This window comes from Homarus americanus, unplaced genomic scaffold, assembly GCF_018991925.1.
Source record: "Homarus americanus isolate GMGI-L3 unplaced genomic scaffold, GMGI_Hamer_2.0 scaffold49310, whole genome shotgun sequence".
In the NCBI taxonomy this organism is placed as follows: Eukaryota; Metazoa; Arthropoda; class Malacostraca; order Decapoda; family Nephropidae; genus Homarus; species Homarus americanus.
In genome coordinates this window covers 33,591-172,500 of record NW_024735038.1, presented here as the reverse complement: position 1 = coordinate 172,500, position 138,910 = coordinate 33,591, and the positions used below count along the sequence as shown (strand labels likewise).

The window sequence follows — 138,910 nt, the reverse complement described above, 5'->3', positions numbered from 1 at the left end:
CTTTTATGTAACGAATACTGAATTAATCTCTCTTAAGCTCAACTTACTTTCTCTGATCATCACCGCTGGGCACATGCGACTCTAGAAAGACAATGGTAAAAGGAATTAATTAACTTATCTTAAAAAAAATGTTTGCTTCAAGTGTGACCATAAAAAAAAAACTCAAATGTCTCCAAATGCTCAACTTTATAGAATTTCATCAAATCTTAAGATGTTTGGACGACACTGAGAAATAAAGTCAAACAAATACATTGTAGTATTTTTTTTTCCTTTTTAGCCTATCATTCGATCATAAATTACTTGTTAGTGGGTAAAGCCTGAAGGAAGGGGGGAATAACGGGGCAAAACACCGCGAACACTGATCTTATGACAGTACTTTCACGTCTTTACGTACTTTGTAGGCGAAGAAATAAATTATTAACCGTAATTACGGTGCCGTGGGATCTCCCGTGGCGACCATGTTTTGTTTCACATCGTCTGCTATTTTATCACTCGATTAATTATTGTCTCAAACATAGAAAGAATAAAAGAAAATATTTACGATCTACAGTATTTAAACTACATTACTGACAGGTTAGTTACATTTAGTGCAACATATCAGCAAATTGGGACTAATAAATTTGGAATCGGTACTGTAAGCCGAGTAGTGAGTTGTATAATTTACAAGTTATGAATACTTCGACTAGTGTTAGCATTGGTTTCTTATTCCCAGTTTTTCCTTTCCATAGACATTAATATGAATAGGGTGCCGAACTAACATATACGTAACAAGTATTATCAGAGGGTGTTTTCAGTTTGATGAACTGCATTTTTTAATAAAAATATTAATCTGACGTGTGTGTGTGTGTGTATGTATGTATGTATGTATATATATATATATATATATATATATATATATATATATATATATATATATATATATATATATTTTTTTTTTTTTTTTTTTTTTTTTTTTTTTTTTTTTTTTTTTTTTTTTTTTTTTTTTTTTTTTGCTTTCCTTGGTTTACATATTTTCACCCCTTCCTCTCTCACCTCCTTTCTGTCCACTTGCCTCACCCACCCCCCGGTCCTTCCCTCCCACTCACCAACACCCCTTCCCTCTCATACACACCTCCATCCCTTTTCACCCACTTTCCTATACTCTCTGCCTCCCTTCCTTCTCACCTACTTCTACCTTACCCTTCCTCTTCCTTTCCCTCTCTCACCCACACCCCTTCTCCTTCCTCCCCCCTTCTCTCTCACCCACACCTCTCTCACCCACACCCTTCTCCCTTCCCTCTCCCTTCTCTCTCACCCACACCTTCTCTCACCCACACCCTTCTGCCCCTCTCACCCACACCTTCTCCTTCCTCCCTTCTCTCACCCACACCTCATGCCCCCTTCTCTCACCCACACCCTTCTCCTTCCTTCCCTTCTCTCTCTCTTCACCCACACCCTTCTCCTTCCTCCCTTCTCTCTCACCCACACCCTTCTCCTTCTCTCACCCACCCTTCATGCCCCTTCTCTCTCACCCACCCCTTCTCCTTCCTCCCCTTCTCTCTCACCCACACCCTTCATGCCCCCTTCTCTCTCACCCACACCCTTCATGCCCCCTTCTCTCACCCACACCCTTCCTCCCCTTCTCTCTCACCCACACCCTTCATGCTCCCCTCTCTCTCACCCACACCCCTCTCCTTCCTCCCCTTCTCTCTCACCCACACCCTTCATGCCCCTTCCCCTTCCTCCCCTTCTCTCTCACCCACACCCTTCATGCCCCCTCTCTCTCACCCACACCCTTCATGCCCCCTTCTCTCATCCACACCCTCTTCATGCCCCCTTCTCTCTCACCCACACCCCTTCATGCCCCCTTTCTCACCCACACCCTTCTCCTTCCTCCCCTCTCTCACCCTCCCTCTCCGTAGCGCTTAACTCTAAACTCTACCATAAGTCATCACGCTCAACAAGCAAGTGACCTGAATTAACGGTGTCTGGGTAATTTACAGCTAAAGGGTATTTCTGGGTGTTCACCATTTGTACCCTAAACATAAACTATGAAGGTATATCACATATTTTAGAAGAGTTATATGGAGGAGGTACAGTATGTTGTTTTGGTGGAGGTGGCATTCTCTCTGAATTTCATGACCAGTACTAATGGAACAAGTTCACGCTTTTGTATGTAAGTTAGTGAGGATAGGTTATGTATGTAAGTTAGTGAGGATAGGTTATGTATGTAAGTTAGTGAGGATAGGTTATGTATGTAAGTTAGTGAGGATAGGTTATGTATGTAAGTTAGTGAGGATAGGTTATGTATGTAAGTTAGTGAGGATAGGTTATGTATGTAAGTTAGTGAGGATAGGTTATGTATGTAAGTTAGTGAGGATAGGTTATGTATGTAAGTTAGTGAGGATAGGATATGTAAGTTAGTGAGGATAGGTTATGTATGTAAGTTAGTGAGGATAGGATATGTAGGTAGGTTAGTGAGGTTATGTACGTCGGTTAGTGGCGATAGGTTATGTACGTATTTTGATTACATGTACTTACACGTATATATGTACACTAAGCTACACGTACACTTGCACGCATTTGTAAACAGTCCAAAATATATATGTACACTAAGGTCTACCTCGATAACAGACGCATATAGGGACTGTGAAAAGTCATTGGTTAGTGAATGTATGGTTATAGCAATTAATCCCATAAGACCATAACAAATTCAGGGTGTTGGGGACCGGCCACCCTCCAAAAACTCCCATCTACTCTTGATATATCTCTGTACTGTACTGTTAAAGCAAGCATAATAAGCATTGAATGAGGACTGTAAAGCATAAATTGAGACTTATTTACCTAACCTAGCCTGACCTGACCTAATGACAAGCAACAAAGAGGCTTAATATGTTTTTTATCATACCATTATATGTGTAAGATATGAAGACATTTATGACGTACAGTATATGGAAAGGTGAGAAAGCAGATTCACTCTCATTCTTACAGTAATTTATCCTACTTTTTAACAAACACTATCGGTCAATTTTTCGATAATTTTCGCTTGGGTAAATATTAATCCCCGGCACAGTGATTAACTCCAGAATTTCACCCCACCTGGGGAAATATTCAGGTCAGAGGGAAAGACTTACTTCAACACGTGGCCGCGTCAGATATAAAGAAAACCCAAGAAAAACCTTCGCTGTTATTCAATATTAATTCCATTTCTTGGTATTTTTCGAATGTGTGAATAAATAGAATAAAGATACGTATATTATATTCTTTTATTCCTACACGATATTGAACTAAATTGGGAAAAGAAAATATTGTTCGGGTGTAAATCGAAAATAATAGATCAGTGTGAAGATTTACATTTCGACTCATTATAAATGAAAGGAACTTATATAACCAAAGACTATATTAGCTTAGTTGAAATAAAGTGCTATTGTGTGTGTGTGTGTGTGTGTGTCGCCCGGAGCTTTAAGCACCCTCTTCCACTGAAGAAGGTCGCGCTTTCAAACAGAGTAAAAAAAAAATTAGTCATGAAAGACACCTCATTACAGTACTTGACGGGGAGGAGTGGCGGTGTGTGTGTGTGTGAATGTACGAGTAAGTGTGTATGTGAATGTGAGTGTATAATAAAAATTATAATTAACGGTTTATTGAAAACGTTCTGCAGCCCGAAGGCTGAAAATATACAGTCGACAAAAATTACTTGTTACAAAGACATGGGGGTGTGTGTTTATGTAAGTGTGTGTGTGTGTGTGTGTGAATGTAAATGTGTGTGTGCATGTGTGAATGTAATGTGTGTGTGAATGTAATGTGTGTGTGTGTGTGTGTGTGTGACCACACACTTGACGATCAACAATATAAACAAAAGCTAGGAATAAGACTCACTGCGAAAATGAATTACTATTATTTTCCTAGAAGTGAAGCTCTGAAAAATTCATGAACAGAATAACAGGGCCTCACGCACACACATTACAGCCTTTTGTGGTCATATAATCTCGTGTCGTTAACATTTACGAGTTTGCAAGGTCTCAATTGTTTCTCTTAATACTGAAAACAACATTTACCGTTTCTCACTTTTGGTCTTTTTTTCATTTTTGTATACAGGTATATTTATGGTTCTCTAATATTATTACTATCATCATTATTATATATATATATATATATATACATATATATATATATACAAATATATATACATTATATATACATATATATATATATACATATATACATTAGGTCAAGGGTTCGAGTCTTGGCTGGTGAGGTCGATGATTATATGTTCAAAGTCCGCGTGTTATATGGACTAAAAATGAAATATTATATTATATTATATAATACATATATAGATCCACAATGAAAACGTGGATAAGATAAATCTTGATGAAATAACACAGGGAAAAGGGAAACAATGGAGCACGTTAGCTTTCGTCTTTATTCAAGACATCGTCGGAGGCAACTGAATTACATGGACGGAGAGAGGCTTAAGTACAGAGGGTGACTTTACTAAACATGGTCAGATCATAAACATTACATTCACTAATCCGCACACCAACACCACCAAACACGCAGAGGTGCTTAAGAGAAAGGGCGACGTGACTAGTCAGGTTAAGTCAGGTAAAAAATATGGGATTAAAACGAAGATGTTATTGAAAAGGAACCCCGATCTCAACAAACAGCTCTCTCAAATCAATCCCACTTTACCGTATATGTATGGATTGATCAAAACACACAAGCTTAACAATCTATACGCCCTGTCGTGAGTTCTGTTACGTACAAATTATCCAAGTGGTTGGTTAAGAAGCTATCCCCTCTTACAGGCCAAATATCTAATTCACGTATACACAATAGCAGTGATTGATTTGATAAACTCAAGAAACACAATGAACCATGTGAATTAATAAGTTTTGATGTAAATTCACTTTTCACTAGAGTACCAGTGAAAGACCTACTTTCATTTCTTAAAGATATATTGCAACCGTTATATTTGGCATGAGCATGGGTAATTGTCTTTCTGCTCCTTTAACCTGTATTTATATGGATTTGTTTGAGGCTAGATTACCACCCAATATAGGGAACTTTATTCCTCCGTGGTATAGATATGTAGATGATGTTCTTTGGCTTTGGCCTAGAAACGGTGTACAGAAAGCCTACACAGATAGACAGTTTCATACATTTTTTATCGAGTCATCTGGAATCTTACAAAATGTGCGGCGGAGGGCCACACATTCAGAGACTGTACAGACACGGATAAGCCAAAATGACTAAACTGCGAAGGGGAACACCGGACACTGGCAGCCCGATGCTCCACAAGAAAATAAAGTATAAAAGACCTAAAAGAGAAAGAAAAGGCCAATAAGAAAATGGTACTAGACCCAAACAAGACCAATGCAGCCATTGTACAACTTTAGGACACAACAAAAAAGGCCCTGGAAAAATCAAAAGAAGTGCAACCTACTCAAGCCACCTACCTTAAACTAAACGAAGGCCTCCCATTCACAATTATAACAGCAATAATACACGCACACATCAACACCGTTGCCAAACCAGGAACATTCGGGAAAACCATAAAAGAGATGTTCGCTGCAAACAATCTACCCCATGTGAACTTCCCAGACGATGCTCCATCGACAGAGATATTTAAAATTATAACAGAAAGCAGCCTGGGAATAGAAAAAACTCAGGTGCAGCCACACCAGAAAACAACGGACAAGTGAGGAACCAAAACGCAAGCATCAAATCCAGAACAGAAAAATGAGATGGTGGTAATGGAGACAGATACCAGGGACTTACTGAACAGGTCATACCCTCAAGCAATCAGCACAACAGACAAGCCGCAGATACAAAAAACGGACTCAACAAAACCAAAGGCACGGAAGATCACCACTGGCCACCGAGCCCCACCAACATCACCAACTAAATCTCAGAAGACTCCTGACTACGGCGAGAATATCGGCATTCGATTTTTCTCCGTCAACTCACAACCGATAATCCCTAACGAAAAACTTATACAAGAAGGCAACATAAAATACACATTTAGGAACAATAGAGTAGAGGAGTCACACATTGAAACACTGATGAGAAGCGGGAGAATCAAAACCAAATACAACATTAAAAAAGGCGTCACTACAATACAGTGTATATAGAGAAATAAGAACAGGCCTAAAAGAGGAACTGCAGATATATCCGACAGGAGAGACAAGAGCCGGCAAGCAATTTGGACTAAGTTCACGGGATCCACGATTGAACAGAACCGAAACAAAGATTTTACAACATAATGTCCTTGCCTGGACACAGATACGGAAAACAGATCTAACAAATGCACACAACACATTGTACACGGACATAATACTAATGAACTCACATGGGCGGAAAAACAGTGACAAAATCAAGATCTTTAACTACCATGTACTTCAAATGAACATACTGTACATGAAGAACCACATGACGGAATAGCAATAGCTATAAAACGCAACATACAATGCAAAATCATTGACAATTTTCAAAGTAACTTTCTTGCAGCAGAAATAAAAACAACAAGAGGCCCAATAACTATTGGAACTTCATATCTAAAATTCAGAAGGCCAATATTCCCTACAGGGGACATCTTAAAACTAATGAGGTAAAACAATCCAGCATACGTCATAGGAGACCTCAACGCTAAACACAACCTTAGGACACAATAATAGAAACCCAGGAAGAAAAATCCTCCATGCTCTCATCGAACACGGGACAACACACCTCGGGCCCGACTTCGCAACTTACGTATCAGCCGGTAACTCTGGGAAACCAGACATTGTTTTAACCAATAGGCATCACCATCTAAACGTACATCTAAAAGCTGGACCCACAACAACCAGTGATCATCTACCCATAATAGCAACTCTATCCACATCCCCGATACTAATTCCATCAATCCCAAGATTTTCACTCAAGAGAGTAAATTGGGAAAAATTTAAATCGGATCTTAGCAACAACGAACCAACACCACTACACAACAAAGACACAACAGAGATTGACAAAACACTGGACACATGGTACAATGAAGTAATAACAGCAATGAAAAACAACATCCCAAAAACAACATACCGTACATTACCACATGCACAATTAACATATGAAGAGAAAATGATCCAAACCAGATTCACCAATCTATATGAATACACAAAAACACACGGGTGGAACAATGACATCAGAATATTATACAGGAATATAAAAGAAGAGCTGAAAGTCATAAGCAAGAACAAATACAATGAAAAAATGGAACAAACTGATCTATGACACACAAGCAGACTACAGAAACCCAAAAGGCATTCTGGAAAAAAATAAAAAACGTAATGGGAACTAACTCGGAAGAAATTGGCTACACAAAGGACAAAAACGGTAGAAAGGCAACAGAACCACACGATAAAGAACCAATATTTAGAGAATACTGGAAAGACATATTCAGAATCAACGACGAAGACAGTAGAAGCTTCTGCCAAGAAACAGAACAGGCAACTAGAACATATTTGAGCCAGAACAGAGAAATGGAAACCTACTAGGAAAATCAACCTTAATTCATTAAATATTAATAACCCAATAATTGCTCCATTAACCCAAAATGATATTGAAAAAACAATAGCAAGCTTTAAGAACAAAGCACCTGGCATAAGCCAAATTAATAAAATCGTACTACAAAACGTTCCTGAGTCAATGATCGAACAGCTTAAAAATATATATAATGCCTCACTTGCAACTGGCTTCTTCCCTACCAAATTTAAAATAACCAAAATCAGACTCATCCCGAAAGTAGGAAAGAACCATACCCAAGCAGAGAACTACAGACCTATCTCACTACTGGAAACACCAAGTAAAATATTAGAAAAAAGTCAGCCACAGACTCAGAAATTATTTAGACCAAGAAAACAAACATAACCCGAGACAGCAAGGCTCTCGGAGAAATCGAGGAACCAACACAGCAATAGCACTAATATACGATTCAATTGCAAATGCTGCAAGTAACAGAGACCAATGTAATATAATTCTAAGAGATGTATCAAAAGCATTTGATAAGTCTGGCATGAAGGACTGAAGTTGAAAATAGTCAAACTGGACATGCCTACCAATATCACCACACTACTATGCAATTTTTTAGACAATAGAAAGGCCAAATTAATCATCGACAACCATCTAGGACAAACTTTCAACCTTCACAGTGGAGTTCCCCAAGGCAGTAATATATCGCCGACATTATACACTGTATACACAGCAGACATGCCGCAACCACGGCAATCAGAATAAGTAGCATATGCAGATGATGTCACACAGATAGTCAGGTACCCGGGAAAATCCAAACAATTGATGGCCATCAGAACAAGCAGAGAAATAGAGATAATAAACAACTATGAAAGAAAATGGAAATTAAAACCAATGTCCAAAAATTCAAAATAATTCACATCGCAAAAACAAATCCCTTCCCCATTATTGTCAACAACCAACAAATACCATATGCTGCCAACGGAAAAATATTAGAACTCAAGATAACCAGAAGCGGAATAATCCCCCACATCAATGAAAGAATAGCAATTGCAAAATCACAACTTACAAAGCTCAGAAGATTCCGCCAATTAAACACCAACACGCAACTTAACCTATACAAAGCACTGATCAGACCACACTTAGAATACCCTCCGATACCTCTGAACACAATCGCAAGAACAAACAAACTTAAATTTCAAGCAGTGCAAAATATAGCCCTCAGAAGAGCGGCAAAACACCAACCACCATACACACAAACAGCACAAGACATACACACAGAACACGGCATAGACCCACTCAACACCAGAAGACACACCCAAGCAAATGCAATATGGGAAAAAAATCCACCAAGAACAGGATCCCATACACATACTAAACCAACTAAATGAGGAAAACAACAACACATCACACAGATGGTGGCCTAGAATAAAAACTGATAACGAAGAACCAGAACCTTTATATACACAACAAAAAGAAGCAAAAGATGGGAACAACTCTCCAGTCACACAAGGACCTGGAGGGACCCCACAAACAAAGACCTCAAAAGATCACAAACACCCACAATAAAAACTAGAAACGAAAAAGATGGGGATCATCCCTCCAGTGCCACAACGACCTGGAGGGACACCCCCCCCCCCCCTAACATAATATGCCCCAAGAAACATAAAATAGAACAACTTAGTTTAGCTTGGCTGAGACCGGCCTTCCCCAACCGCATGAGTCCTCTAATGCAGCACTGTTGACGGAAGACAAAACCTCGTCTCCGCAAGGTGGATAGCCCACAACCTCCTCCTATATTTCCCACTTCTGAACTTTACCTTGTACGGTACCCTTCTTGCACCCTCAGAGCTAATGCTCTCTCCTCTCCGAATCACCGACCGACCTAATTCAGTTGCCTCTGAAGATGTCTTGAATAAAGACGAAAGCTAAGTTGCTCATTTGTTTCCCCTTTTCCCTGTGTGATTATATATATATATATATATATATATATATATATATATATATATATATATATATATATATATATATATATATATATATATATATATATATATATATATATATATATATATTTTTTTTTTTTTTCATTAGCCCAATAGCACGCGGACTTCTCATACAATACCTCAACCCGCCAGGATTCGAACCCACGGCCCACTAGCCCATGACTGTGACCATAGCGTTCCCGGTCACAGTCATGCTTGGGTCAACATATATATATATATATATATATATATATATATATATATATATATATATATATATATATATATATATATATATATATATATATATATATATATATATATATATATATATATATATATATATATATATATATATATATATATATATATATATATATATATATATATATATCATTCAATTGACACTTTCGACTAAATTTTTACAGCTAACAAAGTAACAAAAAATATGTAATGAAACTTTTTACAAGAAACAATATACTAAAGCAAAATAAGGTAATAAATTGGAGTAATATTTTCTCCCTTAATTTGAAGTAAGTTGTAATTTTCACGTCTCTAATATCGAGGTGTTTACGAGTGGAACAAGCTTAGCAACTTTGTAGTAAGTGCTGGAAAGTTTTAAAATGAGGCTAGATAGATTCATGGATGATAGAGAGTGGTAGTAACTCTCGACAGGAGCTGCCACGCACAGGCCAACCGGCCTATTGTAGACTCCTTATTTTCTTATGTTCTTAAGTTCTTATAACGAAGTAAAACACTGTAGGTCACCTTGGTACTTCCTGTGAACTAGACCTATGGTTAAAGATACAGTGTGTATATATATATATATATATATATATATATATATATATATATATATATATATATATATATATATATATATATATATATATATATATATATATATATATATATATATATATATGATTATAGTATGACCTAAACTTTCTAAACCTCCACAGGACCATATGGCTAAAAGCATAGTCTCCCCTCCACCTCCATCTTATTTCACATGAATATTAACTACCCTAATGCTATCTAGGGGTTAAGTTGGGTTAGGTGGTTAATCCCAAGGTGAAATAAGTGTGGTTGGGGGGGGAGGGGGGGCAATCTTCAGGTGGTCCGCATAGTCTTATAGTGTGTATGGACACCAGTTCTAAAAACTACTAGGCGAAATCTCGGACAGAACAGATGCGTTACGTAACAACACTAGACATACACCAGCTCTCCTGGACAGTATATGCTTTACAATGTTTATCATCATCTCAGAAACTCTTTCACCAGCCACTTTGTTTCCCATGAGCTACGATTATGATGTAATAATTTGTGAGTTGGGATTTCAATGTAACCAATTCTTTTTTAGGGGTTGTTTGGAGCAAATATCTTGCACTGCACTAAAATAGCCAACCAAAGTTAGTCTATTAGTTTACACAGAATAAAAAAATAAAAAATGACAATGGCGCTAGAGGTGGCACATATCACTCCCGGGGCAACACCAAAGCACAAGCTGTTGATAGCAAGGTCTGTAACCCCAGAGACCTTGGTTGAAAGAATCCTCAGGTATTGTACATTGGGTATTTCTTTCAATAAGACAATATTCATTGTTCATATGTTTACACCAGATTTACTGTTTATAATTAATAATAAAAAGCGTGAATTTTGTTTTCTAGTGTTTTTCATTTTAGATACGTTCACCAGTTATAGGAAACTCCCCCATCACACTCGATCTCTTCATACCGAACTCTTGCTTACTTGAAGATCTGGATGGAGCACATACAAAAGAAGTCACTAACGCCAGACTGGATGAGGAGGTAGCGCCCGAAGGCTGGAGAAGGGCTCACCAAAGTCACCAAGGCCTTGAGAGGAGCGGGTCCAGCATAGAAGGCGAAAATCGGATTGCTGAAGTAGTCACTTGAGTTTCCCAGTCGCACTGTTACGTCTTGGAAGAAGTGTTTCGTGTTTGCATCTTGACGTGTCAGTATCTTGATGGTGGACACCTGATAAGGAACACCCAAGTCGCCTTTCCAATAAGGTTCGACTGTGTTAATGGTCATGAAGCAGTAGTCGACAAAGAAACAGGTGTAGCCGTTGTACATCTGTTGGGAATTCCGATCGGAATTAAAGGTACTGGAGGATGAGGAGTTTGCAATGGAGAGTGCTATGTCTCTAGGATCATGAGAAGAGGCGAAGCACCTCTGAAAGGGTATTCCAGTTAACAGCGTTTTACCGTTCCACGCCTGTGTCACCATCGCATTGTAGAGTGTACACACCAGATCTGCCAAGTAAAATATAAACAATATACATTGAAAGAAGTTCTCTATTACTTTTATTACAAACTCGGATCATATGAGGATTAGACCCCAGCTTATTTCATCTGATGATTAAACACCCAAACGGTACGTAGGTTAAATTAGGTTAGATTACTTTAGAGTAGGTTAATTTGGGTTAGCATTAGGATGGTTAATCTTCAGGTGAAAGAGGCTGGGGGATTATCTTAAACCCCATCATCCAAACACCAGAGACATTTTGCACAGGATGTATGTCTGTTGATGACGAGCCCGACAGTATTGACAATGACTTGGTTCACGTCATCAGTCTATCCATTATTCAGTACTCTGCACACCTGTATGGTCTTAGGTTGCTTAAAGTGACTACCAGTGCTGGATTACTCCTCAAGGAAGGTCTTCGTGGTCTGTATCTAACTAGGGTGTAAGCCTCCCACAGTCTTACCCTCCTTCTTTGGTCGTTAAACCATACTACTGGTGTCGTTAAACATACTACTGGGGTCGTCAAACATACTACTGTGTCGTCAAACATACTACTGGTGTCGATAAACATACTACTGGGGTCGTCAAACATACTACTGGGGTCGTTAAACATACTCCTGAGGTCGTTAAAACATGCTACTGTGGTCGTTAAAATATACTACTGAGGTCGTTAAAACATACTACAAAGTACTGTGGTCGTTAAACATACTAATGAGGTCGTTAAAACATACTACTGGGGTCGTTAAACACACTAATGAGGTTGTTAAACACAATACTTGGGTTAATAAGAGGAAGATGGTGTGTGTGTGTGTGTGGATGTGGGTGTGTGTGGATGTGGATGTGGGTGTGTGTGGATGTGGGTGTGTGTGGATGTGGGTGTGTGGGGATGTGGGTGTGTGGGTGTGTGGATGTGGGTGTGTGGATGTGGGTGTGTGGATGTGGGTGTGTGGATGTGGGTGTGTGTAAACATATTAAGTGGCAACATGTGAAAGTAAACAAGAGAGAAAACATGACAAACAATAATACGAAGAGTCACCTTGAAGGCAGTAGAGGGAGCACCCAGGTGTGTTCTGACAGTGGAGGGCGCACCTTATTGGTTCTCGTGTATTCAGGGTAACTTTCTGCAGGAGACATCTGCTCGTAATGTCGTGAGGAAACGTCGAGTTCACCTGCAATCAATAACTGGAGAAAGTTGACAGAAAAAAAATAAGAAAAGTAAAAGTCGTGTGAAGGAAATGTTAAAACAAAAAGAAAAAAGAAAAATTACGAATTCAAATGGAACTTGAATATGATCGTTTAACTACAACTGCATGCATGTAATGGCCCCTGTCTCATCAACAGAAGTATTATATAAATGGGTTACTTATATCTGATTTATATTCAGATTCATCCCCTGAAACTTTCCACTGGCTATGAGGTGACATGTTCAATGCACGTGATAAGGTGTGCCCACGGGAAGCTGCGTCATACTATGCTGAGTAAAGGCATAAGTAGCCGGCTCTCTGGCCACCTGAAGCGAGCAGTAGTTTGATATCCTTGACTAGAGGAAGACGTTATTTGAGAGCCGCAGTGGATGGCTCCGTCTTCCCTCGAGGGGGAACGACGTACCTATTCCGTTCTCCCTCGATGGGTCACTACTCATAGTCACTCACACCAACTAATATCGAACGGACGTTGATTCACGTTTATATACATAAACGCAGTCCCTTTCTCATCATACTCATAAATAGTGGAACTTGCGGTTGATCTACACTCAGGAATTATATAAACATAATACTTTTCTAATAAAACAAGGAACTTCAATTGGGTTTCGTTACTAAAGCCCAATATATGTGAACCAACCTGGTTAATTGGGAATTAACCAACCGGTTCTCTCTCTCTCTAAGAAAACATTATTACCTCATAGTACAAGGCGGAGTCAAGGAGGACGGTGGCCGAGGCTGCGACCGCCACCATCACCACACGAGCCGCCGTCCATCTCAATACCTGAAAAATTAGTAAAAAAACCTTAGTATAACGTCTGAATCATCGTTAAAATATGTTAAATAACACCTACCACTAACTGGATCTGCCACACCTACCCTACTGATGAGTAACTCCCACCCCATTCATGGGTAAGGTCTACCCTATTCATGAGTAGCCCCACCCCATTCATGAGTAAGGTTCACCCTATTCGTGAGTAAGGTCCACCCCATTCGTGAGTAAGGTCCACCCCATTCATGAGAAGCTCCCCACCCCATTCATGAGTAAGGTCCACCCTATTCGTGAGTAAGGTCCACCCCATTCATGAGTAAGGTCCACCCTATTCGTGAGTAAGGTCCACCCCATTCATGAGTAAGGTCCACCCTATTCGTGAGTAAGGTCCACCCCATTCATGAGTAAGGTCCACCCCATTCATGAGAAGCTCCCCACCCCATTCATGAGTAGTCCCCCTCCCCAGAGTATTAAGTTTTATATCTAGAAGTGTAAGTAATAAGAGTGCAGAGGTCTTATTGCAACTATATCTTGCGCTAGTCAGGCCGCACCTCGAATATGCGGTTCAGTTCTGGTGCCCTTATTATAGAATGGATATCAATTCACTGGAGACGGTGCAGCGAAGAATTACGAAAATGATTCCGGGACTTAGAAACCTTCCATATCAAGATAGATTAAAGAAACTAAACTTGCATTCCCTAGAAAGACAAAGAGTGCAGGGAGATATGATAGAAGTATTTAAGTGGGGTGAAAGGAATCAATGAAGGAGATATAGATAAAGTTCTTATAATATCCGAGCAGGACAGGACTCATAGCAACGGATTTAAGTTGGATAAATTTAGGTTTAGGGGGGAGATAGGAAGGAACTGGCTCACAAATAGGGTGGTGGACGAGAGGAACAAGCTTAGCAACTTTGTAGGTTTAGGGGGGAGATAGGAAGGAACTGGCTCACAAATAGGGTGGTGGACGAGTGGAACAAGCTTAGCAACTTTGTAGTAAGTGCTGGAACGCTGGAAAGCCTTAAAAGGAGGCTAGATAGATTCATGGATGATAGAGAGTGGTAGTAACTCTCGACAGGAGCTGCCATGCACAGGCCAACCGGCCTATTGCAGATTCCTTGTTTTCTTATGAGTAGCCCCCACCCCATTCAAGTATAACTTTTCCGAGGAGATTGATTGAATTTCTCACCTTGTAAGTCATAGTTAGATTTCTCAGCTGGCGACAGTGGGAGACAGCAGGAGTGGCAGGTGTGTGTTTGGTCACCGACGGTGATCTAATGACGAATGACTAACCGACTACTGCATATCTTGCTACTGTAACACTGTGGCTCCGATTCATACCTCGCGCTTAAGCTGTACGCTCGCCGATTGGTTCCTTACGCCTCGATGTCACGGAAACCCCACCTGGGCCATACTGGGATTGGTTACTTTGCACACGACGTATACAGACACAGCTCCCAATTGCGCACGTCTGTTTTCAATATACATTACTGAAATTGTCAAGGTGCGTGTTAAGGTGCGTGTAGGTAAACTCATTGTTTGATGATTGATGGTGAAATTTTGATCTTATAAATTGCAGCAAGCAAACATTGACAGAACCATTTATTTGTGTTTAAGCATTAACATTTGTAACACTTCATCTACACTTTGAATTTTAATCCATAAACCTGTTTTAGTTATTTGTCGTTTTACTACTATGTTCCTGACATTCACAGCAGTAGTATTTAGATTTATTAACAGTTTAGAATGAACTAAGTCAATTCTTTTATTATCAATCTTCACTTTTCGAAGAATTGTTCAAAGTACAATAATATACACGGTTCAATGGACTGTGTGTTTAATTGATACTACAAGGCTGACCTGTGACATGGTCGTAGTCTCATGGTTTATAACGATGGGAAAAATCCTACTGACAATACAGACAACGACAATGTACTGGGCAGTTACGGGAACTTACTGAAATGTCATCCATCAAAATGTATTAAAGCCATCCATACCATCCTTTTGATAATAACAAATACGTAAACCGACTCCCTGGTTAAGCTGTTACATTCCCGACGGCTCTTCTGACTCCTTAAATAGAAAACCTTGTGAATTTTTGATGACTGACGTTTGTTTAATACATTTTAGAGTTTAGACCATCACCGATAATAAGAAGTCATGGAGCGACATCTAATGGATACTGACCCACAAAACGCTCCGTGAAGTAATATTGTTTCGGTTTGTTATACTGTATAACTTTATTGTCTAGGTTTTGACTAAGAATGAGTTCGGAACCAACAGTTTTAGAAAGTGGAGAGTTAATCTATTATCACGTAAAGAATAAGTACCCCAACTAATTTCACCAAACCTAAAAAACCCAATCTTCATGGGATCTCAAATTTCTATTGACTTCCCCTGAAGTTTAGACAGCCCATTGTATTTTACCTGAGGATTAGACACCCCGCCCCATGAAGAAACAGAATACTGTATGGTGCACGACCACTAACTCGTCAACCTCCTTACCAAATTTCAAGTCTTGTTTTCAAATCTGGTTAAGTGATGGTGATGGACAGCTCCGCACACCCCTTGTGAAGAGACATGAAATAGAACATTTTGAATTTTGGGTGGAAAATTTTGATTTTTTTTTTTGGAAAGATTTGGAAAATTTTGGATGTTTTTTAACATACATATATATTATATATATATATATATATATATATATATATATATATATATATATATATATATATATATATATATATATATAATATATATATATATATATCATTTATTTATTTTTTTTAAAGTGGATTAGCCCTCCCAGGCAAAGGTCACTGACCCACATGAAGCCCTGGAAGGTAATAATAATAATAATAATAATAATAATAATAATAATAATAATAATAATAATAATTCATAGTAAATTAAATATATATATATATATATATATATATATATATATATATAAATAAATGCATATATACCTAATATATATAAATGCATATACACCTAATATATATAAATGCATATACGCCTAATATATATAAATGCATATACACCTAGTATACAGTATATACATGCATACACGCCTGATATATATATATATATATATATATATATATATATATATATATATATATATATATATATATATATATATATATATATACATACTTTTACTTACTTTTATCCTCTTCACCACTGATCGGTTCGTCAGCCGCTTGGGCGATCGGTCACGTCTCTGTTACGCCCTGTTGGCAAGTACTGGGCATGCACCGGCTCCTGAATGTACCTGAACCTGCAATATAAATACATAAATTCATATACACATTATATAAATACATATACACATATATAAAAATACATATACACATAATCTATATAAATACATATACACAATCTTCTTTCACCCCTCCTTCCTCACAAAAAAAAATTCCCTGAGTAACATACTGTGCCAGGGCCGGATTCAGGAGTGGGCAAAGTGGGCAGCTGCCCAGGGGCCAAAACAATCTGGGGGCTTCCAGCCCTCCACATGTGCGGTAGTAGCTATATCAGGGCTGGTCGACTTGAAACCACATGAATGACTCCAGTCATGTCTCAATTTTGTGTGTGTGTGTGTGTGTTGGAAATTTGTACACTATCAATAAATATACAGTCAATAAAAAAATCTCAATGTTTTAATTTCCTCAATATAACTGCATATGGCTTCAAAATTCTCCAAAGAAGTGTTCAAATTTCAAAATTTTCCCGGGGGCTTGCAGCGCCTCCCGGAACTCCCAGATTTTTTATTTTTATTTTTTTTTTTAGGCTCGCTTCACTCGCCACCCCACCCTCTTGGGTAGTTATAATGAGGGGGCCTCCACAAAGAGGCTGCCCAGGGGCCTCCACAGGTCTAAATCCGGTACTGTACTGTACATTATTATAGCTTACAAAGGAATGATAGCTATACAAAATAACATAGTATACTTCAACTGATTTGGAAGACCTATGATTTAACACACTCGGGGTACTGTTGTTTCATCTTCGTCACTTGTCCGCTTATTAACTGGTTACGAAATCCAGCCCAATTATTTCAACGAAAAATAAAGGAATTATATTATAAAAGAAAACGTACCATATGTCTGTAGTTCAAGCGACCCGTTGAACAATAACACAAACAAGGTAATTGATGAAAGCCTTCGTTTAAACTGTTCATATAGTAAAATAAGAACAAGTTGCAATATAACTTGTGAGCTGTGTTCTGGCATGAATTTATTTTTAGAATGGTAAAACTGGTAAAGGTCAAGTCTCTGACCATAATCCTAATGGTAATTAAGCCTCGGTTTTCCCGAATGTTTTTGATGTTTTATTCGATTTTAATATTGATATTCGTCGGAAATCACTTTTGTTTAGACAGCCCCCCTCCCTCCCCCAAGCCAAAACAAGTGATTTCCGACGAAAATCAATATCAAAATCGAATAAAACACATCAAAAACTATCGGAAAAACCGAGGCTTCATCTCCAGAATAATTTTGAGACAACCTAACCTAACCTAACCTAATTTAACTTGAGCCGTGACGTCACAGGGATAAGATGAAAAATAACTTACAATTTTTAAGGTAAACACACACCCCATCTCAGTTATTATTAATTTGCGACAGAAATATCATTGAAGAAATGTCGTCTAATTTGAAGAGTTAGACCCAAAAAACACACCAAAATAATTGTAGCTAATTATAGTCCGAAACTTAAATACTACTGTAAAACCAAAGGTAATTATTAAGATTACTAGTGCTGTTTTATCTTAAAGAATTTCACCTTCCCACACAGAAAATTGCCATGGAGTTTAGGGTGACCACAATGTCTGGTCACTCCTGTGTACCTTAGAATTCGTCGATAAAGGTGGAGAACACGGTTAGCATATTATACGAAGTACTTGCTTTGATATCTGGTACCAATGAAGGTAAAATTTTAGTTTTAGCCATCCCTATATTTTTCCGATGGTTTTTAACGGGTTTTGAATGGTTTAGAACTTACCTAACCTAACCTAGCCACAGAACCCAGGAACTATATCTAACCTAACCTAAATTCCTAAGATTCCCTGGATGACCAAAATTGAAAGAACACCCCAATAATACAGTTTTCTTCAAGCGGCATTGTCTTATTTTACACTTCCCAGTTGTTGCACTGAATCACACATTTCTTCTTCACTGCCACATTTTGAACACTTGCACATCCCTCCAACTAGTCCATGTTGACAGATGAACTCTTGGGGATAATCTTCATCCTCCAAAGCACATAACTTGTGATATGATAAAGAACAATCCCACACAAGATGCCATAACTATTTAGTTAAATTCAAGATGGCTTTCTTGTCTCCCCTTGTGGAAGAACAATAAGTACAGTATAGGAACATACAGTCCACTCAGAAACCAATTATATTCCAAAGAATTTGGAAATGTATCTAAACCTATATAATGGTATTTAAATCCAACTAATATACACAGGAAGCTTTCATCTCAGATATCACACCTTTGTTCTGTATCATACTGTACAGTATAGTATGCACTTCATTCCAGGTGAGGGAGTTAGCTTGGATGTGTAGAATACTGTGTTCGTTTGTGAAATAGAAGCAACAAGCATAAATATAATGAAATTTGTATTCTGTATGAAAGTAATTGTAATGTTATGTCATAAAGGGTAATGTAGATTATTAGAGACTTTCAGGAACTAAATACAGTACAGTTTTAAACACATTTTTACTCATACATTACTCTCCTAACACTATTCTAATTTGTAAAATATTCTGTTGCTCTGTATTTGTTACCTAACCTAAACCATGATATTTCAGGATGAAAATTCTTCAGCATTTATGGAAGTATCACCAAAGAGGAGTGATCTTTGCAGATTTAAGGTACCTGAATACCTACAGCACTGAAAAATTCCCAAGTTCAGAAGAAAAGCTTTCACATGCTTATTTACCAAAGTCATATTTAAATACGGGATCTGTATATGTTCACTGGCCATATTGCAGACAGAGGTGTTCATATTGCAATTTTGTCAAGTTTATCCCCCACCCAAATTCACATTGGACTATTCAAGATAACATACTTGAAGATGCCATGGTAAGTAAAATATTTTTAAGTGATGTATTCATACTTAACTGTAGATCTTAAAACATTACTGTCCAAATGAACCCTATTGGACAAGCCTTCAAGTTTTATTGAAGTCTTGTAAACTATTATGTTACATTTTACATTATGGATGTTGTTGGATGTTCTTTATGCATCTTTTAACATGAAGACGAAAATGGTGTGAGGGTGAATGATTAATATATATTAATGCAGTGTTTCCATACCATATAACTTATCTTCTTTTATTTACCGGTATATTGAAAACTTGAATATTTGCCATCTAGATGACAAAATAAATTTTTACAGGTTAAGGAGTTACAGCACAACCTTCAGCACTCACACATTTCTTCTGTACAATCCGTCTTTTTTGGTGGTGGTACACCGTCCCTTGCAAGACCACATATGGTTGAGGTAAGAAAGAATCAGTTGGTAACAATACAGTACACATACTGTACTTGTTTTATGAGTCACAGGTTATTGAAAAAGTACTGTGAGATAGCCCCATCAGAACACCAACAGGGAAACCCAACACTGGTCTGGGGCTATGTGCATTGTGAAAGAAGGCCAACTCTTCTGTTGGATGAATGTAATCGACTCCATAATAGTTACTTCCTCAACCAAACCAGGAATTTTAAAGCAAGCTCTGACTTTGATATAATATTAACTACAAAAGTTTGTTAGTTAAACTAAAAGGTAGACTGTCTTGAACCTTGTAATATACTGTACTGCACTAGAATCTCTGTCTTAAACATTGGTCTCAAACGTTGGGCCTCACATTTTTACCTGCCCCTTTCTTTTGTCAAAACTGTTGACTGTAATCTGCAGAATTCCACAATACAGATATTTCATCTCTACAGTATACCAAAATTATTGGTAAGCAGCTAGTTTAGTACAGTACAGGGAGTTTTTTGGTATAAAATAAATTAAAAAAACTCATCCAATGCCAAACTTTGTTAGGTATACAGCATATGAAGAAGTTCAGTATTTTTAGTTGATAAATTGTGAGCGGAATTTTCTGCTGAGCCCAACCAACTCCAACTGCCTTTCCTACCCCCCTTCTACACACACAGAATTAACTTTCCACTAGAGGAAAGACTAATTATGGTGATTCATATTTAAAATCCTGGTTAATTTAGGACCGGATTCAATTTACATAACCGGTGACTACAGATAGGGGAAATACCCCAGAAATTTCGTCGATACCCTGGAGATCCGACGATGAGGGGAGAAGCGGCAGAGCTGTTTTGAGTTTGGAGGGTGGTGGCGTGGCGAGAATTTTTGCCACGAGAAGGCTCTGCGCAATGTCGCCTATTCCCACCTTTCTGCACTTATTTACATTTATTTTTCGTTATTTCCAACTTCATGTATCATTTAAACATACCTAAAATAACCCCCGCTTGATGTGCTGTGATAAGGCAAAATATGAGTGGTGATGGATCAGCAAATATTAGTAGACGACATTTTTTTTTCCGACTTAGTGTTACACAATCATGCCCCAGTGATAGTTCCTTTTGTGCTGTCCCATTTAGGGGCAGCTTGATGTGATGTACAGTAATAAGGCATAAGAATGGTGATGGACCAGCAAAGGTTGGTAGAGACCTGAACTTTCCACCCTAAACACAGGTAAATAAGTCAATTTATGCTTTACATTTCCTATTTAATGCTTCTTATGCTTGCTTTATATGTCTGCTTTATTTTCTTGCTCGACAGTGTCCACTACAGAGATATATCAAGGGTAGATGAGTTTTATGGAGGGTGGCTGGTTCCTAACCCCCTGAATTTGTTATACGCTGTATTCTAATGGGATTAATTACAGTACTTTGATAACCGTTGATTCACTAACCAACAATTTTTCACGGTTCCTATATGCGTTGATTATCAGGGTATCCCAGTGAAATAAAATTACCGGTACACTTTCACTTAATTAATAACTCATACTGTACAGTATTGTCCGAATATTAATTTAAAAAAAAAATCTTACATACAGACCTTTCAGGGTTAACAAGTTACTTTCATATTCTTATGTAGAGAAATGACGCTATGTTTGTACGTGTGCATACGTACATACATTGGCCTTTTTCCGTTCTCACTTTTTTCTTTACCCTCAATGGTTACTTCTATTGTTCCGTTAACATTAAATAACAGTACAGTACTGTACTGTAATAATTTTTTTTTTACATTACTGGTAATTTTACTACAGCTACAGCCAGCGTCTTATCTTTCTCGGTTTCAGATGGCGAACCATCGTCATGTGTAAAAACACTGACAACAACAATGGTGTCCCGCCTCCTCTCGTGTTTTAAGTGACTACATGTACAATTATTATTTGTGAATTGTATTCATTTTGCATACATACACATTAATTCAGTAATACAAGAGGTCCCCGGGTTATGAACGGGTTCCGTTCCTGAGGACATTCGTAAGTCGGATTTGTACTGTACTTAAGTCGGAACACATACTATATATCCCGACTGTACTTAGAAAACAATGTTTAAAATCCCATTATATCATAGCCTAAGTCATTATATACATCTAAACTCACTTAATTTAAGAGAAAAGAAGAAATAGAATGACAAAATACACTAAATGAAAGTAAAAAATAAATCATCACGTAAATAAAATACTGAAAATTTCAAGTTTAACCCCATTCGTATCGGCGGGCGTTCGTAATGTGAGAAATGACGATATGTTTTTGTGTTCATACATACTCTGGGCTTCCACCCACAACTGAGTTCTTTATCACTAATAAATAGTGAATTGTATGGTATTGCATAAGTTGCATTAATAAACATTAATTAAAGTAGTGAATCCCTTTTAGCTGGAATAATTGGTGTAGAGCTCTCTGGAATTTTTTCAGGTACTGGGAAGTTTCCTTGAATCTAAATTGTGTATTTTGCATGGACAGACACTATTGCATATCCCTAGAATGTTTCCGGGGTTCTTGAGAAAGTTTTCCAAGGTTCTAAACTATGCATCAATGCTGGAGAATGTTTTCCAAGAATCTTGCACAGACAAACACAGCTGTATTTATTTATGCAAACGCCACTGTACATGTACAGTAATGTATATTGTAAATACTGCAATCAAAAAACATTACACAATCTAGATAAACAAAATAAAATATAGAGTACTCACCAGCATGCTGTGATGCAGGCAGGCCAAATGGTGACACAGGTATGATACAGGTTGACCTGCTTTGTACTGTACAATCTGCTGTGACAGGTGGTGCTAACTGTCACTGTCTTCTCCCTCCATGAAGGACAGAGGCAAGTCAAGAATGACATGTCTTAACACTGTTTCAACACTATTCTTGGCCAATTGTGTCCTGGTATAGTAATGTACAGTACTGTACAATGGAAATATATGTACAAACACTAGTGAGCAAGAAATGAACCTTGTTGAATGGTTGCAGGCAATGAACTAAGTGTGCCCTGATTCATACTAGGCTTGGGGGGATAATCTGGGAGATACATTAGCCTATCACAGGCATCCCATGCAGTCACATGACAGCTACTCACCCAGCACTTGAGGACCTGGGAGCATGATGCAATCTTTCATCACTCCCAAAGAACCTTTGTCCCCAGGTCCGAAGCAGAAAAGTTTGCAGAGATTTTCTTGCCATTTTCTCAGATTTTTTTCCGGAAATTCCACATTATTTCATCCTTGGAATTTGTTCTGATACCCAAAACAAAAAATGAGGGAGAGTTTCCAGAATATTTCAGAATTACACATAATTTCATCCTTGGAATTTGCTCCCAGACCCAGAAAAAAAAATTAGAGAAAGTTTCTTTAAGTCTCGGATTATTCCAGAAACTGTGCATTACAGTACAGTACACTATAAATTATTTTGGTAGGAATTTGTTCCCAAACCCGGAAAACAAAATTGGGAAGAGATTTTTCCATAATTTTCTCAGAAAATGAACCAGATTTTCAACCTCGGAAACTCGTTCACAGACACAGAACGAAGAGAGTTTCCCTGGAAAAATTCCAAGCCGATTTCAATTCCAGGTATTGGAAAGTTTTGGCTACTATGGATTCTGGCTAATGGTGAAATTCAGAGCCGATTTCAATTTCGAGTATTGGAGAGTTCTGGCTAACAGGATTCCGGATAATGGGGAGTTTACGGTTTATAGTTTTTATTTTCCATTTATTTGACCGTTTTGGGGGAAAAGGGATAAAATGCCACACAAAAGATGTGAAAAGAACACACTAAGGACTGCACCCATTATTATTGCTTTATTTTAATGGTAATTAATGATTTACTATACGACGATTCAACTTAAAGCCATATTGAAGGACACATTCCTGTCGTAACTCGAGGCTTTATTGTACTGTACTAATTTTTCATATTTTATAGTTTTATATTATGTTTTCTTTATTTCTAAGTCACATTAGGGAGTTGTAGTACAATATTATACAGTACAGTATAGTCTTCACTTACGCTATCAATTGAACCCGTGGAGTTCCGCGTAAAACGAGAAACGCATAAACAAAATAACAGAACATATGGGATTAATTGAAATAGAGACTGGGCCAACCCTCAAACTACACTTTTTCCGACACTATACGTACGTTGTAGTAAAAATAACATCTTAATTTTATGATGGTATGCACACACAATTAATATTTAAGAGAAATATCAACAATATTAGGTTTTTTAACACTTACGTTAGTGGAAAAGATGGCTGGGCACACGGGGATGGGGGGTTGGTTCCGAGGCAGAGGACAGATTATTGGTGCTCACCTGTATCACTTGTATCAATTGTATCACTATCCACCACAGAGGCTTGCAGGGCCTCTTTGTCAAACCCCTCAAAGTCCATATCCTCACTATCACTGACTTGGGCCAGCTGTGGTGGGTGGCGGGTGAAGAACTCGGTAATGTTTTGTTGACTGGGCGACCTTGTGCGCACCCTGCCCGTGCCGCTTCCCGCGGAAATGATGGAATGAACCGTGTAAATAAAAATTGTCGGTCTGGTAAGCTGCCGTGTAAATGACCAAACGTGAAAACCAAATCCGTGTAAATCGAGACTATACAGGTACTGTATCTGAATACCTGTTTTTAAAATATTTAACAAGGGGTTCAGTAAAATATAGTTTGGTAACACACATCTTTAATAAACACTAAGTACCATACATAATACTGTACATAATGTTTTATTGAATAAAGAAGACAGGTAATGGATTATTGTAATTATATTGGAAAACATAATTGCCCCCTTAGGGTCTTCTGATCACAACCTTATTTCTATTAAATCAAACTGGGCACGACCACCTCCCCCACCCCCCTCTAAACGTCAACTATGGCACTATCGGAGGGCAAGCTGGCAATCCTTGCGAGAATTCTTCACCGACTTTCCTTGGGATGAATGTTGCTTTTCCACTCGGGATGCCTCAGTATGTGCTGACAGCATTGCTGGGGTTATACAGAGTGGTATGAGTGCAATTATCCCATCTTCTACCAAAACTTTCACATTACAATTTTGGTTTGATCGCTCCTGCTCTCTTGCTTGCAGGGTGAGAGATAGGGCATATCGAGCTATGAAACTATCTCCTCCTATTACCCACACTTCTTTCATTACTTCTAGGAATCGTTGTAAGGCTATTCTTCGTAGGGCCAAGCGGAATTTTATTAAAAGAAAGACCGCTGTCCTGACTAATTCTTCCTCTAGTAAATCCTTCTGGTCCTTAACTAAAAACATCTGTAACAACTTCTGCACTCCTTCTTTTCCTCCCCTTTTCCGTCCCAATAACTCTATAGCCAACTCTCCCCCTGACAAAGCCAACCTCTTTGGCACCTTATTCTCCTCTAATTCCACCTTAAACGATTCCCACTCTATCCCTCCTACCCCTGCACCTCCTACTGAACCTATGCACTTTCCTATAATCTCCACTAGCAGGGTTGCCGGTGTGTTATCCAGGTTGGATGTGAGTAAGGCGCATGGACCGGACGGAATACCCCCTCGTGTTCTGAGGGAGTGTGCTGAAGCCCTGGCCCCTGTACTTGCTCGCCTCTTTCACCTTTGCCTCAAAACCAAAACTTTTCCTTCTTCTTGGAAGCATGCCTTGGTTCAGCCCATCCCGAAGAAGGGTGACCATTCTAACCCCTCTAACTATCGCCCCATTGCCCTAACTTCATCCCTTTCCAAGATTTTCTAAACTATCTTGAACTCCCATTTTCTCCGTCACCTTGAACGCCTTTCTCTTTTGTCAGATCACCAGTATGGCTTTCGCCGTGCGAGATCTACTGGTGATCTGCTCTCCTATTGCACCCATCTTTGGTCATCCTCTCTTAGGGACTATGGAGAAACTTTTGTCGTGGCCCTCGACATCTCCAAAGCATTTGACAGGGTATGGCACAAGTCTTTGCTATCTAAACTTCCCCCTTTTGGTTTCTCTTCCCCACTTTGTTCTCTCATCTCTAGCTTCCTTGAGAACCGATCCATGGCAGCTGTTGTCAATGGATCGATTTCTCGCTCTTTCTCTACCAATAGTGGCGTCCCACAGGGTTCTGTTCTTTCACCAACTCTCTTCCTTCTTTTTATTAATGATTTACTTCACACTACAACTAATTCTATCCATTCTTACGCCGATGATTCCACTCTTCACTCTTCCTCACATTTTCCCCTTCCTCCTAACTCTCAAACTAGATCTGTTTCTAGAACTGATATCATTACTTCTATCAATGCGGATCTGTGCAGCATCTCTGAATGGAGAGATACAAACTTGGTCAAGTTCAATAGTAACAAAACACAATATTTACCATTTACACTTTGTAAATTAGACGATCTCCCACCAATTACATTTCAGGACGCTATCATCCTCCCAAATTCTGAAATAAATATATTAGGCCTCACCATTTCCTCCAATATGTCCTGGAAATCACACATCCTTAGTTTAACTAAAGCTGCCTCCCGAAAGTTGGGAATGCTGTACCGATGCCGCAACTACTTCACTCCTGAACAGTTGCTCCAAGTATATAAGGGATTCATTCGTCCTAACTTGGAGTACTGCTCTCATATCTGGGGTGGCTCTTCTTCTGTCCAACTATTAGATAGGGTGGAATCAAAGGCATTTAGTCTTATTAACTCTCCTCCTTTAGTCGACAATCTCTCTTCCCTTTCTCTTCGCCGCAATGTTGCTTCACTCTCTCTCTTTTACAGGTACTTTAATGGGCAATGTTCAGTGGATTTGGCATCCTGTGTACCGCCAGCAAGGCCGTGGGTTCATAACACACGTCTTGCCCGCGGTGCCCACCGTTTCTCCGTGGATGTCGGTCACACGAGAATAACCCGTTATAGTACCTCCTCCTTTCCTCACACAGCCAAACTGTGGAATGCTCTGCCTTCTTCTGTGTTTCCATGCTCTTACAATCTGTCTCACTTTAAAAAGCTGGTTTTCCGGCATCTTCGTGGTGTAGATTAATACAGTACAGTATTACCCCTCTTTACACGGTTTCACTTTCCGCGATTTCGCGATTTCTCATTTACGTGGTACCTTGCCAGAACCGGACTTTCACTTTCCGTGGTGCATCTACTCATATACGCGTGAAGTATAATTTTTTTTTATTTTATTTAGCTCATAAAATTCATACAAATTACCCGGCCAGAATATAATTTACATTGCTGGAATTCTTACAATATGATGATCATTTTGAATATAAACATCATGGATTTTGCATTTGACATACAAATTTTAGATCTAATTTAATAATTTGGTTTACACAAAGCAAGTATTTTATCTTTTGTGCAAAATATATGAAGTTTACATTCAAAATATTCCCTGACCTGCAAGGAATCCAGAAATGTCAATTATATTATCCTAACTTTAGTCTGAGGTATTATTTATTACTAAAAGTTAAAATCTAGTTTTTCACCCAACATTTCTCTGGTAGGGAGGGAAAGTTGGGGGTGGGGGGAGGGTTGGGACCGACCGACCATCTGGCACGGTTGGAAGAGGGGGGAGGCAAGTTGGGGTACTTTGATTGACAGATAGTGTCGTGAAGAATATTTTTTTTTTTTATAAACTGAAGATATTTGTTTTAGCTCATAAAATTCATACAAATTACTGGACCAGAATATAATTTACATTGCTGGAATTCTTACAATATGATGATCATTTTGAATATAAACATCATGGATTTTGCATTAGACATACAAATTTTAGATCTAATGTAATAATTTGGTTTACACAAAGCAAGTATTTTATCTTTTGTGCAAAATATATGAAGTTTACATTCAAAATATTCCCTGACCTGCAAGGAATCCAGAAATGTCAATTATATTATCCTAACTTTAGTCTGAGGTATTATTTATTACTAAACGTTAAAATCTAGTGTTTCACCCAATCATTTCTCAGAGAGGTAGGGGCCAGTGAGCTGGGAAGAGGGGGGAGGGGGATTTGAGTCCATTATTTGAATGGACATTATCCTGGCGACTGTATTTCTCTTAAATATTAATTGTGTGAGCATACCATCATAAAATTTAGATGTTATTTTTACTACAACATAGGTATTGTGTCGGGAAAAAGTGGAGTTTGGGGGTCGGGCCAGTCTCCATTGGAATTAATCCCATATGTTCTGTTGTTCACTTTCCGCGGTACCCTGTGGGTTCAATTGACCGTGTAAATCGGGTACTACTGTATAACCTTTTTTTCTATTTTTACAATTTCTTTCCGTTCTTCCCCAGGCTCCGTTGTGGGTCATTTGACCTGTGCCCAGGTGGGCTAATTCCCGTAAAAAAAAAAAAAACTGTATATATTTCCATATGAACAGGTGATAGGTCAGATTATTAACTTGCAGGAAGTATAAATTTAAATATTAAAGCTTTTATTTTTGCTTTACAGAAAGTCTTGGCAGCAATTGAGGAAGTATGTCATTTAGAAGAAAATGCTGAAATAACACTTGAAGGAAATCCTACTTCCTTAGAAACAAAGAAGCTGAAAGACTTCAGAGCTGTTAAGGGCATCAATAGGGTTTCCATTGGTGTACAGGTATGAATATTGCATCAAAAGTTTGGTTTTGTTCTTTATACTGTTGTCATATAAGTCTCTAGACAAATTTTTTCATCCAGTACAAATCAATGATAATATTTTTGATTGCAGGTTTCATGTTTGGCTCAGACTAAATCACTGACCTATGTTCATCCATAAGCTTCTTTATCTGTAAACAGTGGTCACATATACGAGATCTTATTTGTTGACTGAACTAGATTTTACAAAATTAAATAAAAAAAGTAGGTAATACAGTACTTCCTAAGTATAATAGATTCCTCGGGAGATAATTTGATATGGCGATTCTAAGGAAGAAAGATGGGAGTCTTCACTGTCACACATAACATACATACGGTAGCTGTATTAGGGTTTCTTGGTACCCCATCTTAAATTTCTTTTTATGGGTTAGCATTCATTCTTCACCTTATTGGAAAGGAAGCAGTTTGTAAATTTGCAGTTACAGTATAACTGTGTAAAGAGTGACGGGTGTATTAGAGTTGTTAATAGGTATTGATTGTCCTCTGGCTTTTTCTTTTTAAAGTTTGCTATATTGAGAGACAGTTCCAAAAGTGAAGGGTTCATCATCTTATAATACATTGGTTTGTAACATTTTTTGTGTGATAGTGACACTTGTAAGTTGTGCTTTAGATGACAGGACAGCAGTAATAAGAGATACTATCCCTTGCCTACTAGCACTGCTAAGCATTAATGGCAGACACCAGGATCAACCCCTCGGCTTCAAGTCACCAGAGAATGGAAGCTAAGACACTCACTTGTCACAGAGTTTGACTATATCCTTTAAACAACATCTGATCCAATACCACCAGTCTGATTTAGCTCATATTTAATGGAAAAGTTTTATTGTGTTACTCCCTTGTAAAGGTTTCTGACAGTGTAGTGCACCTTCTTAAAGATGGCTGCTGTCTAAAACTGTAGTACATTTATAATTACAGTATACAGTGGGGTATGCTATAACGAACGGATCCTACTACGAATATTCCTATAACGAACAGTTTTACCTATAAAATTGAGAATGCTATAACGAACGCAACTCCTACAACGAACGCGGATGAATACGGGACTATTTCGCCTGGCGCATGAATATTGTTGTACCGCGACCCACAACAAGAGCGTCAGGCGCCATCTTTGTCTCATTGTGTAGCCAGTGCACCACTGTTATTGTTGAAATTTCGTCTTTTGATGTGGAAATTCGCATTATTTGTATAACTATTTTGTTATACAAGTATACAATTGTAACAATGAATCGTCCAAAGCAAGTGAGAAAGCTAATAACCCTTGAAACTAAGAAAGAAATTATAAAGAAACGTTAGAATGGAAGAAGCATTGCGAAACTTAGTGATGAATATGGGATGGCTAAATCGACTATATGTACGATTTTGAAGAATAAAGGGGAGTTAAAAACTGTGCAAGTGGCTAAGGGAATCTTTAGACTTAGCAAAGCAAGGTGTAATGTGATTGAAGAGATGGAAAATTTACTCTTAGTGTGGATAAAGGAGAAAGAAATGGCAGGTAGTAACATTAGTGAAGCTATAATTTGTGAGAAGGCTAAACAATTGTTTGAGGACCTTAAAGCCAAGACTCCCAGTGGAAGTGATAGTGCTGTGCCAGTGTTTAGGGGTACCTGCATGCTGAATAACACTAAGGTAAGATAAAGTACCGTATTTTTTACATTTTCCACAGAATTTTTTCAGTGTTAAGTGGTTGTATTTGGGGGCCTGGAACAGATTAATCCTATAACGAATGAATGCTATAACGAACGAAGTTCTGGAACCAATTACGTTCGTTATAGCATACCCCACTGTAGTCTGGTTTTACGCGGTTAATTAAACCCATGGAGGTCCGCTTATAAAGCGAAAAGTGTAAAAATAAACAGAACCTATGGGATTAATTGAAATAGAGACTGGGCCGACCGCCAGACTACCCTTTTTTGGCTATCGCTGACACAATACGTACATTGTAGTAAAAATAACATCTTAATTTTATGATGGTATGCACACACAATTAATATATACTGTAAGAGAAATATCAATAATATTGATTTTTTTAACACTTACGTTAGTAGAAGAGATGGCTGGGCACACGGTGACGGGGGGTTGGTTCCGAGGCAGAGGGGCAGATTATTGGCCCTCACTTGTCATTCTATCCACCACAGAGGCTAGCAGGGCCTCCTCGTCAAAACCCTCGAAGTTCACATCCTCACTATCACTGACTTGGGCTGGCTGTGGTGGTTGGCGGGTGAAGAATTCGGTGATGTTTTGTTGACAGCTAGCATTGATGTGGTCGTGATACAGCTGAACATAGGGCTCCTGGCATTTCAACAGATGGTTATTAGACACTTCGTGGCGATGATTGACTGGGTCTTTGACAAGAATGAGCTTCATTCTCTCGGCTAACTCGATGACTTCCTTCACATCAGCATGTGTTAGTTTCTGCTCTTGTTGTTCTGTAACACCTCGCTGCTCACTGATGTCATCATCTTCCAACATCTCGTCCGCAGTCACCTTAGGTTGCCTGATTACCTCCAGGATGTCGTGGTTGGTGGTCTCGGAGAAGCCTGCAGCTCTAACACCCTGTGCAGCCTCTCTTGCATTCTCCAATGCCACAGCAACACACTGAGCCTTGGGGAAGCCATTGTGTAGAGAAAAAAAAAACACTGGTTCCTGGGCACGAGTGAATATACACGGAGACAGTGAGATTGATGAGGCGGTGGAGAGCGAGGGTGGCGGGGGTGGCAAGGATAACTAGACCAATCATAGCGCGCGGCGGAGGGGGTGTGTGGGTGGTAAGGGTACGTGGCCCAATCACAGTCCGCTATGTCACCGGCGCGAGTCTGACGTCAGCGCCCAGCACCTTGCCCCACCGCTTGCCGCATATATGATGGCATTTATCGCGTATATAATAATTATCGCTTCTGGACAGGTGCCACGTAAATGGCCGTCCGCGTAAACCCAGACCATACTGAAATCTAATATTCAATAGAACGTTCTTTAGGACTCCGTCTGTCAAATTTGTGTCATAGTTGTATGCATTCCAATATTGCATACTCAAGTAAGTGCCTCAATGGCCATTAACCCCTTTATGGGGATGCCACTTTTGATATTTTATTTGGCTAATGCCAGATGATTTTATTCATGGAGATCCTGTACAGACTGGATGGGGTGATCTGATATTAAACTGCATGCCTCTGTGATGGGCAGAGAAAGTGTATATAGTGGTAGGATTCTCACATGTCAATTACTTTCCTTGGTAAGAAAATGGGATTCCATATTTCAATACTTCATATTTCAGGCCCTTGATGAGTCTTCCTTAAGGTTGCTGAATCGTGACCACAGCATCAAAGAGGCTATGCAGTGTATTCATGTTGCCAAACAACTTTTTCCAGGCCGAATGTCCATAGATCTAATTTTTGGAAGACCTGCCCAGACAACACAAAGGTTAGTACATTATTGAAAAAAATAAAATAAAAATAAAAAAAAATAAAAAAATAAATTGTACAAGAAATATGTGTATTTTCTCATTGTACAGTACTAGACCCTCAATACATTGTGATTCAATACTTTGATTTCGTTATTTTGTAGTAACCTAAATTACTTGCACTTTTTGAATCAGTCGGACTTTAATTTGCAGTACAAGCCCAGAAAAATTAATTACTGTAAATGGACCACAACAAATATTTACAGTGTTTACGTAGTACAGTACAGGGGTGTATTGTGTAGTGACTGAATATTCCTTTAAACCTTACAGTACTATGAGCAAAGAGATAAAGGAAAGTAAACTATGTAGTTGTCTTCATCTGGTAGTATTAAGAACAGATATGCAATTAAAGTTGGAGAAAATTAAGATAATCACTTAAAATCCCCTGAGAGCTGCCCTTCTATCTCCAAGCAATAATTTATTTTCTTATCTGTAACTACTCAAGTGCTGTATGCAAGTGGATAGAGTAATTTAAGGTAAGAAGCCAAGACATTATCACAATAATAATACTGTACAGCTGGCAGGAATTATTCAAGTGACTAAATTATCATGTGTTGTTGAGAAGAAATCACATGCAAGAATTTTTAAGTGTTATTTCTTTAAATATGTTCCTAGGGGCTATTTTTAAGAAAATTTTCTCATGCCAAATGTACTGTATTATGCAGTACTGTATACAGTGAACCCTCACTTTACGCGGTCAATTGAACCCACGGCGGCCCGCGTAAAGTGAGAAACGAGTAAAGTGAACAACATAACATAGGATTAATTGAAATAGAGACCGGGCCGACCCCCAAACTCCACTTTTTCAGACACAATACCTACGTTGTAGTAAAAATAACTTTTTAATTTTATGATGGTATGCACACACAATTAATAATTAAGAGAAATATCAATAATATTAGGTTTTTTAACACTTACATTAGTAGAAAAGATGGCTGGGCACACGGGGATGGGGGGTTGGTTCCGAGGCAGAGGGCAGATTATTGGCCCTCACCTGTATCACTTGTATCAATTGTATCACTATCCACCACAGAGGCTTGCAGGGCCTCTTTGTCAAACCCCTCAAAGTCCATATGAGTCCATATCCTCACTATCATTATCACTATCACTGACTTGGGCCGGCTGTGGTGGGTGGCGGGTGAAGAACTCGGTAATGTTTTGATGACTGGGCGACCTTGTGCGCACCCTGCTCGCGCCGCTCTCCGCGTTAAAGGGTACACACACCACGGAAAGTGAGCATTCCGTGTTCGGCAGGGTACCGCGTAAAGTGGGACCGCGTAAAGTGGGACCGCGTAAAGCGAGGGTTGACTGTATACATGTACTTCAATTACAAATACATAAAACTTTGAACAAACCTTAGTTGCTATAATAAGGAATATAATTTTGAAGATAAAGCTCTGATGGTGATCGACAAAGCACCTGGTCATCCACCAGCTATGGTCGACTGGTGCAAGAACATTTAAGTTGTGTTACGGCTTTGCTGCAACCCATGGACCAGGGCGTCAATTCTACATTCAAGACGTTCTACACTCAGCGTATCATGGAGCAGCTGATTGAGGGGACCGATGGAGAAGGGAAACCTACAATCCGGGAGTTTTGGAAAAACACTACAACATCAGAAAGCCATAAAAAACATCAGTGATTCATGGGAGGCAATAACACAACAGAACATGAACGGTGTGTGGCGTAAGCTGTGACCCGAGTGTGTGCACAACTTCGTTGGTTTCCCTTCAGTGCCTGCAATAAGGAAGACTATTGTGACTCTTGCAAAGAAGGCTGGATTCGATGAAGTGGATGACGCTGAAGTAGAAGACATCCTCGACTCTCACAATGAAGAATTTACGAATGAAGACCTGATAGAACTGGAGAGGCTTCAGCAGGAAGAAATGCCACTTGCAACAGGAGAAGATGCTGATAAAACTCCAACGCAACTCCTCACTGTACAGAACCTAAGGAAGCTGATTTCTTCATTTGAGATGGCGATGGATATGGCATTAGAAATGGACCCTAATGTTGACAGAAGTTGCACTATCATCCGCAATGTCAAGAAAGACGTACATACTACGAGGTGCTTGAGGAGAAGAGGAAGAATACACAACATATGACTCTTGATGCATTTATCACGGCCAAACCTTCAACCCCCAGTTGAGCGTTCATTATATCGGATTCCGTTAAATCTAGTGTAATGTATAAATATAAACTACAATAATGTTGAATTGACCCAGAGGGTACTCCACCTCCCTCCTCCTCGAGCATTTTCTTAAATTCTAGTATTAAGTTTCCTGCAGCTACAGTATCACCACTGGCAGACTCACCAGTCACTTTGATATTAAGGAAACTGTACCATTGCTTAAAATACTGAAACAAACCTCAGCTGGCTTTACACTCTTCGTCTTTAGAACCTCCACCTTCATTGGCCTTTAAGTCATCAAATAAAGACTTGGCATGACATTGATTTTGTTCGTAAGTCCACATTGCGAGCATCTTTTCCATTTTCTCCATCACTCCACTATGAGTGCGACTTGTCGTATTAGCACTCGTAGACAAAGCACTTCCGACACTGGTGTTATTTTTCTCGGCACTAGCACGAATAGTATGCACTGTGGTAGTGGGTAAACCCAACACTACCTCTATGTCCACAGCACGTTCGCCGGCTTTAAAGTGATGCAAAACATCAATCTTCACTGCAAGACTGAAGTTTCTTCATTGCTTCTTGCAACTAGCACTACTAAGAGAATCACTTCCTGGTTGTTTTGAAGCCACTTCAGTGGGAAAAATAGAGCAAAAAACAATGTGAGCAAGGTGAACACGAGGTACACAGAGCATGCAATGGCATCCACACTCGGCAGGTGTATGCGAGACGGATTCTCTGCGGTGACGTTGTACAGCATCACTAAGGTGGGCAAGGGAAAGTGTGTGGAGCAAATTATTACCGTCTGACCAGCAATGTAATAACGATTTTACACAATGTTGTGTGGAGCCTTGGTATAGAAATAGTTTTGATGTAATAAAATAACGTTAACTGGGACAACAATAAGCTCAAGTAATTGAATATTAATATAAAGGTTAAAACTGGTAAAACTAATTTAACCATGATATGGAACACACTTGATAACATATCAACATGTATATGCAGTACCTTAAATGTATATTGTGGTACAGGGTACAGAACATGTGATTAAGTATATTTAAGTACAGTAGAACGTTGATTTAAAGTGATTCAATTTAAAATTATTGATTGAAAGCGACACCCACCCTGATGTTTACCGCCAGACACGTCTCTGGACACGCTACACAGCAGCCCGCCACCCTCCCACATACTCAGTTCTCGCACTGACGCTCTAGTGAACGGACATATTGTGTGACACTATCTCCTCCTACCATGTGCATCAACCATCGCCACTACGTCCAAGAGGCCAGCCACTACATCATTAACTACCCCAAAGACCATGAAATCATGGCAAGCAATTACACTGGAGCAGAAAAAGAAGGTGATGGAAGCACTGCAGCGAGGAAATGGTGCTTCATGTGTGGGGCGCCAATTTGGACAGTGATGTGGATAATGAGCTGGTCGAGTTGGGCTCTGCATCTTGAGAGGATGAATTGCCTAAGTAAAATGGAGTGAAAATCTATTTTTGATAGCATAAAGCAATTAAAAACTAAGTTGAGAGGAAAGTGAAAGTGCTTGGCGAGTCAGACGAGAGGCAGGTGGTGCGCGGCACTAGAGCGACCACCCTCTCACATCAGCCGATCGTTAGTAAATAGACAATTTCACATCCTTTAATTTTAGCTGTGTTGATTTAATGTGTGTTTGTTTTAGCAAAATACTACAAAAAACAATATTTCGTTTATTGTAATGGGCTGAGGTGCATCTGGGTAGAATTTCAGTCTTTTTAGTATTTTGTGTTTCTCTTAAGTACCCAACTAAATTATTCCATTGAAACAGCACTTCGATTTAATGCGAATTCGGTTTAAAGCGAGACCCCTCTCGGAACGTAGCTTATGTTATATCAACGTTCTACTGTACATCTAACAGTAATATGCATCTGGAAGTATCTGGCATCTGTAAACTTTGCTGACACTTCAATAGATAGTACCACTGTTTGACTGCACAATTTCCTATCTTTTTGTTTTATGTACTGTATTACCACTGTGTAGCTTTGACAGTTCACCCACAAGTCACGACATCCCAAGTTCTTTTACTCCATCACTTACCTAGCCACCTTGAATCTAAATAACTGCTTCATGGGCTGTAGTGGTTCAGAGTCAAGACGTGTTATAATTTGTTAATAAATAAGTGTTTTGAAATGATGGAATAAATATTAAAGTGAGAAAAAGTGGTGTCTTAAATGAGTTTTTGGCATATTTTGTATGCTCCAGTACCATACTGTACTCTTTATTTCCTTTTAAAATACTGTACTGAACATAAAATGATATATCGTGATTCACTATTTAAAGATCATTCTTGATCCCATTCTTGCAGTGTATCGAGGGTCTACTGTGTAGTACAGTACTGTATTAAAATTTAGTAGCAGTTCAAATTTAAGTGATTTTTTTTCTTTATCCTGTGGGACAGTAAGTGACCTAAGTGGCACCAACTAAAACATCTCTTGGCAGAAGCCACCAATCTCAGGAACTTGACAGTCTAGCAGCACTTGCCTTGTGAATAAGAGTATAGTACAGCAATTGCTGCCAATTATTTTTTGGCAGTAATAAATACAGTTGCTACAAAGTCAATGATTTAACAACTTAAATACAGAACATGGTTATTTTTAGAAGTCTATCGAAATGAAGAATAAAAACATACTAAATCATAAGTTACGTACAGAAGATCTCATATTTCGCACGATTTCATTTCGCGTTTTTTAATTTCGCGAGCACTACCTAATGTAACCAAGTCTTATATTTGCCGTAAAATATTGTGAGATTCAGCCAGCTGAATGTGAGATCCAACCAGCTGAATGCTGGCCACTGTCTTGTATGACATCACAGCCCTCATACCAGTTACAGTCATTTCTGCTACAACATGTGTTTTGTCAACGCGAATTGGTTGCAACGCGATTCATGAATAAGGGAACGCTGTTTGTAAAATGCGAACTTTTGCATACAAATGTTGGCTATTGCGTGATTCCATCCTCGATGTTCTTTTTTTATTTTCAATTTTTTTATTTTTACGGGATATGCCCACCCGGGCACAGGTCACTGACCCACATCGGGGCTGGGGGGCAAAGCTGTAATAATAATAATATTAATAATAATTCATAGTAAATAATAATAATAATAATAATAATAATAATAATAATAATAATAATAATAATAATAATAATAATAATAATAATAATAATAAAGAATAAAAAAAAAATGATCAAAAGTGAGAAATATACTTAAGTATGTTGTGTTGTCAATAGTGAGAGAAACAATTGAGACCCTGCAATTCTGTGTGAATGAGGCAGAAAGTCAGATCAGCAACCTGGGACTTGGTCAAAATTTTTGTGATGCCATATGGCAGCAGGGTCTACTATAGACAATACATTATGCTTCCAATATCTTCCCAGGTGGTAGTACCTCCCTGTTTGGTAGTGGGGTTATGCAATGTTTACAATTCACGTTCGACATCACATGTTCAATTGATTCGTGTCTTGTTTGTGAAGTGTTTTTTGAGAGGTAGTACTCTGTAAATTTTGTTGTTGTTTTTTTTTTGCAAATTTTGCTGTTACCCATAAATACTGTATGAAAAGAATAAGTTAAAAGAATGTTTTTCGCAGTGAGGACTAATAACGGTTTACATCAGCGCTCTCTGTTTACATCACGTGATCAGTTGAATCACGCGGTTTCTGTCAATTACTCCGTAATTCTCACTATTTTCTCCAATTTTGTTGTGTTAGCGATAAATACGGAAAGACAAGGTAAGAAGAATGTTTCCAAGAAGCGTTCTGGTGATCGAATTGCCGGTGGTGAACGTAAAAGGGGTTTACAAGAATGCAACTATCGCGTTGTAGCCCAGGCCATCCTAACGACCGCCCGGGCTGTTATTGTGTGCATTTTTTGGGTGGTGCTACCACTTGGGGGTCCTATTGGTGCGACAGACTCACCTAAGCAGCCAAATAAGGAAAAGGAGAAGCGGGACTATCATATGGGAGTTAAGTTTGCCGGGTATTCGATGCAGGATAAGCAGCGTCTGATTAAATTACTTGAGGAAGGCCTAAAAACAAGTCTCCGGAAAGCACAATCAAGTCAATAAAGGCAGAATTTTTATCATTTGGAGGTTATAAATGGGAAAATCAAAGGTTGATGTAGAGTGGCCAGTCTATATTGTTATTTTTCTCATTAGTTTATGTATTTGCATTTGGCAAATTTTAATTTGGTGCAATTTTTCCAGTCTATATTACTCGCGAAATACAAGATCTTACTGTACAGTACATTTCTTAGAACATATCACGATATGAAAATGCTGTCGATATATCAGACTGGGTATAACCAATATTATTTATTTTCAGTTTTGGCTAATTAGTATTGACGGCATTATTTCAACAATTGATATTACTATATTCAAATAGTTTTTATTTGTCTGAAAATTTGTGAAATCACATTCTCATGGAATATAATTCTGTAAAGTTAACAAGTTGGGAATTGTCACAAACTTGCCAAAAATAGAAATATCAAATTTCCATATTTAACAGTGTCAAGATACATTTTGGTGGGGGGAAATAATACTGTACGGTATACTCTTTTGTATGATTCATATGATCCTAAGTTTTCACTATCAATTAAAAAAATTTCATTACAGTTGGGCACAGGAGCTGGAGAAGGTGTTGAGTTTCTGTGATGACCATATTTCACTGTATCAGCTGACAGTGGAGCGTGGAACTAAGTTGTTTTGTCAAGTTAAATCGGGTAATGTGCGGTTTTTATTTGTATATTTTAAATCCATCAAAAATTGGATATAAAATAGTATGGCTGATAGTGTTTGAATGTCTGGTTAGTTTTCCATAAAGATTTCTTATTCAGAATGTACTTCTGGTATTGTTATAAATATTGTGATGAATTGGTATGAATATTTAACACCGCTAGAATTGCAGGCAACTAATTTTAAGACTAATGTTGGTGGTACAGCAGTAATATGAGCATCTCTCACCCTATGCCATGGGCTTGAGTAAAGGCCATAAATAATAAAAAACAGACCAACTGCCCAAATGGTTAGTAAGCTAAGTGATCGAATGATAAATTAATGGTGAAGGTCAAATATCAAAACCATCTCTAAAACAAACCATAGTTCTTTTATATTTGTACAGTAGTACAGTACAGTACTCCCTCTTTATCGACGGATTTTTTATCGACGGTTTCGATTATCGACGGATTATTTAGCCGGATTTTTATTTTGGCACCAAACAGCTTCTCCCAGTCCTCTCCTTGAACAGGGCTAGAGGGTACGTGTTTTTCGAATCGTTTTCAGTTAAAAAATTATTACATCACACGTATATTTTACCTAAACTGCGCCTGAATGAATATATTCTCGGAAATAAATAGTAGTTTTGCTGAAACGTGATGTATTTCAATGTAAAATAGGATAAAATACATGACGAAAACAAAAGACTTTACCTAAGCTTCCGATGTTCTTGAGATGTTACTCGTTTTTTTAATAGTTTTCGGTTAAAATTCTGTTATATTACAATGATATTCTATTCATACTGTGCTTGATATAATACATTCACGGAAATGTAATATTTTTGCTGAAATGACGTACGTATTACAGTGGAAAGTGGGATCAAATCGTGACGAAAACAATGACTTTCGCTTTCTTTCGTTCAAAAGATGTTACCGTAATCACTTTTCGAATGGTTTAGTTAAAAAACTGTTGTATTACAATAATATTCCCTCCTAATTGACTTGAATAAATACTTGAATGGAAATATACAATATTTTTGTTGAAACTACCCGCGTTTCAGTGTAAAGTGTTGTAATAATAAATGGTAAACAATTTGCCTTGGGCATCCGGATTTTTGGACTTTTACTGTACTGTACACTGTTTTGTTTACTGTAAGGACCGATGTTCACTTCAATAAATGAAATCGTAAGTTTGCTAGTATTTTTGTCCACTTATTATATTATTATTTATACACTATTATTTAAGGTTATGTGTAAAGGAAACGCATTAATGCTTAAAGGTACATTTATTCAACATATGCTAATAATAGTTAGAAAAATTACGTAACACGGTATCGACGGTTTCTTTATCGACGGCCGTTTACAGAACGTAACCCCCGTCGATAAAGAGGGAGTACTACTGTATAGCCAAGTACCAGACACCAACGTATCCACAACACTGTAAAACTAGATTGTAGATTCTTTGGTAATTTTACTCCAACAATATTAACACTGAAATTCTAACAGAACAAAACAACTTTAACTGTGTGATAATGCTGTACAGTAGCTAAAACAACTCTCTGTGCAGGTGGGGGTCGATATGCTCCGAAATTTTACGTGTGACTAGTGACAGCCCTCATATACCAAAATTTATCGTCCTTGGTCTCATTGTTTCCCACAAACTGTGCACAGATAGTTGTTTTAGCTATTGTACATATTCAGTGTATGGTTTTAAGGATAAATGAAATGATTATACAGTGGTCCCTCGGTTAACGAACTCAATCTGTTCCAGCAGGTTGTTCGTTAACCGAAAAGTTCGTTAACCGAAACCATTGTTTCAATGGGTTTTTGGGTAATTGGTTCCAGCTCACTGAAAATTTCCTAAATTCAACAAAAATGGTAGAAAAGTTCACTTGCTTTGAGGTGTGTATGTAGAAGACTCCTGGATGATGATGATGGGAATTAGAATGGGGGTGGAGGAGAAAGAAGAAGAAAAGGCATTGGGGTGGAAGAGAAGTCACCCCATGGCACCATTTCATCCATAAAATTTTAGTTCTCTTGGTGTATTTCAAGATTATTTTCTTTAAATCAACACTGCACTGCATTATATATTGTCAATATGTAAAATATATTTCAAAATGACCAATAATTTGCTTGGAAACACAGAAAAAAAGCGTTTAGTTGAAGAGAGTCTCAAGCAAGATGTTACCTCCACTGAAAACAGAGAGAGACTAACGCCTGTCTGGTGTGTTAACAGGCTGGATGGCACGCCAGAAACTAGTTTCTTTACCTTCAATTATGTTCAATAATTGTTAAAATGACTAAAAAAGTTAATATTAAACTTTTAAAATTATTGAATAGTATAAACTTCTTGATATTTACTAAAATGGTAAGGAATTTAAGCCCTAGAACCGATTAATGTATTGGCGGACTGATACTAAAGCTGGTTGCCCGGCCAGTGCAAGCGAAAACATGTTGAGGTCGGTTCGTAAGAAATTCGTTAACCGAATTGAAGATTCTTATGGAAGGCAGTTCGTTAATCGAAATTTCGTTAACCGAGGGATCACTGTATTACTAAATAAAGTCACTGTTCATATAATATACAGAGGGTACAGGTTTTTAGGAATGCAGCATGCAAGTTAAGTGGACAATGACTGAACTGTATAGATGTATGTAATTTAGTATCTTTTGGCCAACATTGGACAAAGGTAAGACTCAAATGTACTGTATTTTCTAAGCATATCATGCTCCCCTAAGCAGTGCTTAATTTAATGGTGAGTGAAGCAGGAGCATAATAGATTCCACCCATTAGTCCATAAAATGGACTAACTGGTGGAACCTATTATGTTCTAATCTTGTTTACAAGGTATCTTAAAAATAGATGAATGCATATTGATCAGACTTCCATACCTTTTTGAAGGACATGGACAAAGAAATTTATATTAAAGATAAACGACAGGATGAATGGATGCTTAACCAAACTGATACAATTTGTATTAAAGATTTTAAACAATTAACTTTTGGCGATCGCTGCTTCAAGTCAAGATCAAAAGTAATTGGTCTACTCAAAGGGCATACCACATTGTTGTCCCACATTTGTAACATTTTGCTGCAAATTGGTGATTAGGATTAACCACAATTATTCTACGAACAGATTTAAATTATAAATTTCTCTATCAATGCACCAGTGGGAGCACCTGTGTTAAATTACAGCACCTGTACACTGTAGTTATTTTTTAATCAAAATAAATATATATACATGTATAACCAATTCTCATTTTCTAACCCTTTGTCTCATACAAAATCTCTTTACCTCCTGATCTTTGTGTATCTGCAGTTATATATAATCTCCCTATAAATAAGTATTCTGGTCATTCTAATTTTAAAAATGAATTCAGGATACTAGACATGCAGTTTTTATAGATTTTTACAAAGATATTTTAGAACAGTTGGTTTAAATTATGTCTGAGATGCATGATTTTGGGGACTCCTTTTTCTTTTTTCTTTCTCACTTCATAAGTTTTAATGACTACTATGGGTCCGTAACATTTTGTTTCATTAAGTACAGTACTGTACTGTACATTGTCATAAAGATATCCAATTAACCAATTTGATGGTCTAATGTTTACAGATTTTTTCTTTTCAGGGGAGGTAATAATGCCAAGTACAGACCAAATGGCAGACTTATATGAAGTAGCAGTGTCCTTGCTCGACAGTTCAGGTTTCACGAGATATGAGGTCTCTAATTTTGCCCGAGGGTATTTGGCAGAGTGTGTTCACAACAAATCCTATTGGCAGGGTTTACAATATATTGGTGTAGGTCCTGGTGCTCATAGCCGTGTAGTTCCAAAAACTATAAGTGAAAATAATAGTGTTGATAATCTTTGTATTAGTAAGTTTTCCAGAAAGGAAACACATTTTAATAACTCTAGGAATAATGAATTGCATTCACTTCAAAATAACAATTGCCTTTCAAAAAATGATTATAATAACTATACAGTTCGTGAAGCAAGAGTCAATGCTGCAGATCCAGCAAACTGGTTACGAGAAGTGACACTGAATGGATCTGGGGTACGTAAAATTACACCACAAACAATGTTTGATGTAATCTGCGAGTATGTAGCGTCTGGATTAAGGACAAACACAGGAATTACTGCTGAAACCTGGAATATATTGCTACCCCACATTACCCTTTGGGAAGCATTTCATGAAAGTACTGTTTGGCTTCAAGAAAATAAGTTGCTGCAAGTGTCCAGTGAAAGGGTAAAAGCTACAAGACAGGGATTAAATGTGTTAGATTCTATCCTTCCATATTTATTAAATATATTGGAAGAAAAATTTACAAAATTTGATTAGATGTGTACAAACTTTTGTTAACAAGCAGATATATCAGTAATAAAAATAAAGATCTCATTCTGGCACAAAACATTTAGTTTTTGTTAAAGCTGAATCCTTCCCTGCCAAAATTTTTAAATGGTAAGATATTGGTGTGGTAGTTATGTACATTAGGTATGAAAACTTGCTGCAATAGTTTAAAATCTACAATCATCACTGCAAATAAAGATTTTTCCCCCCAAATGTGACAGCATGTCAGCAACGCCATGCTTGGAATTTTAGGAACATTCTGAAGCTTCCTCCAATACACTTCGAATTTAGCCCTGTATATACTTGAAAATTCTTTCAATTTATCCAATTGTTTTTAGAAATGGTGCTGTTTTGCCAGACAGCAACCTTAAAGTTCTATTCCATTCAGCAGTAAATTTTAGCTTTACTGGTGAATTTACCGCAATCATGGCTCTAAAGAAGAAAATTAGTTGCATGTCAGTTACTTTAGTATAAAAAACGGAGGTTATAGGTATACATACAGGGGGACCTGAATACAGTACAGTAAAATTTCTGTTAGTCGGAATCCCTCTTAACAGGAACTTTCCGATAACCGGAATAGAAATGTTCTCGGAAAATTGTTCCTAAAGACGTAATTTTCCGGATTAGGAGAAAATTTTCCAAGGGGCACATTTTCTGGAAATTCCAATAAAATTTTCCCAGTACCTGGAAAATTCCGGGGATGGGGGAAGTAGCCGATTGAATGGAGGTGGTTGCTAAGACGAGTTATGCCGAGGCATTAACAGGGCCACGAGAGGTGGCGGAGAGTAATGCAGGATCAGAACAGGTTCTACAGCAGCTCGGGACTGAAGAAGTGTGTCGAAGAAATGAAAATCAGTGGACCTAATGGTAATGGAGAGGAGGAACATTGGGAACGTTTCCAGCGCAGGAACAGTGAAATAGTTTTTGGAGTCCCTGAGAGCCAGGCGGAAGGAACTGAGAGTAGGATAACACACTATAAGATGCAGTTTAAGAATATTTGTACAGAGGTTCTCAAAATGCCATCAACCCCTCAGGATGCGAGAAGGTTGGGACAAGAGAAGGGGGATAAGCCTCGCCCCCTCAGGATCACACTAATAAGTGAGGAGGAGAAATAGAGATTATTTGGCAGGCAAAAAACTTAGCAGAGAGCGAGGCATTTCAGAGTGTATTCATTCACCCAGATTGCACGGTAATGCAGAGGGAAGAGCACAAGAAGCCCCTGCAGGGCTTGAAGCAGAAAAGGGAGGAGTCAAGGAGGAACGAGGACGGGTGTACATGGGTTATATTCAGGGAGGAGGGTAGTGGAAGCAAGTGTGCCGACAGAGCCAGGGGGCAACAGCACACCCTCCACCCATCAGCCAAAATGAAGCGAGCGCCGTGTAAGCAATGGCATTTCTAACCACACCCTGCAAAATACAGTGTACTTAACAAATGCTGCAGCTTCTGAGAATGGAGAGGGGTCGGAGACTACTACGAGCAGAGACGTTAACGAGAACAAATTCTGGCTTGAATGTCCTGTACCGTACACTAATATGGACATGTTCCTTGATAAGAGAGAGGAGTTTGAAACACAAATGAAGGTGCACCAACCTGATATTGTAGGAGGTGTAGAACTGTTGTACAAGAACAGAAGAATAGACCCAGAGGAATGCGAGTTCAGTACAGTATTGCTGGACATGACTCATTTACGAACCTTTGTCAAGAAACTTGCAAGAGGGGTGTGGTTATCTATGCTAGGCAAGACCTTAGAGCCAGCCAGGCGAGGGTACACAGAGAGGATGTGTTTGATGAGTCCAAGTGGTGTAAAATTAAATTAAAGGGAGAAGACTTACTTATTGTCGGTGTATCTACAGATCCCCAAACTGTGGCCCACTAAATCAAAGGAACTTAAGAGCCTTATTCGACAATGCAGTGATGTCCAACCATAGCCACCTCCTTATCATGGGGGACTTTAACTATGGCAACATCGACTGGAGAAACGAGTTCACCCCAAATGACTTGAATAATCATGATACTCTTTTTGTAGAAACCCTGAGAGATAATTTTCTGTTCTAACAGGTTAGAGACACGATACATTGTGGGGAACGGGTTGTTTGTTCACACTCAGGATGGGATGGAGAAAGGAAACTCACAATGTGCTCTCTGTATACATATTGTATTGGATGTACAGTGCAGCTTGGTGCTGGGAAGTGGCAGCGTGGTTACAAGCGTGATGTAGAGAGAGCTGGTTGGTGAGGGTGCTCAGAGGAGGACCAGCTTGTGGGTCGCCAAGGTCGCCGGCTGGAGCGAGGACCTCCAGGCAGGGGGAGGAGGTGTTGCTTGCTGGTTGGTGTAGGTAGAAAGAGGTAGGTCACCACGAAGTCAGGTCTTATATAACGGAGGTAGGCGTGGCTTAATAGTTGACCTCCGTCATGTAAGGCGGCGCTGGTTGAACTAGACCACGAGGCATCCACTGGGGAATTCGCGGGGTCGGCTACTCAGCGACAAACAGCATTTGTAGGGGAGGAATCCACTACAACATTACAGAGGGGAGCAAACACACAAGCCACTAGACCTCATCATAACAAACGAGGAGGGTATGGTGGCCACTGGAACACCTTGCCCCAGTTGGCACCAGTCACAAGTAGTGTTGTCATTTAGATTCAACTGTTACCTAGTTCAAGATAAGGCCAGGCCAAGGAGCAAATATTACAATGGGATGAGGGAAGATATGAGGGGTATCCACTGGCCTGACTCATTAAGGCACAAAAATGCAGACACTACGCTAAACATCATAACTAGTAAAGTGACCCATCTGATCGATAAATACGTACCCAAGACCAAACCCAGTGCCTCTAGGAATACGAGGGGATCCCTACACATGAACCATGCGGCGGTCGACAAAGTTAAGAAAACCCAGAAATTCACGACATGGGTTGGGTTAAACGATGAGCAGGACAGGAGGATGTATGCAAGAGCCAGAAACCAAGCAAAGAAAGAGTGTAGAAGGGCTGAAAATGAGTTCCAGAGGCTGGTTGCAAGCGAGGTCAAGTCAAACCCAAAGGTGTTTTACCACTATGCAAAGTCAAAATAAAAAATGCTAGTAGGAGTATGAGACCTGAGGCTTGAAGATAGTAGTTACGCAAATTCTGACCAGGATAAAGCTGAGGCATTAAACAGCTTCTTTTCCTCAGTGTTCACAAGAGAAGATGCGATTAACCTTCCTGCTTTTGAGGACAGACGGTTTGGCACAGCACTGACCCACATTGTGTTCACAGAAGAGGGTAATAGATATAAACTGTCAAAGCTAAAGGTCCATAAGAGTCCCGGCCCTGGCATAGTGCATCCCAGAGTGCTAAGAGAGTTGTGCAACGAGCTTGCCTAGCCCTTGAAGATCCTGTTCTGTATATGCCTGGATGAACAAAAGGACCCCAATGATTGGAAAATGGCTCGTGCGAGTCATATCTTCAAGAAAGGCGATCGTTACTCCACAAATAACTATAGACCGCCGAGCCTGACGAGCATAATATGTAAAGTACTTGAGAGTATTATCAGAGATGCTATGATGGAACATCTACTACGAAACAACCTTGAAAAGGATTGTCAACACTGTTTTATGCCAAGGCGCTCCTGCTTAACACAATTGCTCAAGGTATTGGATATTTGGATCCATATTCTGGAATGGGGTGGTAATATCGACAATACGAGTATATACCTAGATTTTGCCAAATCTTTTGACAGTGTACCACAAGAAAGGCTGAAAATCAAACTAGAAGGGTACAGAATTCGGGGAAATGGCCTAGCGTAGATAGAAGACTTTCTACATGACCGCAAGCAGTGTATGGTGATTAATGGCACGAAATCATCATCTGTACCTGTCACAAGCGGGGTACCACAGGGCAGTGTATTGGGCCAACTGTTGTTTGTTTGTTTTTTTGTTTGTTCATAAATAACATGCCTGACGTTGTACACTCCTCCATAGATAAGTTTGCTGACGATGCCAAGATATTTCTGGATATTAAGAACCAAGCGGACTGTGAAGAGCTGTAGAAGGATCTCTGAGCGCCAAGAATGGTCGAAGAAATGGGTGCTGAGATTTTATGTAACGAAGTGCAAGAAGATTCACCTGGGACGTACCAACGGTAAGGAGGCGTATCAGATGTCCCAACGGAATGAAGAAACTGCACTATTTGAGACTGAATGTGAGAAGGACCTTGGTGTGTATGTTGACAATGAGCTGAAATTCTCGGGCCATTGCGAGAAGAAGGTAAATCAGGCAATTAAATTATTGGGTCTTATAAGAAGGTTATTCAGATATCTAGATGGTCCGTCCCTCGTAACGATCTTCAAGAGTGAAGTGCTTCCCCATCTGGAGTACTGACACCACGTCTGGTCCCCAAGATACGCTAGGGACTGTCAGTTGGTTAAAAATGTTCAAAGGAAGGCCACCAGACTGGTGCCTGCACTTCGGCACCTCAACTACCCTGAGAGATTGGGGCACCTGAACTTGCCTAACTTGTACTACAAACGGGCAAGGGGCGACCTAATTGAGGTGTATAAGCATCTCAAGGAGCACTACTCAGTCGAGTGTCCTTACTTGGAGCTGGCGGATGCTCGCCTCACAAGTGGTCACAGCTGAAGATTGAAGAAGCCGCAAGTCCAGAAAACTGTGAGGGCAAACTTTTCGGAATGAGAGTTGTGAACTCTTGGAACTATCCGCCAGAAAGTGTTGTGACGGCATCGAGTGTGAGTTCTTTCAAAACCAGACTTGACCAACACTGGAGCAAGTTCAAGTACATTCAGGAGCTGGTGCATGCCCAGTACTTGCCAACAGTGCATAAGAGCCAGTACATGCCTAGTACTTGCCAACAGTGCATGACAGATGTGACTGATCGCTCAAGCAGCTAACGAGCCGATCAGCGGTGAAAAGGATAAAAGTAAAAAGTAAGGTTCCTGGAAAATTCCAAGGAAGGGGGATATTTTTACAGGTTCGAGAAATGATGAAATGTGCAATTTCTGGAACTTCCGAGAAAATTTTTCCATTGCTCGTTAAATTCCAGGAAGGAGGGATTTTTCCGGCTTTGAGATATGATGCAATGTGCAATTTCTTGAACTTCCGAGAACATTTTTCTGTTAACCAGAAAATTCCAGGGAAGAGGGATATTTTTCCGGCTTTGAGAGAGTTGTGGGGTTCAATATGTTTGGTTCACACTCAGGATGGGTTGGAGAAAGGAAACTGACAATGTGCTCTCTATATACATGTTGTATTGGATGTACAATGCAGCTTGGTGCTGGGAAGGCAGCATGGTTACAAGCGTGATGTAGAGAGAGCTGGTTGGTGAGGATGCTCAGAGAAGGACAGCTTGTGGGTCGCCATGCTCGCCGGCGGGAGCGAGGACCGCCAGGCAGGCGGAGGAGGAGGTGTTGCTGGCTACGGCTGTAGGTAGAAAGAGACAGGTCACCACGAGGTCAGGTCTTAAATAGCGGGGGGTAGGCTTGGCCTAGTAGTTGACCCCCGCTCTGTGATGTATGGCGGCGCTGGTTGACCTAGACCACGGGGCATACACTGGGGAATTGGTGGGGTCAGCTACTCAGCGACAAACAGCGTTTGTAGGGGAGAAATCCACTACAGAGTCATCTCGTTACCAAGAAATCTCTCATTCCCAGAAGTGCTCTGTACCAATTGTTATGGCTAACGGAGATTTCACTGTCGAAATCGCCAATCGAAAACCCGCTAATGGCAAGCTTCTAATGTACTTCACTTGATGGCCGTAGTTGCAAAAATCAGACTCCATGGGCTGCAAATCAGTGCTCCAGTGGCCCAAGTCTGGTTGTGTAATAGGGTTTTGAAGAAAATACTTTATAGTTCAAGTAAGCTTTTTGAAGGCTAGGTAAGCTTTTCAAAAAGTTTATTTGGTATTCTTTTTATTAAAATTCGCTGAAAAATAAAAAATGTACGGCTATAAAGGGAAGCATAGTATTCTCCCAAATGATTCTGACCTTCATTTCTATGGCAAATCAACTAACCTCGGAAGTAAAGTTGTGTTTGCAAGGGAAATGTCATAGAAAAGTGTCTTAGAATTGTTGAAAATAAATTTAAGATGAAAATCAAGATTCAGGTCATGCCCTAAACTATAATACCATGTGCCAAAGTAAATAGTTCTGTGGTTGTACTCTACCCAATATTACCTACGTTCCTTTTACTTAACCTAACCACATGGTTCATCATTTGTCAATCAAAAAGAACTTTAAAGACTAGGCATGGGTCGACAAACCCTTTATAGTATGGTTCTCAATATGGACTTCTGTCCATGACCATACCTGACCAGAAAAAAATGAGGCTTACAATTGCAATAGTGGAGGAGACTGCTAACACCAGGAGTTTATGGGCTTTATTTTTTTCTAGGTTTGGTTTAATAGTTTTGAATTAGAAATTTGCATATATTTACTATATTTTTATGGTCCTGAACATTGTCTGCAAAAATGTTTCTTATAAAAATGTGTTTCTGTGCTTGTCTTAAGTAATTTTGTTTTGCGAGGTTGCTTTTTGCTTTGCTTTTATGTCCTCAGTAAGTTATGCATGACTTTTTTGGGGGGAGGGGGTATTTAAGACTATTAGTAGCTGTGCATATGTTCATGTTATGCCTGAACCAATAAAAATATGTAACAATTAATGCAATTGTTACATTTGGCAAAGATATGTTGCGATTGAAGATGGGGAGGACTTCCGAGACTTAGAAATGTGCCTTTGAACATGTGACTTTCTGATCACAAAGAGGTCGACCCAACCAGAATATACATGAATTATTGGGGGGCGGGGGGGGGAGGTGATTACATAGGAAATCTCTCCACTATATTATAGGGGATGAATCCTCCTCCCCAGGATTTATGCCCCTGTGTGCAAGGTTTTCAAAGGTTTGTTTGGTGTTCTATAGTATTTTACCCCATTTTGCGTCTACTCCAAAGCCCTATTACACAACCGGACTGGGCTGCTGGTGCACTTTTTTTTTTTTTTTTTCGGGCATTAGCCCACCAGGCCACAGGTCATTTTTAAAGACCCACATTACGGCCTGGGGGACCAAATTATAATGAAATAATGATAATACAAATAAATAATTATATTCCAAGAAAATATTTTAAATTCTAATAAAAATTATAAATGATGATAATAATAATAGAGCCACAAATAAAAAATAAATAAAAAGTGTATCATGAGTGAGAAATGACACATGCAGTATATTGTGTTGTCAAAGTAAGAAAAACAATCGAAACACTGCAATTGTGTGAAATGAGGCAACCTGGGACTGTCAATTTTTGTGATGCCGTGTGGCAACAGGGCCTACCATTAGACAACACCTTATGCTTCCAATATCTTCCCAAGCGGTAGTACCTCCCTACCTACTCTTTTTCGCAGCTGCAGCTATCAGGTGAAATATTGTCGTAGTTTTCGCTAAATATTAACTTTCTATCATAGTATACTGTAGTGGACGTCTCCCCTATAACTGGGTAACCGCCTGCCACCTGCTACGTCTTCCCTAGCAACCGAACGAGCGGCCCAGTGGGGGGGGGGCCTCACCAGATGCCACAGTATCCTAGCAACGGAGTCAAAAGACCGGCGGCTTCTCACGGTTGACTCACGGGTGACTCACGGCTGCTGTGTATATAAGCTCTGTCTCTCCATTGAGATTCATTCTGGCCTCTCTTCTTGAACACGCAACACCTCCTCCTCCGCCTGCCTGGCGGTCCTCGCTCCCGCTGGCGAGCATGGCGACCCACCAGCTGTCCTTCTCTGAGCGTCCTCACCAACCAGTTCTCTCATTCTGCTCTCAGTTCCTGAACACGCAACACCTCCTCCAAGCAAGCTCCTCGCTGTCCCGTTCTCATTCAACCAGGAGGCCAGCAACAGGCAACATCTTCTCTAACGAAGCTCCTGCACATCTACCTCCTTCAACACGCTACTCACCGAACGTGTCTACTGAGCAGCCCCTCACCACACGGCACCTCCAGCACCAGACTGTCTACCATATAACTTATATTATATAAGAAAACCACCTTAGAGTTTCCATCCATCCTGAGTGCTAGACAACATTATATCACGAAACCCTACAATACCATTGAAAGATAGATATCGTTTTCCTTCTAGCTACGAGATACGGGTCAATCGGAGGCCTCAAAGCCAAGTAAGGGAGACACGCTTCCTCCAAAATATTTTTCTTGGTAACACCCCTAACCCCTTAGGTGTTTCTGGGATAACCAAATCCTGATACTCCTTATGTGACATCAAGTGGATTCAGATACCACAAGTACTGTACTCACGAGACTTGACAGAATGAACGTGAATCCCTCTACAGTGAGATACAAATGCTTCTTAAGTTAGGAGATGAAGCTAAAGAAGGTAAGTTGAATGAAATAAAATATAACCATCTCATAAGATAAAGTTGTAGCGAATCGGCACTTAAAATAACATTGAAAACATAGGCCTGCATGTACGACGTGTTAGTACCGGTGGTTTGTTTTCACAGGAGTAACTCACGGACTCTGTTGCTATGCTATAGATGGCGCTCTATCACCGGAAATGACGTCAATCCGGATCGGAGAACCCTTGAAGTTGCCTTGGTAAATTCCAGGATATGCTAAAACAATGAAAATCCCATAAAAATCCTCGGTTAATATTCGTCCATTGGCTGTCCCCAGGTTTCCGCCATGTTTACCCGAGGTTATACTCCTCACTTAAAGAGTCAGTAGTCTCCTCGTAGTTTGGTAGGTTGGTTGGGTATGAGAAGTTTTTTTTTTTTTTTTGTATTTTAGGTGTGTCTTACTTAAATTTGACTTCCATTTTCGTGCAAATTAGCAGTTTCTGTTAAAAATTAAAGTGTTCATTTTGGGGGGCAAAAACCGCTAATTTGCCGAAGACACGAATGTCAGACTTGAGTAAAACACACCGAAAACGGCAAAATAAATATTTTCGTACTAAAACCCGAGGACAGCCAATGGACGAATGTTTACCAAATCTTCAAACCAACACAATGCCCCATTGAAAAACTCTTACAATAATTTCCGGAAATGTGGTCTTCAGGATGCTAAATTACTGATCCAATCTACAAATAAATAACCTTAATGTAACAGTACATTTGCACAAGTAGAAATTTAACTATTTGAATAAATCATAAATAAATCATACCGTAAATATGAAGAACAGCGGGCGAAGGCGTCGATCTGCAGAGTTAGTCTACCGCCCAAGTCTTGTGTCTAAATAAGTACTTCCGGGCTTCGGCGAGAAACACCTCGTTACAAGGAATATCTAATAAGGAAGTGCAACTGACACACATTCCCATTATTCTCAGAGAGGTCCCAAATTTTTTTACTACAGCGCCACCTGTTACTGAGAAAGTGTACTGCTCAAGAGAGATCATATAGAGAAATGATTGGGTAAACTAAAGTAAAAATAAATAAAAATACTCATAGAAAACGGGTCCAAGAACAGTCATAGAAAACGTCTATTGGTTCATCATTAACTATTTTTGTCATAGCTACAGCCATATATATATATATATATATATATATATATATATATATATATATATATATATATATATATATATATATATATATATATATATATATATATTTGTATGAGTGTGAGTATAGATATAGAAATAAGTGGATATCATGTAGTATATAAATATAATATAGATAACAAGCAATAAAAGTTTGTAAGAGCAGAGGAAGTGTATTTAACAAGAGAATTGAGATAATCAGTGGAAATGGAATTATTTTGTTTTATAATTTAGTATCCTAATAATAGCCTACTTGAGTCATTTAATATTTTATGAATTCAAGGCATGTCCTGCAGTGAATACTCTGTAGTGGATTCCTCCCCTACAAACGCTGTTTGTCGCTGCGTAGCCGACCCCACGAATTCCCCAGTGTATGCCTCGTGGTCTAGGTCAACCAGCGCCGCCCACGGAGCGGGGGTCAACTACTAAGCCACGCCTACCCCCACTATTTAGGACCTGACCTCGTGGTGATCTCACTCTTTCTACCTACACCAACCATCCAGCAACACCACCTCCTCCGCCTGCCTGGGGGTCCTCGCTCCCGCCGGCGAGCATGGCGACCCACAAGCTGTCCTTCTCTGAGCACCCTCACCAACCAGCTCTCTCTACATCACGCTTGTAACCATGCTGCCTTCCCAGCACCAAGCTGCATTGTACATCCAATACAACATGTATACAGAGAGCACATTGTGAGTTTCCATTCTCCATCCCATCCTGAGTGTGAACACCAAACATCTCATGTCCCACAACTCTCCCCTACAATTGTTACATTCTCAAACTATATATTGACTGTCGGTTTATTGTTCACGGCTGTCAATTTCATAACTTATGTCAATCATTTCCGTTAGCATGAACGAACAGTTATTTTAGATCGTCATTCGATATGTGTTCTGTCATTCGGTTATGAAATTTGTCAAATAGATATATAACAATGTCTCAACGTATATGTGAAAAGGTGTATTGTATCCATATTTATAGTACGACACACCCATTAATTACATGGGCCTGTGAGCCTAGTAACAATAAGGACAGCACAATTAAATAACTATTGGTGATGATTGACACCCCTCCACTCCTTTTACTCTTCAACTCCTTTGGGTGGGGGTAGGCTTGGGTATCCGCCGCCTCCACTGTGGCTGTATTCATTTCATCATCCTCCTCCTCCTCCATCTCTGCAGTAACCTCTTCCAATTTTGTGCCAGTGTCTTCTGAGATGGGGTGGGTCATGTTGATATCATCCTCTTCGGGAACTTCAGGATGGCTGTGGTCATCTGAGTAGGTGTCACCACTGTCAACAGACTCATATACATCTTGGGGAAGGTTGTCCAGTGGGCGGTGACAGTTATCCTTGTATGGCCCAATACAGGCAGCATATGCCATGACATGAGCCACATAGGTCTGTTCGTGTGAGCGGTGGAAAAGGTGGCTCATCGGACCTGTCAACCAGAAATGCATTTTTATGCATGTATCACACATGATGGCCTACAATATGACTATCCTGTAATTAGATACATGAAATAAGGAGATTGTGGTGGGAATATTGAGTAGGGTAGACTCAATATAAAAGTTTGTGGAAACAAATGGTAGAGGTCTTTATGAGCCAGGCTGCTGATGATGTAATCACAATTGATTTACTAATATGAAGGATTCATACAAAAATCAAGCGATGCTGCATAAAGTAAACTAATTGTAAGGAGTTAAAAGACAGGGTATAATGAGGAACTGAAATGAAGTGAAAAATTTGCATTCCAAACTGCAAAGTACTTCTGTAATTGTTGTTTAGGTCTAAGTTTCTCATATGTAAAATTTGGAAACTGTAATGTAAAAGACAATAAACAGAGCACTGGTAAACTGAAATTGCTGTACAGTATTGAGGCAATACATGTATCCCCCAATTTATAATGACCCAGTTTACAATAAACCAATGAATTGGTTAGGTTTTAAAACCTTTTCGCAATTTACGTTAGGCAAATTTCTCGATAATGGTCCTGTCAAGAGGCTTATTTCGTTGATGCAGAAAGTAAACATTGGGGAAGGGCATCTCACCCTTTGTTTCAAGGAGACCATTCCTGCCCTTGCTCACGTAACCAATATTATTGTTATTTATAGTTACGTAACCTTATGATCGCTGTGATATTTGCCATTTATCGGCGAGAGGAAAATACTATCATTCAGATTTTGCTCTGTTTTAGTGACTGTGAAGTGATTAAAGGCGTTTATTGTAAGGCGTTTCAGATGCACGGAATTGTTAACTTTGAAAATGGCTAGCAAGCATCCTGCGGAGTCTCCACCTCTAGGAAAGCCAAAACTTCAAGAAAGACCGTGTCTCTGGAGATGAATTCAGACATTGTTAAGCGGCAAGTTTGTTATTATTAATGTGGTAAATGTTGTTTATAATTGTATTTATTTATTTAATTGGTGTTGTAGAATAGCTTTTTCTGTGATAAATGTCTGTGTAAGACAGGCCAGGAACGTATCCCATTGAAACCCAGGTTAAAAGGCTCCCGATTTACATTAATTCAATTACAATTAGGGTTTCCAGGAATGCAACCCTACTGTAAATCATGGAATACCTGTATAAAGAAATATTCAAGAATTTCATTAGTGTGGACCGATGTGAAAGTTTCACCAGTCAGGAAGGCAATAGAGAATGGTATTCCTGGTACTGACTGACACAGTTAAGAAAACCTGAACTAATATGGTGTTTGTAAGACTTACACTCCTAATGCAAAAATTAAATGGTCTGGAAATCACATTGCGTAAACCAAGGATGCATATAAAGAAGATTTCAAAATTTCCTGGCTCTACACTTTATCCTCTAGGCAAACTTGGGTGCAATAAAACTATGGGAAGTACTGCAAACAATTTGGTGGGCAAGATGATTTCACTGACCTTAAAGGTAAAAAAATGGACACAGTCCCATTGGAACAAAACTACCAGGGTAACTGCACATCTCCTATACATATAGAGTTCACCAGTTTTAAGTGTTGGATGGAATGAATACACAAGGGGTGGTACACACACACAGTGAGAGGTAGATGGAAACAGTGGGTAGAAAATGATAGTGCCTGGCGTAATAATCCTTGACGTGACAGTGCCTGGCGTAATAATCCCCGATGTGACAGTGCCTGGCATAATAATGCTCTAAGGGACAGTGCTTGGTGTATTAATACTAAAAATAACAGCGTCTGTTATACCTGCTGCATAAACAGCTACGTCTTCACCTCCATGGGTCTCCTCCCCTTCTACCATGGGCACAGCAGCCAGTGATTCATAGTCCTTATGGCCTGTGTCCACACCTGTCAAGTTAGGCCTCACCACCTGCAATTAACACTCGTATAATAAATAGTGAGGCTCAACCATATCTATGTCTCGCCCAGTAAATTGTTTCTCTTAAATTTTTGTCCTTAACCATTAATATATCCTTAAGGATGGCGTCCGGCTGAAGCATAAAATTCGTTAGTAATTGATCAATTAATATAAATTTCTTGTCAGCATTAAGGACACTAGATACATTGTTGCTATACCCCTGAATCGGTTCTGCCTAATCCCTAATCCTGATTTTTCCCTTTTATTCAATCAATTATCAAAATCCTACTTCTCCATAACTTTTCGCTAGATTACATGGAAAATTATGTGGAATATAGGTACAGTAATTTACTCCTCTTGAATGTAACATATAGATATCTCTGGTTATCGCTTTTATTTTGGGCGCATGAATTTTTTCTTAACTTACCATTTTTCCTCCAAATATTTATAAAGATAAATCAGCAAATAATAAACCAAGTCAAATATAAAAAAAAATATATATATGTTCAGCAATGCACAATACGTTATTCTACTACTTAGTTTTTGTTTTATTAGAATCCGCTCATAAATGGCCGAGCCTTAGGGATTTGAAGGTTAGAAAAACTCGTTTTGAGATACGGGCCGAGAAGGGTGGAGAGAGAGCAACCGATGGTCGAATCTCTACTCTCACTCTCGCTTCTTTGAATCTTTTGTGGGTGACTGCTGTGTACAAGACTCTGGTGACTGGTCCTGCTGCTAGCTAGCTGAGAAAGGTACCAGATACTGATATTTACCAAGCGATTGGTATTACTTTACACCAAAATATCATAATAAATACTTTCTCCAGATTTTGCTACGTAAACTGAAAGACCCTCTAAGAGTCTAAATGAAGGGGATTTAGAACAACCATACAGAGCTACACAAATATTACTGTTATATATATGTATGTTTATATGCTGCCTTTATTGAATATATATATTATATATTTACTTCATTTTTAGTCCATATAACACGCGGACTTTGAACATATAATCAACGACCTCACCAGCAAGGAATCGAACCCTCGACCTACTGGGTGGGAATAGGGAACGCTTACCGGCTAACTCACAAGGACACAAGTGTCTTTGTGGGTTGGCCGGTAAGCGTTCCCTAGTCCCACCCAGGAGGTCGAGGGTTCGATTCCTTGCTGGTGAGGTCATTGATTATAAATTATATATTATGTTACTTCTTACCAAAGTCAGAAAGTGTTTAGGCTTGTGTAAACACGAACTGTGTTAGGCACGTTGTAACCAAGAACAGAGAATAAACGCCCAGCCAGACAGACCATGTGCTTGTCATTCTCCCATTAAATAACGCAAGATACTACAATTACGAATTATGCAATCACAATACGTCAACAGATAGCCATAGGCAACAGCTTTCCTCAGGAATTTTTCAGAATATTTTCATAATTTTCCGATTCTCATCAAATTTTCAGCCGGACGCTCCCCTTTACCATTAACGCCCTGAACCATTAATATGTCCTTAACCATTAATGTCTCTTAGTAATTACCTTGTCCATCATTAATAATCTCACATTTAGTTTCTAAACCATTAATATCTCTGTTAAGGTACGGTCACACTAGAGTTTTCGGTGCAATAAATCCACGATAGCATTTCATCTACAGGCAATAAGTCAATGGTACGATCCACACACTGGTCACACTGGCGAAAGGAACCATCGGCCAGGCGCCAAGCTCGTGCGGCTAGTTTGAGCTGAAAAGCAGGATGGCTTCGTTGTATGTTTCTATGGCAGCATGAACCACTTTAGTGAGATGTGTGGTCTTGTTAGAGAAGACCAAGACGAAAAAGAAACGATTGTGGGTAGCAGTATCTATCACGGAAATATGGTGTGCGTTTGTAGCACCCAAGCTATTGTGGGGTACGTGATGTTGGTTCACGCTCAGGATATGATGAATATACAATGCAACTTGGTGCTGGGAAGGCAGCATGGTTAAAAGCGTTGAGTGGAGAGAGCTGGTTGGTGAGGGTGCTCAGAGGAGGACCAGCTTGTGGGTCGCCATGCTTGCCGGCGGGAGCGAGGGCCGCCAGGCAGGAGGAGGAGGAGGTGTTGCTTGCTGGTTGGTGTAGGTCGAAAGAGAGGTAGGTCACCATGAGGTCAGGTCTTATATAGCGGGGGTAGGCGTGGCTTAATAGTTGACCTCCGTCATATAAGGCGGCGCTGGTTGACCTAGACCACGAGGCATACATTGGGGAATTCGCGGGGTCGGCTACTCAGCGACAAACAGCGTTTGTAGGGGAGGTATCCACTACACTATATATATGTTTACAAAAGTGACGCAAGTACTCTCGAGTGAAATAAAATTCCCGTCGTGATGTATTCTTATTATTTTTTATTTACTATGGCAATTTTGTTCGTGTTTTGTTTTTGAAATATACTTTTTATATTTTTTGTACATTTTAGCATTAATACGAAAAAATAAGAACGGTGTAAATTTTATTAATACAATAGACTCTCTACAGCAAATTTCAACCCGCCGTACCTTGGATTTTTAAACGCTCTGCATCATCCCACTTTCGACAACAAATAAGTGGTCGCCGTAGACACACCTTGAGGCGTTGGTTGAAAAATCAATGCCATGGTGTAATTATTCTGGGTAGAAACTCTAGCGTGACTGCAGATTTACACATCAATGTCTCATTTACAGTACTTATTAAAGTATCTTTCATCCACTAATGTCTCTCACCCCCATTAATGGTAAACAGTACAATGGTGATTCGCCACAACATGAATACCTTGTGTCCATCCCAGGTATAGTTGTAGCCTTGACCATTTGCAAACATCAGGGTTGTGAAGGGCAGCCCATCAGTCACCTGGTCGTTGTAAACTATACCTGTTGATACAGTCATATTTGAGTATATATTTAATTACACACCTGTCAACCCAAAGTTACAAAGTTCAACCTGCGACTGGCTTGGCCTGGGAAGGCTAGGTGACACTTACCCAGGATATCATTGCCTCTGGGAGGATACCCGGCCATGGTCAGGGTGTGGGAATGGTCTGCAGTCACTAGCACCAGTGTGTCTTCCAGGTCGACCATATCCAACGCTGCCTGCATTGTTTCGTCCAACTCCACCACCTCTTCCACTGCCCTCCTGGCATGAGTATCATGTAGGCTCCGGTCTATCATACCTCCCTCAACCTGTGGTGACAGTGATGGGTCATTTCTTATAAATATAAATATATATATATATATATATATATATATATATATATATATATATATATATATATATATATATATATATATATATATTATATATATATCACTGAGCATTACATCAGTGTACTGTATGTCATTACGAAAGAAATACCTAAATATGTATCACAATGTTACTGAACATCAGTGTGCATCATCAACAAACATCTCTGCATGTCATTGTATTTCACCATACAGTACCTGTATATCATTAATTATTTTTTCACATTGCTGTAAAAAGTTACTATACATCATTGTGCATCACTATATTTATAATGATAAACACTCTGCATCACTCACTAGTAGGAAGAAACCTTGGGAGCTTTTCTTCAGGATTCTGAGTGCTGTCTGCACCATCTCTTTCAGTCTTGGTGTCCCCGCTGGCGCAGGGTCTCGGTCCACCACGTAGGGTGTGTGACGCTCTCCAAACAGTCCTGTGATGCCAAAGAGAGAGTGAGGAAGTGTGATATCTGGGAGAGAGTGAGAACGAGACACCTGGAAAACAGAGAGAGAGAGATTTGCCAGACTAGTATTCATGTAACACACCCATGAGGTAGTCAGTGGTGTTAGGGTTCAGGTCTAGCAGCTGTTGGGTGTTGGTGACATAGGCGTGTGTGGCACCTCTTGCCTCCTTGTCAGCAGCCCATTCCTCCACAAGGTTCCTGCCATCCGTCCTGGGACATTCGAGCTTCACCTCCTGCAGTGGTGTTGCCCCCAGCTCCTGCCGTCCTCCCCCCATGATCACCTGAAGCAGAACGAGAAGTGTAATATAAGTATCTCGTTTGACACTGTGAAGGATGTGCCTTACCTGGCCTTATTGATAATGGCTTTTGAGTGTGTGGAATCCTGCTTCAAACATGGGTTAAATAATACAATCAATGAGTGAATATTGGTCATGATAATTCTTTTGACTTACGGACTGGTATCATTAGCGCGCACGCACGCACGCACACGCACACACACACACACGTGCGTGCACACACACCCACCCACCCACCTACCTTCAAGTTACGTGCAGGTTCGTCCTCCACCAGCTGACGTGCAATATCTTTGCATTGTGTCACGTTTTCCTGGATCATCTTTGTGTCGCACTGCCAGTAACGGTCGGCGGACTTGGCATAAAGCGCGGCAGGTGTGGCATGAGTTACCTGAGTCGTCGTCACCAAACCTGCAACACAACACCTGTGATAATCGTTAAAGCTAACAGCACAACTGTCATGATCATTACAGTTAACACCATACCTGCATCATCATAGATGGTTGGTTCATACAAAATTTAACTTGGAAAATATTAGCATTTGTAAAAATATGTACAGCTGAAGTAGTCGTCTCTGAAAGCCCTGTATCCTTGCCACCATCCTACCACCCAACTGTATCCTTGCCACCATCCTACCACCCAACTGTATCATTGCCACCATCCTACCATCCACCTCTATCCTTGCCACCATCCTACCACTCACCTGTATCTTTGCCACCATCCTACCACCCACCTCTATCCTTGCCATCATCCTACCACCCAACTGTATCCTTGCCACCATCCTACCACCCACCTGTATCCTTGCCACCATCCTACCACACACCTGTATCCTTGCCATCCTACCACCCAGCACTGCTTATCCTTACCATCCTACCACCCAACTGTATCCTTGCCACCATCTACCACCCACCTGTATCCTTGCCACCCATCCTACCACACACCTGTATCATACACCATCCCTACCATCCACACCTCTATCACCCACTTACCATCCTACCCACCCAACTTTCAGCCATCCTTACCACCATCCTACCACCCACCTGCTTATCCTTGCCACCATCCTACCCACCCAACTGTATCCTTGCCCATATCCCCTGCCCATCCCACCTCTATCTGCCCTTGCCATCCTACCACCCCAACTGTCCTTGCCCCACCATCCTGCCACCACCTGTATCCTTGCCACCATCCTGCCACCCAACTGCTTATCCTTGCCGCCATCCTACCATCCACCTCTATCCTTGCCTGTCCTACCACCCAACTGTATCATGCCATCCCTACACACCTGCATCCTTGCCACCATCCTACCACACACCTATCCCTTGCCACCATCCTACCCCAACTGTATCCTTGCCACCATCCTACCACCCACCTGTATCCTTGCCACCATCCTACCACCCAACTGTATCCTTGCCACCATCCTACCACCCACCTGTATCCTTGCCATCATCCTACCACCCACCTCTATCCTTACCACCATTCTACCACCCACCTGTATCCTTGCCACCATTCTACCACACACCTGTATCCTTACCACCATCCTACCACACACCTGTATCCTTACCACCATTCTACCACCCACCTGTATCCTTGCCACCATCCTACCACACACCTGTATCCATGCCGGCGTCCTGAGCCCACTTGAGGATTGAGTCCAGTCTGTTCTCAGGCAGGAGGGAGGCATCACAATCCTTGTAATGTACGTCACCACTTACGCCTACGGTCCCCTTGTTGGCCTTCACGCCAGTCAGGTAAGCTGTGCCTGTACCTGCGCTGTCTGGCACCTGTCTGTCCAAGTTGTATGTCTACCGGCCAAACGTTGCTGAGGTTAGTGCCTTAAAAATTTATAAGGTAGATGCACAAATTTATTGAGTGAAATCGTCTCGGAAGTTCATGTTGATTCATGTTAACAAAGTGCAGATATATCATGATAGACAGTGCAGGTATACGAACAATATACAGTGCACACAAAAAAACAAAAAATCTGCCCATTTTATCACTGATACAATATGACACAATGGACAAACAATTCTGATCACTATTTGTGATTCCTTGACAACCGAACCGAATCTGCTGCACATTGTGTTCATTTCAAAACACATCGGATCCAGATGGGCAGATATTTTTTATGTGTACAGTATTGTGCATAGGCAGTGTACCCCTGTAGGTATACTGACAACGATGAACAGCAAGTCGATTCAACCAAGAATAGCCCCAACAAAAGCCCCACCATGTACTAGATTACAAGTCTAAGGGTTGACATGTTGGTGTATATGACTATCCATTAATATAAAATTTAATATGTTATTGTTACAGCTGACTCACCTTGATCAGACCAACATTAGGAAACCTCTCCCACACCAGGTGACCCTCTTCACCTGACACACCTTTCTTCTGACCCTTGAAGATACGCCCAACCGTCGACACCGTGATTCCCATACCTGAAAAAACTTTAATATACACCTTCCTTCCTTCCACACACCTGTCAGATCAGATCCACCCACACACACCCACACCCACACCCACACACACACACACACACACCCCTACCTGACGCCTATGACAAATCACCACATAGGTACACCACTACTCACCATCACCCAGGAAGAACAACACATTCTTAGCCCTGCCGGTGTTCTTAGGTCGTTCCAGAGCATCGTTAATCTCTTGCCTCATTTTTTCGAACCAGAAGCTCGTCTCTGCAAGGGGGAGGCCAAATTACTGCTGGAACTGAACTGAGCTGAACTGAGCTGAACTGAACTGAACTGAAATGCGTCTATTGGTTTGCCTGAAGAGTGCGGGGAGATATGATAGAAGTATTTAAGTGGGTGAAAGGAATCAATAAAGGGGATATAGATAAAGTTCTTACAATATCCGAGCAGGATAGGACTCGGAGCAACGGATTCAAGTTGGATAAGTTTAGGTTTAGGAGGGAGATAGGAAGAAACTGGTTCACAAATAGGGTGGTGGACGAGTGGAACAAGCTTAGCAGCTTTGTAGTAAGTGCGGGAACTCTGGAAAGTTTCAAAAGGAGGCTGGATAGATTCATGGATGATAGAGAGTGGTAGTAACTCTCGACAGGACCTGCCATGCACAGGCCAACCGGCCTATTGCAGATTCCTTATTTTCTTATGTTCTTATGTTCTTATATTGTTGGACGAACCTGCTTGCTTGTTGGGACTATTAATTATATATGCTGATGTTGTTTATGGGGACTGCCTGTTTACGAGGCTTGCTAGTTTATGGGATTTGTTTGTTTACGGGACTTGCTTAATTATGGGACTTTTTGTTTACGGTGCCTACTGGAATAACTAGTTTAATAGGACAAGGTTTAAGCAATTGAGCACAATATCATCGGAGTCATTGTACTAAGGGGGTGAAATTATTGTACTCATGGAGGGAGAAGTTATTGTACTCAAGGGATGAAGTTATTGTAGTCAAAGGGATGAAGTTATTGTACTCATGGAGGGAGAAGTTATTGTACTCAAGGGATGAAGTTATTGTAGTCAAAGGGATGAAGTTATTGTACTCAAAGAGATGAAGTTATTGTACTCAAAGAGATGAAGTTATTGTAGTCAAAGGGATGAAGTTATTGTACTCAAAGGGATGAAGTTATTGTACTCAAAGGGATGAAGTTATTGTACTCAAAGGGATGAAGTAATTGTACTCAAAGAGGGAGAAGTTATTGTACTCAAGGGATGAAGTTATTGTAGTCAAAGGGATGAAGTTATTGTACTCATGGAGGGAGAAGTTATTGTACTCAAGGGATGAAGTTATTGTAGTCAAAGGGATGAAGTTATTGTGCTCAAAGGGATGAAGTTATTGTACTCAAAGGGATGAAGTTATTGTACTCAAAGGGATGAAGTTATTGTACTCAAAGGGATGAAGTAATTGTACTCAAAGAGGGAGAAGTTATTGTACTCAAGGGATGAAGTTATTGTAGTCAAAGGGATGAAGTTATTGTACTCATGGAGGGAGAAGTTATTGTACTCAAGGGATGAAGTTATTGTAGTCAAAGGGATGAAGTTATTGTACTCAAAGGGATGAAGTTATTGTACTCAAAGGGATGAAGTTATTGTACTCAAAGGGATGAAGTTATTGTACTCAAAGGGATGAAGTTATTGTACTCAAAGGGATGAAGTTACTGTACTCATGGAGGGAGAAGTTATTGTACTCAAAGAGATGAAGTTATTGTACTCAAAGGGATGAAGTTATTGTACTCAAAGGGATGAAGTAATTGTACTCAAAGAGGGAGAAGTCATTGTACTCAAGGGATGAAGTTATTGTAGTCAAAGGGATGAAGTTATTGTAGTCAAAGGGATGAAGTTATTGTACTCATGGAGGGAGAAGTTATTGTACTCAAAGAGGGAGAAGTTATTGTACTCAAAGGGATGAAGTTATTGTACTCAAAGGGATGAAGTTATTGTACTCAAAGAGGGAGAAGTTATTGTACTCAAAGGGATGAATTTATTGTACTCAACGGGATGAAGTTATTGTACTCATGGAGGGAGAAGTTATTGTACTCAAAGGGGGGAAGTTATTGTACTCAAGACGATGAAGTTATATGAAGTTATTGTACACAAAGGGATGAAGTTATTGTACTCAAAATAATGAAGTTATTGTACTCATGGATGAGAAGTTATTGTACTCAAGGAGGTGAAGTTATTGTACTCAAGGAGGTGATGTTATTGTACTCAAAGAGGGAAAAGTTATTGTACTCAAATAGGGAAAAGTTATTGTACTCTAGAAGTCATCATTATCCAAAGTGTTAATTAAAGTCATCGTTCTCAAGAGAGTTTTAATGGGGGGACCTCTATAAGTTTAAGGTTAGTTACTTTTCCTTACCTGTTTCCCGGGCATTAGGAGATGGGAAAATGACGGCAGATGTTGAGAGAGTGAGAACCAACACCATCACCAAGCAGCTCTTACACCTTCCACCCACCATGGTAAGAGTCGGTATGGTTTTGTTTTGTTTTTTTAGTGTCTTAAATTCTTCCACCTTCGTCGCCTCCTACGGTAATGACTCTTCCACCTTCGTCGCCTCCTACGGTAATGACTCTTCCACCTTCGTCGCCTCCTACGGTAATGACTCTTCCACCTTCGTCGCCTCCTACGGTAATGACTCTTCCACCTTCGTCGCCTCCTACTGTAATGACTCTTCCACCTTCGTCAACCTCCCACGAAGATCGTCTGAAAAGATGGAACCGTGATTTATCTCATTGTCACCTGGGGGATGGTTAGGTTAGGTTTGGTTGGCTCCTCTGTATCACCTCACATCACCCTTTCTACCCTTACAACACCTCCCTTCTTTCCCTCCTTCACCTTCACTCCTTACCCCCCATTACTACACACCTCCCCCCCTCCCCTTCCCTACCTCTCACACCCTCCACCTCTACCATCACACACCTCCTCCCCCATCACCACTACATACTGTACATCCCCACCTTCCCCCCCCCCTGTGTGTGTGTGTGTGTGTGTGTGTGTGTGTGTGTTTAAGTGAATTTATTTAACACAGCTTCTCTTACAATATAACATTAAATGCATCATTGATATGAAACCTGTCAAACATCATTCGTTCTCTTCTCTTTTTTTGGCTCAAGGAAATAAAGGCAAAAATAACTTCATAAAATCCGATCATGGTAAAAATAAAAAAATAATAATAAATAACAATTATAATAAAGAAAATATAATAATACTAATACTAATAATACTAATACTACTATTACTAATAATAATAAAGAGCACAACAAAAATCAAGAGAGAGAAGCACCCGAAACCTTGCAATTGTGTGTAAATGAGGCAGAGAGTCAAATCAGCAACCTGGGACTTGGTCACATTTTTTCGTGATGCCATATGGCAGCAGGGTCTACCATTAGACAATACATTATGCTTCCAATATCTTCCCAGGTGGTAGATATCGTCTATACTGTTTATATCGTATATACAGTAGTGTTTGTATCGCTGAAATTATCTACAAAGTTGCACGTAAATCGAGCAGTGGTCCCTCCCACCCTGCTATATGACAGTAAACATGGGTTACATGCAGGAGGTACCTCAATGCACTTGAAAACTTTCACCAACATAGTCTTCTCGCTGACACCAACTGTAGGAGCATCTAGGCTACCATTATCCATGAATAACTACACTGGACTGGCCATGTTACCCGCATGGACGACAGTAGACTGACAAAGCAGCTACTGTGTACAATCACCCAACGAATAGTAAATGTAACGCTGGTGGGCAACTGAAAAGGTATAAGGATAGTCTTAAGACATCTGAAAAGAGTGCTAAATCGACCCCCTCACCTTGGAGACGATTACTCCACACCGTAACTCTAGGAGGAGGTGTCAATACTTTCGAGTTAGCCCGACTGCATGCCGAGGCAGACAAGCGCCAACGTCGGAAGGATGCTGCCACCGCCTCTCCCGCACTAGATGTAGCCCCCCCCACATGTGCAACATCTGTGAACGACCCTGCCGGTTCCGTACTGGCCCCTTTAGTCACCCCAGAACTCACCAACCTAGATGATATCCCGAATAACTCATATCATTGTATCATAGCTGGATGATCGTCATACTCGATTTCGAGTGACAGCAAAGTAGTAATAGTAGTGTTTCCATCGTCTATAGTGTTTACAAGTGATCGCGGGCCCTTTGTCCCCGGTTAAAGTTTGAACGCTAGTGCTTGGCTACCGCACAACCGCCGTCCGGCTGACAGCGTACAGCGACAAAATGGTTAATCAATGCCTTCCTAAAGAAACCATCGACATGGGACCAGGTTTGTTCCACTCTACGAAGTTTTTGCGATTTTCCACCAAGTTTGATGAAAAATCTTTGTGCTGTTTCGGCTGCCCAGAACAGACACATGGCTATTCCTATACAGTAGTATATTAGATATCGTCTATAAAAACAAATGAAGGTGTTGAAAAATGATGACATTCTACTAGCTAGAGGGTCGTATAGGGTAGAATCCAACTTGAGGTAGAATGACTGGAGAGAGAGAGAGGTAGAATGAGGAGTGAAAGAGAGGTAAAATGACTGGAGTGTGAAAGAGGTAGAATAATTGAGTGAGAGAGATGTAGAATGGCTGGAGTGAGAGACGTAGAATGGCTGGAGTGAGAGAGAGGTAGAATGACTGGACTGAGAGAGAATTAAGAGGAAGGTTGATGGGTTAAACGAGGTTGATGAAGCGGAACACGTGAATAAAGATTAATACTCCTAATTTTCACCTGATGATTAAACACCCTAACTTTATCTGGGGGAAGGGGGGTTAGGGGAGGGGGGTTAGATCAGGTTAGGTTGGCATTACGTTGCTTAATCATCAGGTGAAATAAGCTGGGGTGCTTAATCTTCATGTTACCCATTGCAGCAGCCATATTTGTCCAGACAGATCCACTGTACACACACACATATTCATATTTCCCAAGCTCACCTATGCCTCCCCCACCTGGTCTTCCTCCCTAAATGCCACACAATGCAAACACCTAGAAAAAGTGCAAAAGAGGGCATGAAAGATTATTCTCTCCCCTTCCTACTACAAATATCAAGAATCGCTCAACACACTGACCCTCTCGGCTCTCAGTGACCATCACTACGACATCATCTGCAAATTTGGGGAGAAGCTTCTGCACCATCCTCGACACCGGCTCCTACTACCACCCGAGGTCCCTCGTCCGAGAAGTGCTGCTCGACACCACAACCGCATACAGCCCATACGAGCACGTACTGATCGCTATAAGAACAGCCCAGTCCCAACCATTGTAAAAATTATCAATAACTTGCAATCAACCAGTGTATTCACTCCCAGTAAATCTTACCTTTTTGCACTGTCACTATGTTGAAATGCCCTGTAGTTTGACCTTCTCCCCACCTCGTCATTATACATCATATTTATATCACTTATGTTACCTGTATATTATTAGTCAATGAGTGACCCATTTCCCAATTATGCAACTGTATATTTCCAGCCTTACGGCTGCCATGCTCTTTCAACAAACAGTTAATTATTATTATTACTATTATTATTATTACTATTATTATTATTACTATTATTATTATTATTATTACACACAAACAACCTTGTTTACGTCTTCCAGGATAATGTATTCGTGGTTGTGAGCGTCCATGGCGTACTGAGAAATTTATATTGTTTTTCAAAGGACGCTCGCCATGTCCTTACTAATACTATATTGTACAGCGACAGGACATACTCGCTTCAGGATATACTCGCTTCAGGATATACTCGCTTCAGGATATACTCGCTTCAGGACATACTTGCTTCAGGACACACATGCTTCAGGATATACTTGCTTCAGGACATACATGCTTCACGACCTACTGTACATGCTTCAGGACATACCTGTTTCAGGACACACTTGCTTCAGGATATACTTGCTTCAGGACATACTTGCTTCAGTACACTTATGCTTCAGGATATACTTGCTTCAGGACATACTTGCTTCAGGACATACTTGCTTCTGTACAGACTTGCTTCTGGACATGCTTGCTTCAATAACATACTTGCTTCAGCACATACATACTTCAGGACATACTTGATTCGGGATATACTTGCTTCAGGATATACTTGCTTCAGTACATACTTGTTTCAGGACATAAATTCTTCAGGACATACATGCTTCAGTACATACATACTTGAGGACATACTTGATTCGGGATATACTTGCTTCAGGACATACTTGCTTCAGTACATACATACTTGAGGACATACTTGATTCGGGATATACTTGCTTCAGGACATACTTGCTTCAGTACATACTTGTTTCAGGACATACTTGCTTCAGGACATAATTGCTTCAGGACAAGCTTTAGTACAGATTTGCTTCAAGACAAACTTGATTCAGGACATACTTGCTTCAGGACATACTTGCTTCAGGACATACCTGCTTCAGTACATACTTGCTTCAGGATATACTTGCGTCAGCACATACATACTTCAGGACATACACAATTAGAAATACCACAACTCAGAATGGACCCACAATACTCACTTTTCAGAGCAGATAAGAATTATGGTCAACTGGCTCTCCTTATCAACTTGACCACAGGGGCATGATGATAAACCCAAGCAGGTTGGAAGAGTACTTCGGTGGCGGATCACGAATGACGTACTGCACAGGAGATGATATTTGTGACGCGACCTCCACCCTGTTTCTGAAGGCGCTCAGGGGATACTGCAAGGTGGCGGCTTAATGCAATTCAACATGGTTACGTAATACGTGATACAATAAAGATGAGGGTAACAACAATATACAAGCTTTTTTGTGGGGGGGGGGAGTATGTATATTATGTATGTTGTATGTATACCATGTATGTACTCTATTTATATACATTACTTCTCTAGTTAGCAGCGTGTGGCAATGCCCCTGTTTCATGTCACCACACGCTTAGATAAATGTGCCTGGCGACATCTGGAAGCTGCTAACGTACCACTTACCATATGTCGCCTGAGAGGTCAGAGAGAGGTCAGTTGACCCCTATAGGAGTGTAAGGACTACCTGCGCTTGTGAGCGCACTCCTGTATATTTCCGTTAATAAGAACCTACAGAACTCTACAGGTGTTTATGTTCACCCCTGTAGTTAGAACCAAGTACCCCGAACATCTCCAGGGGGGCTTTACTAGAGCAATATCGCCATGCTCTTCATGTTGTTACGGTTAGCACGCCATGCTCTTCACGGTGTTACGATTAACACAGCGACAAGTTCACCAGAAAGACAAGTTCATCACAATGTCATGTTTATCACGCCTCCATGTCCACCGATAGTTACCTCACCACCACATTACATTCAACACCAAACCGCCACGTCTCCCACACCACCACATCCACCACACTCACCACATCATCACACCGTCACGTTCACTAACTCAATATATAAAAGCAAACGAATTAGTAATGAGATCGTTCAGTGACGGCGTTTACTATTGGTCGTATGCAAATGAAGGAGTAATGATAGGCCCAATAAAAACTGCTGACGTAATGAGGGAATGACCAAAGTTTAAATCATACCTGAACACTACTCTGAAATTCCGTCTGTGAATTTGGGTCACTAGAGTTCCCCCCCCCCCCAAAAAAAAAAAATCATCCACAATCTAGGCCATTTTGAATTGTGAAACAAATATCCAAGAGTGACGACCATTTTGCTTTGAACATCTGACACTATAATCTGAAAATGGCCACTATCTTGCAGAATGGTGGCCAAACTGAACACATTGTCATCATGATCGCTGTTACTGTCATCATCATAGTTATCACCCTTTAAATCAGGTCATATTTCAATTACCATCTAATTTTACGTCTGACCTGTATAGCATCGACTCAGGTCCACCGATAGGTTGACAACAAATTATAGGGGTGGATGTATTTTGGGTCACGTAGCCTTATCATGCCCCGTTGACAACACAAACCTATGGCCACACACACCTACGGTCACACCCCATCATATATTAATACTCAACACATATCCTGCCATCGTGAACATTATTATAAGACTTGTGAACGTTAGGTAGTAGGCAGCTACCAAACAGGGAGGTACTACCGTCAGGGAAGATATTGGAAGTATAATGTATTGTCGAAACTCTAATGGAAGACCCTGCTGCCATATGGCATTACGAAAATTGTGACCTAGTCCCAGGTTGCTGATCTGACTTTCTTCCTCATTTACACACAATTGCAGGGTCTCAATTGTTTCTCTTACAATTGACAACACAACATACATATATGGTGTCTCACTCTTGATCTCTTTTCATTTTATTATTATTATTATTATTATTATTATTACATTTTCGCCCCCCAGGCCCAGATGTGGGTCAGTGACCTGTGCCCAGGGGGGCTAATTTCAGAAAAAAATAAATAAATAAAATAAAATACTGAAACGATGTGAATGAAAGGTATAGCACTAGACGCCCCATTCATAGTTGTATGTATGGTTTCCATTATGTTACTGTATGGTTGTGTACCCGATGCCTCTCCACCATGGTGTTGAGAGAGGCTAAAAAAAATCCCTTAAATGTGACGGATCACGTGAAGATTAGCCCCTCCAGCTTATCTCACCTGATGATTAAACACCCTAACGTTACCTGTGGGCTAGATTAGATTTAGGGTGTTTAATCATCAGGTAAAATCAAGATCGGGTGCCTAATCTTCATGTGGCATAATATTACATACAACTATAATACTGAACTCCATGATACAACTCTTTGTCTGCGTTACAGTCGGTATGTAAAGCAGGGTTTGTGTATAACTCGTTCAGGAATTCCTTTTTCACCCGGAAGTAAATAACCGGTGGAGCACAAAACTCGACATCCGGCACACTTTACACTTCACCAGAATTTCCAGACTACACAGCAACGTACAAGCCAAACAAAACCTTAAAATAATACAGTTAAAACTTCACCTCAGGTTCAGTCAAACACAACTTTTTAAAAATCTCGAAAAAATATTACCTTTTTCGTGGGGGTAGGGGGGTGGAATAATGAGGATATGCGAGTCGATTAGAAAAGGGAAAAATCTCCATGTGGGATTGTTTAACCTTCACCACTTGCTGTTAAGCCTGGTGAGGGGTGGGGAGGAAAGGGGGAGGTCAGTGAGGGCAAGGGGGAGGTCAGTGAGGGCAAGGGAGAGGGAAATGAGGGACGTAAAGGGTAAGGGATGTGAGAGAGGGAAAGTAATTTGAGAGGGGAGATGAGTAATGTCACTGGTTGAGCACCCCAAGGCTCAGTACTTGGACAATTATTATTTATTATATATTTAAACGACATAGATATTGAATTGTAACAGTTTATTTAGCCAGAAAAATACAGATACAGAGTGGATAATAATAACAATATTAACATGGCTGAGCCAGTTGAGAATCTGAGCTCTCTTTGAGGCACCTGATATATACTATATATTTATCTCAAGGAAGTATTATGTAACATTTAGTATCATCTGGAATAGTACAATAGCATGGTAGTAATAAGAACATCTCATAGTGTTACCGCGGTTATCACTTCAATATTTATTTATTTTATTATTTATTATTTTTATTTTTTTATTTATTTTATTTTTTATTTTTGTTTTATTTATCTATACATACATATACACATACCTATACATACACACACACACACACACACACATATATATATATATATATATATATATATATATATATATATATATATATATATATATATATATATATATATATATATATATATATATATATATATATAAATATATATATATATATATATATATATATAACACATATATATATATATATATATATATATATATAATATATATACATATACATATAATATATATATATATATATATATATATAATATATATATATATATATATATATATATATATATATATATATATATATAATATATATATATATATATATATATATATATAATATATATATATACACATACACACATATACACACATATATAAATATAAACACATACATACACATATACACACACACACACATACATACACACACATATACATATAATTGGAATGGAATTTAAACATAAGTATAATGGGAGCAGTACAACCTGGGTTGTGCAGTAATAAGGTTGAACAAGAGGACAGAGCTTTCAGAATTATGTCTAGTTGGCAATTATGTGTATGCAATGGTAATTACTTACTTATTTACATGATAATTTCGATAAAACGGATTTGGTTGTACAATAAAGCAGGTACTGTAAATATATTAAGTGTTACAAGAAATATTAATACTTTTTTAGAGATGATTTAAAGGAAGGAGCGTAGTCTTTGCTCGGATGGGTGGGGTAAGTTGTTCCACACCTTCACACCATGATATTTTGGAGGTCTGGGACTGAGATGAGCGCATGGGGGTTGGTCTTAGTAGTTCTGGGTGCCTCAAGTTGTATCTCTGATTATTCCGGAACTGGAAGTAATTATTGTCAAGCAAATGATTGATAGATTTGTAAACAAAGAGGCACAGCAGTAAGTGTTAATATCTTCGAATTTTAAAAATTTCAATAAAGCAAATTTTTCGTTAGTGTCATCTGTTTTTCAAGTAGGTCATTGTCCGTACAACTCTCTTTTTGTGCAGTAACCAGAGATTGTGTTTTTGAAGAGCCAGAGGCCCCCATAGTGAGTGACAGTGTATCAGGTGTTGGTAAACAAGATCATGATAGATTTCTTTCATTGCTGTGAGAGTGAGTGACTGTCGAGTGTGATACATGATACGCACTGTTTATTGATTTTACTGTGAATGGCTTGTATGTGGTTTCTCCAGTTAAGTTTCTCATCAACAATAACTCCGAGGAATTTAGTATTTTTTTTGCATTTGAGGACTATATTACCAAGGTACAGGGGTTCAAGTCTGGAGGTAAGTTTTTCTTCTGTGAAAGATTGAGTAGTGGGTTTTCTCAAGATTTAGGGTCAGTTTATTACGTATTACAGGTCCCGACTTAAGTTAATTCAGTGTTCATAGTTCTCATCAAGGAATGGAGGTCTGAGTTGCTGGCATAGAGATTACTATCGTCTGCAAATAAGTTGTATTTATGAGTGGGCTGGCGTGGACTATGTCGTTTATGTACAACAAAAACAGTACTGGACCGAGAATTGAACCTTGGGGGACTCCATACAAGATAGGCGAGGAGTCAGATTGGTGGTTATTATAACAGACATACTGCATCCTGTTGGACAGATATGAGGTAAACCAATTGTGGGACAGGCCCTTAACGCCGTAATGTTCAAGCTTTGAAAGTAGGAGTAGACAGAAACATAAGTAAATTTGCTGATGACATTAAAATAGGACGTGTAATTAATTCTGACAAGGACTCCCCACAAAATTACAGGAAGATCTAAAAAAAAATTCGAGTGGTCTGAAAAATGGCAGATGAAATTTAATGTGGACAAATGGAAAGAACTTAGTCTACGAGATGTAATCAGAGAAACCAGTTACCAGATGAACAACGAGGTTATAGAAATCCGACTGTGAGAAAGATTGAGGAGTAATGATAAGTAGGGATCTTAAACCTAGTAAATAATGTGTATTTACTCGAAACAAGGCCAACAAAGTACTTGGGTTCATACAAAGGAATGTTAGTTACAAGACTATAGCGAGGAGAATGACAAGACTAATCCCGGGCATTAGGAACCTTGAGTACAGAGACAGGTTAAAGCATCTTAATCTGCATTCCCTCGAGAGACGTAGAGTGAGGGGGCGATATGATCGAGGTGTATAAATGGAAGTCGGCTAAACAAAGGTGAGATAACAAATGTACTCAAAGTATCCAACCAGGGGCGAACTCGTAACAATGGTTTTAAATCAGAAAAAAATAGATTTAGGCGCGAGATAGGTAACATTGGTTTCGAAATAGAGTAGTGGAAGAATGGAAAAAATTACCAAACCTCATCATTAACTCGAATACGCTGGATAGCTTCAAACATAGGTTGAATGGATATATAAGCGATAGGGTGTTGGGTGTAAATGGGATCGCCTAGTATGGGCCAATAGGCCCACTGCAGTTTCCTCCATTCTTACATTCTTATGAGCAGAGGGGGAATGATAGATGAGGTGAAGGAAGGATAGTGAAAGAAAGGGGATACAGGACAGGGAAGGGAGTGGAGGACAGGTAGGGGGAAGGGAGTGGAGGACAGGTAGGAGAGGGAGCGAAGGACAGGTAGGAGAAAAGGAAGGAAGGAGAAGTGAAGGAAGGAGAAGGGGAAGGAAGGAGAAGGGGAAGGAAGGAGAAGGGGACGGAAGGAGAAAAGGGAAAAAGAAATGGAAGGGAGGAGGAGGGGGGAGGGAAGGAGAACGGGCAGGAAAATGAGAGAGGAGGAGAAAGAGAGGGAGGAAAAGGAAAGGGAAAAGGAAGGAGAAAAATTAAAAGGTAAGGTAGGGGAGGAGAAAGAAGAATAAAACCCACATCATTTTCCTCCTCCATTTACAGTAACTAGGCCAGACTTTGATGAGAGGACCGCCACCCATAACACTCCACCAAACACTTATGACTCGACACGACATCACTCCTCATACGCACCTGAACTGGCCAACCTCCACAGCGCCTGCCACGTGGAAGAGGGATCACGTTATCACACACAGATCCAGGTGAGACAGATATATGTTCCATAATTGGAGGATATCTACCAATCAGGCGGACTATTGGGGATATAGCTAAGATCACCTCTAAGATTCCCCAAAGATATGTTTCACCTGATATTAATCAACCTAACTTTACCTGAGGGTTTAGGTTAGGTCTACGATGGCTAATACAATGTTAGTTTTTTTGTCCTTCGCGAATTGGTTTATACTGTCAGTGGGTGTCGTTTAGCAGAGAGAGAGAGAGAGAGAGAGAGAGAGAGAGAGAGAGAGAGAGAGAGAGAGAGAGAGAGAGAGAGAGAGAGAGAGAGAGAGAGAGAGAGAGAGAGAGAGAGAGAGAGAGGAGAGAGAGAGAGAGAAGGAGAGAGAGAGAGAGAGAGAGAGAGAGAGAGAGAGAGAGAGAGAGAGAGAGGGAAAAAGTAGAGTAGACAAGGAAGAAGAGATCATAAGGAGAGAGTTTTAAGAGGAAAGAAAGAATTAGTAATGGACCTTCTTTGTCTTGTGTAAGAAGGAAGAGAAGGGGAGAGGGGAGGAGGGATGGGCGGAGGGAGAAGGGGGAAAGGGGGAAGGGTGGGAGAGAAGGAAAGGAGAGGGAGGGATATGAAAATGAAGAGGGGTGTAAGGAGGGAGGAATAAGACAGAGAAAGTAGGAGAAGGAGGAGGAAGGGAGGGAAGGAATTTCTGGGAGCGGTGGAGAAGGGAGGAGTAAAAGTGGGAGGGAGGATGAGGTGAGGTTGAGGAGGGGTGGATGGATGGATGGATGGATGGATGGAAGGAAGGTAGGAAGGAAGGACATTAATAAGTATGAAACATCCTCCTGAATCAATAAAAGTCACCGTCATCAGTGTAGCCAACAAGTCCTCCTCGTACATTAGCGGTGAGGAGTTGTGGTGGTGGTGTAATGTTCGATTGCCTGGGATGCTGTTCTCGCCTCCCGTCAACAGAGGGTCACTTTTGATCCCAAGACACTCCTATTCCACCCAAATGTAAGCTACGTTGTTAGGATTTTGGGCTCTCTGTTGGTCATTCTCCATTGAATAATCTCTTAAAAGCTAAGCCTCGGGGTGGCCCACCATGCTTGGCCACTTGCTCAAGGCCAGTTCACAGCAGGACCGGCTTTGGGACGCCTCAGGGTTCCTACCTTGCTTGGCCATTCGCATCATGGCCAGCCATGAACCCCACTCCCGCCTTAAATAGCAAACTTGTCTTCCCGAGCAATGTGGCACCACTGTAAAAGGTCCCTGTCGAGAGAAGGTTATCGCTGACAGTGAACCAGCAAACCTCATGTGATTCTAACCTTTGTTCTAATCATAATAACATTAGCAAAATGAGAAAAGAATGTAATCTAACTGCGTGTAAACTATGTAGTGGGATGACGGTAGAGCGGGGATGATGGTTAGAGGGTGGGCGAAGGTTCCTCCACCACACAATATTATTTTATAGCAAATATTACACAGTGATGGTTTCAAATGGCATTAGACGATAATAATGTCACTTTCAATCATAACGAAACAATTGAAAATAAGGTTCACACTCTCAAGACGAGCACAAGTGAATCACAATGAGGTTTACTGATTCACTGTCATTGATCCCCTCCACATGACTGGGAATCTTTTATACTCCTTATCTAATCTAAATTATATATAGACAATTCAAACGCTGAACCAAAGAAAATTATTTATCCTTTTAAACATTTCAAACGTCTCTCACATAATGAACCTTTTACACACATTCACAAGTTCACTACCAACCCATTAAAGAGAGAATCCCTGTAATATTGCAATAAAATTTTTACCAATTAATGTTGCTAAAAGATTGAATCCGATTTCATTGTTTCAATAAAAGAATAACCCCTTTGTTGCTCCGGTCACTAATAATATAATGCATGAAAGATTTTATTGAAAACTTTTACAGAAATATTGATTAAGATTTAGTGGTAATGAGCGTCCGAGTGTTGAGTTGGAGGCAGGAAATAGATTTATATTTATTTTATTTTTTTGAGAGTTCTGATGTAATATGTATTTTGGTACATGATTATGACGTCATTGCTTCAAATGACGTCACAACCTCAAAGATAAGTAAATACGTAATAATAAATATATTTCAAGAGACAAAGCTGAATAAATTGTTGCAGTGGGAAACAAAAATACAACAAATACTCATAATTTTTCTGTTATAATTCCATTTTTTTTTATGTAAAGCGACTGATAAATACGCTAATGAGATTACTTCCAATACGAACAAAACGCTACTAATTCTCAATACAACAATACTGAGTAAATACAATAAATGCTGAACAGTTTTAATGAATGTTGGTACTCTGTAAAAGTTAGCAACGATGTTAATGTAAGAATTTTGGCGAATTTGTCGAAAAAATATGGATTGATGGAAATTATACTAATTTAGGATTTTTTTATATTTTTTTTTTTTTGAGAGAGAGAGGGAGGCAAACAATCGCCTTACGGGCGATTAACGGCGGCAGGGGGCGATATGAGTAGTTGCAGCAATCGCCCTCAGCGCTACGCGAAGGCGATTAACGGCAGCAGTAGGGCAAAACGAAAATGGCAACAATTGCTTTGTATGTGATTAACGCAGCAATGGCACCATCAGATTAACGGCAGCACTGAACGAAAATGGCAGCAATTGCCCAGGGTATTAACGCAGAACAATTGCCTTAAATGTGATTAACAGCAGCAGTTTGGCGAAACGAAGGCAATAATTGCACCTTACGTGATTAACGGCAGCAATGGGGGAAACAAAAAAGGCAAATATTGCCACTTCTGATTAACCGGGGAACGAAAAATGCAGCAATTGCCTTTGTATGGTGATTAACGGCAGCAGTTTGGCGAAACGAAAATGGGCCAATTGCCTTACATGTGATTAACGGCAGTAGTGTGGATAAAGAAAATGGCATCAATTGCCTTACATATGATTAACGCACCAGTGAGCGAAAATTGGCAACAATTGCCTTGATTTGTGATTAACGGCAACAGAGGGGCGAAAAAAAAAATGCAACGCCTTACGTGATTAACGACAGTAGTGTGGCGAAAAAAATGGCAACAATTGTCTTCGGTCATTAACGGCACCAGGTGGAGCGAAACGAAAATGGCAACAATTGCCTTACATGTAATAACGCAGAGGGCGAAAACAAAAATGGCAACAATTGCCTTTGTGGATTAACGGCACCAGGGGTAAACGGCAAATGCCTTAGTATTAACGGCAGCATTGGGGGGAAAACGAAAAATGACAACAAATGCCTTACGATTAACGGCAACAATGAGGTGGGGGGAACGAAAAATGGCAACAATTGCCTTACATATGATTAACGGCAGCAGGGGTGAAACGAATAATGGCAACAATTGACTTCACGTGATTAACGGCAGCAGGGAAGGCGAAAAATGGCAACAATTGCCTTTACATGTGAATAACGGCAGCAATGGGGGGAAACGAAATGGCAACAATTGCCTTATATGTGATTAACGCAGCAGTAGGGAAAACGAAAAATGGCAACAATTGCCTTACTTGTGATTAATGGCAACAATGGGGGTGAACAGCAACAATTGCCTTACATGTGATTAACGGCAGCAATGGGTGAAAACGAATAATGGCAACAATTGACTTCCACGTGATTAACGGCAGCATTGGGAGGGACATGAAAATCAACAATTGCCTTATGTGTGATTAACGGCAGCAGGGTGAAAACAAATAATGGCAACAATTGCCTTACTTGTCATTAACGGCAGCAATGGGGGGAAACGAAAAGGCAATATAGCCTTACATGTTATTAAAAGGAAATGAAAATTGCAACAATTGCCTTACATATGATTAACGGCAGCGTAAGGCGAAAAGGAAAATGGCAACAATTGCCTCATGTGTGATTAACGGCAGCAGTAGAAAGGAGAAAATGGCAACAATTGCCTTACATGTGATTAACGGCAGCAGTGTGCGAAAACGAAAATGGCAACAATTGCCTTACATGTGATTAACGGCAACAGAGGGGCGAAAAGGAAAAAACGCTCCAGCAGCGGATTAGCGTTATGGCGAAAAGGAAAATGGCAACAATTGCCTTACTATGATTAACGGCAGCAGTAGGGCAGAAAATGGCAACAACGCAGCATTAACGGCAGCAGTGTGGCGAAAACGAAAAAGGCAACAATTGCCTTATATGTGATTAACGGCAACAGAGGGGGAAAAGGAAAATGGCAACAATTGCCTACATGTGATTAACAGCAGCAGTGTGGCGAAAGGAAAAATGGCAACAATTGCCTTACATGTGATTAACAGCAGCAGTGTGGCGAAAAGGAAAAATGGCAAAATTGCCTTACATGTGATTAACGGCAACAGAGGGCGAAAAGGAAAAATGGCAACAATTGCCTTTATGTGATTAACGGCAGCAGGGCGAAAACGAAAATGGCAAACAATTGCCTTACATGTGATTAACGGCAACAGAGGGCGAAAAGGAAAATGGCAACAATTGCCTTACATGTGATTAACAGCAGCAGTGTGGGAAAACGAATAATGGCAACAAATTGCCTTAAATGTGATTAACTGGCAGCAGTGGGGCGAAACGAAAATGGCAACAAATGCCTACGGTGATTAACGGCAGCATTGGGGGGAACGAAAATGGCAACAATTGCCTTACTTGTGATTAAGGGCAGCATTGGGGTGAAAACGAAAATGGTAACAATTGCCATATCATTGGACTAACGGCAGAGGGGCGAAACAAAATGACAACAATTGCCTTACATGTGATTAACGGTAGTGTGGCGAAAATGAAAATGGCAACAATTGCCTTTACGTGATTAACGGCACTAGTGGTGCGAAACGAAAATGGCAACAATTGCCTTATATGTGATTAACAGCAGCAGAGGGGCGAAAACGAAAAATGGCAATAATTGCCTGCATGTGATTAACGGCAGCAATGGGGTGAAAACGAATAATGGCAACAATTGACTTCCACGTGATTAACGGCAGCATGGGAGGACACGAAAAATGTCAACAATTGCCTTATATGTGATTAACGGCAGCAGTGGGTGAAACAAATAAGGCAACAATTGCCTTACTTGTCATTAACGGCAGCAATGGGGGAAAACGAAAATTGGCACAATTGCCACATGTGATTAACGGCAGTAGGTATGAAAATGGCGCAAACAATTGCCTTACATATGATTAACGGCAGCAGTAGGGCGAAAACGAATAATGGCAACAATTGCCCACGTGATTAACGGCAGCAATGGGAAACGAATAATGGCAACAATTGCCTTCCACGTGATTAACGGCAGCATTGGGAGGGACACGAAAAATGGCAACAATTGCCTTACATGTGAATAACGGCAGCAATGGGGGGAACGAAAATGGCAACAATTGCCTTATATGTGATTAACGGCAGCAGTAGGGCGAAAACAAAAAGGCAACAATTGCCTATATGTGATTAACGGCAGCAGGAAAAGGAAAAGGAAAATGGGCAACAATTGCCTTACATGTGATTAACGGCAACAGAGGGCGAAAAGGAAAAATGGCAAATAACTACATGTGATTAACAGCAGCAGTGGCGAAAACGAATAATGAACAATTGCCTTAAATGTGATTAACGCAGCAGGGCGAAAACGAAAAATGGCAACAAATGCCTGATTGTGATTAACGGCAGCAAAGTGAGAAACGAATAATAGCAACAATTGCCTTACTTGTGATTAACAGCAGTAATGGGGGGGGGGAACGAAAATGGCAACAATTGCCTCATTTGTGATTAAGGGCAGCATTGGGGGTGAAAACGAAAAAATGGTAACAATTGCCATACTTGTGACTAACGGCAGCAGAGGGCGAAAACAAAAATGACAACAATTGGCCTACATGATTAACGGCAGTAGTGTGGCGAACGAAAAATGGCAACAATTGCCTTACGTACTTAACGGCACTAGTGGTGCGAAACGAAAAATGGCAACAATTGCCTTATATGTGATTAACAGCAGCAGAGGGGCGAAAACGAAAATGACAACAATTGCCTTACATGTGAATACCGGCAGCAATGGGTGAAAACGAAATGGCAACAATTGCCTATATGTGATTAACGGCAGCAGTAGGGCGAAACGAAAAATGGCAATAATTGCCTTTACTTGTGATTAACGGCAGCAGGCGAAACAAAAATGGCAACAATTGGCTTATATGTGATTAACGGCAGGGGCGAAACGAAAATTGGCAACAATTGACTTAGATGTGATTAACGGTAGCAGAGGGAGAAAACAAAAATAGCAACAATTGCCGTACATGTGATTAACGGCAGCAGAGGGCGAAACGAAAATGGCAACAATTGCCTTATGATTGACGGCAGTAGTGTGGCGAAACGAAAATGGCAACAATTGCCTTACTTATGATTAACGGCAGCAGAGGGCAACGAAAATGGCAACAACTGACAGGTGTGATTAACGGTAGCAGTGGGGAAACAAAATATCAACAATTGGCCTTACTTGTGATTAACGGCAGTAGTGGGGCGAAACGAAAAATGGCAACAATTGCCTTACTTGGATTAATGGAAGCAGGGCGAAAATGGAAAGGCAACAATGCCTTACATGTGATTAACAGCAGCAGGGGGGTGAAAACGAATAATGGCAACAATTGCCTTAAATGTGATTAACAGCAAGGAAGGGCGAAAACGAAAAAGGGCAACAATTGCCTTACGGTGATTAATGGCAGGAGAGGGGAGAAAACGAAAAATAGCAACAATTGCCTTACATGTGTTAACGGCAGCAGTGGGGCGAAAAGGAATAATGGCAACAATTGCCTTAAATGTGATTAACAGCAGCAGTGGGGGGAAAACGAAAAATGGTAACAATTGCCTTACATGTGACTGGCGGCAGCAGAGGGGCGAAACGAAAAATGGCAACAATTGACTTATATGTGATTAACGTCAGCAGTAGGGCGAAAAACAAAAATGCAAATAATTGCCTTACATGACTAACGACAACAGAGGGCGAAAAGAAAAATGGCAACAATTGTTTATATGTGATTAACGTCAGCAGGGCGAAAACAAAAATGGCAACAATTGCCTTACATGTGATTAACGACAACAGAGGGCGAAAAGGAAAATGGCAACAATTGCCTTATGTGATTAACGCAGCAGTTTGGCGAAAACGAAAATGGCAAAATTGCCTTACATGTGATTAACGGCAGCAGTTTGGCGAAAAGGAAAAATGGCAACAATTGCCTTACATGTGATTAACGACAACAGAGGGGCGAAAAGGAAAAATGGCAACAATTGCCTTATATGTGATTAACGGCAGCAGTTTGGCGAAAACGAAAAATGGCAATAATTGCCTTACATGTGATTAACGGCACCAGTGGGGCGAAAAGGAAAAATGGCAACAATTGCCTTACATGTGATCAACGGCAGCAGTTTGGCGAAAACGAAAAATGGCAATAATTGCCTTACATGTGATTAACGGCAGTAGTGTGGCGAAAATGAAAAATGGCAACAATTGCCTTACATGTGATTAACGGCAACAGAGGGGCGAAAACGAAAAATGGCAACAATTGCCTTAAATGTGATTAACGGCAGCAGTGGGGCGAAAACGAATAATGGCAACAATTGCCCTACATGTGATTAACGGCAGCAATGGGGCGAAAAGGAATAATGGCAACAATTGCCTTAAATGTCATTAACGGCACCAGTGGGTCGAAAACGAAAAATGGCAACAATTGCCTTACTTGTGATTAACGGCAGCAGTGGGGGGGAAACGAAAAATGGCAACAATTGCCTTACATGTGATTAACGGCAGCAGTGTGGCGAAACCAAAAAATGGCAACAATTGCTTTAATTATGATTAACGGAAGCAGAGGGGGCGAAAAGGAAAAATGGCAACAATTGCCTTACATATGATTAACAGCAGCAGTGGGGCAAAAAGGAATAATGGCAACAATTGCCTTAAATGTCATTAACGGCAGCAGTGGGGCGAAAACGAACAATGGCAACAATTGCCTTACATATGATTAACAGCAGCAGTGTGGCGAAAAGGAAAAATGGCAACAATTGCCTTATATGTCATTAACGGCAGCAGTAGGGCGAAAACAAAAAATGGCAACAACTGCCTTACTTGTGATTAACAGCACCAGTGATGTAAAAACGAAAAATGGCAACAATTGCCTTACATGTGATCAACGGCAGCAATGGGGGGGGAAACGAAAAATGGCAAAAATTGCCTCACTTGAGATTAACAGCAGCAGAGGGGCGAAAACAAAAAATGGCAACAATTGCCTTACTTATGATTAACGGCAGTAGTGGGGCGAAAACGAAAAATGGCAACAATTGCCTCACTTGAGATTAACAGCAGCAGAGGGGCGAAAATGAAAAATGGCAACAATTGCCTTACATGTGATTAACGGCAGCAGTGGTGTGAAAACGAATAATGGCAACAATTGACTTAAATGTGATTAACGGCAACAGTGGGGCGAAAACGAAAAATGGCAACAATTGCCTTACTTGTGATTACCGGCAGCAGAAGGAAGAAAACGAAAAATAGCAACAATTGCTTTACATGTGATTAACGGTACCAGTGGTGCGAAAACGAAAAATGGCAACAATTGCCTTACATGTGATTAACGGCAGCAATGAGGGGGAAACGAAAAATGGCAACAATTGCCTTAAATGTGATTAACGGCAGCAGAGGGGTTAAAACGAATAATGGCAACAATTGCCTTAAATGTGATTAACGGCAGCAATGGGGCGAAAAGGAATAATGGCAACAATTGCCTTAAATGTCATTAACGGCAGCAGTGGGGCGAAAACGAAAAATGGCAACAATTGCCTTACTTGTGACTAACGGCAACAGAGGAGGGAAAAGGAAAAATGGCAAAAATTGCCTTACATGTGATTAACAGCAGCAGTGATGCGAAAACGAAAAATGGCAACAGTTGCCTTACATGTGATTAACGGCAGCAGTGGGGGGGAAGCGAAAAATGGCAACAATTGCCTTATATGTGATTAACGGCAACAATGGGGGGAAACAAAAAATGGCAACAATTGCCTTATATGTGATTAACGGCAGCAGTAGGGCGAAAAAGAAAAATGGCAACAATTGCCTTGTATGTGATTAACGGCAGCAGTAGGGCGAAAACGAAAAATGGCAACAATTGCCTTACATGTGATTAACGACAGCAGTGGGGCGAAAACGGATAATGGCAACAATTGCCTTAAATGTGATTAACGGCAGCAGTGGGGCGAAAGCGAAAAATGGCAACAATTGCCTTACTTGTGATTAACAGCAGCAGAGGGGCGAAAACGAAAAATGGCAACAATGCCTTACATGTGATTAACGGCAGGAGTGTAGCGAAAACGAAAAATGGCAACAATTGCCTTAATTAAAATCAGTTATTTTACTTTTGTTGTGGGAAAAATCTTTTACTTTTATCGAGGGGAAATCTATAAAATACTGAATTAACTGCTATTTTTCCCCAGACACATTATTGAAAACGAGAAGGAAAAAAATTACTATCGATTGGTTTGTCGAATTTAGGAGCCAAAACTTCAATTAGATGAAATGGATCCTGTAAAGTTTGATTTTATTGTCCAGTGCAACACTGTGGAGCCATCATATTCTCTCACCAAGGCCCCCTCCTGCCCCCCCCCCTTTCCTGCCTCACTATTGTGCTCCTCACCAGCATATTCTCCCTCACCAATATATTCTCCCTCACCAATATATTCTAGCTTACCAACTTCCTCCCTCACCAATATATACCACCCTCACCAACACCACCCTCACCAACACCTCCCTCACCAACACCCCCCTCCCCTCATCAATACATCCCATAAAATAAGTGAATCTGGCCAGGTTCCATAGACACTGTCACATTAAAAATAAACACACTCGGGGGTCCCTTATTTACATCTTCACTACACTACCTCAGAGCCGACGTGTGGGAGGGCATGGAGAAGGACTGATGTACATGTTTATTCCCCTGAGTACTTGTATATGGTGATTTATGCCCCCCAACTCCCTCAATTGAATATCAGTGTCATTGTATTTAAGAGATTGTACAGAAAGAGTGAAGACGTTGTATTCATAAGTCATTTTACTCAAGGGGTTTAATCATAGTATCTTAAGAGTTTAAATCACGGTCCACAGTGGTTTAAATCACATTACTCTAGGAATTAAAGCACAGTACTCAAGGGGTTTGGTCACTGTACTCAAGGGGTTCGTTCATTGTAAACAAAGGAGTAGAGTTGTCATTTTAAGTGAAGTGGGATAACTGGAGTAAGGACAGCAGATACTTGAGGGAAGCGACTCACTCTGGTTGGCTACACGAGGGAAGTGACCTAACCCTGGTTGGCCAAACGAGGGAAGTGACTTAACCCTGGTTGGCTACACGAGGGAAGTGACTTAACCCTGGTTGGCCACACGAGGGAAGTGACTTAACCCTGGTTAGCTACACGGGGGAAGTGACTTAACCCTGGTTAGCTACACTAGGGAAGTGACTTAACCCTGGTTAGCTACACTAGGGAAGTGACTTAACCCTGGTTGCACTTAACCCTGGTTAGCTACATTAGGGAAGCGGACTTAACCCTGGTTGGCCAGTGGGGAAGTGGACTTAACCCTGGTTAGCTACACTAGGAAGTGACTTAACCCTGGTTAGCGGGGAAGTGACTTAAGTTGGCCGACGGGGAAGACTAACCCTGGTTAGCTACACTAGAAGTGTTAGCTACACGGGGAAGTGACTAACACGGGGAAGTGCCTGGTTGGCCACACGAGGGAAGTGACTTAACCCGGTTAGCTACAATTAGGAAGTGATCAACCTGGTTAGCTGACTAGTGATTCCCTGGTTGGCCACACGGGGAAGTGACTTAACCCCTGGTTGGTTACACGAGGGAAGATTTAACCCTGGTTAGCTACACTGACGAAGTGAAGGGGAAGTGACTTAACCCTGGCTGGCCACACGGGGAAGTGACTTAACCCTGGTTAGCTACACTAGGAAGTGACTTAACCCTGTTAGCTACACGGGGAAGTGACTTAACCCCGGTTGGCCACACGGGGAAGTGACTTAACCCTGGTTAGCCACACGGGGAAGTGACTTAACCCTGGTTGGCCACACGGGGAAGTGATTGAACCCTGGTTGGCCACACGAGGAAGTGACTTAACCCTGGTTGGCCACACGAGGGAAGTGACTTAACCCTGGTTAGCTACACGGGGGAAGTGACTTAACCCTGGTTGGCCACACGGGGGAAGGACTTAACCCTGGTTAGCTACACTAGGGAAGTGACTTAACCCTGGTTAGCTACACGGGGGAAGTGACTTAACCCTGGTTGGCCACACGGGGGAAGTGACTTAACCCTGGTTGGCCACACGGGGGAAGTGACTTAACCCTGGTTGGCCACACGGGGGAAGTGACTTAACCCTGGTTGGCCACACGGGGGAAGTGACTTAACCCTGGTTGGCCACACGAGCCAAGTGACTTAACCCTAGTTGGCCACATGAGTAAAGTGACTTAACCCTAGTTGGTCACACAAGGCAAGTGACTTAACCCTGGTGGGCCACACGAGGGAAGTGACTTAACCCTACAATAGTTGGCCACACGAGGGAAGTTGGACCATTGCCCCCTGATTACGCCGCTTCACTGCCTGCCAAAATTACTACCAGGAGACGTCGGGGGTAAACTTGTCTATTAAGAAACCTCACGAGCGGTAGTAAGTGAAGTTGAAGAGCTCCCCGACGTTCAATCCCGTTTCCTGTATTACTCCCGAGGTATTTTACGCCACGCGCTTACCTTCGCCCGCCCTCTATAGCCAGCTTGGTTTTATTGGTCCTAGGGGTTGGTTTTTATCCGACATACCGACATCCAGTATATTCTAGGCATTGGCTGGAGTCCATTCTTTCAGAGGCTCGTGCCGTTATGTGAGATGCATAAGGCTTGTTTAGTTGAGTTACGACACAAGAACGTACAGTAATTCACAACGATTCGTATACTAAATGATCCTCTTCTTCTCCACCCCACCTATAAAAAGAGATGTGTGAGAATGCATATATCTCTCGTCTTTGAGAAGGGTCGAATCATTTTTTTTTTATTGAATCTTTAACACACGTTGTCCTAGATAAGGTTTCCAAGGGTGAATATCTTAGCATCATCATCAACATCGTCTCAGGTGTTCTATAGGGTAGCATTTTGGGTCCCAGTTTTATTTTATTTTCTCCGTTAATGACACGTGAAATAATGATGACTTTACCCCTTGATGCCAGTGTTATCTCACCTCACGAGTTACGGTCTCATTCATGACTTAGATACTTGTTATAGCGGTGTTCCTCGTGGGGGTCAGAAGGCCATTACCTCTACTACACAATCAATGGTTATGAACAGGTAAGAAAGGTAAGGTACCATATTCACATCTTTCCATCGCGGTTGTACCTAAAGATTCTAGTTGAAATTTGGTTCACAGGAAACTCACTTTTAAAACTCACATTCGGTAAAGAAAAAGAGTTTTAAACTCTTCCAAGATTTACTCTTACCTTGAGTATTATTATGTTCCAGCTTGACCTTCAACTTTGTATATTGTGTTCTAGCTTGATCTTCACCCTTGAGTAGTGTGTTCCAGCTTGACCTTCACCCTTGAGTAGTGTGTTTCAGCTTGACCTTCACCCTTGAGTAGTGTGTTTCAGCTTGACCTTCACCCTTGAGTAGTGTGTCCCAGCTTGACCTTCACCCTTGAGAAGTGTGCCCAGCTTGACCTTCACCCTTAAGTACTATGTTCCAGCTTGACCTTTACCCTTGAGTATTGTGTTCCAGCTTGACCTCTAAAATAAGACATCCATTCGTAGCACTCCTGGATGCAAACCAACGAACACTTGGGACAGGAGGCAAGAGCTGTATCCACTCACCCAACTCACTCTACGATCAATAACAATACTTTAATTTCAACACAAAGGTGAATTCTCAAAAGCTCCAAAGATGTCGGCTCTAACTGGAGATGTGAGAAAGCATCTAAATTGCTCACTTAAGTTACGAGTCAAAAGTGGTGGCAGAAACAGTATTAAATTTGCACTGAGACGCAAGCGTAATTAGGAAACTAAACGTGCGAATATTTAAGACTTCTGGACCAGGTGAGAGAGAGAGAGAGAGAGAGAGAGAGAGAGAGAGAGAGACTGTGTGTATACAGTAGTGTGTCCTGTCCGTGCTGAAGACTATTGAAGTTTATCTTACACAATAACTTATAAACTGTATCAGCATTTTCCCTCACTGGCTCATCACCATAAAGATATCCAGGTAAGTACTTCACAACACAACAATAGGGAGGGTAATGGGGGGGGGATGTGAAGGATACTCCCCACTTGACCTACTTTCGTCTCGCCTCAGCAACACCAGCTTCTAAACTTTTCTCTTCCAGTTGTCTTATTAGATGGCCAACAGTGTTTCCGCCTGTCACTTGGTATGCATGGTCGACTTTCTCATCTCAATTCAGACACTTACTTGAATTTTTTTTCTATTTTTCTGTGATTTATATGAAAGAAAAAAAACATGTGTGTATATTTTAATATGTTTGTCTGTTATTTTTTTTATACCTATTAACACCTTGTCTCATCTTTCTACAGCATGTAATACTTTCTCTTACCTTCCTAACACCTGTCTACACTATTTCTCATCTTCCTACACTTGACAACACTTTCTTTCATCTACCTACACCTTTTCTCTCTTCGTACACCTGCCAACACTTTCTCTCACCTACCTACACCTGCCAACACTTTCTTTCATCTACCTACACCTTTTCTCTCTTCGTACACCTGCCAACACTTTCTCTCACCTACCTACACCTGCCAACACTTTGTGTGAAATACTCTCCATTTATTTTTTCTTTCTTTATATTTTTCTGTTTTTACAGGAGGAAATGTGCGTTCTGTCGCTTCTATAATAATGAGAAATCCACGGGGAGAGAGAGAGAGAGAGAGAGAGAGAGAGAGAGAGAGAGAATAACTTATTTCACACAACATTTATCGCCGACGGGGATATAAAATATAAATGGACCAAATGATTACATCCAATCTAGGAAATGGACGCAGGGAGACAGACAGCGACGGACTAGAGAGACAGAGGCAAACAGAGACAGACTAGAGACAAACAGAGAGACAGTCACGATATACCCAGAACAAGTATACACACACACACACACACACACACACACACACACACACACACACACACACACACACACACACACACACACACACACACACACACACACACACACACACACACACACACACACACACACACACACACACACACACACACACACACACACACACACACACACACACACACACACACACACACACACACACACACACACACACAATTCTCAACAACAAAAACATCAACACAGAGACTTATAATATCTATCAGGCTGGCATTATAGATCTATCAGGCGAGTATAATTCTCTAATAAACCAGTCATTATAGATACAGGTTACATAATAAGGCAAGACACAAAGGGGTTTACCACAGCCTTTGTAGTCTAATAATGGCAAAGGTTCTTACGGTGAATATTTATCGTAAGGGTAGAAGAGACAACACACCTGAATGGTCAATTTTAGCCCTAACACGAGAGAACACACCTGATTTGTTAACTTCAGCCAATAACAAGAGAGAGAGAACACCTGGTTGGTTAACTTCAGCCATAACACGAGCGCGTTTATGTAGATTATGAACAAGAGTGGGCCCAGTACTGACCCCTGGGGAACCCCACTGGTTACACAGCCCCACTCAGATTTAACACCATCTACGCTGACCCTCTGTGTTCTATCGGTGAGCCTTGATCTTATCCAATTTATGTAACCTATCACCCCTGTTCATTGTATATTTTCAGCCCTCGGGCTGCCATGTTACCTTAACAAACCGTTAATTATTATTATTATTATTATTATTATTATTATTTATTATTAAAATAGCCTTAATTTGCATCACCATATTAGGTGTTACGTGAATGTGCCTAATTAAGGTAGAATCTTAAATTTACCTAATCATATTATTGTATTTTTTAAGAGTTTTTATATCTTCAGTTATGAGGGATCTCTTGAAGACTAAACCCACAGTTTATTTCACTGCAAGATTAACCAACCTAATCAATCCTAATGCTAACCTAAATTAAGATTAACCACCCTAACACTAACACTAGCCTAACCTAACTCCACCTAACTGTAACCTTAAGATCAGCTATCCTAACCTGACCCAACCTAATCTGACCTGACCTGACCTGACCTGACCTGACCTGACCTGACCTCCCCGATGTAGCAATAAGGTGTTCAACCATCAGGTAAAATAAACCAATAAATTCATATGAAAACTTACGGAAAATTCGTACCGTGGTTCTATAGCATCTAGAACAAGGCCGCTCTGGTAGTTAATGCAGAACAAACAATGTAAATACAACCAGGAACCCGTTAAGGAAGGGGGAGGGGGGGGGGAGTTACGTAAGGAGTGTGTTGATATGGAAGGTGGCTGGGTGTTCGTAAAAGGGTATTAACGATACGCTGTTCGTCGCAGTGATATTGTTCAAAGTTTAATGAATTTGAGGAATAACAGTACTAAACAGGGTTATACAATGGTTAGAGAGAGAGAGAGAGAGAGAGAGAGCCAGCCTTTTGAGAATATGCCCGTGCGCCCTGCTTACGTTCTGAGTGAGTAAGTGAATTAACGAGTACGGTCAGTTAACATCGATATTCATAGTGCTTGTTGATGGAGCTAATATGATCTCAGTCAGTCAGTCAGTCAGTCAATATGATATCCTAAGAGGTGACATAAACAGCTCAATAATTCCTACAGTCAGTCAGTCAGTTAAATCAGGTTTAAAACTGACTAGCACTGGATCTAACGACTGTAAAGGGCACTGCGTTCAACACTCGTTCTAAAACAATCGCTTATACTCAGGAACCAAGTCTCTACCATTCTCATTTTCTTTAACCAATGAAGTACAGAAAACGTCAGCACACACACACACACACACACACTCACACACACACACACAAAGAAAACGGGGGACGGTGAAAACAATAGGACCGACTAACTATTACACGAAAGAAAATGAATTGGGCGAGTACTTTTGTTTTTATTTCAATACCAAAATATAAGTAAAGAAAACGTTTAAACTCAGGGGTGGGGAGGGGGAGGGGGGAGGACTGGAGAGAAAAGTCAATACACAGTAAACTACAATATGAAAGGAATTTGATTGAGACAGACAGACAAGACAGACAGACAGACAAGACAGTTTCCAGGTTTGTTCAGGAAAGAGCGAGACACAGACAGACAGACAGACAGACAGACACAGACAGACAGACAGACAGACAGTTTACAGGTATATTCAGGACAGACAGACAGTTTATAGGTATATTCAGGACAGAGAGCCAGCTAGACAGACAGTTTACAGGTATATTCAGGACAGAGACAGACAGACAGAGGGACAGACAGATAGACAGAAAACATCTACTTCCCAACATCATACACGTATATACTGTAACATTCCTCACACAACACCGAGCATGAAATATTCCAACACACAAAATGCTGAGAGAGAAATGCATAACGATATAAAATATAAAATAAACGAAGAAAAACACAACAAAAAAGAACGAGAGACTTTTATTCAGCATTTTATTGAAGTAACAGATTTGCTGAATGTCGTTTCGTCTTTCACCTGATTTTCCTGTGAATATAAATTGTCCTCTGTAAGACCGGTGGTAAATCGTGGGAGGAAAATTGTCCTTCGAGTTACGAGTTTGAGAGAAATTTTTAGGAAAGGGAAGTCGACTTTCCTCACCACCGATAATGTTGTTATATATTGTTTTGTCGATGGTTAGGTTAGGTTAGGATTTTGTATATGTTCTATCACTTATTATACAGCTGTAAGTCTTGTTATGATACACTTGTAGTAATTATTATACATTTGTGCCATACAGTTCACCACCATCACCACAAGCAATCCACACTACCACAAACATCCCACACAACCACACAGGTTCCCGTCACCCAACACTCCACACTGAGCCGTCTACTCTCAACTCAACACTGGTTCACTTTATCCTAACCAATTTGGCTCTCAGTGCATCGGAAACTCTCTCTCACCAACTCACCACCCCTGTACCTCCCCCTGTACCTCCCCTCTCCCCCTGTACCTCACCTCTCCCCCTGTACCTCCCCTCTCCCCCTGTACCTCCCCTCTCCCCCTGTACCTCACTTTGTTGACCCTCACACGTTAACGCGAGGAGATATAGAATTCACGAAGCCTTACACCACTACCTGGGATCACCTGTAGATTAGACTTCCTACTACTATTTCGCCTGATGATTTAACACCCTAACGTTACCTGGAGGAGTAAGATAGTGTTTGGATAGTGTTAGAATAGGGCAGTGATAGGTTAGGTTAGGCTGAGGAAACATTAGGTTAGCTTAGCTTGAGGAAACATTAGCAGAGGTTAGGTTAGAGTAGGTTAGGTTAGGTTTGGTTAGATTAGCGTTAGACTAGGTTAGGTTAGGTTAGGTTAGGTTAGGTTAGGTTAGGTTAGAGTAGTTAAGGTTAGGTTAGGTTAGGTTAGGTTAGATTAGCGTTAGACTAGGTTAGGTTAGAGTGGTCAATCTTAAGGTGAAATAAGCTTTGGGCTAATCTTACGGTGATCCAATTTGTAAAAAAAATCTAGATTAGTTAAGAGCGATTCAGTTTTAGGGGGATCATATCAAGGAGTTGGCATGGCAGTGTTTTGGGAACTTGTGTGTGTGGTTAGAGGAGACTTTATACCTTAACTTGTGTTTATACCGCGTCTCGGCCCTTGAAATCGGTGTGGCGCTAACTCTCAACACCTGCAATTTAACACCAAAAAAAAATTTCAGGTGCGTTGGGGTGATATTATCCTCTCAACACACCTGAAATTTAACACGAAGAAAAATTCAGGTGTGTTGGGGGTGAGTGCATCCTCTCAATACACCTGAAATTTAACACGAAAAAAATTCAGGTGTGTTGGGGTGGTATTACCCTCTCCAACACACCTGAAATTATACGAAGAAATTTCTGTGTGTTAGGGAAATGTTATACCCCTGACACAATCTATTTTATTTTTGTTGACCCATCAACACACTACAGTCTTCATCACACAAACACACGGGTTCCAAAAAAAAAGTATTGTGTTGATCCCGATCCCCCAATATAACCCGTAAACATTGAACAGTAACCAAAACAACTGCGTAATTGCAAACATTCCCGACAATATAAGGCAATTAATCAGTGTTGACTCATAAACTTGATTAACCAGCTATGTCACATTTGATCAGATATCATGATCCTGTTCACGTACGAATCACCGAGGGACGGGGGGGATTAATTCAGTGTCGTATTAAATGCCACTCGTACATGTAAATTAAGTTAGTCACGTGATATTTTGACGTCTTTAGTAGAAGTCGAATTTTAGTGTTAAAAATCCATAATTACTAAAGCATATATTAAATATTACTCGAAAAATAATACCCAGGTTTTATAATATATAATCAGTACAAATATGGGCATTATTTTTCGATGGCTTTGTGCTACCTGCCATGTTACCTGCTGTGCTACCTGTCCACGGGGTCATCCTACGGTGAAAAGAACTTAATCACAACCAACCACCACCACATAACTAATCAGTAATCAGTATAACCATCAGAGGACACACACCGTCTCTCTTCCTCACCCCCACAACACCATATTAGTCTCCCTCACACTCTTATCAACCCCAGGAAATGTCGCTGTTTCGTATTAATGTCGACTTGTTTGTCTATCTTACATTCTACAACAACATATTCAGTGTCTCTCTAGTTGATAGTACACTCAGGGTAGGTTAGGGTCTTCCTCACACCACCGAGGTCATTAACGAGTGTGTGTGTGTGTATGGGTGTTTTATTTATCCACTGGAACGCCCCCTTAGTTCAGATACCGGAGCGAGGAGAAGCTATCACTCCACTACATCTTTGGTCACTGATCTTGAGTCTATTATGTTCTACTTTGCTTTGAGCTGATGAAGGATCTGGTTATTTTGTTTTGATTTTTTTTTTTGTACGCTACAGAACGTACGTACTAACCTAAGTGAAGAACGTAGACTGGTCGATAGCTTGAACGTAAACAGTAAACAGAGGAAAGACGTTCAGGTGTACACAACGGGCTGACCTCCCCCCTCCCTCCCCCCGTTGTCTGACTATATGTTTTCGGGACTAGTGTGGTTAAAAACAACCCTCCGCTTCCGGTCGTCATCCATTCCTGTTGACTCAGCTGGCATGTCTTGCTTTGTCAGAGTTCAATTCCCACACGCAGCAAGGTTACCCACCCACCCACACACAACAGTCCTCATCTGAGATATGGTCAACATTTAGTATACTGTATTGTATTTTTAACACAAAATAAAATTGGATTATATAGTTTGTTGTGTCCAAAGTGTGTGTGTGTGTGTGTGTGTGTGTGTGTGTGAGTGTGTGTGTGAGTAGAGCTCTACACCTTATTCACGCACCCAAAGTGTGTCATGCCAGGCAACATTCGTCCTCCCCCTCTTACTTAATATGACCCTTATGCTCGTGCCATACAAGAGTGCCAGAATGGGCAAATGGCGAGCGAGCGTTCGTCTGACGGAGCCGCGTGTTGTTGAATGTTGAGAGTGGCGTTGTTTATACGACAGAACTATTAAAGTAACGCCACAATATATGATAATCTAACGGGTGTGGAACACACATGAAACATTGTCAGGGGGAAAACACTGCTCGCGCTGTTGTTGGTTTTTACAGCAGGGACATTAGAGTAACGCCTGGCGTTGGTAATATGCTCGCACTGTCACTGTTCACGGTAGGAACACGAGATACGACAGCTTAATGGGTGCTTGCTTTGACGGAACAAAGGGTTGTAGTGTCCTTTGCTGGAGGACACTGGTACAGAGGAAAGACTATTTATTTTCCTGTAGGGGAGGAAAATGGGTCAATTATCCATTGACTGAAGGAAACTGTATTTTTTAAAGCGCGTTTTAAGTGGCCAGTGTTGGTGTTGTTGACATTTTATAACTTACATCCACGTCACGACCTCCGGGGGACGGCCTGCATGATGCCGGGTTGTGTTGCACACACACACACACACACACACACAATTAATTGTTTGTGATTGATTTTATAATTTTTCAGTACTGTGTCGTGACAAATGATACGTGAGGAATATTGGTCCATGTGTACTGTTGTTTATTAGTATTTATTTATTTATATCATATTTATTAATAAGGTTTATCGGCATAAATGTCTTATTACTATTATTATTAATCTGTTACTGCTACTATCGCCACTACCACTACAAACAACCATGTTAACGACAACTGGTAACCACCACCACCACCCCAACTACTACCACCACTACTACCATCGCCACCAACACTACAATAACTACCACCACTACTATCACCACTTGCCCCCTACCATCAGAAGTCAGGCCACAAGCGAGTTAATCTTCGCCTCCTTAGACGATGTCACGCCAGCCTCTTCGACTCACACCAAAGGATTATCTTCTGACCTCCCAGGACAGTCTTCTGTTCTCACAGGACTGCCTTTTTACCTCCCAGGGCTGTCTTCTCACCTCCCAGGGCTGTCTTCTCACCTCCCAGGGCTGTCTTCTCACCTCCCAGGGCTGTCTTCTCACCTCCCAGGGCTGTCTCCCAGGGCTGTCTTCTCACCTCCCAGTCCCAGGCTGTCACCTCCCAGGGCTCTCACCTCCCAGGGCTGTCTTCTCACCTCCCAGGGCTGTCTTCTCACCTCCCAGGGCTGTCTTCTCACTCCCAGGGCTGTCTTCTCACTCCCAGGGCTGTCTTCTCACCTCCCAGGGCTGTCTTCTCACCACCAGCCCGCGATGTTATCAACTATTGGCAACCTAAACAAGGGATCACCTCCAGGTTAGGTTAGGTTAGGTTAGGTTAGGTCTGGATACTTCAATCTTTGGGTAGAAACGTCCACTGATGGGGGGATATGGTGTTGAGGGTACGGCCTCAACACCATATGCATCTAAAGCATTCTGATCTCCCGCTCAACACAGACAAGCCCTAACGCCAGATCCCGCCCCTCAGGATACAGAATCACAAGGTATCGGCCCCGACCATCAGCACTGAGTCATCCTCGCGTCAATCACACGTCTCGACCAGCAACTTGGAAGGCGGAGGAAAACCGGAAAGATCTTTTATCCACGAATCAACTTGTGTCTGTTGGTGACGTGGGGCTCCGCTCTTACCAACCCGAAAATAGCAAGTAAGGTACAGGTATTATGTAACCAGGTGAGGGAAGGGTGATACAGGTGTGAAAACTGGTACAGGAAAACAGGCGTGGAAACTGGTACAGTTTAACAGGTTTGTGGAAACAATGGTACAAGTAACAGGTGTGGAAACAATGGTACAAGTAACAGGTGTGGAATAATGGTAGAGGTAAACAAGTGTGGGAAGTGATACAGGCTACAGGTGTGCAAACAGTGGTACAGGTAAACGGTGGCTGTAATCCCAAGGCATCACTTTCAACGGAGCCAAATATTATCTTTTCACGTCGACGCACTTTTAAGCTGGAAAAACAGGGATAATTTATTCTCGGCAATGAGAGAGAGAGAGAGAGAGAGAGAGAGAGAGAGAGAGAGAGAGCTAATATGTAAGCAATATCAACAACTATACGTCTTGTATATGACTAGGTAGACCAATTACAATTTCACGTCGAACAAATAAACAAACAACAAGGCTTCTTATATTACCCCAAGGAGCTCAGTAACAACAAAACAACTACCACGTCCGTATGTATTTCATCTTTTCCCCCCTATAGGGACGCGTAAGCTGCCAGGTATCACGAATATATACCTCTGGTTAACCAAATAAGGACCCTTAACTAAGAGTCTTTCCCGCCATAAATTGGTCAAAGAGGACAACCGACACCCCAGCGACCGAACAATCTGCAGCGAACTTTCCTTTATAACTTCATCGTGCGTTCGTTAGTGTAATCTAGGTTACCGAAAATGGAATTAGGATAATGAAAATAAATAAAGGATAAGAGGAAGGTAGAGAATAATATAGGGATAGGTGTGATTAGTGTTGATTTAAGGTTAGATTGTACGGGTTGGTTGAGGGTAAATGTGTGTAATTAGTTGCTGATGTTCGCTGTTGCTGAAACGGAGGAGACTTAAAAATTATATTATACTGTAATAGGGAACAGAACGCCCAAAAGAATTTATAAGTGAATGAAGAGAGTTTAAAATGTGAAAGAGAGAGAGTGAGAAGTGGAGGTATCTACGGTACGATCAGGGAGAGGTGGTGGTGGTGGCGCTGTCTGGCAACGATGTGGGACAGATGCCACCTTGGAAGTATTCAAGCAGCGAGTTACTTTCGTGCATCTGTCACGTACGGTACAGTCCTCCGTGGTCTCGTCCAGTCCGTATCCTCGTGATTCATGGACGGGTGTCTCGCCTTTCGTCCCCTGTTGAGTCCTCGTGACTTGAGCGGTTGTATCCAAGGCGTCTTATGTGTTCTCGTCTCGGGAGGCCCTTCTAGTTGTCTCAAGGTCTCGTGGTAGTTGGAGATGGTCTCGCATATCTCTTGGTCACTCGTGTCGTGGTCTCGTGACAAGGGGTTATCACATGTCCTCACGTAACGTAGGAATGAGTACCTCAAACCTCCCAAAAGTCTCATCATAAACACTTCTCTCAAAACCTCACAGATCTTTCCCAGTGACTCTCAAACTTCCCAAAGTCACGTCATAATACTATCTCAAACCTCGAATGTCATCTCAAATCAGTGTAACAATATCTCTTTCAAACTTTCTCATAGGGCGAGACCCGTGGAGAGATGTCTGTGGAAGTGTATCGTATTTGGTGATCATTAGAGAATGTGTTGAACAATGGTGTGCGGAAGACGTCGTAACAAACACAACATGAACATTCAAACGCCATCTGTAAGCAATGAAACAATAAATAAAAATATTGTGAACATTTCGAAACTTTATATGACAGTACGAAAGTAAACAATAAAACCAAACAGTATCTTCTTGTGATAAAACAAACAATTAAGCATTATCTTCTTGTGATAAAACAAACAATCAGGTATTAACTTCGTGTGACAAAAACAATCAAGCTTCGTATGACAAAACAAACAATCAGGTATTAACTTGGTGTGACAAAAACAATCAAGCTTCGTATGACAAAACAAACAATCATGCATTAACTTCGTGTGACAAAAACAATCAAGCTTCGTATGACAAAACAAACAATCAGGCATTAACTTCGTGTGTCAAACAAAGATTGAAGATTTTGAGCATTTTATGACAAAACTACCTTCAAAGAAACAGTGTCTTCCCATAATAAAACAATACAGGTGTGTAAATTAAACAAAAATACTAAATCAACAACATGTGTGACTAAGAACAGGTCACAGGTGTGTTCCTACAGCTTGATCATACACCTGGCAGGGCCGCACAAGAAAAAAAAATTCCTAAAATATTCAGAAAAAAAAATCAACATTGACGCATAGAAAAGTTCTCTCAGTGGACGAGTCAGTAAGATAGACAATAACTCACCTGATTACAAAACAAACGCAAATATTAATAAACTTAAAAAAAAAACCACCCAGCATTAGTAGAAGAGTGAAGCAAGTTGTATTTCGGAATGATTATTATTTACAATCTAGTGTTAAAATCGTCAGAAAGTTAACATCAGTGACGTTACAACTTCACCCCTAACAACAACAACGTGAGTATTAATTAACTTCATTGTGAGAAAGTCATCAAAAAGTTTCCACACACGATGAGGAAGTTTGTGTTTATACTTTAGTTTGTTTTTCAGATGTAAAGTTTTATAAGACACGGAAGGGATGGGGAAGATTTTACCCCCTTTGTCCCGAGTCAATTGGTGGCGAGCCGCGATACAGGAGGGTGGCGGTGTATAGGGGTGATTTGGTCCTGTACAAACACCCACACACAAACACGTATCATCACTACAATATTCTCCATTACTGACTTGACTAATAGAAGTTTATAGCACCTGAGGGATGCGTTTTGAGGTGCGGCTCTACAGCGAGTCGTTTCTCGTCACCGCTGTGTTATAACGTGATACAGCAGCAGTAAGTGAGATAAGCTGTGTTGTGTTATAACAGATACAGCAGCAATAAGTGTGGCTGTGTTATAACGTGCAGCAGCAGGTGAGGCTGTTATAACGTGTCAGCAGCAGTAAGTGTGGCTGTGTTATAACGTGATACAGCAGCAGTAAGTGTGGCTGTGTTATAACGTGGTACAGCAGCAGTAAGTGAGGCGTGTTATAACGTGATACAGCAGCAGTAAGTGAGGCTGTGTTATAACGTGATACAGCAGCAGTAAGTGTGGCTGTGTTATAACGTGATACAGCAGCAGTAAGTGTGGCTGTGTTATAACGTGATACAGCAGCAGTAAGTGTGGCTGTGTTATAACGTGATACAGCAGCAGTAAGTGTGGCTGTGTTTATAACGTGATACAGCAGCAGTAGGTAGGCTGTGTTATAACGTGATACAGCAGCAGTAAGTGTGGCTGTGTTATAACGTGATACAGCAGCAGTAAGTGAGGCTGTGTTATAACGTGATACAGCAGCAGTAAGTGAGGCTGTGTTATAACGTGATACAGCAGCAGTAAGTGTGGCTGTGTTATAACGTGATACAGCAGCAGTAAGTGTGGCTGTGTTATAACGTGATACAGCAGCAGCAGTAAGTGTGGCTGTGTTATAACGTGATACAGCGTAAGTGTGGCTGTGTTATAACGTGATACAGCAGCAGTAAGTGTGGCTGTGTTATAACGTGATACAGCAGCAGTAAGTGTGGCTGTGTTATAACGTGGTAGCAGCAGTAAGTGGCTGTGTTATAACGATACAGCAGCAGTAAGTGTGGCTGTGTTATGAACGTGGTACAGCAGCAGTAAGTGTGGCTGTGTTATAACGTGATACAGCAGCAGTAAGTGTGGCTGTGTTATAACGTGATACAGCAGCAGTAAGTGTGGCTGTGTTATAACGTGATACAGCAGCAGTAAGTGTGGCTGTGTTATAACGTGATACAGCAGCAGTAAGTGTGGCTGTGTTATAACGTGATACAGCAGCAGTAAGTGAGGCTGTGTTATAACGTGATACAGCAGCAGTAAGTGTGGCTGTGTTATAACGTGATACAGCAGCGGTAAGTGTGGCTGTGTTATAACGTGATACAGCAGCAGTAAGTGTGGCTGTGTTATAACGTGATACAGCAGCAGTAAGTGTGGCTGTGTTATAACGTGGTACAGCAGCAGTAAGTGTGGCTGTGTTATAACGTGATACAGCAGCAGTAAGTGTGGCTGTGTTATAACGTGATACAGCAGCAGTAAGTGTGGGCTGTGTTATAACGTGATACAGCAGCAGTAAGTGTGGCTGTGTTATAACGTGATACAGCAGCAGTAAGTGTGGCTGTGTTATAACGTGATACAGCAGCAGTAAGTGAGGCTGTGTTATAACGTGGTACAGCAGCAGTAAGTGTGGCTGTGTTATAACGTGATACAGCAGCAGTAAGTGGGGCTGTGTTATAACGTGACAGCAGCAGTAAGTGAGGCTGTGTTATAACGTGATACAGCAGCGTAAGTGGGGCTGGTTATAACGTGATACAGCGCAGTAAGTGTGGCTGTGTTATAACGTGATACAGCAGCAGTAAGTGTGGCTGTGTTATAACGTGATACAGCAGCAGTAAGTGAGGCTGTGTTATAACGTGATACAGCAGCAGTAAGTGTGGCTGTGTATACGAGCAGCAGTAAGTGGGCTGTGTTATAACGTGATACAGCAGCAGTAAGGTGTGGCTGTGTTATAACGTGATACAGCAGCAGTAAGTGTGGCTGTGTTATAACGTGATACAGCAGCAGTAAGTGTATGGCTGTGTTATAACGTGATACAGCAGCAGTAAGTGTGGCTGTGTTATAACGTGGTACAGCAGCAGTAAGTGGGCTGTGTTATAACGTGATACAGCAGCAGTAAGTGGGGCTGTGTTATAACGTGTACAGCAGCAGTAAGTGAGGCTGTGTTATAACGTGATACAGCAGCAGTAAGTGTGGCTGTGTTATAACGTGATGCAGCAGCAGTAAGTGTGGCTGTGTTATAACGTGATACAGCAGCAGTAAGTGGGGCTGTGTTATAACGTGATACAGCAGCAGTAAGTGTGGCTGTGTTATAACGTGATACAGCAGCAGTAAGTGTGGCTGTGTTATCGTGATACAGCACTGTGGCTGTGTTATAACGTGATACAGCAGCAGTAAGTGGGGCTGTGTTATAACGTGATACAGCAGCAGTAAGTGTGGCTGTGTTATAACGTGATACAGCAGCAGGAAGTGTGGCTGTGTTATAACGTGATACAGCAGCAGTAAGTTGGCCGAGGTGGCTCTGTTATCAGGGTCTTCCAGCTGTTACCTCCAGAGGGCCGGAGTTTGCCTCAACTCTTTTAATTCTTGTATCTAAATATTTTTAATGAGACATATACAACCATGGATACTTGATTATACATATGAACACACACACACGTATATACTACGAGTGTATATGTGTATGCATGTATATGTGTATTTCAAGTATGTGTGGAGAGAGAGAGAGAGAGAGAGAGAGAGAGAGAGAGAGAGAGAGAGAGAGAGACTTAAACTAATAATTGCAATGTAATTTTTTTTAACCATTTTGTCATATTTCACAGGTTAATTCAACACAGGCAAAACAAAACCCTCATAAATCACGAGAAAATACTGCCTCATTAACTCACCAAACATAACTCTATTACTCACGAGTTTCCCTAATTTATGAGGGGAAGGATTCTCGTGAGGTCGCAAGTTAAAATACAATAAAATCCCGTAACCACAATTGAAGACTTTAATTACGGTGATTAAGAATGAATTGGCGGTAATAAACTTGTTCGTCTGGCGTTTGTTACATGAAATTATCGTTTAGGAGGGTTGAGGGGTGTGGGCCTGTCGTTGTTTGTTCGCTCGTGCTGGCAATGATTCTTTTTTCCCTTCGAATTTTCCTTTCTCAATTTTTGTATTTAATTTATTCTTCTCGTCTTTCTTCTTTTTATTCTTTGCAGTTCTATTTATTTTAACATTTTTTCTTCATTTTCTCTCTCTCTTTTTTCGTTAATTTTGGTCGATCTTAATTTATCTTTTCTTCGTTATTTTCTTATTCCTGCTTCATTATTTTCTCGTTTATCTTTTTTTCTTTTAAACAGTTTTGTTGTTTTTATTCTCTTTTTTACTTTTCATATTCTTTCCTTCTTCCTTCCCCTTAATCATCCTCATCCTCTTCTTCTCCTTGTTTTTGTTGTACTATTTTCTTCTGTTCTTCTTCTCCCTCTTCTTCTCATCCTCTTCCTACTTCATTATCTCTTCTCTTTCCTCCAACTTCATCTCTTATCTCCTTCATCATAATCCTCCTCCTTCACCTATTCACCACTTCCCCCTTTCTTTTCATTCCCTTTCTCTAACTGAAGAAAGCAGACAGGATTAAATCGTCTTTCCACTCACAGTTCTGACTCTGGTAAGGAGCAGAGTCAATAGAAGCGTGGCTGCTGCTTATGCGCCTAGTTCCGAGTGCTGGCGAGTACATCCGGTGGTAAATAGTGAGAGATATGTATAAATAGTCTTTTTTTTTATTGGGCACCCCCCTTACATCCTTGGGTAAGGTGAAGCGCAGAAGCGTTTACAGCACCCAACAGGGAAGCATGCTAAGTTCATGCTTGCCTTTATGTCTCATGAGTTAAGGGCAGTTCTCTATCTAAAAGGTCAAAGGTCAAGGCGACTAAGACCCAGAAAGGTAAGCAGACAGTCTCTGGATCACTATGGAAGGATCACCTGAAAATTGGTCACCACAGATTATTTTATCAGACTATTAAACACTCTAACCTAACCGAACCGAACAGAACCGAACCTTCATGGCAGCGCTGAGGTGGGTAATCGTCAGGTGAATTAAGTTGGGAAGGTGTCTAAAATTTAGGTGATCCTCCCTTGTTAACCAATTACACACACACACACACACACACACACACATATGGGTGAAGCTTATCACTAAAGCCAGACACAGGTACTAATAATTGCTCTTACATCCGTTCCGTTACCTGGCGAAGCAGCACCAGCGAGGGCAATCATCACCACCTGGCCTTACCTTCCCCACCATCTGGCAGCAGCGATGCGTTTAAGTAATCTCCGCCAGACGACCGTTCGCCAGGCTTCTTATATTGTTAAGGGTTGTTCTTTAACGGCACACACACATACACACACACACACACACACAATACCATCCTAATTTTATGTTAATTATACTAAGGAAGGAATCCAGTCCTCTAATCTAGGTTAAAGAATCGAACCTGTGTCCATTCCCTCACTAGTTGTTCACCGATCCCTCTCCCCCACTGATAATATAACCATCGTTTGTCCTCACTTTTAGAAGACCTCACACAACAACAAGTGAAGATAATGTAACACCATAACATTATCCTCACACATCAACAAGTGAGGATAATGTAACACCACAACATTATCCTCACACATCAACAAGTGAAGATAATGTAACACCACAACATTATCCTCACACAACAACAAGTGAGGATAATGTAACAACAACATTATCCTCACACAACAACAAGTGAAGATAATGTAATACAACAACATTATCCTCACACAACAACAAGTGAGGATAATGTAATACAACAACATTATCCTCACACAACAAGTGAAGATAATGTTACACCACAACATTATCCTCACACAACAACAAGTGAGGATAATGTAACAACAACATTATCCTCACACAACAACAAGTGAAGATAATGTAATACAACAACATTATCCTCACACATCAACAAGTGAAGATAATGTAACACCACAACATTATCCTCACACAACAACAAGTGAGGATAATGTAACAACAACATTATCCTCACACAACAACAAGTGAGGATAATGTAACAACAACATTATCCTCACACAACAACAAGTGAAGATAATGTAACACCACAACATTATCCTCACACAACAACAAGTGAAGATAATGTAATACAACAACATTATCCTCACACATCAACAAGTGAGGATAATGTAACACCACAACATTATCCTCACACAACAACAAGTGAGGATAATGTAACACCACAACATTATCCTCACACAACAACAAGTGAAGATAATGTAACACCACAACATTATCCTCACACATCAACAAGTGAAGATAATGTAACACCACAACATTATCCTCACACAACAACAAGTGAGGATAATGTAACACCACAACATTATCCTCACACAACAACAAGTAAGAAGATAATGTAACACCACAACATTATCCTCATACAACTGAAGATAATGTCACTACAACATTATCCTCACACAATAACAAATTGAGGATAATGTAACAACAACGTATCCTCACACAACAACAGAAGTGAAGATAATGTAACACCACAACATTATCCTCACACACATCAAAAATGAGGATAATGTAACACCACATTATCCTCACATCAACAAGTGAAGATAATGTAACAACAACATTATCCTCACACATCAACAGAGTGAGGATAATGTAACACCTGACATTATCTCACACATCAACAAGTGAGGATAATGTAACACCACAACATCCTCACACAACAAGTGAGGATAATGTAACACCACAACATTATCCTTACACAACAACAAATGAGGATAATGTAACATCACAACATTATCCTCACACATCAACAAGTGAGGATAATGTAACACCACAACATTATCCTCACACATCAACAAGTGAGGATAATGTAACACCACAACATTATCCTTACACAACAACAAATGAGGATAATGTAACATCACAACATTATCCTCACACATCAACAAGTGAGGATAATGTAACACCACAACATTATCCTCACACATCAACAAGTGAGGATAATGTAACACCACAACATTATCCTTACACAACAACAAATGAGGATAATGTAACATCACAACATTATCCTCACACATCAACAAGTGAGGATAATGTAACACCACAACATTATCCTCACACAACAACAAGTGAAGATAATGTAACACCACAACATTATCCTCACACATCAACAAGTGAGGATAATGTAACACCACAACATTATCCTCACACATCAACAAGTGAGGATAATGTAATACAACAACATTATCCTCATACATCAACAAGTGAGGATAATGTAACACCACAACATTATCCTCATACATCAACAAGTGAGGATAATGTAACACCACAACATTATCCTCATACATTAATAAGTCAGGACAAAGATTCACACGGCTCTCCACGAAAACCTATATACATTTTTCTGACACACTGTATATATTTCCTTCACCAAGACTATATATATCAGGGTTAATATTGGTTTTCATCACTCAGTCCCTGCACACGTCACCGCCACCATCAGACGTATCTCTCAGGATAATATATTTGCATCAGTCGTTCCCTGCTGCCGGTGATATGAGAGGGAGAGGGAGAGAGAGAGAGAGAGAGAGAGAGAGAGAGAGAGAGGTGGATGAATGGATGGATCGTATATCACCTCCAAATAAAAAATATCGAATGACGTACGTGTATGATACGTACAGTAACAAGAAAATCTGTCATATATTCTAGAGAGATTGCTCCTCCCAGGCATCAATATCAAGGTGTGGTTAATAGTAGTAGTAGTGTGTGTGTGTGTGTGTGTGTAGGTGTGTGTGTGTGTGTAGGTGTGTGTGTAAGGTGTGTGTGTGTGGAATGTGTGTGTGTAGGTGTGTGTGTGTGTAATTAACCTGTCTTAATCAATGTTAAACCTAAAATAAATTGAATCATAATGTGTAAAAAAAAAGCTAATCTTTCCAAAATATTATCTGTTAGATATGCTGTGCCGGTAACAAACGGTCTAGCAATTTTTTTTAGATTAATTAAGAAATTACTACAGGAGTGACGTCTGTGTTGTGTTTTCCCATGAGTACTCCTCTTAATCAATCAAACACGCACATCACCCTAACTTTATTTGACCTTTGACCTCCTAATAAACCAAACAGCCGGATGATGACCTCAATATATAACTCCAATGGAGGAATAATCTCTCTCCCCTACCTTATACCTTATTCTGTATTAGTCCAAGATTATCATGAAAAAATCTCTCTCTCTCTCTCTCTCTCTCTCTCTCTCTCTCTCTCTCTCTCTCTCTCTCTCTCTCTCTCTCTCTCTCTCTCTCTCTCTCTCTCTCTCTCTCTCTCTCTCTCTCTCTCTCTCTCTCTCCTCTCTCTCTCTCTCTCTCTCTCTCTCTCTCTCTCTCTCTCTCTAATGGTTCATCGTTTACATTTTATTGGTAAGGTGATGAGAGGAGGTGTTGTGGTGTGGTGTGGTGTGGTGTGGTGTTGTTGTGTTGTTGTGTTGTGTTGTGTTGTGTGTTTCTACTCGTCGTTCACCATCACCCTTCTGTACCATAAATCCTCCCAGACTTACAAAGATAAAATGACAAACAATCAGACGGACAGCTGTACATACACACAGACAATAGTGAAAAGTAACACATAACTCTCAGCTGTATATGAGCACCTGACATTCAGTTGAGGATATGAAGGCAGTAGAGTACATTGCCTCCTGGTTTAGGTTAGGTTATTTTTAAATTAGTTTAAGTTAATTTAGGTTAGGTTTAGCTGGTCTGGGTTAAGTTACATTTGGTGAAGTTACGTTAGGTTAAGTTCGGTGGTCTAATTAGTCTAGGTTAAGTTCGGTGGTTTAATTAGTCTAGGTTAAGTTAAGTTAGTCTACGTTAGGTTAGGTTAAGTTAGTTTTAGTTAGTCTAGGTTAGGTTAGTCTACGTTTGGTTGGGTTAAGTTAGATTAGGTTAAGGTATCTTAGATTTAGCTAGACTAGGTTAAGTTAGGTTGGGGTAAGCTAGGTTAGGTTAGGAATCCCAGTCCACGTTTCATAGCCTAAATCCGTAATAAATATGTATGCTTGCAGGAGTATGTATATGTATGACCTGTGTATATGTAAACAGTATAAATAGGCTCCATGTATCGCTTCGTAATCAGTTCATTAACTCACAAAATCCAAAGTGTCATCAGCAAATGAATCTACTTTTTACCTCACACAAGGCCATCCAGAACTATACACAACATAATCACCAATTACGAACTCAAAAACAAACATTAATCATCAACCAATATTTTTTCCCTGTCGATAAAAATAAACTTTCTAATAATTTTCCCCCAAAACAAAAAATAAATATATCCTTGGTTTAATATTTGCCTTAACTTTTTTTTTTGTGTGTGGGGGGAAATTTTTCTCATGTCATATCATATTTTTCCCCCATATATCAATCAACCCCAAAAATTTTTATATATTACATCACGCCTCAAAAAAATAAAAAAAATATGACACGCTTCAGGAAACAACAAAAAAATTAAACCACGCTTCACAAAACAAACCAAAATATCTTTGTTACGATGGATGGAAAATTACGGTATATTTTCTGTCACGTAATATGCATGAACATTATTATCATCTCCGGTTGTGGTGGTGGTGGTGGTAAACTGACACAGAGAGGTTGTTGGGGGTCACGAGGGCTGTTATTCCTCACACTACCGGGGTCGAGGGAGGTAGGAGGGAAGGAGGGAGGTGGAGGGAAGGAGGGAGGGAAGGAGGGGAGGGAGGGAGGGAGGAGGAGGGGGGGGGGGGGAGGGAGGGGGGGAGGAGGAGGGGGGGAGGTGGGGGAAGGGGAGGTGAGGGAGGAGGGAGGGAGAGGAGGGGAGGAGGAGGGAGGGAGGGAGGGAGGGAGGGAGGGAGGTGGGGGTGGTGGTGGTGGGGGGGGGGGGGGGGGTGGAAGGAGGGAGGTAGGAGGGGGAGGAGGGAGGGAGGGGAGGGGGGAGGGGAGGAGGGAGGAGGGACGGAGGGAGGAGGGAGGAGGTGGGAGGAGGGGAGGGAGGAGGAGGAAACATAGCCGCGGCGAGTGGGAGACAGTGTAATCTAACTCTCCGGGATGTAGCGAAGGCATTTCACAAAGTCTGGCACGACGGTTCAAAATATAAGATCCTCCAACTCGGACTTCCCACCAACATTGAATAGTTGCTTTGCAACTTTCTTGACGACAGAAATGCTAGACTGAGGGTAGGACAACACTAAACCAAATAACAACACATCAAGGAAAATCGCGAGCGTTACAGGCCGAAAACACCAGGCGGGAATTAAAAAGGGTAAATAACTACGAAAAACAATGGAAAATCCAAACCAGTCTCCCGAAATTCACAGATACCCTTATGCAGAAGGAAAACCCATCCATTAGTAACCAATAATGCCCAGATAGAATACAAAAGCAGAGGCACCCTCCAGGGCCTGCATATATCCACGACAGGTTACTCCCATCATGTCCACAGCAGGAAGGAAAAACAATTAGAGAGCTGAGAAAACTATACTGCTTTAAAGCGCTTCCTGAGAAAATAAAACTCCGCCTGGTGACATCATTTATCACACCGATATTAACTTACCCAGCAATACCTCTTCATACTATGAGCACCACTCAAATATTAAAATTACAGGTGGTCCAAAATGAAGCCCTAAGATTCGTCACAGGTGAAAGATACCCCTTCACCAGAACCACAGCCGAGATACATAGAGACCTGAGAATGAAACCCATCAACCAGCAGCTGCACACCCTGGCCAGCAGAATCTGGCAAAAGATAGAACGATCAGAGCAAGAACTCCTTCAAAGACTCCCACCAGATCACGACAACAACCATACATGGTTCCCAAAATGTTACGAAATCTCAAAAGGTCCATTACCACCCCCGATCTACACGGCCAGGCAATAGACAACCTCCCTAGACCAGCATCCGCCAGTAGGGTCGGCGGAATATGAAATAAGGCCCTTAAAACACCCATAAATGGGACAGGGTAGGCTGTCTAGTGCCTGTACCGACAGACAATAACTAACCCATGACACAACCCTAACACACAAATAGCCTAGCTAGGCGGTCAGCCCGCCCTCTCTTACCTCCTCCTAAATTTCTTCAATTTCCGAACTATAACTTCCTTCCCCCACCTCTAATCTTCCTTCATTCCTCCTTTATCTATAAAAAAAAAAAAAAAAAAAAAAAAAAAAAAAAAAAAAAAGGAAGGGAGGTAGGGGTCTAGTTAGCCTGTAAACAAGATCCTCCACAGCCTCACTCCAGGGTGTGTGTGTGAGGTCAAGGTCGTGTGAGGTCAAGGTCGTGTGAGGTCAAGGTCGTGTGAGGTCAAGGTCGTGTGAGGTCAAGGTCATGTGAGGGTTAGGTGTTTTGTCGGCCTAGGTGCTGGTGAACGGTCAGAGCCACAGAGTATTCTCAACACGACAACTTCTAGGGTGAAAAGGTCAAAGGTTAAGGGTCGGAGTAGGTCACCACCTGGGATGAGATGGTACTGTTCTTCCCTCACATGACCTTGACCTCTCACACACAAAAGATGAGGATGAGGTAAAGGGATAGGTTGTGGTGGGAGGTTGGAGGAAAAGGGAAGGTGTAAGGGGTTAGGTATAAGGGGAAGGAAGGGGTTAGATTACGTAGAAGAGAGAGGGGGGGGGGGATAGAGTAGGTCGTTAAAATTCCCGAAATGATCATAAGGAACCTCGCAATAGTAACCAAACATTCCACAGAGTTGCCACCTCTCACAAAAAGCACCTGCGACTGTACTAGGTAGGAATGCAGCCCACGTTACATTATGACCATCCCTAAATACAGACACATCTATGACCGAAAAAAATAACAACGAACTGAAATTTTTCGCTATTATAAAAAAATAAGATACAATAAAAAATTAATAAATAAATTCTACAAATAAACTTCACGGGGTTACTCGGAAACGCCACACCTTCGAGGGGATTGTAATATTAATGAGGTGATATTAATTAACATGTCATTAATTTAAGTGATGTAACACCTTGTCCGTGAAGGAAAATCTTTGATAATCTTGAAATGTTTTAATGTGCATATATTTGTGGATGATGATGATGATGATGATGATGATGATGATAAAATAAAGTTAATACTAATGATATAATGGCGACGACGAAAGAACTGCACTAGAGAGAGAGAGAGAGAGAGAGAGAGAGAGAGAGAGAGAGAGAGAGAGAGAGATTGTGATGAAAAGAAAGATGTCGGGAGAGATAGATGCTGGGAGAGGAATCGTAGTATTGATAACAGGAGGATCGATGAAGGGGGAAGGGAAGGCTTTTCATTGCACCCAACTAACACAGGTACACGTACAATAAGGAGAACTCACCTCAGCAGTACTCAGACAGGGGGGCGTGTATATAAAGCGTATGTAGGTGAAACAACAACAACGACGCAGGTAAACATATAACAGCAATACCTATATAACATCCAGGCTAAAGTGAGTACAGTACATGTGACGTCCAGGATACTGTAGAAGTTATTGAAATCCCCCTCAAATTTATTATTATTATTATTATTATTATTATTATTATTATTATTATTATTATTATTGCTCGGCTGAAATGGCGTTTCTTGGAAAATAATGACGATGAATGAAAATTTTTTAGATAGATTTTGAAATTATTAAACTAAGTTATTTGTTTTTCCCCCTCGCTGGAGTGAGTTCAGTGAGGCGATGGATGAAAGTATTAAAGTTACAAATCTCTCTTAAGGGAAAGATGGAACAGTATCAGAAAAATATTGGGTTTATAAAGACGACGAAATAAAAGGATACGAAACAGAAGCCAATTTAGAGGAGGAGGACTTGTAGTAATACCCTGAGGGGGGCGAGACACCGCACTACCCGCGTCGTATAAACCTTAAGGACCTCGAAACAAGAGAGGATATAGTGGACCCGACCTACACCAAGAGGGAATAAAAGAAATCACAGGTTTATTTGGGAGGTTCTGTAGGAAATATCACCAACGTCCAGAGTAGAATTAGAGGGAGGGAGGGGAGGGTAAGATAGTGTTTGTTAGAGGGTGACGAGGGCCAAGGAGACGGGGGCTGGTTCTTGGGAGGGAGGGGAGGGTAAGATAGTGTTTGTTAGAGGGTGACGAGGGCCAAGGAGACGGGGGCTGGTTCTTGGGAGGGAGGGGAGGGTAAGATAGTGTTTGTTAGAGGGTGACGAGGGCCAAGGAGACGGGGGCTGGTTCTTCGGGGATGTTTATACTGGAGTTAAGGATCATGAGAGAGATTAGTGAGATGGAGTGGTGGAGGATAAGCCTTCACGTACATTCTCCCTGGACGTGTATGTTCCTAGAGCCTGACGAAGGACAAGCATTCTCCCTGGACGTGGATGTTCCTAGAGCCTGACGAAGGACGGACTCTCTCCCCCTGGACGTGGATGTTCCTATAGCCTGACGAAGGACGGACTCTCTCCCCCTGGACGTGGATGTTCCTATAGCCTGACGAAGGACGGACTCTCTCCCCCTGGACGTGGATGTTCCTATAGCCTGACGAAGGACAAGCATTCTCCCTGGACGTAAATGTTCTTAGCTTGACGAAGGACAACTTGACTCAGAGAGGCAATAAAGACGGAACGTGAGTGAGGACAGGAGAAGGGTTTCACGGTTTCTTCCAAACACTCTTAAGCATGTTTATAGGAGAGAGAGAGAGAGAGAGAGAGAGAGAGAGAGAGAGAGAGAGAGAGAGAGAGAGAGAGAGAGAGAGAATCTTAACTTATACTGATCTTAATATATATTTATAATCACTTTTCTCTCTATTTCTCCCTCCCATATTTATGTTTCTGTCTCTCTTTATCTCACTCTCTTTTTTCTTGTCTATATTTCTAGCTGTCTACTCTGTCTATAAACAGGTCTTTTTTTCTATATGTCTTTCACTGTCTATGTCTCTGTCTTTCTCTCTCTTTCATTCGTTCTCTCTGTCTATCTGTTTGTTTGTCTCTGTCCTTTCTTCTGTCCCTCACCAATTTTACGCTACGGTATGAGACAGAAGGGTGTGAGTCAGAGGGATAAATCTGAAAATTCCTAATCTCATTTTCTCTTCCTCCTTCTCTTTCTTCCCTCTTCTTCTCTCACTACGTCCTTCTTTACTACCCTTCCTTCCCTTCTTACTTTCTCCTCTAGATCATTCTCTTCCAGCTCCCCTCCCAGCGCTCCATTCTCACTCCCTCCCTCACTTCCATCTTCCCTCCATCACTTCCATCCACTGTCCCCCCTACCCAGCCTCTTCCCTCCCTCCCTCCCTCTCTCAACATCCATTTAATAGTTAAATTGATTAAATCTAACTTTATCTGGATTAATTGCCCACTTGCATACTAAGTTCTCCTATAAAATGATGTCACCAAGTTTATAGCTGTGTATATCAGCCCCAAGCCCCCCCCACCTAGGTCACCAGCCCCCCCCAGGTCACCAGCCCCACCCAGGTCACCAGCCCCCACCCAGGTCACCGGCCCCCACCCAGGTCACCAGCCCCCACCCAGGTCACCAGCCCCCCACCCAGGGTCACACTCAGCTCCCCCACCCAGGTCACCAGCCCCACCCAGGTCACCAGCCCCCACCCAGGCTCACCAGCCCCCACCCAGGTCACCACCCACATCACCACAGTTTCTACGTAGAGAACTAAACAATAATGTACTGGAAATATTCGGTAACATTTAATACCACAAATCTCAAATCTGGAATTATTTAACTTTTGAGCTACCGTTCATAAGATGACTATGAAGGTGCACAATAAACTAGCTGGTATCCGTGGCAAAATTCAAAGATTCAAATTTATTCACCACAAACTACAGCGTGCGCACACACACGCACACGCACACACACACACCCATCTTCCAGTCATTATCAGCTCCACACATCACCACCTACAACACACATCACCACCACCTACTCCTAACATCACCACACCACACATCCATCTCCTAATCACCACAAACTCCACACATCACCACCACCAACCCCCCCCCCCTCTCTCTCTCCAGACCTAATAATCTTCCAAGCAAATGCATACAATAGATACTGGACCAGCTATGTTTAATTAAGATAACTCTGAGTGGAGGTGTACGCCTCACATCTTAATATAAACAGACATTGAATAATCAACTACTGCTGCACTCGAGGTAGATGCTAACTCATGCCAGGGGGGGAAGAGGGCAGGGGGGTGAGGGTCTTGCTCAGCTATATCGTATACATGTTCACTATTATTCTGTATATCTCGTTCGTATGTTGGTGATAGATATATAGGTACAAACAAGTGATATTGGCCGCCCTCAAACACAACGACTACTACTGCCACTACTAATAAATAATAATAATAAAAATGATATTATTAATAATAGGAATAATTATATTATTAATGTTATTTTCATTCTCAAATTTAATTTAACATTATCAACATGGTCACACAACACGAGGTAAACACAGTCTTCAGTACACACGGAGGCATTATGGCCACCACTGTACTTGACTGCCTTCACTTCCCCGACTGAACAGTTAGGTAGTACCATTTCATCGTTGGGTCGACTAGAGTTGCCCCGCACAGTGAACCAATGACCCTTAGGACGAAAGGCGAGGGCTGTATCCACTCGACCACCGCGACTGGGAAGGACACAGAAAAGGCTTCCCCCTTCTGGTCCTGCGAGATCCTTTGACGACCCATGTGGCGGTGTGTCCTTTGTCGGCACCCTCCTTGCTTCACTCACGGGTGCCTGGCTCTCCCTCTCTTAAATTAATCTACAGTAGGTATTTATATCCCTAGATGTATCAACCTCTCTCACTCTGTCTCTTCCTTTCTCTATTATTATTTATTTATTTATTGTTATTAGTAGTAGTAGAATTATATTTAATTTATTATTACTAACATCATTACTATTAACATCATTATCAACATCATAATTACAATTCTCATCAAGTCCCAAGCACAATCAGAACAGTCAAAATAAATAATAGCATAATTAATCTTACTGTCATATCCATCTCCATTACAATCGATTATTACACCCAATAATAACACCCTCACCTCAATTTCTATCACCACACCACCACCCATCACCCCACCCACCCATCAACTCCCCACCCATCACCCCACCCCACCACACCACCACCTCACCCATCACCCACTGCACCACACCACACCCATCACCCCCCACCCACCCATCACCCCCCCACCCACCCAACACCTCACCCCCACCCACTTCCACTCCCCACCACACCACCACCCACCATCACCCTCACCCCCACCCATCACCCCACCACACCACCACCATCACCTCACCCCACCCCCTCACACCCATCACCCATCACCTCCACTCCATCCTTAATTCTCACTCCATCACCCACTCCCCCACCACAGGACGTATCTCAGCTCACATCACCCGAGTACAGTACACATTCTGAAAAGTTGGTGGTGACTTGTTCCCTCGCACCTGGAGAAGAGGAAGGAGAGTTGAGTCTCAGGTTACATTAGACTCTTGGTGATATTCCGACGCCATTCTCAACCTCCTTCCCCTCTATTTTTTTTGTGTGTGTGGGGGGGGCGGGGAGGAGGGGGGGTAGTTAGGTTAGGGGAAGGGGGTTAGGTTAAGGGAGGGGGGTTAGGTTAGATTGAGATGATAATGATGTATACTGCTCTCTCTCTCTCTCAACCCATTCCTCTTCATCCCACCCCTCTTCCCTCCTTCACCCTTCCATCTGTAAACACCCTTCTCTCTCAACCCCCGCTTCCCTCCTCTTCCTCACCTATTCCTCCCTCCCTTACACCTCCTCTACTATCAGTATATACCCGTTCTCTCTCAGTCTCCGTTACACCTCATCTTTCCTCTTCCTTTACCCCTCCTACCTCCCCTCCCTTACCCCTCCCTCCTACCCCCTTAGATCCCATCCTCCCTTCACATCATCCAAAACACACTACTCTTCCCCCTCTTCTCTCCTCCCCTTCCACCCTTCTCTCCCACACAACTCTCACCCATCCCATCTATGAGTCGAGGCGATATTTCTGTTTGTTTTCGCGTTATCTAAATGGGTCGTGATTATCTGCCCCATTTTTTCCCCAACGACACGAAGAGCAAATTTTCCATTTACATCATGGCAGAAATTGGTCGTCGTCATGTTATTTACACGAACCAATACAAAAGCCGGATATTTCAGGGTTGCAATGTTGAATCTCTCCCTCTTAGATAAATATGTGAAGGTGTGTGTGTGTGTGTGTGTGTGTGTGTGTGTGTGTGTGTGTGTAGCTGGTTCACTTAAGCGGTGATGAGAATAAAGAAAGAAGGAAAGAATGGAAGAAAGAAAGAACGAAAGAGAAAATCAATAAAGGAAAAGAAAGAAGGAAAGAGAAAAAGAAAAAAAAAGAAAACTGTAAAAAGACTGAGTGAAATACTAATAAAGAAAAAGAAAGACAAGGAATAGAAACTAAAAACAAAGAAAACAAAATAAACAAACTACCAAATGTTCGCAAGCTAAATTTCCCTCCCATGAACCGGTTGAGTGAGAACGTATCTAATTGCCTCGTTTTAACTACTATGTAAAGATGGATTCACATAAACCTTTACGGTATATTTTTTCCTCCTAACTAGAAATACGAGAGAGTAAATAACTGGCTTCCTTAAATTATAGAACGAAGACGGAGTCACATAAGTTCGTAAGATAATTATTTTCACACTTAACTGGTAATGAGAGAAGTAACATACCGGATTATTTAGCCTAAAAACAATATGGCATCCAAATTACATTAAGACTCTACCATAACTTGATGTATTTTATAAACTATTGAAGATAGATACCCGGTGAGCTTTCATCTGGGGGGGGGACGCCAGGCGGTATAGATCGCCCGTACTGGCGCTGTTTAAATACGGGAAGCTGTGAGAACATGTCTACTGTCATATACCGTCAAAGTGTTTAACTGAAAGACGTAGACTGATGTATAGAAACAGGTGAACAGACATAAAAACAAGGACATTCAGACAGACAGACAGACAGACAGACAGACAGACAGACAGAAAGACAGACAGACAGACAGGAAGACAGAGAAAAATACAGAGACAGACAGAAAGAGAGACGTACATACATACAGACAGAGCGACATACTGACAAGCACATTATCTTGAGCTTAAAAGCCTTCTTACTATACATGTAATGACTACAAAAAAAACCCGTCCCTGTGTCCTACGTGTCTTTTCCCCGTGTCAGTGGCTTGTACGTGTCATATTTCCGTGTCACAGGTTTTTATTTCCATGCCATGTGCCCGCGTACGTGACCTTATTTGTCCTTGTCTCTGTATCTGTCCTAAGGTTCTTGTACGTACGTGATAAAATTTAATGTAATGTTTTTGTTTTTTTATAATGTTTGTCCGTGTTATGTTTTTCTTTTATGAGCGTCCGTTGTGGCATGGTGTTTTGTGTTCGTTTTAGTGGTTATGTACGTGTTGTGTCCGTGTAAGTGCTTCTGTACGTGTTATGTGTTCGTATAAGTGGTTCTGTTCTTGACTTGTGTCCGTATAAGAGGTTGTGTACGTGCTATGTGTCCGTGTAAGTGGTTCTGAACGAGTCAAGTCTCCTCCTTACCTGTGAGTGAGGCGGTAATTACTGACCTTCACGGCAACTTGACTACAATTAAACAGGTGAGTAGTCGACACCGGAAATTAGTCCAAGCCTGGAGTAAACTAAACTAAACTAAACTAATCTCTCTCTCTCTCTCTCTCTCTCTCTCTCTCTCTCTCTCTCTCTCTCTCTCATTACTGATCACAATAACAAAACGAATAGAAGTAATGGGACGAATATGGTGGACCTTGAGCAATAAGGAGGAGCGTGAGGTATCGTGTTATATCATCCTCAAGAGCCTGAGGTCAACATCACAGCATAAGGTCAACATCACAGCATAAGGTCATCATCACAGCCTATGGTCAACATCACAGCATAAGGTCAACATCACAGCATAAGGTCAACATCACAGCATAAGGTCAACATCACAGCATAAGGTCAAAGTTACAGCGTTAGGTCAACATCACAGCCTAAGGTCACCATCACAGCATAAGGTCAACATCACAGCATAAGGTCAAAGTTACAGCGTTAGGTCAACATCACAGCCTAAGGTCACCATCACAGCATAAGGTCAACATCACAGCCTATGGTCAACATCACAGCATAAGGTCAACATCACAGCATAAGGTCAACATCACAGCCTAAGGTCAACATCACAGCATAAGGTCAACATCACAGCATAAGGTCAACATCACAGCATAAGGTCAACATCACAGCCTAAGGTCAACATCACAGCATAAGGTCAAAGTTACAGCGTTAGGTCAACAGGGACAGGTTGGGAGTCGGGACACCTTGAATACACTTCCTGATAGCATTTGCAACTTGCGAATTGTGGTAGAGTGCAGATGAGCTTCCCTGCAGTGGCAAATGCAATAATCTCACCTGGTCAACGAATATAAGGATTCCAGTCCCCCCCTCTCACCGTGCTGGAAAATTTGGGCACCTCCTTCCAGCCCCCCCACCCCTCCCTACACCCCCACTTGCTGGAGCATTTGAAGGTTCCAGTCCTCCTTGGTGGAACACTGAATAATTCTTGTACCCCTTTGTTGAAGCCTTTAAAAGTTCCACACTCTTCCCGCGTGCTAGAGCATTCGAGAAACTCCTCCCAGGTTTTAACTCTGCCTACTAGAACATTCAAAGCATTCTCCTTCCAGCCAACCTCCCCACTCCCCCTCATTCAAAGGTTCCAGACCTTATTTCTACTTGAACATTCCATTAACTTATCCCAACCTCCAGACTCCAACCCTCATCCCTTCCTCCCTCCGTTTGATTATATGCGAGTAATTTCACGACCAGAATGTCTGATATTTGCTATTCAAATTGTCCTTCAGTGAACGCCTGAGTCTCGGTGAATCCCTGTGGCCCGCTGGTTGGGTTTAGTTAATAGTGGGTGGTTGGGAGATCGAAATGGATTACCTCTGTCCTCTGTCTGTGTCTCTCTCTTGGACACACACACACACACACACAGGTAAACATCATTAAAAAAGCTGGTGGTGGTTTTTGTGTGTGTGTAAGAACCCTGGCCAAGAGGTGTTTATTGGAGGCCTCTGCTGTCAAACACGAGAGAGAGAGAGAGAGAGAGAGACCCATTAGCAAAGTAATTCGAACACTCAAATGTTCCTTAATAAAAAGTGATTACCTAATGTTCAAATTGAAGTAACAGAAACCGTAATTGAATTTAATTACCTAATTAGACTTCAAAAAAAAAATAGTAGTAGTGGTTCTTTACGGGTCTAATTAAAAAAAATAAAGAGGAAATAATTTTTGAGTATACTAATGAGGGTAGACATCCTTTTGGGGCTAATTATTTGATTACCTGTAATTATCTTTTGTGGACAACACGTGGGAGGATAATTGTGGTGAGGTATTTTTATGTCAAGTGAGGAGTGAGGGAGGTGAGGAATGGGGATAGGGTGAGATGGGATAGGTAGGAGAGGTAGAGGATAGGGTGAGAGGTGATAGGGGTGAGATAGTGGGATAGGGAGTGATAGGTGGAGAGGTAGGGGGAGAGGGTAGATGTGAGAGGTAGGGGGATGGAGTGGGGATGGAGAGGTGGGGAGAGGAGGTGAGGGGGTGAGGGGTAGGAGAGAGGGAGAGGTAGGGGGACAGGGTGAGATGGGGATAGGGTGAGATGGGGATAGGTGAGAGTGGGGAGGGGTGAGGTAGGTGATAGGGGTGAGATGTAGGGGATAGTGGAGAGGGAGAGGTAGGGGGATAGGGTGAGATGAGGATAGGGTGAGAGGAGGTGAGAGGTGGGATAGTGGGGGATAGGGGTGAGAGGTAGGGGGAGGGGGGAGAGGTAGGGGGATAGGGGTGAGAGGTAGGGGATAGGGGTGAGAGGTAGGGGATAGGGGTGAGAGGGGGGATAGGGAGAGGTAGGGGGGCTGAAGTTTGTTGGGGAGGATAAGAGATGGAGGAATATTGTACACACACACACACACACCTATACCAACACTTACACATCTACACACATATATACAAACACACACACACACACACACACACACACACACATACATAAACAAATACAGTCTTCACCACCAACCGCTAGCTCCCGGTGGCTGATGACATAACCAGCCTGACAAGACTGTTCACTCAACTGACCATTTTAGTTCAGTTTATTTTAACACCAGACGTCAGGTGGTGACGACAGTAACCCCCCCCGCCAGCTTAAACACTTCAGCTTGAAATTTTTTATGAGAGAGGAAGTTAAGATACGCTAGGCATGGGGGAAAGGAGGTTATAAAAAATATTTTAATTTGCTCGTATATCTATCTCAAAGACTGGTGGATGAAGGCCCCCCAACCCCTATCTTCAACCCCTCCACCAACCTTCAACCCCTCCTACCTTCAACCCCTACCCATCTTCAACCCCACCCTATCTTCACCCCACCTCACCTTCCACCCCTCTTCTCTTCACCCTCACCTTCCACCCTACCTTCTACCCCACTCCTACCTCTCACCCTGCCTCACCATCCCCACCTTCACCGTCCTCGAATTAAGTGAGAATTAGCCCTAGTTAACAAGTAGTATATGTCTTTGATCTCTTGAGTCTCGCCAACTAACACCTCCCCTGAGTAAGACTAGTTACTCAGACCCGCCAGAGACTAGGTGAAGGGTTGTGCGGGACATTCTCATTATCTTTAAAAAAAAAAATTAAAGCATAAATTATAAAAAAAAACAATGACAAGAAACATACAGAAGTAGCAAAAACAACAACAATAACAATACAGAAGTAGCAGCAACAATAATAATAATAACAGCAACTACAATATTACAATTATTACGTTAACATTAACAACCTCAAAATCAACACAGCAAACTTAAAAAAAACAAAAATAACAACATAAGATAATAACAAGATCATAAATGACGACTTGCTAAGCTAACCTAAGCTAACCTAACCAAAACATCCATCAGGCTCCCACCAGAAGGACGCACAATGACGCCACACATCATTTTAAGAGCGCTCACACTTACAAAGTTTCACAAAAAGTAATCTTTAGTTTTTGAAAGCGTTTAAAGTTTTTATTGAGTTACACAGCAGCAATCTTGAAGGTGCGTAAGCTTATTTCAATTTTAAGGGAGATTCTGTCTAAAGAACTGTCCAACGGATTCTGTCTAAAAAGCTAAGGCACGTAATGGGGAAGTAAGTAGCTATTTGAGAGTGAGAAGATGAGATGAGCTTATGTATGGACGGACGGAGGAACAGACAGATGGACGGACGGAGGGGAGGACGGATGGGCGGACGGACGGATGGATGGATGGATGGATGGAGGAGTGGGCGGGCGGATAGATGGATGGATGGATGGATGGCTGGATGGATGGATGGATGGACGGACCGAGAGGAGGACGGATGGACGGACGAATGGGCGGACGGACGAGTGGACAAATAGACGGACGAACGCTTACAAGAACAGTTTAACGAGATCCATTAAAAGATCTTACTACAAACAGGTTATCTTGCTTTAAATGTGAAGTATCTTACCCCAGACCGAAGACTTGTTGCCCTAATCGAGATCCACTAATACCCTAAAATACGAACCTACTTAGGGATCATGACGTAAAATAAGAGATTCTGTCGACTCCCCCAAAATAAAAATCGGTCACCATAAGGTAGGAACCCTCTTACCTCTAAAATAGGGACATATTACTTACAAAAATAGGGACATAGTGCTTTCAAAAATAGGGACCGCTTACAAAATAGGAACTTCTTGCCTTAAACACATTAACTTAACTCCACAATATAGGGACCACTGTTACACCCCCCTCCACCAAAAAATAGTGGTCCTGTCTCCCCTCCCCCTAATTAGCACCTGACCATCAGAGAAAACACCTGTAAGTACCTCGTGTGGTTGTAACTCCAGGCTTACGACACTAATACCTCCAGGGTGTAGATTCACAAAGGTTCCCGAGATGAACAATATACAAATAATATATAAAAATACACCTAATTTTTTAACTCAAAATCAAGAAAACAAAACCAAAAAAATAACACTTAAAATTACACCGAAACTCTAACATCTATAATACGTATAATTAAATTCATCAGCGAACTAATTAACAATATTTTAACCCTACAATTATATGTAAATTAATCAGCTATAATTGAGTAGGTGTATAATATTTCTTTGGCACTGTCTGGCACTGTTTGACATCATCTACCTGAGGGTCAAGTACATAAGGGATAATTAATTACCTTTTAACATCTTTTCAATTAGTTATTTTTTTCATACTGTATTAGACAATTAAATTAAAACTACTGAAATAACAATAAACCAGAAACCTAAAATCAAATTAAACCTCACAAATTAAATTACCTGTGAAGTATCATTATCTTGTAATCTCTAGTTAATTTAGAAGCTCATTAACCCACATTAACTGTACTGTACCTGTTAATTAAATTTATCAGGTAATCACAGAGATGCGTCATTTATTGCTACTCTCGCTCGGATTTCTTTTAATATTCGCCTTTAATCGCCTTGAGTACGGTGACCTCGAGTACGATCATTTAACCCCTTGATTACGATGGTTTAATCCTTTGAGTACGAAGTCATCGAACTCAAGGTTATCATTTACCAAGGGGTTAAGACTTCGTACTCAAGGGGTAAAGTCATCGTACTAAAGGAGTTCAATCATCGTACTCAAGGAAGAAAATGGTTAGGGGGGGAGGAAGGTTAGATAAGGAGGGGGTAAGGGAGGGGAAGAAAGGGGGAAAGGTAAGGGAGGAAGGTGGTGATCGGGAGAGTATGAGGGGGTAAGGGAACGGAGAAAAGGGGGATAGGGAGGGTATGGAGGGTAAGGGAGGGAAGTAAATGGGGGTAGGGAGGGATGGTATGAGGGGGAAAGGGAGGGAAAGGATGGGGTAAGGGAGGAAAGAGGAATAGGGAGGGGAGGGATGGAGGAAAACGGGAGAGGTTAAACGTAGAAGTCCTTGGAAATGTGAATCCTGGCCAGAAAGTGGGGGGGTAAACGCCACCCAAGTCATTATAACTTATAGTGGCGTCTCGTGATATTCTATTGTTGAGTTGGACGACAGCCTCTCTCAGCCACGTGCAATACAAACCTCCGTCAGAGTTTTACTTCAGGAGGAGAGTGGCCCCAGGAGGAGGAGGAGGAGGAGGAGTGTGGCCCCAGGAGGAGGTGGTGGTAGTGGTGGGGTGGTTTGTGAGAGAGATGTTCTGGAGGTTTGAGAGGGGAGCTGTGTGTGTGTGTGTGTATAGAAAGAAAATCAGGGAAATAAAAAGAATAATACAGATAAATAAGGAGAAGGAGAGAAAGGGGAAGATAAGGAGGAATCAGAAGAGACAGAGAGAAACCCAAAGAAAGGTGGAGAAAGAAATACATAATAAATGGAGGAGTGAGAAATCTCGTCGTTTCACTGGTGCCATCAGCTCTGCCACACAGCACGCAGGTGGTGTGTGTGTGTGTGTGTGTAAGAGCGAGACACGGACCCGAGCTAACCACCAGACCAGATGACCGTCCGTAAGTCTTACCTTGCGTTGGCTGGCAGTGGTAAAATATTTTGTGGCTGAAAATATATCTCTCTCTCTCTCTCTCTCTCTCTCTCTCTCTCTCTCTCTCTCTCTCTCTCTCAAGGGTCATCAGATAAAAAAAATTTCCACATTGTTCACTTCTGTCCTATTTCTTGTCTTTTTCTCTTCGCTTCGTTATTCAATTTTGCTTCCTCTTTCTCTTATATTCTTGTTATTCAATTCTGTTTTTCTCTTTCCCTTTCTTCTTCTCCTTATTATTCAAGTCCTTCCTCCTCCTCCTCCCCTTTCTCATTCCTCCTCTTCATCCCCTTCCTATACGTCTTTATCTTCTTCTTCCTCGTCTTATTTTTATTATCTCTTTGTTTACATTCACAACTCAGGAGAATAAGACCCCTTAAGACCGGGGACGTGAGCCAGTATGTATGTATGTATGTATGTATGTATGTATGTATGTATGTATGTACGTGTGTGTGTAGTCTCCGGCTATTTATACTGGCGTGTGACGAACAACCAACACGACTCCTCCATCCTTCAAGCTCCCTCCCTCTCTCTCTCTCTCTCTCTCTCCCTCCTCTCTCTCTCTCCCTCCCCCTCTCCCTCTCTCTCAAGTGCAGTCTTCCCTCATTTATCCTCCACCTTCCTTCAGTGTGTTATTTATTTTCTACGACTGTTCTATCCTTCGCAAGTTTTCCTCTCTCTCACCCACGCTGGGCTACAGAGGTTGTCTGGGTGCTTATTATCGGCTAATTGTGTTTATTATCGGCTTATTGTGTTTATTAACGGCTTATTGTGTTTATTATAGGCTTATTGTGCTTATTATCGGTTTATTGTGCTTATTATCGGTTTATTGTGCTTATTATCGGTTTATTGTGATTATTATCGGTTTATTGTGCTTATTATCGGTTTATTGTGCTTATTATCGGTTTATTGTGCTTATTATCGGTTTATTGTGCTTATTATCGGTCAATTGTGTTTATTATCGGTTTATCATCAACTAACTTCAGTGACTGGAACAATCATTAGGAAAGAGAGGAAACAAAGTAAGTGTGGAAATCTCTCAAAAAAAAAATATTGACGAAACAGCAAAAATATTGATAAAAAAGCCAACAGCACCGATGAAACAGCAAAAAATATTGATGAAACAGCAAAAAATGTTGATGGAACTGCAAAAAAATATTGACGAGACAGAAAAAAATATATTGATAAAACAGCCAACAGTAATTTAAGACCTCCCGGAGTTTCAATAGTGACCATGACTGTCTAATTTAGTCCACAATAACACTGCATACAAGGTTAAGGTATACAGGAGACAGTGTGTGTGTGTGTGTGTGAGTATTTGTTGCCTTGTTACCATTATTTTCTATCGCTTTCTATATATTTATTCTCTCTTTCTCCCTACCTACCTCCTTCCTTATCTAACCTCTCTTCTCTCCCTCCTTTTCCTGCCTCTCTCTCTCTCCCTTTACGATATCCTTCTTTTATCGGATTTTCTGTTTCCCTTAATCTCCACGTAAAAGAAGATGCAGAAATAGGACAATCAGATAAGAGTGAAGTACTTAGTCTTGGTTTATTACTATTTTCGCTTCGCTTTCCATTCATATCCCTCATTTTTACTATATTCGCCATTTATTCAATTTTCTGCTTCCCCTTGACACGCACGCACGCACGCACGCACGCACGCACGCACACACACACACACACACACACACACACACACACACACACACACACACACACACACACTGTTTACTGATCATGTCTCTCTGCCGTTTCTCTGACTCTCACCTGAAGCCTTCATGTTCGGCCAAACACCTGTTGCTTTAACTTCAAAGAAACACTAGGATATAGGATGGACGCCTGACTGACTAGTTAATTACAGGTGTGGTGTTCTCGTTAGCCCCCCAGGTAATAGCTCTTGTTTAGCAATTTGGTCGAAGTGTGTGAGTGTCTATGTCGAGGTCCCAGGTTCGACTCCTATGTAAGGTAGAAATACAATTAAGTTCCTACCATCTATTCCTCTCTGTCTGGCTTCTCACCTCTTATTTTAGAGTTGAATATTGAATAATTGGATCCTCATTTAGATAATTATACACCAGTGCAGTTGGCCACCTGTCCGATCTTCCTGGGTATGATTACTTTATTTATATATTTCTTGTGGGTAAATACACTGTAATTATTGCCCACTATTCATAAAAACCTATTAATCATACACAATTACCTGTAACACCACCAAATACAGCGTGAGTGATTGGATGTTTTATGGAGGTGATTAGTAATGATTGTAACGTAACAAATGTTTTAATTAATGATTGTATGGGTGGATATATTGTTCAGTTTTTATTAAAGGGATAAAAATATGGATATGTACCAGTCATTATTATCAATCTTAGTTAATCGAACTTTTTTTTTTATTTACCTATTATGTGGACTCCAATCACAACTATCATCATTATAATTCCTCACTATCATTCATCATCAATCTCATCATATTCACCATCAGGGGTACAGGTGTCGTCAGGGTGAGAGTTCTTGTAGCCTTGACACACACACACATACACAGGTGAGAAGCCCTCGTGTCAACAAATCACACCTGGTCGTTACTCTTATCGTGTTATAATCAATCAATATTATGGTATAATTACCCCCCCCCCCCAGCCTATATTACCCAGACAGTAAAAGTTTACGTGGGGGATATAGTTGCGTTGCCGTATGTCTGTCTATTTGTCTGTCTGTCTGTCTGTCTGTCTCTGTTATTTCTCTCTGTCTGTCTGTCTCTGTTATTTCTCTCTGTCTATCTCTGCCCGTCTGTCATGGTTATTTCTTTCTGTCTGTCTGTCTGGTGTCTCTCTGTCTGCCTGTCTGTCTGTCTGTCTGGTCTCTCTCTGTCTGTGTCAGGTGTGTGTTGACGATGGTGCTAAACTACTCTAAGTCATAGTTAGGAGGGTATGTGTTTAAGCGTGTTTTGATCGTGATGTTTAACGACCATTTGTGTTGATAGTGATGTTTAACGACCATTTGTGTTGATAGTGATGTTTCACGACCATTTGTGTTGGTAGTGATGTTTAACGACCATTTGTGTTGATAGTGATGTTTGACGACCATTTGTGTTTATCGTGATGTTTAACGACCATTTGTGTTTATCGTGATGTTTAACGACCATTTGTGCTTATCGTGATGTTAACGACCATTTGTGATAGTGATGTTTAACGACCATTTGTGTTGGTAGTGATGTTTAACGACCATTTGTGTTGATAGTGATGTTTAACGACCATTTGTGTTGATCGTGATGTTTAACGACCATTTGTGTTGATAGTGATGTTTAACGACCATTTGTGTTGATAGTGATGTTTAACGACCATTTGTGTTGATAGTGATGTTTAACGACCATTTGTGTTGATAGTGATGTTTAACGACCATTTGTGTTGATAGTGATGTTTAACGACCATTTGTGTTGATAGTGATGTTTAACGACCATTTGTGTTTATCGTGATGTTTAACGACCATTTGTGTTGATAGTGATGTTTAACGACCATTTGTGTTTATCGTGATGTTCAACGACCATTTGTGTTGATAATGATGTTTAACGACCATTTGTGTTTATCGTGATGTTTAACGACCATTTGTGTTTATCGTGATGTTTAACGACCATTTGTGTTGATAATGATGTTTAACGACCATTTGTGTTGGTAGTAATGTTTAACGACCATTTGTGTTGATCGTGATGTTTAACGACCATTAAATTTCGTAGTTGAAAGTGAATTGTGGATGTAGGGATTCTTTTAAAAGCACCGTCATGGTAATTAAAACTTTGTTAATTACGATGAGACTAATTACGTGATCCCCGGCCAGTGTGGGAGAGATTTTTGAGTCATTAGTGCCATTAGATGACACTAATGACTTTACACAGTATTTGTCTTGTGAATCTGCCAGGCAACCTCACCTCCTCTCACCCCACCCACTGTGACCCCACCCACTGTCACTCCACCCACTGTCACTCCACCCACTGTCACTCCACCCACTGTCACTCCACTTTCTCTTACCTCACCTCCTCTAACTCCACTTCCTCTCACTCCACTTCCTCTCACTCCACCTCCTCTCACATCACTCCCTGACAAACCACCCCCTCTTACCCCACCCACTTTCACTCCCACCCCCACCCTCTCTCTCCACCTGCTCTTACTCCACCCACTCTCTTACACCACTCAATCTCACACCTCCCCCACTCCACCCCCTATCACCCTCCTCTCTCTCTCTCTCTCTCTCTCTCCTTTCCATACTGTTTTCTCCCATTATTTCACTTCCTCCTTCCCTCCCTCCCTCCCTCCCTCTTCCCTCACTTCGTCTTTAAATTAAATTTATCCATCTTGGTTTCTCATCTGTGCCGGTGACGTCACAGAGTGAAACAATCAAAAGATACGCCAAGTCTGAAGAGAGAGAGAGAGAGAGAGAGAGAGAGAGAGAGAGAGAGAGAGAGAGAGAGAGAGAGAGCAGGACAAGATATATTTTCATTCACACACCATAAACACGTGTTAGTGAGGAAAAAAATCGAAATAACATTGACCACAGAACCAATATCACTTCGACTGATAGTAAAAAAAAAAATCAATAATTCTCTCGATGCGTTTTGAGTCGAGTCATAATAAGTTTGACTTCTTCAATAAACAAAAAAAAAATCAGATGAATTTGGGTTGTATGTTCAAGGAAATATAATTAGAATCAAATTAGTTTCTTATATTTAAACGGGGATTTTGTCCCTGTCTTTGACCAAGAGTTGACCAGTGCTTCCCCCCGACACTGTGGATTATGAACTTAAGTGTTGGTAAGAGTCTCGCTTGGTCCTCATTCTGTTTAAGACCCCAAAAATAGGATGTTTTTTTTTTTAAACTGACAAACGACCCGGGAAGAATTCTGGTCCCAGGTCATTGACATATGACCTAGTATTGGAAAACTTGCCCAACAAACACACCTTCCCCCTCAGCTCTCTCAGACCGTAAATCAGAAAATTATTCAGGGGCGGAGGGATAAACACACACATAGAACAAATCTCACCACAGTCCCTACCACACACTGCTCTATGTAAACAAGTTAATTAAACAAAACAATTAGAGGCCAGAAAAAACTTGATTAAAGAAAACATTTTGTGAATTTTGTGGTTTTATCAAGTGTGTGTGTATGTTTAGAACTTTTTCCTTTTTCAAATAATATAGAGTTACGACTTTGTTTCAACCTAATTAACGTTGCGAGAATTTAATTACACAAGAGAGCTTTGTTGACGAAGGAAACTAAACGCGGAGAAAATAGAGGTAAAGTAAACATATTAATAATAACAAAAATAATAACAACAACAATAATAATAACAGTAGTAACAGTAGTAACAGTAGCAGTAGTGGTAGTAGGAACGATTTAAACGAGAGAGAGAGAGAGAGAGAGAGAGAGAGAGAGAGAGAGAGAGAGAGAGAGCATTAGCCTGAAGGGTCCTGCATACTCAGATTAAGACCATCACTCATTTCTCCACATTTAATTTCCTTTCCAGCGTTACTTATCACAGGGCTCAGAGTTTATTAGGTTATATAACATCAAAGAAGGTAAAGTAAAATCGAAATAAGAAATAACTAGAGTGTAATATCAGTATCAAGGTGTATTAAGAATCAAGTAACTTGGAATAATAATAAATGTAAGTTTATTCGAATACCAATCAAATTTAAAACACAAGCAGGAGAGATGGTTCAGGAAGTGACATAGAAAAAAACTTTGGTGATTGTAGGATCGAAGAGACAGTTGGAGAGAGAGGAAGAGAGATAAAGAAGAGAGATATATAAAAGAGAGAGAGAGAGAGAGAGAGAGAGAGAGAGCCCGCCTCCTCTCCGCCCCAACAACACCGTGTTCGTATCCACAATAACAACAGAACAAATAAATAATAATGTCATTCCACTTCAAAAAGAAACTTGTATACAACCTCAGCTCTTTCTAGCGACTCTTGCCAACTGACCTCACAATTTACTAACAATTTGTTCACAATTTACTCAAAACTCCCTCACAAACCACTCAAAACATCTCAACTCACCTCACAGCCAACTCACCTCACAGCCAACTCACACCTTACAATCCACTCACAACCCACAATTCATTTACTGGTCGGTTTAATTCCACGTTTATATACCAAGAAAAAAATTATTAATGTAAGGAAAGACGACTGATGACTTTAACTTCTCTCTGCTCATTACCCAAGAACGCGTCTCTCTCTCTCTCTCTCTCTCTCTCTCTCTCTCTCTCTCTCTCTCTCTCTCTCTCTCTCTCTCTCTCTCTCTCTCTCTCCTCTCTCCTCAATCAAACAAACACTAAAATTTTCTGTCAATACCTGCTCCCCCTCTGTGTATATGTGTGTGTGTGTGTATGTGTATGTGTATGTGTGTGTGTGTGTGTGTATGTGTATGTGTGTGTGTGTGTGTGTGTGTGTGTGTGTCTCTGTCTGTCTGTCTTTCTTTCTTTCTCTCTTCTCCTTCCTCCAAACACTAAAGCTATCTTTATCTGTCACTACCTCCCCACTCCTCCTCCCCAGTCTCTCTCTCTCTCTCTCTCTCTCTCTTTGTCTCTTTGTAATTCATAAAAAAAATACTAATCACAGACGAGTAATTGAATATAATCTAAAAGTCACTCCGTTTCCATCACAAATTCCGTCACACAAAATAAAACATTTCTCAACTCCGAAATGACATTAAGTGAACCAGAATTAATCATTATATAGCATTAATCTAACCCTGTGTAAATAAATTAATCAAAATAAATAACATTATACTCAGGTTAATTGATTACAATAAAGTACCTATATTTGTATTATCGAAAATGGATTAAAATGGAGTCGAATAGAATGACTCGAAATATATCAGAATTATCTTTTAGGGTGAATCGGAATTGACTCAAAATGAACCAATAAAATTAGTCGAAATAAACCAATAAAATTAGTCGAAATAAACCAATATTATGACTCAAAAGAAATGCTAATAAAGTCGAATAAATTGCACCAAAAGGACACATCCTCTGAGTATACAGGTGAAGAAGAAAGGGGAGATGGAGGAGGAGACAACAGGTGAAGCTTCGTCAGGTGTCTAATTGGCTGGCAGGTGAGAATTGTGCTTGACAGGACATACGCCTCTTGTGACGTGTGTCTTGAGGAGGGAAGAAGGAAGGAAGAAAGAAAGAAAGAAAGAAAGAAAGAAAGAAGATAACAGACTGACATGATAGGCTGAGAAAAAAAAATACAGGCTGAAACTGTAACCTCTATAGGCCTGTATACGAGAGAGAGAGAGAGAGAATGTTGCTTATGGAACTCTGCCTCAGTTAGCAAGAGCAGGTGAATGATTGATGCCCCTTTTGTAGTGGTCTTCAAACATACCGAAGACAAATGCCTATCCCCCACCTCTCCCCCAGCCAATCACAGCAAGTCCGGACAGAGAGAGAGGTGGATTGGAGGAGAGAGGGGAGAGAGGGGGAGAAGGGTGGGGGTGGAGGAGGAGGTGGAAAAGAAGGGGAGAGGGGGGATTGGAGGAAGGGGAGGGGTAGAAGAGAGGTGGTGGAGAAAGACGAGTGGAGGAGTAGGAGAGGGAGGGAAGAGAGGGAGATGTAGGAGGAGAGGGGTGGGGGGAGGGGGAGCTGCGCCTATCACATCCCCACCAAGTTTAAAAATCCAATACTTGTACGTTGTAATAGTAAGGTTAGGTTAGGATATTTTTGTTAGGTTAGGTTAGGTTAGCTTGCTCTCATATCAACAGGTAATTTAAAGCATAAATTACATTATTAATCACTCTACTCTGTTATAATGCAATCCAAGAGCTGACCCAAAAGGCTGACACTACAGGATGACGCAGACCAACAAGCTGACATGAAAGACTAACGATGCAAGCTGATACCAAAACAAGCTGACGTAAACCAACAAGCTGACGTAAACCAACAAGCTGACGTAAACCAACAACAAGCTGAAACAAACTAACAAATTGACGTAAACCAACAAGCTGACATGAAAGACTAACGATGCAAGCTGACACACCAAAACAAGTTGACACAAACCAAAAAGCTGACGTAAACCAACAAGCTGACGTAAACCCACATACTGAAAGTAAACCAAGGGGCTGACATAGACCAACAACCTAACACAAAAGGCTGACGATACAATTTGACACACCCACACAAGCTGACATTAACCCAAAAGCTGACGTAAACCAAGGGGCTGACACAAATAAGCTGGTAATAGAAAGACTTTAATCAGGGGGTGAATGGTGACCTATAATGTAGCAAATCCATCAATCCATCCTCTCTCTCTCTCTCTCTCTCTCTCTCTCTCTCTCTCTCTCTCTCATTTGAGACTTTATGACCCACTCAAGCGACGAGAGAAGTCGAAATATCTGTTTCTAAAAAATACAGTATATATATATATATATATATATATATATATATATATATATATATATATATATATATATATATATATATAAATGGACGTAACTAAATCATTTCTTAACCAACTATTTTTGTTTTTCTTAATTTGGACGCCATTTGTCAACGTAATACCCAGCTGTCTTGACCAACTGACTGATACTAGTTTTCCGCGTGGGGTTTTTTTTTATTTGGCATGATAGGACGGACGGACGGACGCACGCACGCACACTAAAAATAATAACCAATTTTTACCTTACCAAAAAAGACTCCACTTTAATTTTGTCTCGACAGTTCCTAAGTTGTAAAAATTCCCATGACTTTTTTTTCCCATTAACAATAATTTAGAGAAAATCGTAAATCTAATAAAAGTTGAATCTTAAGTGTATTTTTTTTCTTTTTTTTGGGGGTGTGAAGTAGTAAGGTAAGGTTCGAGTCACACACGAGTTTTCAATCAGCTTCCGATACAAAGAGCTGTCATCGGACCAACCTTTGTGAATCTATTTCCGGCAGTGAATGGGGGAGGTTAATAAGGCGGATTACCGAGGCACCGCTTTCTATGTCGCCACCGATTCAATCTGTGGTGGTGGGGAGGCTCGGACCTGAGGATTAGCATACCCTTACCAGGTCTTCTGTCCCAGGGGATCTCTCTCTCTCTCTGTCATCGTCTGTCATCGTCTCTCTCTCTCTCTCTCTCTCTCTCTCTCTCTCTCTCTCTGCCGCTCGAGTGAAAGATATTAGCAGGGTCTAGGGCTGGCCTCCGTGTTATTGCTGCAGACGGGAGCACCACTACAGTATTGGACAAGATTATCTGTTGATGTCTGGCCCTGTGCTGTGTTAAGGTGGCCCTGTGCTGTGTTAAGGTGGCCCTGTGCTGTGTTAAGGTGGCCCTGTGCTGTGTTAAGGTGGCCCTGTGCTGTGTTAAGGTGGCCCTGTGCTGTGTTTAATTGGCCCTGTGCTGTGTTAAGGTGGCGCTGTGTTAAGGTGGCTCTGTACTGTGTTTAATTGGCCTGTGCTGTGTTAAGGTGGCGCTGTGTGTGGCTCTGTACTGTGTTAATAGTCATGAAATGTGTGAGAGACAGTATGGCCATGTTAGGGGAGGTGTGGCTATGTTATGGGGGTGTGGCTGTTATGGGGGTGTGTGGCTATATTGGGGGGTGTGGCTATATTAGGGGTGTGTGGCTATATTAGGGGTGTGGCTATATTAGGGGGTGTGGCTATATTAGGGGTGTGTGGCTATATTAGGGGTGTGTGGCTATATTAGGGGTGTGTGGCTATATTAGGGGTGTGTGGCTATATTAGAGGAGGTTTGGCTGTGCTAAGGGGCCCTATGTTGAGTTTAGAGACGGTGGGACTGTGCTAAGTAGAGGTGTGGCTATGTTAAGAGAAGTCCGGCTGTGTTTAGTGAAAGATTATCTATGTTAAAAACACTGAAGCTATATAAGACGTTAAATATCACCCCCGCTATACTACGTCAGCATATCACCTATTTTTTTTAACCAATCACCTGAGAGCCAATCAATTAATCAACAACTTAGACCAGGTAACACGATCTACTTACCATTCCCATTACCTTTAAGATTACCTTTCCCATTACCTTTCCCGTTACCTTTATTACCTTTTACCCGACATAAGCTCCTGACACCCAGACAGATCACTAATTGGCCACGAATTTACCACAGACCGCAACTAATTAATGTCAATTAGAAACTTTGTCTTGTTCAGAAAGCCGGATTAATGAAGTCAGTTTTACAGATGGAAAGGATTTTTTTGGGGGGATTAGTGTCACTTGGGAGGATTTATACACTTACAGTATTATATAATGAAGTAAGTTATATAGTGTGAGAGAGAGAGAGAGAGAGAGAGGTGTTTTATTTTTACTGACATGTCAGGGGAATTATTTTTACCGAGTCATAGGATTGAATTTTGACAGGTATTTGAACTCTCTCTCTCTCTCTCTCTCTCTCTCTCTCTCTCTCTCTCTCTCTCTCTCTCTCTCTCTCTCTCTCTCTCTCTCTCTCTCTCTCTCTCTCTCTCTCTCTCTCTCTCTCTCTCTCTCTCTCTCTCTCTCTCTCTCTCTCTCTCTCTCTCTCTCTCTCTCTCTCTCTCTCTCTCTCTCTCTCTCTCTCTCTGTGTGTGTGTGTGTGTGTGTGTCAGCCTCAACCACAAGAGCTTAACAGAACTCATCACCGACTTAACTCAGAGACCTTCAATAGTGTCAGCCTTCAACACACACACACACACCGCATTAACAAGTAGCACAGATTAAAGTTTATAATTATGTTTATATAAGCTGTGGTCTTATATAAAAGATGAATAGCGAATTTACTTGTATGATCTACTAAGCTTATGTGTTTTGTTTTAGTCTTGTACTGGTATGTATGTATGTATGTATGTATGTATGTATGTATGTATGTATGTATGTATGTATGTGGGGAAGACTGCATAAATTTTTCGTCCCCTTCATACAAACATCCTTGCAATATACACCAATGTTAATACTAAACCATCATTTGGTCTTTTAAAATATAATAAACAGATAAAACTAAAACAATCATGAATTTAAGACAAAAGGAATATTTAGTATAATCAAAGCTACGAGAATTATATATTATACTGAATATATTTACCTATTAGGAATTAATTTGATTCGAGGTGATGTTAGAGCAGAGGAAGTCATCAGTATACTTGTGGTCTTGAATATACTGTATAATTTAACACGCTATAGTGGGTTATATTAGTATACTCGTCTTGAATTATACTGTATATATTTTATCCTTACTTGTCACATTCTCAAAGACTCTTAATCTGTTGTTTTTTTTTATTTTTACAGGAGAGAAGAAACAGTTTTTAGTTATGAGTTAGACTGAGTGAATTTAGATGATACTATGTTAGATACTGCCTTTGGAACCTTGATTACGTAAACCAGTTTGGATTCCTGCTCAACATTACCAGCTTGAGAGGAAGAGACTTGAAGGAGGTAGGAACGTTTTACAATTCATTAGGTATGTATAGGCAATTTAGTGAAGTTTCCATACCATATACCTACGGGAGAAAATTATCATACGAATTTATATGATTTTAGGGCCAGTTCAGTCGAGAAATGTAAGAGCACTTAAGTTTATTTACTGCTCGAGTCAGTAGTGGTCAAGTCAAGGATGCAATGGCTAGGGGTCATAGGTAATGTTGAGGAGGTATGGGGGTTCACGTGGTCAGGGGTGTGAGAGGTGGGGTGTGTGTAAGAGGTGTGGTGGGGTGTGTGTAAGAGGTGTGGTGGGGGTGTGGGGTGTGGTGGGGTGTGTGTAAGAGGTGTGGTGGGGTGTGTGTGGGGTGTGGTGGGGTGTGTAAGGGGTGTGGTGGGGTGTGTGGGGTGTGGTGGGGTGTGTGTGGGTGTGGTGGGGTGTGTGTAAGGTGTGGTGGGGGTGTGTAAGAGGTGTGGTGGGGTGTGTAAGAGGTGTGGTGGGGGTGTGTGGGGTGTGGTGGGGGTGTGTAAGAGGTGTGGTGGGGGTGTGTAAGAGGTGTGGTGGGGTGTGTAAGAGGTGTGGTGGGGGGTGTGTAAGAGGTGTGGTGGGGGTGTGTAGAGGTGTGGTGGGGGTGTGTAAGAGTGTGGTGGGGGTGTGTGGGGTGTGGTGGGGTGTGTAAGGTGTGGTGGGGTGTGTAGGGTGTGTGGTGGGGTGTGTAAGGTGTGTGGTGGGGGTGTGTAAGAGGTGTGGTGGGGTGTGTAAGAGGTGTGGTGGGGGGGTGTGTAAGAGGTGTGGTGGGGGGGTGTGTAAGAGGTGTGGTGGGGTGTGTAAGAGGTGTGGTGGGGGTGTGTAGAGGTGTGGTGGGGGGTGTGTAAGAGGTGGGGGTGTGTAAGAGGGTGTGGTGGGGGTGTGTAAGAGGTGTGGTGGGGGTGTGTAAGAGGTGTGGTGGGGTGTGTGGGGGTGTGGTGGGGTGTGTAGAGGTGTGGTGGGGGTGTGTGTGGGGTGTGGTGGGGGTGTGTAAGAGGTGTGGTGGGGGTGTGTGGGGTGTGGTGGGGGTGTGTGGGGTGTGGTGGGGGTGTGTAGAGGTGTGGTGGGGGTGTGTAAGAGGTGTGGTGGGGGTGTGTAAGAGGTGTGGTGGGGGTGTGTAAGAGGTGTGGTGGGGGTGTGTAAGAGGTGTGGTGGGGGTGTGTAAGAGGTGTGTTGGGTGTATTGTACCAATATGCAAATAAATCTCAATAAAAAAAGGCAAAGCGTGACGATGTGAATCACCTAAGTCTCTGTACAGGACGACAGACATTTCTTTTTTTTGTCTTACAGGTGTGTGTGTGTGTGTGTGTGTGTGTGTGTGTGTGTGTGTGTGTGTGTGTGTGTGTCATGTTGTTATGTTATGTGTCATGTTATGTTATGTTATGTAGACCATCTTGGCAGTGAGAGGAGATCGTCCCTATTGCTCTTCATCATCCTCCTCGGTGTGTTGGCGCGGCAGGTCAACACACCGACCTTCCCTACACCAAAGTGACGCCCCAGTAAATTCACAACAGTCTGAGAGAGAGAATGAAAAATAAATGAATGTTTCTGATGCTCTTTGTCTTCAAGTGGAATTGGTGAGATAGTATATACAGATCGCGAGAGGTGTGTCTGTCTGTCTTCATTATGTGCACAATGTAGTGTGACATCCAGCTCACACAATTAGTTGATTTATTAAATATTCCATTAAGTGTGTGTGTGTGTGTGTGTGTACATATCAACACACTGTTCAACTACCACCGGACTAATACAACACACCTGAGTAAGTCGTCACCCTGGCCAGACTCAGACAAATCCTTCCTGCCAACCTTTGACCAACACACACACACACACACACACACACACACACACACACAGTACAGCCCTGTAAATGTATTCAATGCATATTATATCATTATGTCTAAATCAAATGTAAGTCTGTATATTTTCAGCCAACGGCTGCAACTCTTAATAAACCGTTTATTATTATTATTATTATTATTATTATTACACACCGTCCTTGACGCTCATCGGACATCAATCTCCCCCTTTAGTGACAAGTACACGATGCTCACTAAGTCATAATTGCTGGGGTCACCTGGGAGGATCCAAAGAGCCAGGTAATGACACCACTTCACGAGGGAGAAAAATAAGGGATGGCAAGTTGTTTGAGTAAGCTGGTCGTCTTGGGTGTGTGGCAAGTGAGGAGGATAAACTACGTAGTGTCCTGGTGAGTGAGTGTCTTGTTTACGTATATATTACAGGTAAAGTCTAGTGTGTAATAATACTAATAATAATAATAATACTAATAATACTAATAATACTAATACTACTACTACTACTAATAATAATAATAATAATAATAATAAATAATTTGCGGTTTATTGGAAAAGTTTAGCAGCCCAAAAGCCGAAAATATGCATTGAGAAGAAATGACTTATTTCATACAGTGCAACAGGGAGTAGTGGGTAGCTTAAGAGAAGTTTTTATTACACGAAGGAAATGTAACATGAATCGAACACACAAATTATAGTTTACAATTGATGGCTGGGGCTGTTGTCTCGCCCTACTGTGTAAGGTCACGTGGTGTAGTAACTCATCCATAGGTATTGTCATGAGGGACTACACCACGTCGTAGCAACTCGATCTTTACGTTGCAATTACGATAGCTACTATAACCTATGGAACCTCTGAGAATCTATCTTTTTGCCGAAGTTTAATTTATCTTATATCCAGTTACGATAGCTATTGGACTTACAAACCTCTGAGAATCTATCGTTGTATCGTAACTTAATATTATTTATCTCTAGTTACGATCGTTATTGTAACCTACTAAACTGGGAGAATTCAGCCCCCTAGTATAGCTTAGAGATCAACAATCCATAACCGCGAAAAGGGGGGTGAGGGAGGATTTTACCAACAATCACTCTTGTATATAGAATGTATGAATGATTGTTTTTCTTTCATTTTATTATTTCATTTTGTAAAGGGATTAATTCTTTCTACTTTCACTTAATCTAAATCTCTTTCCTCCTAATTTATGAGAAAAGTATCTAATCGACTCAATTAATACGACGATATGAAGTTAGAATTTACATAGATTCACGCGTTCATTTCTTTCCTCCGTAATTTAAAAGACTTCATTTATTTTATTAAGATCAAAATAATGTGTTCGCTATTTCATTAAGTGTGAGTGTGTGGTTGATATAATCCCAATTCCCTTTCACAGGTAATGTAATGTAAATTCTTCTCCAGCCACAACACTTTCTTGATAAAAACTTTCGTGGGAGACTGATGGATCCTGATCACGTTTCCCCCTTCCCCTCCACCCCCTTCCCAACCAACCCCCTCTCTCAAACACCCCCCCTCCCCCAACCACCCCCTTTCCCCCGCCTCCCTGACCACCCGTACCTCTCCCCTACTCCCCCACTGGATTCCAAATACCCCTAGACCTGTACAATGTGTGTGTGTGTGTGTGTGTGTGTGTGTGTGGGGCTGATGGAGGCGCCTACAGGAGCGACATAGTATAGGGCAGGATCTGTGTGTGTGTGTGCGTGTGTGTGTGAACACGACCTACAGGAGATCCTACACACCTACGCAGATACGTATGAGCACTTCGGCCTTGAGGTGACTGTACGTATGACTCAGATTCTCTTTAAACCAGCCCCTGGTTCAGATACACCTCCACCAACCATCCAGCTTAACGGTACTACCCTCTCTAATGTTACCCACTTTCGGTATCTCGGCTCCCACCTGTCCACCACCGCAGACAACGATGAAGAGATTCAGCACCGGATCAGATGTGCATCTCAAGCCTTTGGCGGACTCCGAAACCGTGTCTTCAGCTGTAGGGAGCTGAAATTACCTACAAAGCCGCGTGTATAATAGTATATCGAACAGCGATCTCCCCACCCTGCTATAGGGCAGTGGGACATGGGTCACATACAGGAGGCAACTCAAGACACTTTAAAACTTTCACCAACGTAGTCTACGTTCCATCCTCCGAGTTTGCTGGGAAGACAAGAGAACAAGTGCTAGTATTCTTGCTGACACCAACTGTAGGAGCATCGAAGCTACCATTATCCATGAACAGCTACGTTAGGCTAGCCATGTTACCCGCATGGACGACAGTAGACTGCCAAAGCAGCTACTTTACAGTCACCGAACGAATAGTAAACGTAACGCTGGTGGGCAACTGAAAAGGTATAAGAATAGTCTTAAGACAAACCTGAAAAAGTGCCAAATCGACCCCCTCACCTGGGAGTCAACTACTCCACAACGTAACGCTTGGAGGAGCACCACACGAGGTGTCAATATTTTCGAGTTAGCCCGACTGCAAACCGAGGCAGACAAGCGCCAACAACGGAAAGACGATGCCACCGCCCCTCCCGCACTAGATGCAGCCCTCCATATGTGAGCGAATGCGGACGACCTTGCGGGCCCCGTATCGGCGCCTCTAGCCACTTCAAAACTCACCAACCTAGGTGACATCCCTAATAACTCATATCATTGTATCATAGCTGGACGATCGTCATACTCGATTCCGAGTGACAGCAAAATAGTAGTAATAGTGTGTGTGTGTGTG

General features: G+C 41.0%; 3 protein-coding genes across 7 annotated transcripts; 1 reads left to right on the top strand and 2 right to left on the bottom strand.

The window, feature by feature from the left end:
• Positions 1-10,420: 10,420 nt before the first annotated feature.
• LOC121870759 lies at positions 10,421-12,918 on the bottom strand. Its single transcript, XM_042372703.1, has 2 exons — positions 12,777-12,918; positions 10,421-11,748 (listed from the first exon to the last, which is right to left on the bottom strand). Exon 2 carries the CDS (start codon positions 11,720-11,722, stop codon positions 11,222-11,224), a length of 501 nt encoding a protein of 166 aa, XP_042228637.1. The 5' UTR covers positions 11,723-11,748; positions 12,777-12,918; the 3' UTR covers positions 10,421-11,221.
• Positions 12,919-17,587: 4,669 nt separating this feature from the next.
• LOC121870764 (radical S-adenosyl methionine domain-containing protein 1, mitochondrial-like) lies at positions 17,588-43,584 on the top strand. 4 transcript variants are annotated; one of them, XM_042372710.1, is made up of 7 exons: positions 17,588-17,856; positions 19,526-19,588; positions 20,115-20,219; positions 28,653-28,799; positions 32,109-32,254; positions 39,082-39,188; positions 42,805-43,584. In XM_042372710.1, exons 2-7 carry the CDS (start codon positions 19,547-19,549, stop codon positions 43,512-43,514), a joined length of 1,257 nt encoding a protein of 418 aa, XP_042228644.1. In that variant the 5' UTR covers positions 17,588-17,856; positions 19,526-19,546; the 3' UTR covers positions 43,515-43,584. The 4 variants fall into 4 exon arrangements, with proteins under 4 accessions (XP_042228644.1, XP_042228643.1, XP_042228642.1 ...); XM_042372708.1 differs by having other exon boundaries at positions 17,591-17,856; positions 19,526-19,799; XM_042372709.1 differs by lacking the exon at positions 20,115-20,219 and having other exon boundaries at positions 19,526-19,799.
• A 10,362-nt stretch (positions 43,585-53,946) lies between these two features.
• On the bottom strand, positions 53,947-69,571 carry LOC121870758 (alkaline phosphatase-like). Of its 2 annotated transcripts, none has more exons than XM_042372701.1 (13): positions 69,369-69,571; positions 65,394-65,551; positions 65,207-65,360; positions 62,956-63,060; positions 62,687-62,802; positions 61,974-62,166; positions 60,609-60,775; positions 60,154-60,352; positions 59,908-60,041; positions 59,352-59,550; positions 59,144-59,241; positions 56,257-56,380; positions 53,947-54,495 (listed from the first exon to the last, which is right to left on the bottom strand). In XM_042372701.1, the coding sequence occupies exons 3-13, from the start codon at positions 65,304-65,306 to the stop codon at positions 54,032-54,034; spliced, it is 1,899 nt and encodes a 632-aa protein (XP_042228635.1). In that variant the 5' UTR covers positions 65,307-65,360; positions 65,394-65,551; positions 69,369-69,571; the 3' UTR covers positions 53,947-54,031. The 2 variants fall into 2 exon arrangements, with proteins under 2 accessions (XP_042228635.1, XP_042228636.1); XM_042372702.1 differs by having other exon boundaries at positions 65,427-65,551.
• Positions 69,572-138,910: the final 69,339 nt, after the last annotated feature.

Coding starts and splice junctions, on each gene's coding strand:
- LOC121870758 (XM_042372701.1), bottom strand. CDS start 65,306: ATGGTGGGTGGAAGGTGTAAGAGCTGCTTGGTGATGGTGTTGGTTCTC. Junction 63,061..65,206: donor TCCTAATGCCCGGGAAACAG/GTAAGGAAAAGT, acceptor TCCCCCTTGCAG/AGACGAGCTTCTGGTTCGAA. Junction 59,551..59,907: donor CCCAAGGTTTCTTCCTACTA/GTGAGTGATGCA, acceptor CTGTCACCACAG/GTTGAGGGAGGTATGATAGA.
- LOC121870759 (XM_042372703.1), bottom strand. CDS start 11,722: ATGGTGACACAGGCGTGGAACGGTAAAACGCTGTTAACTGGAATACCC.
- LOC121870764 (XM_042372708.1), top strand. CDS start 19,527: ATGAAAATTCTTCAGCATTTATGGAAGTATCACCAAAGAGGAGTGATC. Junction 19,800..20,114: donor ACATACTTGAAGATGCCATG/GTAAGTAAAATA, acceptor AAATTTTTACAG/GTTAAGGAGTTACAGCACAA. Junction 28,800..32,108: donor GGGTTTCCATTGGTGTACAG/GTATGAATATTG, acceptor TTCATATTTCAG/GCCCTTGATGAGTCTTCCTT.